At 41.1% G+C, this 122,701-nt stretch overlaps 4 protein-coding genes across 15 annotated transcripts in view; 3 read left to right on the top strand and 1 right to left on the bottom strand.

Moving 5' to 3' along the window:
* Positions 1 to 8,367: 8,367 nt before the first annotated feature.
* Positions 8,368 to 13,574, top strand: CTXN2 (cortexin 2). 3 transcript variants are annotated; one of them, XM_030496645.1, is made up of 3 exons: positions 8,368 to 8,558; positions 9,466 to 9,772; positions 13,127 to 13,574. In XM_030496645.1, the coding sequence occupies exon 3, from the start codon at positions 13,184 to 13,186 to the stop codon at positions 13,427 to 13,429; it is 246 nt and encodes an 81-aa protein (XP_030352505.1). In that variant the 5' UTR covers positions 8,368 to 8,558; positions 9,466 to 9,772; positions 13,127 to 13,183; the 3' UTR covers positions 13,430 to 13,574. The 3 variants fall into 3 exon arrangements, with proteins under 3 accessions (XP_030352505.1, XP_030352503.1, XP_030352504.1); XM_030496643.1 differs by lacking the exon at positions 9,466 to 9,772; XM_030496644.1 differs by lacking the exon at positions 8,368 to 8,558 and having other exon boundaries at positions 8,715 to 9,772.
* A 2,447-nt stretch (positions 13,575 to 16,021) lies between these two features.
* SLC12A1 (solute carrier family 12 member 1) lies at positions 16,022 to 69,388 on the top strand. 5 transcript variants are annotated; one of them, XR_003993020.1, is made up of 28 exons: positions 16,022 to 16,114; positions 21,185 to 21,782; positions 26,983 to 27,117; positions 27,335 to 27,410; positions 31,409 to 31,504; positions 32,141 to 32,236; positions 32,902 to 33,041; positions 33,578 to 33,688; positions 34,630 to 34,741; positions 35,235 to 35,362; positions 41,891 to 41,975; positions 43,703 to 43,854; positions 45,496 to 45,603; positions 46,379 to 46,502; positions 47,453 to 47,554; positions 49,413 to 49,568; positions 51,320 to 51,419; positions 51,506 to 51,617; positions 53,075 to 53,215; positions 55,110 to 55,216; positions 56,073 to 56,155; positions 58,553 to 58,696; positions 60,638 to 60,769; positions 61,033 to 61,107; positions 63,489 to 63,575; positions 65,496 to 65,631; positions 67,947 to 68,014; positions 69,040 to 69,388. XR_003993020.1 is itself a non-coding variant. In XM_030496638.1 (28 exons), exons 2-28 carry the CDS (start codon positions 21,372 to 21,374, stop codon positions 69,173 to 69,175), a joined length of 3,390 nt encoding a protein of 1,129 aa, XP_030352498.1. In that variant the 5' UTR covers positions 16,022 to 16,114; positions 21,185 to 21,371; the 3' UTR covers positions 69,176 to 69,388. The 5 variants fall into 5 exon arrangements, 4 of the variants coding, with proteins under 4 accessions (XP_030352498.1, XP_030352502.1, XP_030352501.1 ...); XM_030496638.1 differs by having other exon boundaries at positions 60,996 to 61,107; XM_030496640.1 differs by having other exon boundaries at positions 16,102 to 16,263; positions 60,996 to 61,107.
* Positions 69,389 to 74,921: 5,533 nt separating this feature from the next.
* Positions 74,922 to 85,293, top strand: DUT (deoxyuridine triphosphatase). Of its 6 annotated transcripts, none has more exons than XM_030498070.2 (7): positions 74,922 to 75,277; positions 75,812 to 75,974; positions 76,873 to 76,964; positions 78,332 to 78,376; positions 83,420 to 83,494; positions 84,434 to 84,504; positions 84,932 to 85,293. In XM_030498070.2, exons 1-7 carry the CDS (start codon positions 75,271 to 75,273, stop codon positions 84,986 to 84,988), a joined length of 510 nt encoding a protein of 169 aa, XP_030353930.1. In that variant the 5' UTR covers positions 74,922 to 75,270; the 3' UTR covers positions 84,989 to 85,293. The 6 variants fall into 6 exon arrangements, 3 of the variants coding, with proteins under 3 accessions (XP_030353930.1, XP_030353929.1, XP_030353928.1); XM_030498069.1 differs by having other exon boundaries at positions 75,160 to 75,462; XR_003993261.2 differs by lacking the exon at positions 74,922 to 75,277 and adding an exon at positions 75,348 to 75,462 and having other exon boundaries at positions 84,091 to 84,504.
* A 25,574-nt stretch (positions 85,294 to 110,867) lies between these two features.
* The window catches only part of FBN1 (fibrillin 1), a 153,573-nt gene continuing 141,739 nt past the window's right edge, over positions 110,868 to 122,701 (bottom strand). Inside the window, exons 46-54 of the mRNA XM_030497615.1 lie at positions 122,148 to 122,354; positions 121,426 to 121,551; positions 121,087 to 121,209; positions 120,064 to 120,180; positions 119,143 to 119,271; positions 118,253 to 118,372; positions 114,854 to 115,085; positions 113,669 to 113,843; positions 110,868 to 112,145 (exon numbers count right to left, since the gene is read on the bottom strand). Coding sequence (XP_030353475.1) covers positions 111,756 to 112,145; positions 113,669 to 113,843; positions 114,854 to 115,085; positions 118,253 to 118,372; positions 119,143 to 119,271; positions 120,064 to 120,180; positions 121,087 to 121,209; positions 121,426 to 121,551; positions 122,148 to 122,354 — 1,619 coding nt within the window. The 3' untranslated portion in view covers positions 110,868 to 111,755. The remainder of the gene's footprint in view (positions 112,146 to 113,668; positions 113,844 to 114,853; positions 115,086 to 118,252; positions 118,373 to 119,142; positions 119,272 to 120,063; positions 120,181 to 121,086; positions 121,210 to 121,425; positions 121,552 to 122,147; positions 122,355 to 122,701) is intronic.

Here is a 122,701-nt window from a genome sequence, read left to right as displayed (position 1 = left end):
TAACCCACTGCACCTTTATGTTTCGAACACCAACATCGATGCCAGCAAATGGCTGCTTGACCCTTAATTCAGTTGAGGAGCATGGCATCTGTTTTGGGGACCGCCTGCATTCCAAAGCAAGCCATCATGGTCACTGCTTCCTCTCTACTTCAGAAAACAGACTGTAACTTACTATTCAAACTTCATGCTAGGAATACGCAATGAATTGAAGTAACGATAGCTTAAAATTTGCCTTGTACTTTTCCTATGTTTACAGTCTCCTTCCTTCAAAAACCAGTGTGGTCACAAGCAAAGTCCTCTTCCTGCCTATAAGATGTTGTATGGCCTTTTCCCAAGCATCTTCAGTACCTCCAGCATCAAGAAGATCCTCATGTTCATGAGGAAATGAAGGCTCCTGAATCCTGAAGCTCCTGGTGGACCGAAATCAACCCTTAGCCTGTGTCGAAACAGCTCACAGACCAAATACAGGGACAACCTTATACCCAGCCTGCTTGGGGTGCTGGTACACTCTTCCAGTATTGGCTAAAAAGCTATCAGCTTGCACCTAAATTCTCCTCCAACTGCAGATGTCTGATTATTTATAAACATACAAAACTATGGGGCAGGTTAAACTGCAAGTTCAATTATATTTAGAGCATTCGGAACTTCTAGATGGACATTTGTTTTATTCTTAAATATAATAAACAATGAAATATGAATAGTTTTAAATATGAACAGTAATTCTGCTATAAAATTTCAAAATCACATAGGTCCATGCCACACACACTCAACATTTTGCATTCTCTTATCACTCATCCGAGAAGATGCAACACAGTCCTCTCAGCTTCCCTTGGCTTCTTCAATCCTAATTTCTCTCTGTCACTAGTGGGGGGAAATAGGTTTTAAATAGTATTTTTAAAAGAAAACAAGCAAAAAAATCTATTATTTGGACAAAGTTTAATCATTTCACTAACCACAAGCACCAAAGTATTTCCAAAATATTCAAAGTATTTCTACACCAAATAGTGTACCAACATGTATGATATAAGGAAAACCATTCAGTCCCCTGCAGTGACTTTAGATCAGTGGATTCTGGTCGCTGACCCACAGGAATCCATGCACTTCTTTTAAGAAAACCATAACTGAATGCTAATAAAAGCTGAGCAGTACAGAGGCTGCACACCTCTATTGAAGTGTGTTTCTGCAACAGACAGTTAAGAGTCACTGACCTGGACAAATGCGGGTTTTGGAAGTAAACTCCTTATGAGCTGCTGGGACTCTTGTCTCTGTCCTTATGACTGTCACACCAGTTTTTGGTAACACGTGAGATTTTGGACAAAGCTCAAAGACACTATGAAACACCCTAAAAACCTAATAACTTACATCCCAGATGAAGGTAAAAAGGCATTTTTAGAGGTCTGATAAGAGGTGTAACTCTGTTCACACATTAACCATATTAGATAAATAACTTGGTATTTGTGATAATCATCATCACTGAAATAGTTAATATTTACTTGAAGTTGCTGCCATTACATTTTACAGCTCTCACTTCTCCAGGATGAAAGGAAGTAATCTGCATGGTCAGGTTAGTAAACCCCATTACCAGACTTCTGTTCGATTGTGCTTTGCACAGAGCATCTCAAGTGTTGAAATCCTATACTCCCTAACCCAATATAATGGCACCAAGCAGCTGATGCTGAATTCCTATGCCCATGGGCCCAGAGATGCTAGTAACAGGACGAATTATTGACTTTCTTATACACAGTTTGCCTACTTGTTTTGAATAATCTACTGGCTATTTCAACTGCTGCTTTCTCAAGTTTGTATGCCTTCTTGGTGCATGTATTGGGTCTGGCTGAGATGGAGTTAATTTCCCCCTAGCAGCCCTCATAGTGCTGTGCTTTGTATTGGTATATAGAAAGGTGTTGATGAGACATGACGTTTGGCTACTGCTGAGCTGTGCTCCACAGCATCAAGGCTGTCTCTCCAACATCCCCCTCACCAGTAGGCTGGGGGTGAACAAGATCTTGGGAGGGGACATAGCCAGGACTGCTGACCCAAACTGACCAAAGGGATATTCCATACCATATGACGTCTGCTCAGCAATAAAAGCTAAGAGAAGTGTGGGGGGAACACATTTGTCATTACAGTTTGTCTTCCAGAGCAACTGCTACACAAACTAGAGCCCTGCTTCCCAGGAAGTGGCCAGACATCACCTGCTGATGGGAAGCTGAGAATGAATCTCTTGTTTTTCTTTGCTTCCACATGCAAACTTTGCTTTTGCTTTATTAAACTGCCTTTATCTTGGCCCATGAGTTTTTTCCATCTTAATTTCTACCACCACCCCCCATCCTGCTGAGGAGGGGAGTGATAGAGTAGCTTGGTGGGCAACTGGTCCAGCCAAGGTCAACCCACCACAGCCCAGCATACACACAGGTTTGTACCAGTAAAATTAGTTGTCACTCAATGCGGTTTGTAATAAATACTGATAACTGTAAAAGCCATACAGTGACAGACATCTATAAATGTAGAGGTGTTCTGTATTAGAGTTGCACAGGGACATGGTTTAGGTGAAAGCCTGGAGGAGTGCTACTAGCTCTGCCCTGTTCCCCTCGCACCACAACTCCTATTTAGAGCATTTTGTTTCCGTCGGTTGCCTGTGTCAGGATTTTTCGGGGAGTCTTGATCCTTTTCCAGAAGTCACACACATAATCACTCAGTGTATCTGTCTTCAAAGAACAATAAAAAAATGGGAGAACAATGCCACAAAGAGCTGTTTTAGAGAGCTGATGGGTGAACTGGGATTAAAAAGTGGGATTTCTTTGGTCTTCAAAACTGTGTTGAAAGAAGTTTAAGTTTTTCCCTAGGAGGATTCCTGTGTACAAAACGACTGAAATGATAATAAAAATTCTCCTTGGCATAATAAGTGAAAAAAGGGAAAACCATACCTTTCTATGCTTGTATTTGTGCTGAGAAAGTCTCCTTTTGTTACGCACTACCGATCACTCCTGAGAATATTTTAAAATTATCTTTTGATAGACAGGCTTCCAACATCTCTTCCACTCCTGTTCATGTCCTTGCAGGAGACAGATGTGGTCTCTGAGGAATGTTCCTGTTAAAAGGGGATCCCTCATTTAGTACAAAACTGTTAACAGCGTTCTGGATCTGCTGTCCTAATAAATTCCTTTCATTGTCCCTTAATGTAAACAATGTTTCTCAGTTATGCGTAGGGTATATGACATTATGGCTGTATATTCTTGGCAAGCAGAGAGTTGGCAGCACTAATTTACACAAGGAATTGAGGATAATGGAATATTATTAGTGTTCTGGCATATATATGTAAATATAAGCAACTGTAAAGGAACTACTCTTGGAAGTCTCTTGTACAAGTAGTAGTTACTGAGCTAAAATAATTACATGTTCTAAGTATCAGCATTCTTTTCCATACAGAAAATTAAAAGTCTCAAGTCTTCACTGACAAATCACTGCTCTCAACTTACTAATGACCAAATATGCATCACCATCCTTTTAGAAAGGATCGTTTTATTTGGTTTTTGGTTTACCTCAATATTGTTTTTAATTTTGTTTCCAGTTAAGTCATAATCAAAAGCAGTTCATCAACACTTCCATCAGGTGGGACTTGTGAAAAAGTTCTACCTTCTTGAAAGTCAGTTTGTATGGAACTTGAGAGAATGGGACTTCTGAGCCTCATATGTTTTAAATCCATTGACTTTTTTTGGTAAATGACTGTTTTCAGTCAGACATTGTTCTCACCTATACAGTGCCTGCATGGTGAATGTGTTGCAGGTATTTCTTCTTGTTTAGTTTGCAATGGCACCTAAATGTGCTTAGCATTTTCTAGACCCTGTCCCTTCTCCGGAAAGCCCCGAGTGCAGCTGAGGAAAGGTTGCTTTAACAACAGATTTGCTTTGTAAATCATTTGACTTTTGCAGCTCATTTAAAGATTCCTTTTTGCACAGCCACAGGTATTTCCAAACCAGTCTGCACTGCCTAAGGCTGCTCCCAACCTACACTGCTTTACTTTGCGCTATGGAAATACTAAGCCTACTCTGCAACTGCCTCCCTCTTTTACACAGCTATACTGGACCTGTGGTAAAGCAACCACTATCTTCCCCAAACACTCTCTTTGCAATCAAACATTATATTTCCAGCCTGAGAAATGTGTTGTTTTTTTAACTTTGGAAAACAAACCATTTTACACTTCAAAAGGGCAAGCTACCAAGTGCAGCAGCCTGCCTGGCGCCAGGCATCTCCCAGTCTCGCTGCAGCAGAGCTCAGCCATCTCACACCGGAGCCTTCGCACCTGCCGCTGTGGTGCCGATTGCTTCTTCCATCGCTCCCAAGTGGTTTTGACACCTTTCCAGCTTCCTGCTCTGGCTGTCCTGTTCTCCCTCCCCTATCCCAAATAAGTCTTCAAGAGCACTAACTGGCTCAGCCCGCCCCAGATAAAAGATTGTGCAGACACCTGCTATAGCAATGAAACTGTGTGTTGAAGCTTTTTTTCTGTGTGGTGTATATATATAACCAGAAAAACTGTGCAGCATCCTGTACTCACAGCGTGTGATCAGTCACACAGGAGACCTGCTCTACTTGATCTATAGGGATCTTTTCCCTCGCTGAAGGCTTAAATCTCCCTAAATGTCACCAATTTTTTCTTTTTTCAGTGTTCTGCAACCCTTGACCGAAGCTTAAGAGCCTAAAACTTAATCATGTATGTTTTACCCCTAAAAAAGGCTGCATACCACCAGACTTTTGGAAGCACTTCTACAGGTCCTATGTTGAAAAAAATCACCTTACCCTCTCTTCCTCCATATCATTACTCTAGCTGCTGACGTTACAAAAACAAGAGCAACATTTTGGTCCTTCCATAACACATGCAGTCCCTAATGACAGGCTGAGCGCCCCTAACATGCCCACCACCTTCCCCTTTCACAGCAAGGCAGTGAACACCTCCCTCCTGCATCTCTAAAGAGAATCCATCACGCCTAAGGCCTTACAAGCCCTTTGCCCTTCTGCTGGCCATGGCCTTGCCCCAACCCCGAAGTGGAGGAGCTGGGGACATACCTGGGGACAAGTGCCCCCCTCATGGACCAACTCTCCTGTCCCACTCACACCAGGTGGCACTGTTGGTTTTCACTGTATGCACGCACTCTTCCACCTTCCCCAACGCTAACACTCGTGGGCGCGGAACTTAAAAGCTGTGATTTTCAACCTTCTTCAGTTCTGAATCCCTAAGTTTTTCCTATTTGAAGAGTAGGCCTATTCAGATATTTAACATGGGGAGGCTGCTTTGTAGAACCTGTTTTTCTGACTGCATTCCTGGCAGTCACCAGAGGAGTACCCTATGGACTCCCAGGTCTGTACACAGCCATACGTTTAAGCTGGTGAAGTCAGGACCTAGTAAAAGCATGGTCTTTGGACAAGCACAAAGAGAGATTCAGATCTTTTAAGACTACAGAAAAAACCCCACCATGCTAGAACAGAGGTCTTTATCCTTCTTGAAATGTTAAATACCCCGAATTAAATTACATTAAATAATTCCCACTTGCACTCTGATCAATACATAAATTAATATATAATCCTCCCTCTTTCACTGTGACCTCTGTTACTGCTTTTATCTCCCCCATAAACTATTGCCTTGGGAAGATGCATGTTCTCATAAACTTGCTTAGACTTGCTTAAATTTGTTTGGGGGGAAAGTTTCAACTTGTTCTGTTTCTTCTGTTCACAATATTCTTCATTGACTCTACCCTCAGCAGCCCATTTTAAATTTCTAACGAGTGAAGGGACAGTTTGTTTGCTTGCGAAGGAACACCCTGTTTAAAGCTAAAGTGAAAAGTAAGTGACTTATCACTTAAAATAGTTACATTTCCTTGACACTTACACCACTCAGATGATGCTTAAACATCAAAAAGTATTAACCAGCTAATAGCCCTAAGAGTTCCCTATTGCCTTTCACTCATTGGCACCCACTTGGGTTAAGTGTCTTGCCCAACCTTAAATTAGGCCAGCTGAATTTGCAAGGTCAACGTACCAAATTACTAGATAATTGTAAAATCTCTATTTTTGTTCAAGGACTCTCCTTTGGGAAACACAACACTCCTTAAAATAAGGATCAAATCAACAGCAAATATGACTGAAGTGAGGTGGAAGCAATAGTTATTGTTCCGTTGAATACAAGAAAGATGGAGCCTGATAAAGAAATGGAAAATGAAGAGTAGTGAATGCTCCATTTGTCCATGTATCCAGAACAGTTACACATACACTACTATTGCATTTGTCTTACAAAAAAATCACTGTTCCTATGCAAGAGCAAAACTAGTGACTTTCAAGTGAAAAAGCAATGAAATACAAGAAAAGATTAAATCATTCCATCCCTTTTCCATTTTAAAATAAAACACCTTGAACAGAATCAAACAATGCTCCTTGTCTGCTGACAACTGGTAGCTGAAGGAGTCTTATTCCCTGTTGCTGCCTGCCAGTTTCTTTTACAGTCGCATTTCCATGAAAAGTGGATCTCCAACTCATGAAAACAAAAGTCAAGTCTTTACAAAGGACATGAGTGTCAGATTCCTAGAAATAATCACATGATTTCACCAATCTCTGCTATGCCATAGTACAAGAGAGGCAATTATTTCACAGTTAAAAAAGGAATCTCTACGCATTCAATCCTACAAGAATAACAAGAGGAAAGGATAATATATCTATGGGGAGAATTATCCCCAAACCTTTTCCAGGAAAAATTATAATGAAAGAACCACTGTCCATATCCAAAATCTGATAGAAGAGGCAAGATGCACCCACTCAGAGGTTATGTATTTCCACTGTCAATATTGCCTCTCATTCCTAGCCAGAGCAAACACAGTGGTCTTAGCTACTCCCAAGACCCACTTTCAGTAAGGTTTTCCAAGTACAGCAATGCTCAGCACTTATCCGAAAAGCCTGGATTTATGTCACTCTCCCAAACAGTTGTGCTAGGTTGAGGGGGTACTGTGAAATTCTGAGCCTTTGAGTGTTTGTTAATCCCCAAATCCCAAACCGTAGCTGTTTCCCTCTACTGAGAGACCTTCATGGGGCCCCCAAGTAAATCAGGGTCAGGGCTAAAAAAGAAATAACTAGAGCTCTTTAGGAACAGGAGAGGCTCCTTATATACATATTCTGAAAGCACAATCTCACACTATTTAAAACAAGCTATTTATAAAGTCTTCATAGATCTTTAACTATGAGAGGCACTTCAAAAATTAGCTTGACTTATAATTTCAGCAACAGACATTGTTTACGACATGACTGATGCTGCAACATAGAAGATCAAACTAATAACCTTTAGCAAGCGCATAGTTAACCATCAGTTTAACCATTAATTCTACTAGCAGGGGAAAGCTTTTTATTGAGACTACCCAGTGCTTAGAAGCCCACTGCAGACAGCAGAAGAATCAGGCATTAAAATGGCAGGCAATACAAACCCTATTTCCCAGTTCGTATTAGGAGGAGAAAGCTTTAACCTACCCCAGCGTTATTGCATTTAGCAAGAAACATGTGGAGCTTCTAAATTATCTTCTACAGAACAAATTCTGCTAGTAGCTCTGCAGTTGCCTCAAAAACCTCATGATGCATGGCACAATGATACAGTCCTGTTCCACTGCCCCATGTGCATCCCTGCAGGGGTGTATTCACCAGGGTGGCATACAAATATGGAATCGCTATCATTTTGAACAGATTTGCTGTATATTAGTGCGACATACAGATCCAGCTTTGGGAAAAGAAATCCCTTTTCCTTATCCACCTTAAACACCTGCTGTTGTGGCAAATGGAAGCCCCGCTAGTATACAACCAGCATCAGCTAAGCATAGCTAATGAAAGGTATAAGGCGAGGTCTAAGCTTCCGCGCCGGCCGGCTCTCGGCCGCATGTCACTGTATGCTCAATGCTCCAACGTTATTGCTGTTGAGGCTCCCGGGAGTACCCGAGGCCACGCTGCAGGTGCAGGCTCGGAGCCGTTCAGCTCAGCCCGCAAAGCAGCCCGGCACCGCCGTGCAAGCCCCGCTCGCTGATGGCGCGGTGACCGCTACAGGGCGACGCGCCCCCAGCGCGGCTCTACAGGTCCCGCTCCGCACCGGCGGCGGGCTCGGGGCTCCGGGCGGGCGGGAGCTCTCCTCCTGCGGGCACCACGCAGCCTCCGAGCCCGCGCTGCCCGGCCCGGGGGGGAGGAGGGCTGCTCCCGCGGCCGGCCGGGCCCTTACCGATGCGCCGCACGTAGTGTTTTGTAGGAAGTTTCCACGCTCCTCGGTTTAATCCGTGCAAAGGCGGGTTGGAGAGGAGCGCGGCTGAACAGCGGTGGAAGGGGGCGGGCGGGAGGAGGAGGCGGCAGCAGGAGCGGCTGTGTCTAATTTTTTAGGGCGGCTTGAGCATCTCCCGGCGGGATCGCAGCGCCGGGCGGCGAGGGGAGCCCGGGCGGGCCGTCGGGGCTCCAGCCTGGGCTCCCGACCGCCGGCGAACCGGGCCCGGAGCCGCGGGGAGCTCCGCGCTCCGCCACCATGGGCAGCAGCGCGGAGGACACCGGTTGGTAGCGCGGGCGGCGCGGGGCGGGGGGCGGCGGGTCTGACCTTGCGGCACCGCCCGGCCCGCACCCCGCGGGGGCAGCGCTAGGGGGCGGCCGCGGGGGGTGAACGCGGGAATGTGCCCCCCGAAGGGAGCAGGGCCGGTGGGAGCGAGGCGGTGCGTGCGAGCCCACAGCAACAATTGCTTTGGAGGTGCGCAACCTCCCGCAGGCTCCATCCCCGGGAAAGCAGGCAACATGCTCCGCGTTCACAAGTTAAGCATGATGCTAGTGAACGTTTTAGTCTCCTGCCTCTCTATTATCTAAACGTAGACCACAAACATGAATTCACAGCACAGGAGCTCTTGTACAATGGAGACTCCAGCCTTGTGCTTTTACAGAGGATACGGTCTCATTTCTGCAATCCATTGCTTGTCTGAAGGCTGGAAGTGTCACTGTCTGGCTGCTGCGTTGCAGGGCAATGCCGTTTATGAGAAAGTGTTGCCTGCACCCTGAGCTACCATGCCACACAACCACTGCCTGTTTGTGGGGGGCTTTGCTCTCCTTGCAGAACAGTTCTCCATGCCTTCATTTGCCAGGCATCCATGCTCTGGCCTTCCGATCTTATACCTCTCTGTATGTTGTCTTAGAAATCTTACTCTGAAGAGACAGTCTTCTCCCCAGCAATTTAGAGAATACAGGCAAGCAATGTACACCTGAGCATGACAGGTTGGCTCTGTGGTAACAGAGCTGGCTTTGCAGCACTTCTGGCCATGTTTTCTTAATTCGGATAACTCAGATGCTTAGGAGAATTCCAAATTCATGCTGATTTCTATTTCATCACATTCCCTCCATTGTCTAACCCTTTCACCTCCTATGCCCAATTCCTGTAACAGCAGTCCTGGAATACAGTTCACTTTCCTTGAACAGATTGTTAAGGACAAATGAGGTGCTTCTGAAATTCCCAGAGGATGCCTGTTTATGTGCCTAACTACACCAACACCTTTTAAGTCAGGTTTGCTGTCACTCACACACAAGCCTGGGACTGAAGCTATTTGAAGTACCTTCAGAATGACCACGCACCAGCAGCTGGGCTGCAGACATCCAAGGGGAGAACAGATGGCAACTGATTCGGTCCATTTTGTTACACGCTGTCGTTTATGAAGTGAGCTTTCAGGCACCTGAAGCTTAATCATGCCAAGAGGATGAATGCTCCCAGCTTGAGCAGACGTTTAAGGTACTGATTTCCAGTACTGAGCCATTACAAAAAAACTCCATAGTGGGTTCTGTGAGGGAAGGAAACCCAAAATATAAGAAAGATCATTGAGGAAGTCTTTCTTTAACACTTACTGGCTACTTTCTTAATCTCAGTCTCTCTGAAAACATAAGGCTGAAAGCTAGGTCTGAAAAAAATGATATTAAAACCACCAAAGAGCTGGGGCTGGGATCTTCAATCTGCACCAAACATTGGCAGAGTTGGGCTGGTGATGCTTCCAGAATAAGAATTTCATCATCTTTCTTCTACCTGCCTGACAATATTTAGTGCCCATGGTGCTCCCCTTCACCCTCCATAGGTGCAGCCACCACCCCTAGCTCATACCTCCACTCTCCTGACCTCAGTGGTCTGTGTGCTAAGATATTTTCCTCATTCCTGTTTTCCCTAGGACTCAAATTGTTACTTCTGGCCTTACAAGGGCCTCCAAAGGCCTTTTATTTCACAGCAGGGTGTTAAGGAGCCTTTCTTTATGCCAGTGTTTTCATATGGGCAATGAATCAAAGGATGAGTAGAGTCTGACCTATAAAAAACATCAAGAGAGATTAGTCTGAGGCTAGCACCTACAAAATGACTCTGCAGATTCTAACTGATATAATGCTTGTCCTCATCATACTGCCCTAAAGGTTATCCTCAAGGATTTTTGGATCCAGGCCATGTTAGTTAGTATTCAGAGTCTTCTGACTCACAACTTGACACATACATTGCAGCAAATGAAAGGATATCTGACTAACTGGGAGAGGACATCTAGCCTGTATGCAGCACTGAAATGTGAAAACAATGAAAAGGCACTCAAGGTCAGTCTTGGTACCACAGTAATTAGAGCAAAAAGTTTTGTGAACTTTAAGGCTTTAATTACGATTTCTGAAATTCAGGACAAGGAAGAAAAGAACACAAAGCTGTGTATCAGAGTTTCCCAGAACCAATCCCCTCCACCCCCAGCCACTGTGGCCACTGTTTTCTGATGCAGCTGTCTGGCAAACTCTTGCCAAATAAGGCTAACACATCAATTTCTTACCAGTCCATGTTTCAGCATTGGTCAAGCTTTGCACAGAGATCTGTCCCATAACGTCTCCTGACAAGCACATCATGTACAAGCAAATCCCACTAATCCCAGTGTGTAACCTGCAAGAGTAGTAAGACTGGAACTCATATTCTTGGAATATGATGGTGAAGAAATGTCATCTCAAACACATACATATTTCTCTGGACTCAGCTCAAATGCAGGGTTCTCCATGGCCAGCCTGTCCCTAACATTTCTCTCTCTGTCTTTCAAGATAGCAATTGGTTTTTTTGGGTCTGGTTTCCCCAGGTAGTGTCTAAATATTATTTTCCTATATAAGCCTTTCATTTAATATTTATAACCAGTGTCCAGGACTTTTGGAAGGTATTTTTTTCCCTTAACTGGCTCTTGTTCAAATCAACCGATTTGTGACATAAATTTGTGCTACTGAACTTTCTGTGATTTCTTTTCTTTCCTCAGAAGGTCAAACTTAAAAGAAAAATTGGAAGTATGCCCAATACAAACCTCTAGAGCAGGTGGGCTTTATCTGCGATATATTTTCAAAAAGTAAATACTGATTGGTTTTGACATTACTTCTAATTCCCATAGGCAATATCTGCATCTTTTCTCCAACTTAACAGGACTTACAACAGCATGACCCAAAGAGAAAAATACCATTCAAAACAAAGGATCTCTTACACAGCTCTATAGAATAAACAGAACGTTGTTTTTTATGCTCTAGTAAGTGTGTAAAGACTGTAGTAGGAAACCATATTATTTAATACCTTATATAATGAGGGTTATTGCAAAAAGAGACTTGTCTTGCCCTTTTAATCCTTGTTTTAAAATTTTCATTATTTAGGATAACATTCAGAAATCCCACAAATTTGAAGTGAGAGACACCAAACGAGATAAAAGTTCTGTCCATTTCTGTCTTCTCAGGAATACCAAATCTTATTCTTACTGTTTCTGTTGCTCTTCATTGTAGGCTCTCTCAGGATATGGCTACTTGCAGCCATGACTGCAGTACAGAGGAGAGGTACTGGAGCTCCCTTTAAACTGGCTGGCAGCGCCGGTACCTGAAGCAGTGTAGCCATGGCAGCACAGAGCTCTGACTGGCCTCATTACTCTGCCAAGAAATAAACGGATACTGGGAATTCCCTGGGGGAAAAAGGGTTGAATTGTTAACAGAAAGAATTTCCCCCTGAGGCACGTTTGTTAAATAGGTGTTAACAAGAGCCAAAAGACCTCAAGCTCCAACTTTCGAATAAAAATGCCTTTGTCCTTTGGCACTTCTGATGTCCTAGTCCTTCCAATTCTCCTCCTGTCTACAGAGACAAAACAAACGTGATTTCAATATCTGATAGAAAACCTGAAATCAAAATTATTCCCACCCCCAACTAAAATCTGTACATAAGATCTCCTTAAAAAGACAAAAGTCTCCTGGCTGGAAACACATAGAGCTCTCCTGGTGGCAGTGGCAGGGTGGAGATGCTCAAGCATCTTGCCTCCATAGGACACAGAATCAGTCTCCAGAGGTCCATGAGGAGCATGCTCTGGCCTGGTGTTTACTATGCCTGTAAAAATGGCAGGATATGGATGTGTTTAATAGGGAAGACCGAGGAGAAGAAACAAATGAGAGCAAGATTTAGGAGAATGGAATTCACTTCTATTATCTCTTTTCCCACCAATTTTTCCTCATACACAAGAGCAGACATACATAGAGGAAGGTGAAGGAGCAATTTTACCAATATGCTCACTTTCTTACAAGCTCAAAATGCACACAGCATTTTTCTGAAAATGGAGCCCAATACTTCACTAAAATTGCACATACAATGTTTTGTTTTACAAGTTGGATTTATTTATTTAGCTTTATAAGCTAAATTACATAAGCAAAACCCACATTATTTGGCTGAGATTCCCTCTGAGGTCAATGCAAGTTTAACTAGTTTACGGACTGAGGTGTAAAGCCATTTCAGAATTTCCCCAGGTGGAGATCTTGGTGAGTATTGCCAAATCAGAATCTGTAGGTGTGTGCCCAATCGGACAGAATGCTGTTTGAAACAGACATGTACTGAAATTGCTGTTTTGAGGAGACAGCCAGAAAACTGTGAGTTTGCTGTCTCATAACACAGGCCAGTAAGTGGATGGTGTGTAGAGGCTGAAAGTTGCAACTTCATCACATTAATTTAAATGTGAAAAAACAACAGGACACTACTAAAATCCAAACTGCTTTTCATTTCCAAATGTTCATATGCTGCAGATATACACACCCCATTCAGAGCTAACCAAAATTATTCTACTTTTCTATGCAGGCAAAGAAGCAATAGAGGTGAAAATCCCACAGAGTCACCAGGATGTGATGCCCAACAATGAGCAGTAATTACTGCAGCAACAGTTCAGCCAGCATGAGTGTCAACGAAATATCTGCCTTCTCTCTGACTTTAGAACAAAAAACTGGCTTTGCCTTTGTGGGCATTTTGTGTGTTTTCTTGGGACTCCTAATTATCAGATGCTTCAAAATTTTGTTAGACCCCTACAGTAGTATGCCTTCGTCTACATGGGAAGATGAAGTTGAGGGGTTGGATAAAGGAACATTTGATTATGCTCTTGCATGAAAACTCACAGAATATCCTGCCTTATATTTGATGTTGATTTCACTTTGGAAACCAACTGTTGTTACATTTGTTATACATACCTGCGTTTTGGAGATATGTTGGTGCCATCCATTTTGTTAAATAAATATTTGTTGCAAACTCAAAAGGCACTTCATGTTGCTTTTGTTTGAGTAACAGTTTAAAGATAGATAAGAAATGGCTAGCAGCAAATACATACTACAATAAACAATTCACTAGAAAGTTATCATGGTCAAAAAGTATTTTAAGAATCAGATAATATCTGCCTCTTCAGAGGAGGATATCATTTCTACTGTGTCTCATGATCAGCTCTGAAAAGTGAAGGACAATAGACAGATTCAGGAATGGTGAATGCTTATGCGTAATTCCTTCCCCTTCTCATCTGACACAATTTTCTGAAGTTCACAGGCTGTGCTTGTATACTGAGAAAATAAAAGTGGAGGACAACAACTGGTTGTGGCTCAGAGGAGGTGCCTACAACAGGTGTGTGTCTCTGTTGCTGAGATGAAAGGAATAAGGGCTATTCTACACACAACAAGGAACTAACGGGAAAGCTAATGATCACATCAACTGCTAACTCACCTCTCACCTTCCAAGAAGAGCAGGTGCTGTGCTGATGACTGTATAAGGAAAGTGTACATTGCTTCTGTATGAAACTTGATGTGGTCCTCTGCAAACAGTGCATAGCTCATATGAGAGTATTTTGTGGTAGGTCTTCCTTCTCCTACTCTACAGCAACAGAAAGTCAAGCAGAATTAGTGAAAGGGAAACAAACATCATCAAGGAAGTTTTTGATTCTACAAATATTCTGCAATACAAAATATATTACCTGCTTAGAACTCCAGTGTGAACCAACACCACCACAGTGGTGAAAAAGTGAATGTTAGGTAAATTCTTAGAGTCTAGCTGAATTGGTCAAGCATGGCACTTTTTTACTCCACTTGGTTATGGAAGAAGATGCAGTTGAAACTGGAACTTTACTCATCTGGTTTACAGCTCCCAGCAGTAATTACACCAGCTTGGCACGGCCAAAGCAGAGTCATGCTGCAAACCCATCTGTATCCCCGAGAGGGGCAGGGATCCAGAGCTGACCAGAGATCTCTGTACTCTCCAGCCCCTCACCACAGCTGGTTCGTCTGTTCATGCTCCTACAACTGTGCACAGGGTATGATCTGGATTGTCAAACTGAAGAATCAGTCGCAGGAGATTCTATCAAGGCAGAAGAACTAACAGTGAAAGCAGAGGCTCAAATCTGGGTATTCAAGGTCACCCTCATATACACAGCTGTTTAGCAAGTGCGACAGTACTTGACAGAAATTCAATTCAGATTTTAAGGCAGCTGGCATTAGAATTTTAAGCAGTCACTTTTGCTAAACAGCTCTGTTTGCAATGAGCAGCAAAGACAAGGAGATCAGTTACAGCAGTTGGTTTCTTTTGCATGTGTTCTGAAAAATACATATTGTCCCTTTTGCCCTGTATACGAGGCAGAGGCAGGCAGTGGAACAGCAGACCTCAGTTGCCATTTGGAACATGAAATACTAGATTGTACAGGGAAGGACATGAATCTTCTGTCTGAAGAATATGAGAGAAGAACAGCCAACACTAATCTACACTGGTCCATTTGAATTTTAAAACAAACAATTTTGTGAATGTAGGAGCTTTTAACCTGCTTCAGATTCTGCATAAGAAAAAATATCAGATCCTCAGAGATTCAGTATATTACATTTATCTTAGTTAATTTAACCACAACATCAAAGGTAGGTATCAGTACACAGATTCATGTGACCTGTTATTGCTGGATAGGACCATCCGCTGCAGAGACCTGACACTGCCATTCTTTTTACACGCACCTAATCAGCACAGCTGAGCTCCATGCTGTCAGGTTAGAGTCCTGAAGGTATTTATGTTATCTGGGTTAAATATAGTTTGGTTATCTCTAAACTACACAGCAAACATACCCAAAGAACCCCAATACTGTTATACTATTGTTCTTAACCCAGTCTATTGCTGGAAGCAATTATCAAATTCTCTTATGATTAGAAAGCTTCATCATTTCCTGCCTGCCCTCCTCTGCACCCTCAAAAGACAAGGGAGTCAGTCTTCCCAGTAAGAATACACAAAACACATTTTTTCAGAGGTTTTCCTTAAATCTAGAGAGTAAAACTTTGAACAGGGTTAGGAGCAAATGATTTAAAACCGCATGTAGGACAAGGTGACCCACCAATGACTGATCCCACTGAATTCACTGGAATCTCTTCTGCATAAAATTCTGTGAGCAGAAGCCTGAACTCTTATCATCTTCATTACTATACATGCAGAACTGAAAAATAGAGAGATCATCATCTGTGCACAGAGTGAGGCAGAGCTGGGAGGGAAATGGAGATAACAAAAGTATTTTCAGTCCCCCTTAGAAATTTTGCAGTACCATAAACCCAGTAATTGTAATGGATAGGAACGTTTGCCGGTTAATAGTTAAACTAGAATGGCTCTCTAAATCACCATCCAGAAATGTTTTGAACAAAAGGGATTGGATGGTCTATTCAGTATATTAAGCAGGAGAAATAGCTAGCCAATAAGGCAGAGTCTGTAATGCCTCAAAGAGAGGGACACGCTATACACATGAATAAAAGAAGCAGATTGTCCTTCCCTAAAAACACAGGATTGATGGTAAGTTAAATTATCCTGAATAAGGTAAACTTGATTATTTATGCGTAATGCTAGAATACGAAACACAAAAGTAATGGCAAATAACAGTTGAGACACCTCTGGAAATACAGTGTGAAAATCAAAGTATTATTTTCAAGAACCGCAGAAAGGTAAGAGAGTTTTCTTTTCCTAGCAAAATAGTCATATTATGGAAATAAGATAGTGAAATTACAGAGTCATTTTACTTGGTAGCAAAAATCTCATTGTCATCAAAGAATCAGGATTTCATTCAGTCATGGAGATGGAAACAAACCTACTTTCACTGACCCTAATGACAACAGATTTGTTTTTGCTTCTTCATGCTTGAAGATGAAACACTTCCTTACTACTTTAAAAGGCTGAAGGAAGCACACTACTATCTATGATCAAAAATATGTAGTAGGAGTAGCAACAATAATATTGATTATCCAAATCCAATAGAAGCAAAATAAACTAAATAAATGTAACATGTTGCTGTGAGGCTTACAAAATACTAAACAGGAAAATCAACATAAATATGAGGGAACTATAAAGTGGTATCATTGCAGAGAGGTGACAGCAGAATACTATCTATAGTTGATGGAAGAAGTCAGAAAACATGCTTTAGCTATATCTCATACTGAAGATGGAGGACATTTGATTATCAGCTGTTGAAATCTTTATTTTGATATGTGATTTTAGAGAAAATTTACATTGCTGAGGTATAAATATTTTATCTTCTGCTGCCAAATGGCCAAATGCATTTCATAAAATCATTGAGAAATGTAAATTGGAAAAAAATCTCTGGGGGATCATCTAGTCCAACCTCTTGTGAAAACACACAACTTAAAACAAATGCCTCTAATGGACTTATTTAACCAGATTTTGAGTTCATATGTTCCTTTATATAGATAAATCTTGTTTCTAAAACTTTCTGGTTTTACATATACTTGCAGAGTTTCAATATCTAAGCATGCTCCCTTTTAGTCAGTTTGAACAGACTTGGACTCCTACTGCGTTATACAGGTCAATACGACCACCCTCCCTTATCCTCCTTAGAAGTATGTTTCAAGACATATGGATTGCCATTGTTTCAATAGCTTTTTTCAGGGCCACCTAGGCCATCCTTGTAAGTTGCTGCAAAGGTACTTAACCTACTAAAGGCCTTAAATGTAAGTACTCCTTTTGCTTTTGGTGTTTTTGTTTGCTTGGTTTATTGAGGGGGGCTGTGTGGGAAAGCGAAGGTGGGAAGCAGATTGCACAGCTATGGTATGTTCACCTTTCTATGGGCTGCCACTCAGAGGGTCCTAGAGAGGCTAGAAGAATGGGCCAACAGGAATCTCATGACATTCATGAAGGACAAATGCAAATCAGACAGACTCAACCCCTGCACTATACAGGCTGGGGACCCGCTGGCAGGGAGCAACTCTCCTGCAAGGGACCTGGTAACCAGCAGGCTACAGAGGAGTCAGCACCATGGCCTGGGAGCAATGAAAGTGAACAGTGTCCTGGGCTGCATTAACAGGACCATAACCAGTAGACCAAGAAAAGTGATCTATTCCCCTCTAGAAACCCTGTTTCTAAGTTTGTCTACCTGTCCTGTCCTTCCCTGCCTTTCCTTCCAGATATTGATAAATGTGTGTGTCTGATGGAGGGCCATCAAGATGGTCAGGGGTAGGAGTATTTGCCTATAAGGAAAAGAGGCTTGTTTAAGCACAGGAAGAAGAGGCATTAGGGGAACCTAAGCGGCCCCCCCAGTACTTACGAGGAGGTTACTGGAAAGGTAGAACCTTGGTCTTTACTGAAGTGCACAGAAGGACACAAACCCACTCTGAGGACAATTAAGCATCGTAATAGGCTGACAAGGCAGGTTGTGGAATCTGTCCTTGGAGGATGTCAAGACCTAATTGTTAAAAGCTCTAAGTAACCTGATTTACATTCAGTGTTCCCTCTGCTTTGAGTGGGAGGTTAGACGAGTGTGGTTTAAGCCCAGCCACTGTGCTTGTTGCTTGGGATGGAGCAGCCATGTTGTCTGTTGCTTTGCCATCAGATCCAGAGACATCTTTTTCCTGCTCCTTACAGAACAGAGCAGAGCTCCTTACACAGCTCTGTAGGCATAGGCCAAGCCCCATCACGTTGCAGTGAGTTGTCTCTCTAGTACTGCCAGGATGACAGCACACCTCATCTAAGTGTTTTACTAGTTTTTCTGGATTTCGCACTTGTTCAGGGGTGAAGTTCCAAAGCACTGGAGGGGCCAACTGGCTTAAGTGCTTGCCCATAAGATCCCACACACCCTGCCAATCATGACTGTCCACCCGCAGGGAAGATCTCTTGGTGGTATTCTTACATAGTTGTTTAACCTTAGACAGGACCCGAGCCTGACCCTGCTTAGCTTCTGAGATCAGACAAGATCAGGTGTTCTCGAGGTGGTATGGCTGTAGGTAAAACGCATGCAGCATATTCAGCAACATAATCCCAGCAAAAGCAGCAGGCTGGTTTCAAGAGCATTAAAAGGATATTCAAAATCTTTAACATTTTCAAACCCTGCTGTAAACAACCTGGTGGGGGAGCGGATGGTGTGAGAGGATGTCTCTTTCATAGGTTGACCCTCTGGGGGGGGCCGGGGAAGAGAGGTGTAATCGTTAATAATTCCTATCACAAGCCTCCCATAGTATAGAGGTGATGGCCACATTGAGAACACATGCCAGACCAGTTTTATGATCAATAATTCTATTGTATTACAAGCAATTATCATAAAGTACAGCAAAATGAGAACCTTATCCCAGGCCCCAAAGCCAATAAACACCAAAACAGCAAATATTGGCTGCAATTAAGGTGTGACATAATGAAACTCTGAGACCAAGGGCAACAACCCCAAAAGCAAATGAATCAGCATTGTGACAAGTGACTATGAATCCGAAACAATGAATGCTTATCACAAATATGATTAGACACACTCTGGTCAGATCTGTCGTTATCTCAACCCTTCGTGCCCCACGATGGGCGCCACAAAGGTCTGTCGTGGTTTAAGCCCAGCTGGTAACTCAGAACCACACAGCCACTTGCTCACTCCCCCTCTTCTTCCTCTCTCCGCTCCTGGAGGGATGGGGAGGAGAATTGAAAGAATGTAAATCGCATGGCTTGAGATAAAAACGGTCCAGTAACTAAGGTATAACACAAAACTACTACTGCTACCACCAATAATAATAATGACAAGGGAAATAACATGGGGAGAGAATACAAAACTAAAAAGGGAAGGGAAAAAACCCAATAAACACAAGCGATGCACAGTACAATTGCTCACCACCCACTGACCGATACCCAGCCTGACCTGAGCAGTGATCGGTCTCTTCCGGGCAACTCCTCCCAGTTTATATACTGGGCATGATGTGCTGTGGTATGGAATACCCCTTTGGCTAGTTTGGGTCAGGTGTCCTGTCTCTGCTTCCTCCCGGCTTCCCCTGCCCCTCTTCCCTGCCAGAGCATGAGACTGAGAAGTCCTTGATCAGGGTAAGCATCACTTGGCAACAACTAAAACATTGGTGTGTTATCAGCACTGTTCTCAGACTAAAGCCAAAACACAGCACTGCACCAGCTGCTAAGAAGGAGAAAAATAACTTACAGCTGAACCCAGGACAACTAGATAAGCTCCCAAGGTCCCTTCCAACCTTCATGATTCTATGACTTGCTACGATTTCTTTCAAATCATCTTTTTGAGTGTACAAATGTGAAATTGACTATAAAATTCTATGAACTTTTCAATGCCCAGGACTATTGTTAGTATTTCTCAATAATTACTACTTTACCATAATCATTTATTTCCTCCATTATAATTTAGGAAGCCCAATGCTATTTTTGGATCTGTTTCAGCTCTCTATTTATTACTTCACATTACATCAATTTCATTTACATAAAGGATGAACAATTTGCTATATCTTAATTGCTTGCTCATAAATCGTCGCCATCCTATAACTACTGAAAACTTAGTTGAGCTTTTGTAGTTAATTCTTTAAAAATGTATTTGATTCAAGCTTTTCATGCAAATTTAATTCAAGATTATGAGAGAAATATACATGGTATCATAATACTTAAGTGGAACATAAACAGTAAATGGACTTCATGGAATCTTGTATCACATCCCTTTCTCTGGCTTACTAAACATACATTTTCTCTGGCTTCAATTAAACATTGCATTATTAAAAGAAACACTACATTTTGAAATCAATTTTATGTACTTAAATCTGATCCAAAGCCCATTTTATGTAGATGGCATGATGAATCCTGATTTAGGATTCTGCCAACTATGCCAATTTGTTGCAAATGGGTGATATAGATTGCTTAAAGAATCACTTTAAAAGCTATTAGCAAACGTGATTTTAATATGGTGTTGTAAAAGTTACCATACTACAAGGTTATGCATGGTATCAGTCACTTACTACCGATCTATCATTGGTAAAAGGTTCCTCTGCCTCAAACAACAACCTTGAGAGGCATCCCAGTTCGAGGGGAGGTCACCACCATGCAGCCACACTGCCTAGCAGGAAGAGCTCAAAGAAGGCTCATTTAGGCTGTCATCTTTATGGAATAAAGTGGTTGACTTGTAGTTGAATTATAGGTGATGGAAAAGGTATGCATGAGACTCCTTGTACCCACGACTTTCTCTGTTCCTTGATAAATAAGTCTTGGAAAAGTCACCTGCAATTCATGTGTTAATTGCATGAAGGGCATTCCAAGCTCATCTGCATCGATGTTCACTGTGTTACTCTGCTCCTTTGTGGGTTTTCAGAGAGCATGTTGAACCTAGAGGAGTTCTTGGCCCATTTACAACTTAGGCCTCTACCTCCTTTGGAGCCTGTACCAAACCACTGCTAGTTTGGTTAAGAGGTCGAGCACATCAGCCATACATGGAAACAGCCCCACAAATTCAGTCTTTGACTCAACTAGTTTTTTACTCAACAAGTCATAGGATTACAGCCTCATGGATATTTGATGAGGCAGGGAAGAGCTTATGGTAGAAAACATATCTAACTGTGCAAGTTAATAGAAATGTTTTATTTATATTTTTTATGGCAGAAACACAGCGGACAACATTAGGACGACTGCTTACAGGTTTAAAGAAAGATTTCTCAGAACTTCATTACTTGAAGAACACAGATTTCATATGCAACAGCACTAAACCCTTTGCTGTAGCTGCAACTAACTAGCTGCAGCCATAGAAGAGTAAACGGGTCACTGACCTAAAATTATAGCATCCCTCAAGATGTCAATGAATAATTCACCAAATGTATTCTTGGATCCAAATGCAAATCGGTTTCAAGTTAACATAATTAATGAAAGCCATGACAACAATGAAGCATCCCAAGAGGATGTGGGTTCTGACCCACCACATTATGAAGAAACATCTTTTACTGACGAAGCACATAACAGACTGAGAATCAGTTACAGACCAGGAAAAAGAGAATTATATGACAACTTCCTTCAAAATGGGGAGAAAACAGAAGCTAGTTTACATCCCTACGATACTCACAATAAAATGTATTATCTACAAACTTTTGGCCATAACACAATGGACCCAGTTCCCAAAATTGATTATTATAGAAACACTGGCAGCGTCAGTGGGAATAAGCTCAGCAGACCAAGCTTATTAGAAATTCATGAACAACTGGCAAAGGTAAGTGGAAAGGAAAGATACAAATTTTCTCGATTCCTTTTCCAGGCTGTTAATTCTGTTTATTAATATGAAAAAGTCCTTAAATTCATGGACCTTGCCCAAGAGAAAAATTACAGGTAATCACTTACCATATTTCCTTTGGTACCTGCAGTATGTTTTCTGCCCCGTACCCTGCTCAAAGCAAAGATTGTTATTACAAGGTGATAGTAATGTACTTGATTAACAGAAAAACATAGCTTAATCTTGCCTAAATGTATAGAACTACTGAATTTTTTCTGTTTCACGTAGTTAGGACGGCAGATGATGAATATCAATTCATAAGCTAACCAAGTTACACAGTTCACACTTATTCTAAACTTGAATTTAAGATCAATTCATAACTAAGTTTCATAGATTCCTCAGTAGTATTCATTTTTTATATATATATGAATATTATAAAAAAAAGTGCAATAAATGCAATTTCAACTAATCAGAAATCCAAAGCACTACCTGTTTATTGCTGTAATGAACCATTCAAACAGCAAGAAAGAACCCAGAACAAGGGTGTTGAGGCTGAAGTGTTTGCTCAGAAAAGGGATAGCAGGCAACAGTTTCCAGGTACCGATTCAGTGAATGAATTTAGGCCTTCACGCTCATTACACCAATGAATTTGGAGAAAATCTCAAAAGCCTCTTGAATGACTACAAAGAAGGCATTTATGAAGGAATAATTTGGCTAAATTCCTCCTTGTCTATTACACAGAAGAGCTGATTAGACTTTGCTCATGTAATAGATGGGACAATATCCATGTAAAATATACTCACAGAGAGAACTGCTGAACAGGATACAACTGGCTAACCTGCCTTTGAAAGATTTTCTATGGCTGTTTCTCCTCTCCCCTTCTGAGTGGACCTACATTTGGTTAATACAATGTAGGAGTTTACTGTCGATACATATGACCAATGGATTTCATGGAAAAAACTTCCCCTTAACAGACTCTTCCTGTTTGCTCCATTTCCCCCCTCCGCTCACCACACACTACAGTAAATGAATAATGAAATACCAAAACATGTCTTTTTTTGTGATAATCCTCACTTCTGTCATCCTGTAATAAGAACTTGTGGGGACAAGAAAAAGTAGATTAAGTACTTTGAAACAGTTAAACTATTAAAAAACTTACTGCAAAACAGTGGAATAACATGATACTCTACTGATTTTGGTAAAATTGGACTCTTCCCCCTTAAGCCACAAGACCAAGTTTTCTGTAAAAAGCAGACGAGAGACACAGGATACACCTATTTACAGAATTAAAATCAAACCTTTTTTGAGGTTCTTAATTGTGTATTTGTTAGGGCAGGGCTGGAAAGAGAGAGATCACCTCAGACCGCAAGTGTCAATATGCAGCAAAACCCCCTATACTTTTTCTGTGTTGGGTGAGAGTGAAATGAGAAATCTCCAGAGAAAACACACTCTCACCACTATTCCACTCATACTTCTGAGGTTGGAATAATTTGGACAAGCATCTGATTTTTGGATGCTGGTCCAGATCTTTTTCAAACTCCAGTTCTCTGGAGATTCACCTGTCCTAACGAGGTTTAACATAAAGTAATGAAATAAAGCAAAAAATAGCCATTAGGAAAGTAGGACCTGATTCTTTATGATCTTACTAGGACAGATTCCTAGTTTTGGCCTGACTTGTTTAAATGAAGGTCTCCACAGACCTGCCTAAAATGGCTTACGTAGAAAGGAGAAACAGGTTACCTGGGTCATCATTTATTTCCAAAAATGAATGCAAAGTGGATGTGAAAAGGAAGGAATACAAATTTGGCATCCCTACTCATTTGCAGATGTATAAGCTGCTATTCAAGGGACTAAACACATTTCCATGCCCAGAAGAAACTTGCTCTTATAGAAATAGTTTACTTCGGTAGTGGCCAGAGAGGAGAAAACTAGTGTACTGCCTTTGAACATAATGCTGAATGAACATGTACTGAACATTAGCATATTAAGGGATTTTCAGTTTTGACCATTACTAGAAAATTAAGGGGTTTTGCTGTTGCATCTCTCAGTGGTTTATTTTTAAAAAGATTAAATAAATTTGTTTAGGTTTTTTAAGGCTTTTACTTAGAGAAGATTAAAAAGAAGGCAGATTCCATCCCAGAATAAAATGAATGAAAAATTGCTTCACAGGTTGAGATTGTTAGGGAAAAGAGCATCATCTAGCTTGGTCATTCTCAGACCTTTTCCCAGTATCCAGCTTACAGAAGGATAATCTTATGCTTCACAAAATAGGAAGGTGAATGTCAGAAGTAATGGGATTTTTGTTACACAGGCAAACCCGCTGTGCTCTTAAGTGAGTTGTGGCCCTGGTCTGCGAGCCACTAACCACAGCGCTGGAACAAATGACCCACCATTACCATGGCTGGAGTCTATTACTGACTGTCCCATGGACTCAGTTTGTGACCTTGGACAAACCACTTTGGGCTTCAGAGCTTGTTCTAAAGAATAAACAAACATGTGGTCACTAAATAGTAGATTAATAGGGAAGGGAATTAAAATGGTATAAAAAGCTTGAGCTCCTATCATAAAGCAAAAGCATCATGTGCAGCTGGATGGGGTGCCTATCCACCAGCCCCAGCGTGCAGCAAGCTCTCTAGCTATCACTAAGCAGGGGATGAAATGCCACACTGGGTGTGTATGGGGGCTAGACTAATAGCCCAGGATGCAGTACTGGAGAAGATGCTTTACTTCTTTTTACTTAACACTAAAATCTGGGCTTACTACACCATACCCCGAGGCAATCCCACCCCCTTCACCCCAAGGTTTTTTGAAACTCAAAACTTAGACAACTGTCCTGTCAAAGCCCATTGCCAGATTCCGATAAGAAGTGACATATGTTTGACTTTGGATTGCTAAACATTACATAAGCATTCCCATTGTGCTTTGCTGCTGGTCTTAACATCAGAAGATAAATCTTAATATTTAATACCCTTTTTTAATATGTAATTTTTCAAATGTCAGAACATAAAGCAGGCTGAAAAGAACTTCAAATATCCAGTTCCCACACTGCTGGAGTCAAATTTGTGTCGTGTTTTAGCAAGATGTGTCATTTTTTACACATATTAAGCCACAAATCACCAATTAAATCCCTAAAAAATTGTCTAAGTGCTATTTCACAGCTGATGGCTGGTGATAATTGTGTGGGCTTAATATTTACCCTACATATGAAATAATCTAACGTTTCTTCATTCTTGGCTATTCTCCACACTTGTTATGGGACCTTGGTGAGCTCACCATCTTTAACCCCAGGAGAGAGGAAGACTAAACTGTTCTGAAACAAGGAAGGGATTTTTTATTTTTTTTTAAAGACATTAGTTAAGTTTTTATTTTGGTAGCTTTTCAAAATGTTCTGTCACTTTTATTCCACATCCTTAATGCATGAGTAGCACAGGTAGAGCTGCCTGGTAAATAACCAATCATTCACTAAAGCACACCAATTTAAAATGCATTTATGGAAGGTTTAAGGCCATAATTTATGATAATGGCATAGAGGGCACAAATTAATTCAAAGTACATAGGAAACGACTTGTTTCAAGTACAAAGACCAACTCCCCTCCCCTTTTTTTTTTGTCTTTCAAATTCTAACCACTGTAGCAAAAACCCCTCACCTTGTTCACCTTATTCTGCTTATCTTCCTTAACTCATTTTAACCATTTACTCTATTTGAGCAAACACAGCCATTATTATTTTAGGGTAAGAATTGTCAAAATTATCTGAGTAACTCAGGCGCTCAAAGTCACAGACTTTCAATAGATCTTGTATTCCCATTTCCCTTAGAGCCAAAAGGGACATAGGCACCAAGTTTAATCCATGTCAAAATGTATTATCCAGTCACTTATTTCTCATTTGTGAGCACAATCCTGGGTTTACTGTGTCAAAGGCATTCTACAACCTTGCATCATAGTGGCTAGAGCCCACTATGAGGGGGAATGCCAAATATTAGCATAAGCATCATATACAGTTAGTCTTTATGTTTGGTTTTGGTTTTATTTGTTGATTTTTAAGTCCATGGACAAAATATAGAAACAGCCTTGAAGCTTAAGCAAGATGAAAAAATTTCATATTTTTCACAGAATCACAGACATTTCCCTTCTTTGACCTGTTTAGTTAACCTGGAAATATCTTCATCCCCTTCTAAACCCTAAAAGCACCTTGATTCCTCTCCAGAAGTGACACATGCTCCTGACCGTCTGGCAGACTATAGCGAAGTACATGGTCCTTCCTGAAGGTCTTTGTAGAGGACCCAGACAATACCTGGCAATTGTTAACCTAATGCCAACTCCTTGCAAAACCAGTCAGAACTTTGTATTAAAACAAAAAACAAACAAAACAAAAACCAACAAAACAACCCCAACCCCCGCCATAAAGCAGCAATGATGACACGTATAAACCTGTGACTAATTTCTATTCAAGCCACAAGAATCATATCATGGTGCTAAATTGCCTCAAAGATTCTGGGGCAGTAGAGCTGAAGAGAAAATAGATTTATGTCTGTAACTGGATGTGAACAATCTAAAATTCTGGGCTATTTATTCTGGTTACACCAGAGATGTGGTAATTCTTAAACCTATCTCCTATGGTTATACCAGAATTGGCTAAACCACAAAAAGAATTTTTCATTTACTGCATTATTTACTCATTTCACTGTCATTTCACTGACTGTTTTCAAGACGGTTACCATTTGCTGCTGCAATTATGTTTGTACTTCATTCGACAGAAAGCATCAGAGTTCATCACATAACTTTGCCATACATACAGCACTCAGCTAGGTCTCTCTTCGCTAGTGAGCAATTATCTCTATCTCTACACCTAGTATTATTCATAAACTGCTGCAGCAGCATATAAAGGCCAACCACAAGACCCTCTTTATATTAGATGCTCTAGTAACATCAACACAACATATATGTTGAATACAGCTTACAATAAAAACATTTTAGAATCAGATAATAATGTATTTACTCTGCTTAAGCGATTCCTTCATCTTTTCTTGCTGTTAGCAAGCCCACCTGCTGATGTCTGGTGTGAGCAGAATATAGCACTCTTCTCCAGAGACAGTAAAACCTGATCTTCATTGAAATTTCTTTATTCCATGCCTCTCCTATGCAGCCAGGTGTCCTCTGCTTGGCACAAAACTGTATTTGTTTTCTGTGTGATTCTTCAGAACATAGCCGTGAGCACTGGCTCAGTCGAGAGAGTGGCCAATGGAGAAAGCACCACTGGAGATGAGACGGCAGTCAGCAAGGAAGAAGAAAACAAAACAGGATTTGTCAAGTTTGGATGGGTGAAGGGTGTGCTGGTGAGAAACTTACCTGCATTTCTAAAAAAAAAAAGAAATAGAGGAAAAACGTCAAGATTAGTTCTGCAACACCAAGGTCTTTTAAGAAGTGGGAGGGAGGCAAACGAGGGATGCTGGGGTGCTTTTTAAAAGCCTGCAAAGCACGCTACTACCCTTCTGGTTCTTAACGCTACTTTCAACACTGCACTAATGAAGTATTTTTTTGTTTAAAACCCAGGTAAGATGTATGCTTAACATTTGGGGCGTGATGCTTTTTATTCGACTTTCCTGGATTGTAGGTCAAGCAGGAATTGGTATGTATCTTATTTAATATAATTTTCAACAGTGAAAGGGATAAAGAGGATAAACTATACATGATCATGATTAATATATAATCCGAGATGTGCATTTGCATGTTGAACTAAATAATGTTTTCAAATGCTTGCCAGGGTAAAAGATGTTAATCCTCCCACCTATTGGAATTTTCCAGACTCACAGCCAAATTACTGCTTAGAGGCACAGATCTGTTAACTATGCATATGATCATCACATTTGAGTATTTCTAAGCTTTAGTGAAATTTGTATTTAGATCCTGTAACAGATGTAAACCTCATGACTCGGGCCAATTTCTAATATGTGCGTACAGAATTAACCTTTAAGAGTTCACACTTTGCTTATCTGTGAATCCCAAACCTTGTCATCTACATATTAAAAACAACACTTCTTCACACCTCTCTGCAAAGATGAAAACGGAACTGGAAGGAGGTCTCATCTCATCAGGATTTTGTGATTTTTAACTATAGCACAGCACTAGATACTACTGTATTATGAAACACTAAGTTCTACAAGCTCTGCTACAGCTTTCACATAAATTAACTATGTACACTTCATTGTGTGCTGTATCTTTGCTGTGGTGGCAGTGTCACTCTGTGTTACATGATAATACAGTCTAGAATAATGGGCCCTAATCTTTGACTGACACCCGAATGTCATAAAAACCAGCAATCCAAAGGGTGGATGGCATGTATTCCAGTTTGGATTCTCACAGAATGGAAATATTAAGTAGACACGAACTGGAGTGTAAACTCTGCCCTCGAGGTGTCAGTATTCCTGGTCTTTGATCAAACTCAGTGCTCAAATTCAGATTGTATATAAACAATATATTCCTTGTTAATGGAAGTGAAATAAAACACTGAATCAAAACATCTCCAAAATTCTGCATGGTTGAAGTCTCATTTCCAACAAAATACAGCAACTTCACAAGAAGTTTCACTTGAGCAAGACTGAGCTTTTAAAAAGAGAAAAAAATAAAGTGCTTATTAAGGAAAAAAAAAATCCAGCCACAAACTTACAGAGACATACATATGACAAAAAAAAAAAAAAAAAACAAAAACACAACAACAACAAAAAACCCCAACACCAAACCAAAAACCAAACCAATAAAAGATCCAAAACTAAGCGGAAGAACTTTACTACTTCTGCAGTGCTCCATGCGTGGCTCTAGCACTGCGCCTGACAAAGGGGTGCTTGCTGATTTTATGATGCATACCAAATGAGAGCGTACAGCCCAGGGCACTCATAAGTATATGCCTTGCCATGAAAATTCTGCATCTTAATATTGCCAAGATTTTGCTCTGGGGTTTCATGCAAAATTAGTTTTTAAGGGCAGTTTAGTAACTTATTGAGATCATCAAGAAGTATTACTTTGTTTTGAGGTGTGAGAATAGCCGTAGGCAAGAGTAATTCATTTTAGAACAACTTACTTAGCAGCCATATGCCTGGTTTTCAACCTAAACTTTAATCAGATTTTAACATTAATTTGCACCAACATCAGTTACAGCCTTTCTGCTTTCACATTTAATTTTACCATTTTAATTCATTGATAAGCAGACTCTCCTTTCTTACGGTTTATTGCTCTGCTGTTACTTTTTAAAATTGCATGCCTTATGTAAGGAGGTTAACTTTACTTCTGAAAATGAGACATCAAATTCCATTTGAATAATTCCTCAATGCATTTTCTGAATGTCTTATAAGCAATGAGCTTTAAGTCCCTAGTCAAGCTGCTTAAGGAGAAAAGTGATGGAAGCTCATCATCACAAAGGCTCAGGGATTTCACTAGGTAATGCTACTAACATGGAAATTAAATGAGTCAGTTAAACCACCATCTGGGCACCATTTATATCCCCATCATTTGAGGGCCAAAGAGAGAAAGCCCAATTATTTCCATATCCTGATGGGCTGTCTTGGGTAAAAGTTTTTACAAGGGGAAAAAAAATAACATTCCAACAAGGTTCTCCACTTATCATCAGCTGGGAAAAAAGGGACAGTATGGTCCTGACAAGGTTTCAGGTCCAAAACTAGTTTGGTATGTCCACCTAACATCTGAGGACTCTCCAAAGTCTGTATGTGTACCTGTACATGGAATGGTTAGCCAAAGACAGGAAAAACCACCAAGTTTCTGTTAACTGAAAATCTGGCCCTGAATATCACAATTCTGTTACATTGTGTTATATTACAGTGACGTTCTGGTCAAGTCACTTTATTTGATGCACTTTTCTTCTTAAATGTTAAAATGTTTTTCAAATTAACATTAAAGCCTTCCCAAGCAGGAAATTTTGCTCATCAATTTAGCAAAATATCTGTCCCTATTTAGCATATATATATTAATAACATAAATTGTGAAATGCAATAGAAAATCCTGGAAAAATACTCCTTAGGATGCAACATCCAGTATGAACCAAAGTCAGGAATCTGATCTGGAAGCCAGAAGGTAGAAATACAGCAGATAAAGCAATATGTGTGTAGTACTTCTAGCTGGATATCAGTTGCAGGATCAAAGTTTTAATTTGGACAAGCTCTGGTCAATAAATATTGCTACAAGCAATGTATGATCTTCAGTTCCACACTGAAGACCTATGTATCTTATGGAAACAAGAGAGCTATTGCATAAGTGTTAATAAGTTTAGATAAAACTAAGAACCGATTCCATATTTGGCATCAAACTGTAATTGTTTCAATTTTTTTTTTCTTTTTTTTTCCCCCTTCTCCTCTCATAGATAGAAATGGGACTAGAAGCAATAAAGTTGAGAGGAAAAAGTCATATTATTTCTTCACCTGACTTGGAACAAGAAAGTATTTGGCTCTGTAGTTCCCAAACCCTTCTTGGTAGTGCCAGAAAATGTAACAGAAGCAATGGCTGCAATTGTAGCTCGGGACATCCAGTTCGTACACAAAGAAGATTTTTTTCACTGGGCAGGTAGTGTGCCCTGGAGCATGTAATCCAAAGAATCTGTGGGATCTTTGTCCACAGAGGTTTTCGAGACCCAGCTAGCCAAAGTCATCACCGATTTAACTGTTGGCAATAGCTCTGCTATGACTGGGAGGCTGACCTACAGACCTTCAGAAGTCACTTCCAACCAATGTTTCTATGATTCTAAATCATACTAGGCACCTCCCACTGATTTCTAGCACAGTTTCACAAAGTTAACAGAAACCTGACCATACAGCCAAAGACTGCAAATACTCAGATTTCAGACGCTACTCAAACTGAAACCCAGTTCACCTATAACTAATCACCTGCCACTGATCTTCAGGTGTTTCGTTATTTCTGTTTAATTATACAATTTTGTGATATTAGCTAAAAAAAGATGAAAAAAAAGCTAAGATTATACATTACTGGTCACCTGTTCAAGTAATATTGCCTAAAGCAATATTGCCATCTTCACATATGTTTATCTTGTGTTAAGAGTAAAATCACTTTTTGCAGGGAAAGAGAGAGATGAGGAGAGAATGGGGAAGCACAGCACTTGAGAAGTAAGGATATAGAAGGCTCGCACTCAGATCTTGTCTCTCTTACCTGATAGACTCTTTGTCCTGGTGCACTATGAAACTACACAGTCAGTCTTTCTCTGATTCAATATCTAATTAACTGATGAAAGACAGCAGCATTCTCACAAGAGCTGTGGTTAATGTGACGATCTCTACACTTAAACAGCCAGGAAGTATATTAAAGGGAGATATAAGCATCCATGCCAAGGGATACTTGTTTGCTCATTTCCTCCAGCTTTTGAAAATCATGAGACCCTTTGGCTAGGGTACTCCTGTCAGAAAGAATCACTGCTTGAACATTGATGGGAATAATTTATTACTGTGACATGAACTCCTTGGAAATGTTCTGAAACTGCAAGTGGTCAACAAACCATCTTTTCAGTTTATTGCTCTAATTCTGGCCTGAAAATTCAATTTAAAGAGAGAGTGATTTGAAGGAATCATGGAACATGAGTAAAATATTTTATCTTCTTATTACTGACAGGTCTTGGAGTAATCATAATTCTTCTCGCCACGATGGTAACCTCAATTACTGGGTTGTCAACTTCTGCAATAGCAACTAATGGGTTTATCCGTGGAGGTAAAAATTTTAGGGTTACTAATGCTTTCAAGCCCAAAAAGGTCTTTATGTATTATTTTCATATGAGGCAAACCAGAAGGATGATAAACGAAATCGCACAATTAAAGGAACCAGAAGGTAACAATTCTAGCCACCTCTAATGATGATTTATGGCATGTTTGAGTTGTCACTTTTAATAACCCCAGATTTCAGTTCAGTCTGTGAAGTACGTTTCAGATGTTCCTGCCTACTGCTGAGTGAGAGATGGCTTCCGGCTTTTCAATTTCTTTTCTTACCTTTCAGCAGGTCTTTATTATTCAGAGCATTCCAGGTTAGACATCCTTGGACAAACTGAGCCTGAGGCATCTCTTCCTCTCATTTTAAAGACTGATGCAGATCAGTGGATACCTTCGATTTAATGCCTTCTTTATAAAATTCCTTACGTTTCAGCCACTACTTGGAAGATGAGTAAATACTTTTGCTGGAAAACTGCACGTCAGGTATTCTACGAAACAAAGTTTTAGTGCATTTCAGATCCTTAAAGTTATAACTGGTCTGCTCTAACCTCTCTGGAAAATGGCAAGTTCTTACTACATCATTTATGCAAAACAGGTATTTGAATATACTTGAATACACTTTCTTTTTCGGATCTTTCAGGTCTTGGAATCATAGTTATTGGTCTGAGTGTAGTAGTAACAACATTAACAGGTATCTCCATGTCTGCCATTTGCACTAATGGAGTAGTAAGAGGAGGTAAGTAATATGATCTCATGAGAAATAAAAAAATCTGCAGATTTGGATTAGGAAAAAAAAGAAAGAAATTGAGATAACTGTTTTAGAAGCAAAGCAATAATAAATAAATATCTTTAGAGTGATCTCTTTCAGTGGATTAACAGTAAATTAAAATGTATATAATCTTAAACACTTCCTGAAAATAAAGTATCGGTGAGATAAAATGAAATAATTAAATGACAAAGTAATATGCTCCATTTATGGTGATATGTAAAAAAGATTAAAGATGCACTGTGTCACACTATGCATGAGCTTTAACAATGTGCCACAGAATATGATCTTTCATGCTAACGTTGGGATAGATCCAAGTAAGTTAGAATCTGTCTGAAAGTAAGGTTCTTTCTGCTGTGTTACTATATTATGTATCATGAAAAATTATTGGAAGGTCTGGTTTTGCATGCTAATAAAAGATTTTTGCAATAGAAAGGCATACAGAAAGGTCTGAAGGCCGAACCTGTACAAAGCAAATTCCTTTCTTTAATCAGTGTTCTCTATTACTATAGGGCAAATAACGGTTATGTTTGTTAGGCTAAAAGCAGAGATTCCTGAGGTATTATTTATGTGAGAAAAATGAGCAGAACCTGAACATTCACTTGTGCTGAAATAGCAATCATTTCTGTCCGCAGGTGGAGCATACTATCTGATCTCCAGAAGTCTAGGCCCAGAGTTTGGTGGATCTATAGGGCTTATCTTTGCTTTTGCAAATGCAGTGGCAGTTGCTATGTATGTAGTTGGATTTGCTGAAACAGTTGTAGAACTTCTTAAGGTAAATGTAGATGTTTCATGTATATGACTAAATTGGGGGGTTGGTTTGTTTTGTGGAGGGGTTTTTTTGTTGCTTGCTTGAGTGTTTTGGGGCTTTGGAGGGGTTGGGTTTTTTTGGGTTTTTTTTGAGGGGGGCTTTATTTCTAGGTTTTTGTTTGGGTTTTGATTGTTTGTGTGGTTTATATAATAGATTTAAATTATGATACTTTTTAGCTGAAACTTGGGGGACATCTTTAGCAAGGAAGAAGCTAGGCTGTCTAAACATGCCATAGAATGCTTCTCCATTATTCCTACCTTAGGAATATATTTCACACATTTCTCAACAAGAATCTCAAAATCAGAAAAGGAACAGACACGTAATTAGGCAGCCACATAACCCCAGCTGCAAAGAGCCAGCCAGAACACAAAATCCAAACACTTGGTTTCACAGATCTCAGAAACTTTCACAGCTCACTGCTTTCTACTTCACCTTACTACCTGATCCCACCAGCTGGGCAGAGAAAGACTGGTTCTAATAATATTTATTACTGCTTTCAGGAGAGTGATACACTGATGGTAGATGAGTCCAATGACATCAGAATTATAGGTACCATAACTGTTGTATGTCTTCTCGGCATCTCTGTTGCTGGCATGGAATGGGAAGCAAAGGTAAACCTTTAAAAGAACATAAAAGCAAGCAGTATATTAGACTACCGTAAAGAATTTGTGTGTGAGGAATGGTATACAACAGGTGGAATTTTCAAAAGCACTGTTTCAGTTTATGCTTAATCTTTCTAGAAGCAATAGTAGTTTAATCATTTCTTTCAATGAAAGCACAATTACTCCATGCTCTTCCCTGTACATATATTTAGAAGGGAAGAGAAAGTTTGTGTTCTGCAGACAGCTTGATTATATTGATTTTTATAATTCATGGCATCATTTAGCATCTTGGGTAAGTGCCCCTTTTGCCCTTATTTTTGATGCAGCTTGACAGAATGAACAGTAGTAAAAACAATATATGGTTTTATCACTGTACTCACTCAAGTTCTACTCAGCAAAAGAGCTCTGCTTGGTATCCACTCCTTAACCACTAATGATTTCTGTTATTCCTTCACCTGTAAAAAGAAAAGTTCAAAATGGAAATACTTTAGAGGGTGAAATAGAGCTATCGAAATCACATCCAGAATAGCACCCTTATTTTTACATTCTGCTGTGATGAAAACTGGAACTACTTGTAAAAGAGACGAGAAAAATAATTAGATATTATAATCCTTGAAGTGACAACCCACTGCAACTAAACAAGTTTTATAATAATATAAAAATGTCTTACACTTGATAGCAATGCATTAGCTGTTTTATTTTGCCTTTTCTTGTAAGGAAACTAACATTAAATTAAATTATAACTATGTATTTCATATAGTTATATACCCGTCAGTAAAATCTGCTGTTTTCATTAGCTGATTCAGCTATCTTGATTCCTGGTATTTTAAAAAACTACAGAAATTAGTAATCTGTCATAGGGAACACATGCAGATAACTTGCTATATAGCCATCTCCATAGTCAATGCAAATTAAAATAATAAGGAACATGTTTTTGTTTCTGTTAATAGGCTCAAGTTATTCTTCTAGTTGTTCTCCTTGTTGCCATTGCAAACTTCTTTATTGGAACAGTCATTCCTACCAACAATGAAAAAAAAGCAAGAGGCTTTTTCAATTACCAAGGCAAGTAACCTCACTGTCTATCATAAAATAGTAAGTCTGCATTCTTTTTGGCTTCATACTGAGTTAAGGATTCCACTGAAAAAGGTCACAAGATCAGGATCTTCTACCCGAGTTTAAGTAAGCTTGCAAACCAAGGGACTCTATTTCATCTTTAATTTTGAGTCTGTCTCTCCACTGCTGAAGCTGACAGCACAGTTAGCTGCAGCTTGAGTCACTTATATATCAGCAGAGCACAGACAAACCTTTACACAGAGCTAAGTGCAAGTGATATAGTGACACTCCTGTCACTTCAATACAGATCTGTAGCTCTGAGATGCAGACAAGCACATCCTACTGGGGACCAGACTAAGGAAATCAAATTCACTTTGCTTGTGATATGAGACAGTTTCAAACCCAGTCGTCCAGATGTGAAAGTCTAGCTTATTCACCTCCTTCATTAAGGAACTTTGGAATCAATCACAGTGGTATGTTTCATTTTCACCTATATTTGCAGCATCAATATTTGCAGAAAACTTTGGACCAGGTTTCAGAAGTGGAGAAGGATTTTTCTCGGTGTTTGCCATCTTTTTCCCAGCTGCCACTGGCATTCTTGCAGGAGCCAATATCTCAGGAGATCTGAAAGTATGTATTTCATTATCTTCATAATACTAGCTGTAGGCTGAAAAAAGAACAAGAAAACAAATTATGAATCGACACTGTATTCAGTTTAAAATCATGTCTTATTTTGGGAAGCAAAACTCTCCCTTTAAAGTGCCTGCTTTATTACTGAAAAAAATCAGTTCATATTTTCTCTCATAATGCCTTATGGCTATTTACAGAAATTACTGCATTTAGATTTGGGTTGCTGTATCATTTAAAAACATGTTTCAATAACCTGTAATAATATATTGTTAATGGTCCATTAGCAGCACATGACATAAAGAGAAATTACATGTGTATCTCTTGGCACTCTTTTGCAAAATATCCTATAGCATCATCCCAAAAAGCATACCTGTAAAGCCCACATTTGTACTCACAAGAATCAGAGGAGGCTGGCTTTTTCTATTCAGGGTCATAGCAAGGGCAGAGCAAACAGAGCATGTAATGAAAGCAAGTATGTCCCAATCCCATGTCACTACCGCTACTCAAAGGAAAAGCTGCTGGTTTGCAGATGTGACAAAAGAAAGGAGTCACAGAGGAAGGGAAAAGAGGTCCAAAGGTGCCCAATTCTCTTCCTGAGACCATTCTGCCAGGTCCCCACTCTCCTCTTCCTGTAAAGCAGTGGTAAGATTATATTTCCAATATCTAAACATACTGGTAAATTAGAGACAGCAATTTAGTCTTACCTTTGAGTGCCCTCCGGTTTCATGACTTTCCATAGTGTATTTAATGCAGAGTGTTTAAAGCTAAACGCAAAGCTGAAGTAATTCAAAGTTCAGTAAAACATTTGGTAAAATATCTCCAGTAAATGTGAGGCAATACAATACTTCATACTATTACAAGAAATTCAGAAAGGCACCAGAGGTATCCGTAACTCAAGTCTTGCAATCTAATACTAAAAAAAACCCCAACAACAAAAGCCAAACAAACAAAAACACACACAAACAGTCACCAAAAAATTGTAGCTCACACCTAGATAACCCTGACACGTCAAAGTTGTTTGTTATTTGGTTTTTTCAAAGTTGTTGAAGTTATTTGGTTTTATCATACAGACCCATTGTCTTGTATAACTTAAGGATTCAACCAAAGGTCTGTTATTTCTGTATTGGCACAGTAATCAAGTTCACCAGATCCTACCAACCCTGACAGCCAGTTCTGTTTCTCTTCCTCACACTGAGTTGCATGCCTCATCTCCTTTGTTTTCAGAGGACTGCTTTTGAAGCCGAGCAGAAAGAAAAGTGTAGAAACTGAGCTACTAAGAGCATCTATGAGATTCCATTTTTAATTAAAAAAACAAACCCAAAACATTGTACCCTGCTGATGCACCAGTAAAGAGGATCACTACTGGTGCCTCCAGGAAAAAGAGGAGGGTCATAGTAGTAGGGGACTCTACTTTGAAAGGCACAGAGGCGCTCATCTGCCGGCCTGATCCAGTCTCAAGGGAGGTGTGTTGCCTGCCGGGGGCTCGGATCAGGGATGTTGCTGAGAGGCTGCCTGCTCTAGTAAGTCCTGCTGACTATTACCCCCTTCTAGTCGTCCATGTGGGTGCTAGAGATATAGACAGCAGTTGCCTGGAGGACATTAAGAAGGACTACAGAGCCCTGGGAGAGGTGGTTAAGGGCTCTGGAGCTCAGATAGTTTTTTCATCGATTCTCCAGGGCAAAGGGGAGGACCTTAAAAAAGCTAGGCGTGTCTGGCAGGTTAATAAATGGTTAGAAAGCTGGTGCCATAGTCAGGGGTTTGGCTATTTAGAACATGGGGCTCCATTTGGGAGGCCAGATCTACTGGAGGCTGGTGGAGCTGGTCTGACAAAGAAGGGGAAGAGCTGTTTTGGTAGGAGGCTTGCCAGGCTGGTCAGGAAAGCTTTAAACTAGATGTGTTGGGGGAGGGGAGCATTGATCCATCCCAACATTCCTGGTCAGTTGCCAGCACCTGTAATAAGTGCTTGGAGAGATGTAGAGATGTTCCAGCTGTCCCAGCCATTGAGTCGGCTTCATTTGGAGCTCGGCTAAGGTGCCTCTATACAAACGCCCATAGTATGGGGAACAAGCAAGAGGAATTAGAGATGTGTGCAAGGTTACGGGAATATGATGTCATTGGTATCACAGAAACATGGTGGGATGGCTCCTATGACTGGAATGTCGGAATGGAAGGCTGTTTAGAAAAGACAGGCCAGGCAGACGGGGAGGGGGCGTTGCTATCTATGTCAGTGATAGGCTAGAGAGTATGGAACTCTGTCTGGGGATGGGTGATGAGGTAACAGAGTGTTTGTGGGTCAGGATCAAAGGGAAAACAGCAACGGGGGACATTACGGTGGGGATCTGTTACAGGCCGCCTGATCAAGAGGACTCTGTGGATGAAGCGCCCTACAGACAGATAGGAGCAGCCTCACGCTCGCACGCCCTGGTCCTCATGGGGGACTTCAACCATCCTGACATCTGTTGGAGGGACGGTACGGCCCAGCACAAGCAATCCAGGAGGTTCCTTAATTGTGTGGAAGACAACTTCCTCTTTCAAGCAGTAGAGGAGCTGATGAGGAGAGGTGCCATGCTGGACCTTGTGCTCACCAACAGGGAGAGACTGGTTGGAAATGTAACGCTCCAGGGCAGCCTTGGCTCTAGTGATCATGAGATGGTTGAGTTTGAGATCCTCAGGACGGTGAGAAGAGCGTGCAGCAAGCTCACTGCCCTGGACTTCAAGAAAGCAGACTTTGACCTCTTCAGGAACCTCCTTAGTAAGGTTTCATGGGATACAGTCCTAGAGGGCAGGGGGGCCCAAGACTGCTGGCTGATATTCAAGGATCACCTGCTACGTGCTCAAGAGTGTTGCATCCCGACTAGAAGAAAGCGCAGCAGGAGGGCCAGGAGACCTCCATGGATGGACAAGGAGCTGCTGAGGAAACTTAGAGGGAAAAAAGAAGCTTATAGAAGGTGGAAGCAAGGACAGGCGGCCTGGGAAGAATACAGGAGCATTGCCCGAGAAGCTAGGGACCAGGTTAGGAAAGCTAAGGCCCAGCTAGAATTAAGTTTGGCAAGGGATGTAAAAGATAACAGGAAAGGATTCTATAGATACGTAGCAAATAAAAGACAGGCTAGGGACAATGTAGGCCCTCTCCAGAAGCTATCAGGAGAACTGGCTACCATGGATTTGGAGAAGGCTGAGGTTCTTAATGACTTCTTTGCCTCAGTCTTCACCAGCAAATGCTCTGACCACACAACCCAAGTCTTGGAAAGCAAATGCAGGGACTGTGAGAACGAAGACCTTAGGCCCACTGTAGGAGAGGATCAGGTTCGAGACCATCTTAAGAACCTGAACGTGCACAAGTCCATGGGACCTGATGAAATCCATCCACGGGTCCTGAAGGAGCTGGCGAATGAAGTTGCTAAGCCACTGTCCATCATATTCGAAAAATCCTGGCAGTCAGGTGAAGTTCCCGATGACTGGAAGAAGGGTAATATAACCCCCATTTTCAAGAAGGGGAAGGTGGAAGACCCGGGGAACTACAGACCAGTCAGTCTCACCTCTGTGCCTGGCAAAATCTTGGAACAGTTTCTCCTGGAAAACATGCTAAGGCACATGAAAAACAACGAGGTGGTTGGTGACAGCCAACATGGCTTCACTAAGGGGAAATCCTGCCTGACCAATTTGGTGGCCTTCTATGATGGAGCCACGGAACTGATGGACAGCGGCAGAGCAGTCGATGTCATCTACCTGGACTTGTGCAAAGCATTCGACACTGTCCCACATGACATCCTTGTCTCTAAATTGGAGAGACATCAATTTGATAGATGGACCACTCGGTGGATAAAAAACTGGCTCGATGGCCGCACGCAAAGAGTTGTGGTAAATGGCTCAATGTCCAGTTGGAAACCTGTAACGAGTGGTGTCCCTCAGGGATCGGTGTTGGGACCGGTCCTGTTCAACATCTTTGTCGGTGACATGGACAGTGGGATTGAGTGCGCCCTCAGCAAGTTTGCCGATGTGAGGGGCATAGATGACACCAAGCTGTGTGGTTCGGTTGATACGCTGGAGGGAAGGGATGCCATCCAGAGGGACCTTGACATGCTTGTGAGGTGGGCCGATGCCAACCTTATGAAGTTTAACCAAGCCAAGTGCAAGGTCCTACACCTGGGTCGGGGCAACCCCAGGCACTGCTACAGGCTGGGCAGAGAAGAGATTCAGAGCAGCCCTGCAGAAAAGGACTTGGGGGTGCTGGTTGACGAAAAGCTTAACATGAGCCGGCAGTGTGCGCTTGCAGCCCAGAAAGCCAACCGTATCCTGGGCTGCATCAAAAGAAGCGTGGCCAGCAGGTCGAAGGAGGTGATCCTGCCCCTCTACTCTGCTCTTGTGAGACCCCACTTGGAGTACTGCGTACAGTTCTGGTGTCCTCAACATAAAAAGGACATGGAGCTGTTGGAGCGAGTCCAGAGGAGGGCCACGAGGATGATAAGAGGGCTGGAGCACCTCCCATATGAAGACAGGCTGAGAAAGTTGGGGCTGTTCAGCCTGGAGAAGAGAAGGCTGCGTGGTGACCTCATAGCAGCCTTCCAGTATCTGAAGGGGGTCTACAAGGATGCTGGGGAGGGACTCTTCCTTAGGGACTGTAGTGGTAGGACAAGGGGTAATGGGTTCAAACTTAAACAGAGGAAGTTTAGATTAGATACAAGGAAGAAGTTCTTTACAGTGAGGGTGGTGAAGCACTGGAATGGGTTGCCCAGGGAGGTTGTGGATGCTCCATCCCTGGCGGTGTTCAAGGCCAGGTTGGACAGAGCCTTGAGCCACATGGTTTAGGGCAAGGTGTCCCTGCCCATGGCAGGGGGGTTGGGACTAGATGATCTTAAGGTCCTTTCCAACCCTTACGATTCTATGATTCTATGATTCTATGATTCTACTTCTGCCCAGTGAGACTGAATCAGCCTCATACAATCTCCACCCTTTTATCAAACAAAAACAATTCTTTCACCATGTACAGTGCTCCCTATACATGGTAAGCTCCCAAACCAGCAGCACTTCCTTCATAAGCTATTTGAAAGAGGCTGAGCAGACCAAAGGAAGCAGTTCTCCTGTTGGCTGTCTGCATTTGTTTCAGTCTGGCAGTAAGTGGATTTCTATTACCAAGTCCTCCAGGCTGCGGATTCCCTACTGAGCATGTTTAGATGCAGTAGACAGATCTAATTAAATTAACCAGCCTCTCCACAAATCTAAAAGACAAGCTAAGAAGTATTGAAAAAGTGTAACATTTACCAATCAAACTTTCTTTAGAACTGGTTGTGAACAGCTCCACACACGCTTCTGTAGCCACTACACACTCAAGCAGTGGGCTGGTCCAAAACCTGCTTACAGACACAGCTAGTCTTCCTAGTGACTTCAGTGGGTTTTGGAGCAGGCCCTAAAGTGCTAACAGCATATTAAATATGTGTTTAATTATTGATAAAATGTAAAGTTGTAAAGCTGTAAGAAGATTTAATGTTACAGTGTTTAAGATTGCAGCATGAGACTCCACAAAAACAATGACCTAAGACATGCACACCAGAACTATATAAATTAGTTACCATGATCTGAGGGCAAAAGGTCTTACGCAGCTGAAGTGACTTTGCAATTATTTTTCAGCTCAATAAGTCCCTACCTCATTTAAAAATTATATTAATTATTAACACAATTAAGCCATTCATCCATGTTTCACACAACACTCCAAATATGTTTTTTTTTTTCCCCATGCAATGAGCATAGTTACAAAAGTACAAAAGTCTGTGGCTTAAAATGCATTGCATGCATCTTTGACTTAAAGACGACAATTCACAAAAAGTGCTTCCTAGCATAAACACACACATACTAAATTGCGAGGTTGGCCGGTATTAAAATCCCCTTTAAAATTACAATGTACAATGCAAATCTTTGGGCTCTTTCTTACAGTTTCATGATCAAAGCTGATACTGGAGAGCCAGTCTGTAAGCATTATAGCCCAGCCTTATTAAATTAGCTAAATTAAAAGTCAAAACAGTGAGAAGAAGTAGCATGTTGTCAAGACACAACTAACGATTACTAATTGCTAATCACAAAATTCCTGTATTCTGTACAGGGTCACTACTTGCATCCATCTCACCAATTAACCAAAAGTGGTCCCATCTTGTCATTCACAGGAGTTTAATGGTTAGTTCAGTGACTATTTATCCGTTGTATCATTAAACATTAAAATAAAGCCCATTACAATATAAAGAGAGTCTGGATCTCCCAGAAATGCTGAGCTGAGGACTCTCCTGCTGCTATAAACTTGACCTCTGCTCCTGCAGCATATCCTTCACTATGCCCAGGTTAGGAGCATTGCACCACAGGACTGCTTCAGTACCTGCACGCTGGGACAGGAAATGTTGGCGCAGGTCTAAGTGATAAAAATCTACCCTCTGAAGGTATCTTCAACTCACAGTGTGGCAGGACTCCCTAGCATGCAAATGCAAGCAGACTGCAGCATATAGACTCACAGTGTTTTTTGCATCACTACTTTGTTTTCAGGATCCTCAAAGTGCGATACCCAAAGGAACAATGCTGGCCATTGCGATTACAACAGTTGCTTACATTGGTGTTGCAGTATGTGTAGGTAAGTACAGAATCTCTGCTTCATGTCTTAATTTATACAGTTAAAGTTTGAAAGCCCGGTAGGCAAACGAATGATTAACCTCTCTGCTTTTTCATCTTGTGGATTTATTATTTAGACAGACAGTTGTTTTGATTTTACTGTGTGTAAAAACAGTAGGGAAAACAGCAGCAAGCAGCAGAAACAAAAGTCCCTGTTTGGCAGCTGGACTTCCGTGTAACGTGTATGGTTACTTTTGCATTAGATTCAGTGACAAAGACCACTATCATATAGTATCCGTGAATACAGTAGAGATTAAAGGAACTTCTGATCCATCTGCTGATCTTTTGTTCCTCATTCACACTGAAAATTCATATGGCTTCTACTTGCTCTCACTAGTCTTAATGAGCACTCATGACTAGCAGGGCAACACATATTTTGCATGTTATATGTCAAAGGCAGAAATCAATTGCCTGTCTTTAAGAATATGGACAATATGACTAGGTGCTTTACAATGTTGGAATGTGAGGTAACGAAACGGACAAAAGGGTAAAATGGAGACCTGTACTGAAGCCATAAACTGTGTTGGAGGAATATACAATTAAATTCTCATTACAAGGGTACAATAAATCTCTGTTCAAGAAAAAGCTGGGTTGGTTTTTTTTTTTTCTATTTTAGTAGTACAGTAAGAAAGAGCGTTGTAAATGACACTGCCTTATGAGCAAATACCTCAATGCTGCATAAAAGCCCTGCAGGGAACTCCCTTTTCTGGGAGATGAATCTCAAGATTTCCTGACTTTTGTGGTTCTTGTACTCAAGTCAAGCTGCAGCTCAGGTTATTGCATTTTCTGGATCTAAATTTTGCCTGCAATTAAAGTTGAAGGAGTCATTCTTCATTTTCTATTATAAATCTGTGTTAATGCATTGTTCTGTTCTCACAGGCAATAGCTGTATTTCAACTTCAGAATTGTCTATTTTTCAGTGCAATAGTTTGAGGGGTTTTTGTTTCTGGTTGTTGTTTTTTGTTTTGTTTTTTGCATATTGGTTTGTTAAATAGGTAATGATTACTTTGGGACTTAATAACAACATTTTTGTCATATTTGAAGATACCATATAAATTTATGTTTTGGCCACTAAGGATGTTAAGATCAACACTCTAAGTTAACTCCATATGAGTCTTCCTATTTCTTGTTGCAAGCAGAAAAAGACAACATAGATATTAAAACCAAAAAGAATATAGGTAATTCCTCCTGTTTAAAGTTTTTCTAACCATACTGGTATCAGTAGGGCTATGACAATTTGAATAGCTGAGGATCTGGGTCTCTAAAGCACAGTTGTGTGTCCTTGTTAAACAAAACAGTGTATGTCTATAACCTAAGACCCTCACTGACCTGTTTCCTCTGAATACTGGCACTTGTAAAAGTGGTCACAGGCAGACAATATACTTCTGAGTCAGTTAATTTATTATTGATCTCTGTCTGGTTCTCTAGTCTCAGAAATCTGCTAGTTCTCATTAGTCAACTGGCTGTTTATTTTGAAAGTAACAGAAGTAAATATTTGCTTACAGATAACTTGAGAAATTAAGCCACACTACAGGAAGTAATCTCTACCCAACATGAAATGTTGGTCTTTGGGATGAGACTATGGCAGCAGTTGTAGAAAATGCGTGCAGACTAAAAGTAAAAGTGCGGCAAGAACATTCATTCGATGTCACAAGGAAGGAAAATAATAATCTATCATTGTTTCCACAGCCTCCTGTGTTGTACGAGATGCTACTGGGAACATCAATGATACAGTTGTACTTGGAATGAGCTGCAATGGATCATCTGCCTGTGGCCTAGGCTATGATTTTTCCAGATGTGCAAGTCAGCCGTGTGGTTATGGGCTGATGAATAATTTTCAGGTTTTAAGGAGATAATACATATATATTCATGCATTGCTTGTGATTATAAATACAAACATGTAAAACCATTGTTTGCTGACAACTAACTGCAACAGGACATTCACTTCTGTCTAAAAAAGTAAAAAACTACAGGAATAATCAGAGGGAAAAATCCCCTGCATTCCAAATTACCTTCATACTGCCCATCACTAGCCTTACCAGCGCTGTGGTAATGTCTTTACCTCCTCTTTCAACAAGTACCATCCTGCAGTGTATGTTTTAACATCTTCAAACTCAAAATCTAGACTTAACAGAGACCTCAGGAGCTCCTGTTAGATGAGCAACTCACCTCACTGCTCTTTACACATGGATGTGATTCTATCTCAGGGGTGCTGTGGTCACTGTTAAAGGTTTGTGCCACAGTACAAAAAAATAGAGTTCTGACTTCTTAAAAAAAGAAGTATCCAAAAATAGTTGAGTGAAAAATCAAGTGAGGAGTAAATGGGTCTTTCTCCTAGGCCAGAGTGTCTGCCATTTTCATTCTTCAAAATACAGCTTAGGCAAAGCATCAAAGTAAAGCAGATCTTCCGCAGCCTGACAACCCCGGCTCCCAGATGTCTGTTCAGCCCCTCTGCTTCAGGGCCTGCGAGAGGGGCTCACCACCCACCTGCACTTGCTTTTCAAGTAGTCATTTGTAGTGTTTAAAGCCACTTGCTTTTTTCCCAGCTGGCTCTGCTAAATGACAGGGCTGGGTAACCACCTTAAAAGGGATATGCTGCCCCTGTCACAGACTGCTTTTCCTTCCTTTCTTTATCATTCACCATGCCCACTCCCACCTCAGTTCAGCTGCCCAGACCCAGGGTGATCCTTAAAATCGGTGACCTCCCTACAGCCAAAGAGTTTAACTTCGTGCATTTATCTTTGCCAGACTAAAGTCAGAAAACAAATGTGTCTTCATCTGACAGATCTGCAGGATTAACTGGTTTCTTTCCTGGAGTACTTCCTACACACCAAAAAGCATCTGGCGATCACATCTGTCCACTTCATCTTCTAGCTTCCTTGCCTGGTGTTTCTCAACAGCTCTTCTACTTCAGTAGTTGCAGAGGCCAGTGAAGCCTCTCTGGGAGGGCTGATGGAGGCCTGACAGTGGCCATCATTACGGTTTCCAGCACTGCTGCTAAGCCAGCACAACCAGGCATTTTCTCTCTTTTTTAGCCATGTTAAATAATCAAGAAAAAAAAACACCAAACCAAAGAAAGGGCCTCCAACCACATTTTATACTTTGGTGCTTTTCCTGCCATTTCCATTTACACTTCTTGCTACAAGCTATTTAACCATCGAGTAGAGGCTGTTATTTACAGCAACCAGTTAGTAAAGGAGGTGAGAAAGTCTCAGAGAGTACTCATCTGCCTCAGCAGACAGCTGTATACTTGTACAAAAATTTGGCTATGCCTCCATTGCTTTTTACTAAAACAGGAATAATAGTATTTCCCTACTTCACAGTTGGTTTGTAGTATATTGAATTTAGAACTGTGAAAAGCAGAGACATGTAGAAACTGAGTATTTAAATGGGTCTGTGATCAAAAAGTGTATCCAAATGCAAGCCTGACTATTATCTTCTTTTTTCTTTTTTTTTTTTTTTTTTTTTTTTTTTGCTTAAAGGTGATGAGCATGGTGTCTGGTTTTGGTCCTCTCATCACAGCTGGCATCTTTTCTGCTACTCTGTCATCAGCTCTAGCATCTCTTGTCAGTGCACCCAAAGTCTTCCAGGTAAAATTAAATTATCCATTTAATTTTACTCTGTTTTACTTCAAATACATACAATTCAGTTGAACTCCATGTGCTAAACGTGATATGTGTTTAAACAACACTGACAGACATGGGAGGAAGAGGCAGGGGAAAAAGTATGTAGAATGTTCTTCCACAGAAATAGGCAAGTCTTATCACCCTCAGGGTGATAATGTTCCTTTGGTCAGAGCTCAGCTTTGCTACAGGATACATGTGTGCTTGTTATAGATAGTTTCAAGGATACTTTCAGGACTACTTCTACCTTCTTACAGAAAACCACCCTGTAAGCACAGCAGTGCCAGGAATATGCAGAAGCCCTCAGGCCCGTAAGACTCAGGTGCTGGCAGATATGCTCAAACAGGCTGCCCAGAAGCTGTCTGGGCAGCAGCAATATGGACAGAATGGGAACAGAGGGCATGGGACAGAAAGATAACCTGTACAACTTACACCAAGCCACTGATTTGTGCTTCAGCTTCCCCCAATTTAGATTCTATTTAGCTATTCAGTTGATCTTTTTTTTAAAGCACTGAATAAATATGAAATGGCTGTGATTCTGTTTTCCCACTATATAATAATATAGCAGGATATCACCTTATTTGAATGTTTACATGCCATAGCAGTAGATGTACTTGAAGTACTAAGATAGACTTAATTTCTGTTTAGCTAAAGCCTAGCAAACTGTCACTCACAGACAGCAAACAACTTCTGATGCAAGAAAGCACTGCCTAACAGAATTAAGTTCTGGTTTGTCTACCAGGCTCTTTGCAAGGACAACGTCTACAAAGGGCTCCACTTCTTTGCCAAAGGATATGGAAAAAACAACGAGCCTATCAGGGGATATGTTCTCACTTTCGTGATCGCTATGGCATTCATTTTGATTGGTTTGTATATCATTACACAACCACCATGATCCATTGCTCTGAAATGGTATAAACTGATAATTTAATGCAATGATTAGCTATGGTTGAAAAAATTTCCAGTCAGGTAAGCTCTGACATACGCCCAAGCATGCTCAAAGCCTTGGTAGCAATTATGTTATTCTTAAATAAGACAAAAAAATCCCCAAAACAGGGAGTCTCGTAACATCTCTAGTAACGCCACCACAGCCTCATTTTCAAAGGTGTGGAGTAGATGCAATTCCTGTTCATTCCGCTGGAACAGGGCAGTGCTTAGAACTGTATCACATAAGGCAAAGCCACCAGCTTTGAAAATGGTTTTCCAGTTTGTACTGCACATGGCTCTAAGGTAATTCTGAGCTAATTAGGAAGCCTGCTCTGCCAAGCCTTCCCCACAGTCAGCTCCAAAGCAAATCCCAGTTTGCCAGCATTGGTGGTAGAATATCACAGCTACCAAGTTTAGGGGATTTTTAAATTAGTTTTTCCAAGGTTTGAAATTCAAACTGTGTGACACTAAGCAAATGGGAAGTTTAGTAGAGAAACTTCAGATTACCATTTAAAAGGCAAAACAGTAAGTTTTAACTCTAAGTCTTTTGTAAAATGCATCTGTCCTCTCAATTAAAAAATAACTAATTCTGAAATTTACACCAACTCTACATCATTAAAAGCCAGTCTGTAGAATCAGAGTATCAAGTATAACTCTGCATAGCACATCATGTTATTAAAATCAGCATCAGCAGACACTACTCAATATGAATGAAGATATATCAAGGTGGCCTTAAATTAGTACCACAGGAAAATACCCAAGCTATTCCTGGAAGACAAATTCTGACAGTGCCCAAAAATCTGACAGATTTAATACATCATCAGGAAAAAGCCATCCACAGTCTAGAGAACTAGTGCCTATGTCTGACTTATGTCTGTCTGTCTTGCAGCTGAACTGAATACCATTGCTCCCATCATCTCCAATTTCTTCCTGGCTTCATATGCTTTGATTAATTTCTCCTGCTTTCACGCCTCATATGCAAAATCTCCAGGTGAGTCTGCATTCACCAGTGATTTAGATGTGGGCTTCATAGCCTGATCTCTGCAAGGTTTTGACTGTATGTCAGAGAAAGCTGCAGTCCCTGTAAAATACCTAAGCTATGTGATCTGAGGTTTTACTGCTCTCATGGAATATGATGAGACATTTATGTCCAAAAGATAAAAAATAATGGCTCCAGTCCTTACATTCCTTACAGTTGTACAGGATGAAAGACTTTGGTGGATCCCACTGCAGCAGAAAAGTTCCTCCTCAGGATGTTTTTATCTCCTCACTATCACACAACATTGAGTGGATAAAAACCTATGCCAATTCTAGCCACGTAAAGTAAGCAAGGTATAGCGGGGACCCGTTATGCCCTTCTCCAAATCTACAGTGAAATTTACAGGAAAGTTCATAAGAACAGGAATTGCACGAGAAGTGAGACTGTCTGGAAGGAAACATGTAGAACAAGACCAGGTCCACCAAAAAGCATCAGCACAGCTCTGCAGTGGCTAGTAGCAGAATTGTAAGGTGAGGTGCAATGGGGTCCTGTTTGGGGTCAGCACGACATTTGTGCAGCAAAGGAACATACTGGCTTTCAGGCTCGTGCATCACCACAGCAGAATAATTCTCATCATCTTCATGAATGAAGGGGTGACACCTTAAGGACTAAAGTCAATCATCTGAGCGACACTCGTTTTGGCACACAGGAAAGACAATTTCCTGCCACTGTGAACCAATTATTCAATTCAAGGAGCAAGCAATACATTTTTGATTTCCAGTGTGAAGAAACTGCAGTAGTGACATGAACGCCTACATCAACTTCCTTCCTATAGATCCGCATGGTGCCATTTGTTCAGAGGGCAGAAAAGATGAGCACTTCTGCTAATTACCTGCACAGCTGAACAAATGCAGATCTGCTCCAGACAGCCTTGGAGCTGAGTAAAAATTACCTCTGTAGACTTCATCTGCGTGCATCTGACTCTACTCTGCCACTACTTCACATTTCAGACAAAACTGCAGCCATTTTTCTTTTCTCATTTCCTCCAGTTATTTTCTGCCAATTCACAGTGATAGATTCTAATAATTGCAAGGCTGCAGGACAGCAAATTTCTTCACAGCAGGACCTTCCCATTCCCTCATTACAAAGATGATCCAAGATAGGGTTGCTCAGCCTCTTCTTGTCTCTTCTGTGTTTTCTTCCCCTCTCCAAAGCGTCTGCTCTGTAGAACACCTGGCAGAGACCTGCAACCCATGGAGGCTCACTGCTTGCCTCATCATTTTAATTGCTAGCAGGGGATGGATTCAGTACTGCAGCTGAAGAGCAGCAGGAATAATGTCTTTTTAAAGTCAATTGCAAATGGTTTTATTTTTCTGCCGTGAGGCCAGGCAATTTCCAAGTTTAAGGCAGGTGCACTTATGTTATTGGGATAAAACTCCTCTCAGCAAGTGTTAACTCCCATTAACAAGTTTTATGCATATGCATCGAAAGGACACAGTAGCCTATTACCTGGAGTTACAGGAAAATCTATTTTCAGTTCTGAACCAGTGAGCTTTAATTTGGCAAAAAAACCCCACATAAAACCAGAATGGCTACTAAAAGCCAGGCTGGACAAAGCAGTTGGAAAACGTTTGTAGTAAAAAGCTTGTAAGACCCAGTACTCCATACCTATAGAAATCTACCTCAGCAAACACCTGAAAGTATCTGTTAATACTCACAATGCCTGAGAATTTGTACATATCACTCCCACCCCTTCTGACAGAGCCTGAACCAAATTGCACGTGGGTTTGTATGTGCAAAAGAATCAGTGGATCACCATTTGATCAATGTATTTTATGCTCTTCCAATTTCCTCAATTCTCTTTAAACAGGCTGGAGACCTGCATTCAGATATTATAACATGTGGGTGTCACTCTTTGGAGCCCTGTTGTGCTGTGGTGTCATGTTTGTCATCAACTGGTGGGCAGCTCTCATCACTTATGCCATTGAGCTCTTTCTATATATTTATGTAACATATAAGAAACCAGGTAAGACCACAAATTACTATTATTTTGTGTATGTGTTATACAGCCAGACTGAATTTTACAGGAACTAATTCTGGTTACAGAATAAGACATTACTTTTTCTCTGATACTTTCTTTATAGGGAAGTCTGGAGACATTATATCCCACTTTATATAATATAGATCAAGATGATAGTCTGGTGAATTTTGCCTGTTTAACAGATACTTCGAGTATGGTTCAGGGCTTTGTGTAAACACTGCAGCACACCAGTTTATTCCCACCATGTCTTTACTACATATGGGCTTTTACTTGGGTATCACTATTGACTTACAAATGGCTTGGCATTGCTGGTAACACAAAAGCTGGAAATACAGCAGCTTTTCCCACAACAGGGGAATCCTAACATTTTTCCATTCACACACAAAACCTGACTTTTGCTGTGTTCTTAGCTGACTCATCTGGGGTCCTCACTCAAAACGTAAACCTGCTGCCCATTATACAACAAAAATGCAAGCTGAATTACTCATGAACTGATCACCCTCCAGCACCTCCTTACAATTCCTCAGTAAATCAAGAAAGATGGGCACACTTTACTACTGGAAAAAAACTGCTTAGTAACTCAGCAGATCACAGGAGCTGTCCTCAGGAATCTGTGTGCCAATACAACACAACACTAGTACAAGATTAGACAGTCTGGTTATTCATACCTAGGACAAAACTAACCCAGGTCCAGGTTTCGCTGCTAACCACACGAATTACTTCTGCAGTAGAAAAAGAATAATACTACAAATAAAAGAGGCAAGTTTCCCAGCAAAAGATATGCTTTCATTGCACCTGGCTTGGGACAGCAACACCTGGTCTGAGCCTGTGTTATTCTTTTCCGTGTATATTGCTGCACTATCTGTGCCCTCATACCCACTGGGATGGTCTATGGGTATCTCGCTGTAAATATCATCAGCTGTAGGAGAATGCACCTGTGACAAGACAGTTGTCAAAAGCATTTGAGGATATCTACCCTTTCCTACTATATTACCAGTGTCCTTGCTGCAAAGTAGCAGCTTAAAGCTTGGTTAAATCCACTAAAGACACTGTACAAAAGCTAGCTATCTCCTGCTCTCTGAGAGAGTGACTTTTGCTCAGCACTTATTTACCAGCAACTGAAGGGTTCAGAAAAGACTAATATCCCTTAGATAAGACGACCTCTACACAAACCTCCACTTGCACTATTAAGCTTTGTATCTTAGCATAATGGGTCTTGAGCGGCATTCATGTAGATCTCAAAGCATGGAAAGTTGTTTCTTATCTGTCTCCATCCACCAAACAACTGCACAATAATGAGAAAATATGTATATGCCCAAATAGGTTTTCAAGAACAATTTTAGACCTTAGTAGAACAGAACTAATTTGACCTAGCAGTGTTCATCCTACTGGTTTAATTTGACCTTCCTGAAATCCCACAACAAATATATGATTTTATACACAGGAGAAGGATGCAAAGTTAATGGAACAGAGAAGGAAACGGTTTTTAAGCAGAGGAAGAACATTCCCTTCAATTTTTATATAAAGCATGAGATTATTTATTTGCATGTTTGTTTTTGCATCACACAAGCAAAGCCTATTCTATTATGAAGCACAAAATGATAGCTCTGTATCTATGAAGCATAAGAGAACATACCCTCCCATGCTTTGGCTCACAGGTAACATGATTGCTGATCTTTGCAATAGAACATAGTGAAAAAGCCCATGGTTTAATATGTGTTCTTTATTATATGCAGATGTAAACTGGGGCTCTTCTACACAGGCTCTTTACTATGTTAATGCCTTAGACAGCGCTCTGGCATTAACTACAGTGGAAGACCATGTGAAAAACTTCAGGTAAGATTTCCAATGAACAGCAGAATGGCTTATTCTGAATGAGTACATCACCCAAGTAAATACAACCTCTTTTTCCCTCCTAACAGACCCCAGTGCATAGCACTAACAGGAGCTCCTATGATCAGGCCTGCTCTGCTAGACATCACACATACTTTCACAAAGAACAACGGGCTGTGCATCTGCTGTGAAGTGTACACGGTAAGGTCAACTCATACAAATCTGAAAACCCAGCACCAGTGCAGATCTCCATTACACATTTCACTCTCACTCGGCACACAGTGTTCTCACTGGTGCTAACGGGCATCCGTGCAGACCAGGAAAGAGATTCACACTAAGAATGAATTTTGTCATAAGCCTTGACAAGAAAGCCATCAGCTGGTACAAAGCCTGCTGGCAAATGCCTCATTGAGAGGTATTTCAGAGTTCATAGTAGATGGACCAAAAATGGTTTGAAAAAAAATAAAGCATTATAAGGAAAGATTGGTTTGGGTTTTTTTAAACGGGCGCAGCAAAAAAACCCAACCCAGACCAACAAAAACAACTACAAAAATTAACAGAAAAACCCCAAAACACAAAAACAACTTGAAGGATTATAGTGCAAGAGTCTAATTACCCAAGCTCTTATTTTCAGCTTTGTCACTGATTTGCAGCCTTGGGGTTTAGAAAGTATAGGATCATAGCATGGTTTGGGTTGGAAGGGACTTTAAAGCTCATCCAGTTCCAAACCCCCTGCCATGGGCAGGGACACCTTCCACTAGAGCAGGTTGCTCCAAGTCCCGTCCAACCTGGCCTTGAACACTGCCAGGGATGGGGCAGCCACAGTGTCCCTGGGCAACCTGTGTCAGTGTCTCACTATCCTCACAGCAGAGAATTTCTCCCTAATAGCTAATCTAAATCTCCCTCTTTTAGTTAAAAGCCACCACCCCTTGTCTTATCCCTACATGCCCTTGTAAAAAGTCCCTCTCCAGATTTCTTGTAGCACCCTTAAGGTATTTGAAAGGCCACAATAAGTCTCCCTGGAGCCTTTTCCAGGCTGAACAACCCCAGCTCCCTCAGCCTGTGTTCATAGGAGAGGTGCTCCAAACCTCTGATCATATTTATAGCCCTTCTCTGGACTCACTCCAACAGGTCCACATCCTTATCCTGGAGGCCCCAGAGCTGAATGCATTGGATTTTTGTCTCATTAAATTATCAGATGATCACTGGAAGAACCTGGTGACAAAAGCATTTGCATGTTTAATTGTACAGCAACAACCCTTTTCTCTTACTATTAGTAGAGAGGAGTATAACCATGTATATTTAGATCTGTTGAGACTTGTTTACGTAGTCAAGTCAGGGAAGGACCTTATTCACATCAGGATGCTTCATTGTACCTTCGATATTTTTCTAAGATGTTACAATCTGTAATAGTCCTTCTTTCTGTCAAAATCACTATATTTAAGTAGCATTAGCAGCCCCAGTCCTCTTGAACAGAATGTGAATTATGGTAGCTGCACAGTTCTTTTCAAAGGGCTGAATCTCTGTGGACCCTTTTTGGAAATGTATTTTTCTGACTCTCTCCATTTGCTCCCGCAGCAGACTAGGTAACTCCTTCAAAATCACTGTGTGATGTATAATACAAAGCCTTCTTAATAGTATTTTATTGTATCATGCAGGGACCACGCAAGCTGTGTGTTAAGGAGATGAACAGTGGCATGGCAAAAAAGCAGGCTTGGCTCACAAAGAACAAAAGAAAAGCCTTTTATACAGCAGTGGCAGCTGACAGCTTCAGAGATGGAGTCAAAAGTCTACTTCAAGTAAGCTTTTTGTTTACAGAACACATAGATGAGTGTTACATCAAAGCATCCCTTTATGTAAAGCATTACTGTTTACTTGTTAAGAAGCCCTGTGTGCATGTGAATAATGTTATAAACAGAGAGGGCATTCTGGGGTACATGTATATTGTATTACAGGTTATTTCATCAAGACGTCTTGTTCAAGGCTATGGAAGCATGAGACAAGGCAGACTGATTCTCTCCTAAATGAACAAAACACTATTATAAAAAAAAAAAAAAAAGAGGCAGCTACAGGGCAACATATGAACGTCTATGCAGCCAACACTTGATACACTTCAAATCAATTCTATTGTTTGGTATTATGCACCATATTAAATGTCTGAGAATATTTTTGCATTAATTGAGAACTGAAAATATGTACTATACATTTTCTGCAAACAGAGAAAAGGCCATCTAAATAAAAGACTCTGCAATCTTTTTCTATTAGTTTAAGAACACAGCAGATCATTTCCAACGGTCCATTTAAAATGGCCTTAATAAAGGCACAGAGGCACTGTTTTCATATTTCCCATCTCCCTCTCTCACATATATGAATATTTAAATATACAGGTACTGAGGCAAAATGTAGAGAAAATCCCCATCCTTTGCACAAAATACACTGCTGAAAAGACATCAGTGCAAACTGAGACAGTAGGGAATTGACTAAAACACTCTGGGCAACAGTCGCCCACTGGTAGCCTACCAGGGCTCTTTGTACACTTGCTGAATGAACAGTACAATTGAGCAAGATGCAATATTACTAATAAAGATCCCTTTGTTCTATCAAAGCCTCACAAGGACACTTCATCTTGGGTTTATACATTCTCTCAGTAGGAGATCCCTCTGATGTTTTTGAGAACTGTTACAGTCTGATGATCTCTTCCTTTCCATTACTACTTGAACACTATTGCTGAAGTGAACTACTGGACCACAGATAATTCCCTTCCAGCAACAGAGGATAGCCACATCATGATTATTGTAACTTAAGGACATCTGCACTGCTCTGCCAACCAATTATTCATTTCAATGTAAATAGTGCAGATGTACCAGTGCTACTCAAAAAAACCCCAAAACCCACCAAGGTTCCAACAGTTTTTACCTATTTTCTTTTTGCTAGTAGTAAAAATTGTCAAGTTTAGCAACTTGACAAGCTGGTGTATTCGTGGGTCTTCTCCTGAAGGTTCCCAATAGGTTGAGTATTTAGATTTCTGTAAAAGTTAGGTTAGCTGAATCTAGATCTAACAACCCTTACCTGTTCAGGTTTTAGCATCCAGGCCCACTTTTGGAGGCAATCTAATGTCTTGACAAACCATTTGTTCTTCCTGTTTATAAACTTTATCTATAGAGCATGCTCAGCTGATTTTAGATAATCTTTTGGAAAGAATACAGCAAACAGAACAGCAACAGTTCCTAAGTTCAAGGCAAAAAAAGAAAAAAATTATATGTTTAAAAGGATATGCCTTCTCTGCATATCTGAAGTGTTTTAAGAGACTTCAGACCCAGTTCATCTATTGAGTCTTCCAAATCTGATAAAAGCTTTATGCTATTATGTTAGAATGAGCATACAAACAGTGCTTGAACTCTCTCTAGATTCCAAGTTATTGAACCATTTTAATGAGAGCATGTCAGAAGAAATGCAAATGAATGCTAATTTAGCAAAACTACATTTCTGTCATCTAAAATCATTTATAGTTGGAATGATTTAGAGCTAATCTTTCTGCTTTCTGCATGGGTATGAGCATGAAGGACATTCATGAAATGCAATCTAGTTGTAAGTGTCTCCAGAACATTGCTTCAGTTATCTTTTGCCATTACTTTTCATTTACAGTAAAACCATGTGTGTATACCTTCTCAAGCAGTGTTTTAATATTGTTAGGCCTCAGGGCTGGGTAGAATGAAACCAAATACCTTGGTGATTGGATTTAAGAAGGACTGGAGAAATGCCACTGCTACAGAAGTTGAAAACTATGTGGGTGTTATACAGTAAGTCCCTTTTTTACTCCTCTTAGACTAGATTAATATAGCATTTACATACAGAATTTGATGTGTAGAAACAATGTAAGCAAATACCTACAAATCTGGGTTCACATGTTAGCTCTGTAACAGAGGTTTCTGCCCATTAAAAAAAGCTCCTTGGCTTCACACACCAGCAAGACCTGCTTAGCAAACACCTGGCCCTGTCAGAGATGATGTGGCTTGACAATGCTACATAAAGAAGCTGCACTGCTGTCTGCAGTGCTCTTGCAGAACTGCATTTTCTCATTTTTAGTCAGCAGGAGCTCAAAGAAAAACAACCCATAATGTACATACATTCTCTTAGGGAATAGGAGAACATCCTGGAATTCTTCTTTTAAGCCTAGGAGACAGAGGAAGAGCCTTGCTTCAAATCTCCTGTGTGCCTAAGGCTCAGCAGGCTCTGTGGGTTGGGATTTAGCTGGGAAACAGTCATTTAGAAATAGGCTTCTCATAGATTCTTCCTCAAAATTCATGTGTAAAGCTGAATCAAGTGAAAGAATAACTAAACCCAGCCCAGCTTTATTATCTCCTCAGAGAAAGGAGAAAAAAATTACCCACTGGCAACCTATTTCCTAAAAAGCATTGTCAGAAAGACCCATTTCAGCAATAGCCTACCTGTTCCCATGCCCGGTGATACCCTTCTTTTAAGTAAGGGAAGAACGTTGATAGCACTTAAGCTTAGGCAGTTCCTTCTACAATTTTACCTAGAGCAGCCTAATACATGGCAGTAACACGTCCCTGTGACTGATCTGCTCAAAGTAGCTTTCCTCACTGACATGCATAATGCTAAAGAATATTTATTCTTCTTTTCCTCCCTTTTCAGTGATGCCTTTGATTTTGAGCTTGGAATGATTATCGTCAGAATTAGCCAAGGATTTGATATATCTCAGGTCCTCCAGGTTCAAGGTATGTGGTGACTCAGCAGCTGACTATCTATGCTGGTTACATGCTTAGCATAAGACGGAATCTGACTGAAACTCTTCAGAGTCACTGCCTGGTTTCTAGACTAGTTCCTACATCCATAACTTCTACAGATGCTGCTTCTGCAGTTTCAATCCTGCCCAAAATCCTTGCTGAATCACTGGCAGTGACAGAAGGTGGCCAAGCCTCACACATTAAGGGGCTCTGCATACTAGGGAACTCAATTCCCAAAGCACTTCCAGCACAGGCAGAGACTAAAGTGGTAAAATCATGCTGTGCCACAGCAACCAGTCACTCTGGCATGTTTCCTTCCTGCTCTTGGCACATCCTCCTCCCTCTGCCTACCTGTGATCTCTGGGACTGGTGAGAATCAGGAAGCTGCACATTTGGTGCACCTCCTCTGTGGAACACTGAGACCCAGAAAGTTCTCACCCATGCAAAAATTTGGAATCCACACAAAACATCAGTTCTATTTTTCACCTTTTTGTTCATTCTTCCTTAGGTTAGTGGTGAGTATCTGATGGGGAAAGGGAAAACCTCCCACCATATCACAGCCAGTCAGGGAGACATGCCATCTGGGTGGATGCAGACAGAGCATCCAGGAAGCTGCACCTAAATGAAGGGCTTCCAAGAGTGATATACAATGGTGGCCTTCGATATTCTTTTTCAGGACAGAGAGTTACTGTTACTGGTAACTGGGTCCTCAGGGTACCTGACTATGGAGCATGACTCCATAGAAAAAACGCATCAGAACAATTCTCTAGGTTTTCAGTACAATAATTTTCCCACTTCTCACAAGTTTGTCCACTTGAGCAGACAGATACAGCCTAAGCCGGCACATTATTCCTAGCATCCCCTGTCCTCCACAGCAGATAAATGTTTTGTGTTATAAATGAATTAGATAAAATCTGCAGACGAGGAACACGGGCGGGCATGAAAAGACTGGCGACTCTTTGCTGCCGCCTGCTGCAAACCTGCCTCCAGCTTATCCCAGAGACGCAGACCACGCTCAGACCTGCTGGGGAGAACACGCAGAAAGGACATAAGTGCCTTTGCTAATTATAACCAAAACTAACTCCCCATTAAAGAGGACAGATTCCAGGATGAAGCGACTCTCAAAAGCAAATCACCTTTCAGAATTAAAAGGCGCCAGAGGCTCCTTTAAGAAACAAGGGTAGATGAATATTCACCCAGCAGACTGGCAGCTTAAGAAAAAATTCCAAACTAACCATGCTTTTTTTCTCTCCTCCCTGTTGATACCTGAAAGAAATCTGCCTGTCTCTTCGCTTAATGTCAGAAACTGACTGCTCAGAAGACACAGACATCAGATTACCAACTTTGCATTCTTACAAATTAACAAAAGTTCTCCAATCATTAAGATAAAAGGAATTAGAATAAGGAACATGGGGAGCAGGTAGTGTTAGAGTATTCTGTTTCCTAGAGAAACTGAAATTTTAGTTTTGAGTAACCATCATCATGTCTAATAATCAGAAGCACATGGCTGTCACGGATACTAAAGTAAAAGAAATTAGATTCTTATCTGTTGGCAAGAGCGCCAACAGAACTAACAGTGCCTAGTTAGTGAGGGCTTGGTTTTTTAAAACACAATGTCTCAAATGAACTAACCTCGCTCTTTGTTCATGTATTACTCGAATAGAAGTTTTCCTTATGAAAAAAAAGTTTTCTGCAGGCAAATGCCTGGATCATATTAATGTCTTACATGCATCTATTCCACAGTAACACACAATACTTTTTGCTCAACAGAAGTCGAATATTGCTAAGATTAAACTGTTCTTTTATATTACTGAATTTACAGAATTGGTTACATAAATGTTACCTCGTTGCAGCAAATGCCAAAAAACCCCTAAAACATTAGAAATATTTCAGCATAGACACTGATTGCATCTTCAGGATCCTTACACATTTCCGAGTCTCAAAGTTCAACAAAATGCAATACCTCAGCTTTCTCGCTTTAGGAAAACAGCTTTCCTAATGTGTTTTCACATTCTTAGGGAAAGAAACCAACCAACCAAATCCACAAACATGACTCAATAAATAGTAGCTGCCATAACTATAAACTACAGTAATATTGAATTTGATTTGGAAGACGAAATCTGAGAGCAGCTGAATAGCACTTTAGTACACAACACTGCTGTAGATGTGGGCACCCTAAGTTAGGGCTTCCAGAGATGAATTCAGCTTCCTCCTCCCTATTGCTTTGCAATGAGAAAGCATTTTAAAATAGTTTTTCCTCCCAGCAGCTTTATGTTATGTACAAAGTACCACAACAACAATTACACCACCACCATTATTTCCGTAAGTGATTTAATTTAAAATAGAAAATTATTTGTTACCAGTTCCCTTACTTTTCCCAATATACAGAGGAATTAGAGAAGCTGGAGCAGGAGAGATTGGCACTGGAAGCTACGATTAAAGAAAACGATTTTGAAGAAGGAAAAAGTGGCATCTGTGGATTCTTCAGGAAAGCCACGACACTCAATATCTCAAAACATGAAGCAAAAAAGGGTAAGTTTAAAAATTACAACCTCTCCCTCACCCTTCAGTGCATCAGATTGTCACCAATACACAAACTGGACTTTGACTCCAAGGCGAAAACTCCTGAGCAACACACAAGCCCCTAGAACAGGACCTACCCTGTGCAAACCTGAGTTGGTGGCCACAACCATGTAGAGCACAACAGAGTGAGAGTCCTCTGCTTGGTAGAACATGCTACCTCATACAAGACAACTGTATTTTTCCCCTCATTTGCTAGATGAGCTCAGCTTATGTTGAACTCTATTTGTCAAAAATAGCACATGGTTATTAAAGTTTGAGGAATACAGAACAGGTTGAGGTTTGTTTTGTTGGGGTTTTCTAATAGCAAGTTTTCAGTTTTTAAACAGAAGCTTTTTTTCCTCCTCTTTAAAGGAAACAGGAACATATGCACAATATTCAGGGAACAAGCAATCTCACCTTCCTCAACATACACACACACACACAAACCCAGTACGCAGCTGAAAAACAGGTAAAAATAGCACTACTGCTCTATATCCTAAGCATAATTCCCTAAAAATGCACAAATGAAGTGGTAAAAGTACAGAAAGTACATATACAGCATGCTGTGAAAAAACTAATTAACACATAACTTAAATGTATAGGTGAGGAAATCTAAATTACACTTCAGATACAGTAAAATGATACAGAAATACAGCCAGAATTAAAGGTCTCATTTCCCAGCTGCTGGGCTGCAATGATAATAACCTACCTGAAGCCATGCCTGCACGCAGGCAAGTATTTTCAGAATTTTCACCTGCAGAGACTATTACATCTGGCTGTGCACGCAACTCCCACGGGTATCAAGAAGATCTACAGACTGAAAACATAAAATGTCATTATTCTTTACTTGGCAGACTCCAGTTCATTTTGCAGGCTTCAGTAGAATATATTTTTATAACAATACTACAAGAATGTGCACCCCTGTTTCAACTACCCTTTTCGATTTAGTTCAGAAAGGCATAAAGAAAACACATATTACATACTGTGGCTCTATATGAGATAGATGATGTTAATAAATATCCCTGTCTCTCCATTTTACTTATACGTTCATCTTCCCCAGAGTTGTTGCATCTTCTAGCCCAGATGCGAGAACTGTAGAGGAAAACCAGTAACTGCTTTAGAACTATCTTGTCCATACTCTAGAAATACAGGAAACCGAAACAAAGTATTTTCAGAACCTAGCAGATCAGAGTAAAACCTCTAAGGAAGCCTGTCTGCTGCATTTGAAATACTGCTCTGACACCGTCTCTTTGAAACCATTGAAAGAGAAGCAGTAATAAAGCCACAGGTTTCAAAAGATGGAATGAGAGAAGATATTATTAGCACGTAGGCAAAACTGTATCTTTTAAAGCCCGCCAAGCAAACAGCAAGAATCAAAGTTTATTTTCAATTAACAACAATCCTCTCAAGCACAGGGAAGTTGCCACATATACTTATGTTTTCTGCCTTTCAGTCTTAGCCTCACCTGTGCTCTCGCTGTACTCCATCAGCTTTTTTTCTCCACCATTATTGTGCATTTCAGGGAGCTCTGTATTTTAGAACAGACAGCTGAGTTTGTAAGTGATGCAAAATGATGTCATTTCCTTCTAAAAATCTCTGACATTTCCCAGTCGTCTTTTAAGGCCCCAGTGAATTGTAGGTCAACTAAAAAGATCCAGAAAACAAATAATCAGGTAACCCTTCTCAAGATGTGTAATACGTTCTCACTAGACTATAACAAGCTTTGGTTTCTGTGTGTATTGGTGTATTAGAAGTCCACAGCATTTGCGCTGTGATTTTTTTCAGATTTAAAGTATAGAAATTCTCAGAAACAGTTCATTTTCCTACAGCTTTCTCTCCACTTGGCTCCCTAAAATTAGTTGTTGCCTCACTTGTCAGAAATCCTTCCACGTATTTTTTTTCTCATTACAGACAGCACCATTAACACAATACAGTCAATGCATGTGGGTGAATTCAATCAGAAGCTGCTAGAAGCCAGCACTCAATTTAAAAAGAAGCAAGGAAAAGGTTCAATTGACATTTGGTGGCTGTTCGATGATGGAGGTAAGGAACTGGAGTAAGAACTGCAGGGAGAGAGATTCCTGTTACCAAATATAAAAACAGACTTGGCAACTTGCACAAAACTGTTTTCTTGTAAGATTACACAGTCAGTTTTCTGCCTTAAATGTTTTATGAATAGCTTATGTCCAACACTGCCAAAGCGAAGGATGGAATTTTTACCACACAATGCACTAATATGATCTTCCTGTAATTTCCTATGTTCTTCCAGGTCTAACAATCCTAATTCCTTACATTCTAACTATCAGGAAGAAGTGGAGAAATTGCAAACTAAGGATCTTCACTGGAGGAAAAGTCAATAGGATTGAAGAAGAAAAACTAGTGTAAATATAACTATATCTTACCATTTAAAGAGTTTGAATTGATGATGAATATAATGCATATACAGCAGGAAGCTGGGAATTTCTCAGAACAACTGGTTTGTTGTACTGTGCACAGCATGAAAAAAAACTATGTACTTGATAGAAAGGTACTGAGCTTATGGCACAGCCCTCAAGGCTCAGTGTAAATGCTAATTACCAAAGGAAACTCACATCCAGCAATTTTTCCCATTAATAGCTCATATTCCCTTCTCTAAAGCAGTGGTCTGCACTCTGTAATGAGAATATAATTAGTTTTATGGGATTTACATGAGATTGTCCAGTTATTAATAAGTGAAATTGCACATGAAGTTTCTCATATGCAAATACCATAGACATAGCTCACATAAATGTGATTAACCATGGTAAAATGTAAAGAAGTTAAGGAGCAAGTTAATGAACTTTAAGACCAAGTTGATTTGACTTAGCTTTTTAAAGAAAGCCTAGATTTCATCATCATCATTCATATCCAAGCAAATGAAAGGTACTAATATAAACTTATTTTCATTATCACTGTATGATGACCTTTCCTTCCAAAGCACTTTGCACACTAGAGGCACAGCCATTTCACCACTGGTGGAAGCAGGCCAGTTTGGGATGGAAGTCAGTAACTGCTTAACAAAGAGCAGCGGCACCATGTTGCGAGTTAAAACCCAACATATCCAACCAAAACTCCAGTGGAAAACAAGAGAGGTGGATGCAAGGACAGGAGTTAGAATTTAGCCAACATCACCAGGATTATGACACAGTACCTCAGAAAGATAGCTGCCACAGGGATGCTCCCTTAAGCTTTTGCTTTCACCTAAAGCAAACTTTACTCCACTGTTATTCTGCCAGTTGCAAGGACTACCCCAAAGTTAACATATTTCTGTAGAAGAGATTCACAAGTGTTTGTACAAACTATTCTTATCATTGGGTAAAAAAAGCCTTACAGCTGCTCAAGCAGCTGCAGGGAAGTGTTCTCTGCTCCCTGCCCACAGCCTGCCTATGCTTGACTGTTCAGGGCTGAACTGGCTCCTGGATCTAGGAACTCAAGTCACCAGAGTTTATCGAGAGGAATTAGGAGCTTTTGACATCCAATGGGATTTGTCAAAACATGACAGCTCTTCACGGCGGCAGTTCTGGCACCTGTATACACTGCTTGTCCTATAAAAGCCAGAGTGAACAGCACAGTCAGTACAGTTGCCAACAACATTGTTAGTCTCCAAAATACCCAAAGCGTATGCATTTCTACTAAATACTAGCTTTCCTCAACAGCATATGCTACCCACCACACACAGAAGCCTTCAAACAGACAAATCTGGAGGCCAGGTGACTATTCCATTCCATAGGTACATCTGACACAACAACATTCACGTATCATTTCATCCATTGTATTTCCAATTCAGAAATTAAATTTATCTGGACTCTAGCTAACATGGAATTTCCCAAATATTAAAACCTTTCCATAGAAGTTGAGACTGTTCTTTTTGGTGTTCAAAACAAAGATTGCCCCAAGGGACATCAAAATTTGTATAAGCAGTATGTTGTTCTTATATGAAAAACCAACAAGTAAATTCTCAGGTAATATAAGCTTATCATGGTTTGCTCCTAGGAACATTCTGACCTTTTCAAATTCCAAAGCTTACATGCAAAAGCAAACAAACAAACCCACAAGAAAAGCCTCCCCCCCCCAAAAAAAAGAAAGGGGAGAGGGGAATAGAAGTTCCCTACTGTGCTTCAACCAAAGGCAAAACTGACATAACTAAACCTCTCTACCCTCAGCACGAACACATAGAAAGCTATAAACTATTCCTCCTATCAATTGGGGTAGAAAAGCAAACTATTTTCTTTGATGACAATATGTAAAGACAAGATGTGAATAGATCTATTCAAATTCATAAATGAAAAAGAGTTAAGTATTGCACATCAACCTTCCAGACCCAATGTTCACCGACACATACCAGTGTTGTACACACTCCACGTATAGAATTCTGATAAGACAGCAACAGAAGCCCTCTGCAAGTGTTGGAGAATTCTGTCCTACCATATTTTTCCTTTTTAATTCAAGGCTTTGCAAATACTTGAAGCACCATTTTTTCTCAAAATGTAAACACCCTTCCCTCTGTCTATTTATTTCATTTTTTTGTGATTTTCATCGATTGCCAGTTAAATGAATTATACTACAGCAATCACATCAATCCAGCTCTGTAATTGGAAACTGAAACACTAAGGCATTTAAAATAATTTGTCATATAGTTACAGATAATGAGACAAATGCATTTGATATCTTAACTCATAAATGAGTGCTCTTTGATGCAAAGCACTCAAATACAGTGATAAAATGTTCTCTCTTTTGTTTTCAGGATGGCTTCACTTCTAAGCAAATTCAGAATAAAATTTGCTGATATTAACATCATTTGTGATATCAATATAAAGCCCAACAAAGAGAGGTAAGAAACATTACCCAAATCCATTATTAAGCAGCTGGCCTTCATCAGGAGCTTGTTTCTTTTATGTTGAGCATTTGAAAAAAAACCAAACCAATCCACAAAGAATAATACTGACAATTTATTACAATCATTTGCTAAGTACCTGGAGCAGGAGAAACAAAGAACCACAACCTAAAGGGTCAAAACTATAGGCAGCCTTTTTCTTTATGATTTAATGATAAGACTTAATTTTAATACAGGCTAATTAAACACCATACTTACAAGCCACTAAATTTAACAGGCATTTTATGGTGGCTTTTCGTATCTATTTAGGCTGCAACAGACTTCCCTTCATCATAGCAGTCACAGTTCTCTTGTAAACTCACCATCTCTGCCAACTCAGCCTTCTGGGTTTTACCATGAATTCATAAACTTAACATTTTTCTGGCCAAACATAAGCATGCTTCTCCTTTCCCCGTCAGGACAATATTATAATACTCCCCTATCACTGAAATATAATGAAGGTTCAATGTTTTGAAAAATTAACTTATCTACAGAATCAATGCTCTCAGACAGAGGTTAGGAAGTCAGCAAAACAGTGCTCAGGGAGCTTCACCTCCAACTGTATCAGCTAAATGAAAATATAAAATCTTTATGCCCTTGTTTTCTAAAACATATCATTATAGAAATCACCTATTTCTTCTTCGCAGCTTTATGCAGACAGATGCTTTATGCAGCTCTATGTAGACAAAACTAGGTGCTAGATACCTAAAGTCACTTATTAGTGCCCTCCATCTCTCAGTTAATATTTTTAAATATATAAAGAACTGTGCAGAATACTTCTCTTTTTCTAGTACTATGCAGTGATTTTACAGAAATAAAAGCTATCAAAAAGAATTTGTATCTGGCATTAACACAGAAACCAAACACATTTGCTGCATCAGCACTATCTGGACAGAGCAAGCAAATATCGTGCCAGACACTTGCTAGACCACTGTATCTCCCTCCCAGCTGGCATCCCGTTTATTTCACTGGTAATAAGGGGGATTATCACTATTTTACATACTGAAACAGATACTAAGGATGTTGACAAAGTCTCTGGCAACTTAGCAGCAGCAACATTAAATGCTGCATGTCACAGCCTATAACCCATCTCTTGACATCCTGGCCATACAGCCGAAGTCCAGCCTGTGCCCAGCCTCCTGTTTCAAATCACAGTGAGACCTGTCAGCATAAAATGCACATAGAAATATATTTACAGTAATATAAAAGAAACTCCCTGATGTCTCTGGGGGACAATATAAAGTTTCAACAAAGGGGCAAAAATGGAAGCACAGAAGGATGATAAGCTCCTCCAGATGATGACAGCCAAAAGCTTCAAGAAACAAATTGAAATTTAAAGAGAAAAAACTGTGGAAAAGTGTGGAAATTAATACAAATCTGAGCCTCCATATAGCAAAAAACCTACAGCATCTCCTTCAGCCTCTTGCCACAGGAGATTGATATCACCTGTTTCTCCATTTTGGTAAAATTATATCAGTCAGCTAATGCTAAAACAATAATAAAAGCTCCGTATTTATGAGGAGACCCACACTCATTGTTAACATTAGTACCAATATTCTGCAGTTTGGAGTTACTGTAGAACTCACTTCAGTATTTTTGCTATAATTTGAGGAGAATGCAGAAGAATCTCTGTAACTACAATAGGCTAAATGCAGTGTTTAATTAGCCTCAAAAAACCTTTTAATTATCCTCAAATAACCCAACATACTGAAGTGGCACAGATATAACTTGGGGCACAACGTAGCAAAGAATAGTTAAAAGATTCTGCACATTTTTCTGCTACAATTATTGTCAGCGAGGCCTGCCATACACAATGTCTGAAATAAGTTAGTGAGTTCATACCCTGCAGCAAGGCCTCCTTTGTAATTCCCGTTTCAGCTGGAAATTCTTTGAAGAGATGATTGAACCATATCGCCTCCATGAAAGCTGCAAAGATATAACAACTGCTGAGAAATTAAAGCGAGAGACTCCATGGAAAATTACAGATGCAGAGCTGGAAGCATTCAAGGAGAAGGTAAAGCCTTGCCTACCTTTTTACATCTGTACCTTTTCTTACACTCCAGATGTTTGAAGCGATTAGTAAGAAAACGTGAAATACCAAATACAGAATTAGAAACATGACATGTACAAACCTGTACTTGATATTTACAAATTGGATTTATATTGTAAACACCGCGGAGGTGTGTTATGATTGCATTATTCACCACTCTGTAAGACCTTGGCATATTTACACAGTATTTTCCAGACTGATGAGAAGCTCTGCCCACACCAGAGCCAGCCACACAAAAACCACCTCTGAACCAGAAGTCACACAATACTGTGCTGAGACTGAGCTAGTAACATATGCTGAGAGGTTTATTAAATGGCTTTACTGTTCTAGAGCTTGAACCTCTTAAAGAGTGCAGTTCCAAACATTCACCACTTTGGGACATTTAGAACTGAATCCAGACCCTACAACTGCCTCTAGGAATTTTTCCAAAGGCAAGATTTAGCATGGATTCTTACCTCAATGGCAGAGTGAAGACTAAACCTGCCCTCAATGCAGGAGCTCTCCCACAGGTCAGAGGCACTCCAAGGCTGATGCTGGCTGACCTTCTGGGTGAATTAGAGCCTGGGCTGCTCTTTTAATTTTGTTAGAACATGCCTTTTTAGTAATGAACTGCCAGGCTTCATCAGGCTGGTGCCAAAAGGATACTGCAAACTCTTCCACCTTTAAGAGACAAGTTCTCCTGTAACTCTCAGAGAATTAATCTAGCAGTTTTATTTCTGGTTCCTGTTGGATTAACCTGAGTGCACTGAGAGTTTAGTTATCTCCACTTTATGGTGCTCGTTAACTTCCTCAGTGGAGCAAGGATTGTGAGCCTGAGCTCAGAGCCGCTACAGGTCACAGCCTGACATATTAACATAAGCTGAAATCAATGGTGATTTAAGATAACACACTATACTACTGACTGCAGCAGCTGGGAAGCTGACTGACTGCTCCCTGTATTATCCTTTTCATAGATTTGATAACCAAAATAAAGCTATGGTAGTCTGCTGTGGGCAGAAAGCTTTTAAAGTACTCTCAGCATAAATCATCAAAACTTGGGAGTCAGAGCCCTTAGAACATCTCAGTATAAAAGGCATCAGGAATATAATCCCAGATAGACACACTTGAGTGCAGAACCAGTGAGGGTACAACAGGGAAAAAAAAATAAAAAATACATGATTAAGCCTGGTCTTGTCTGGGTCACTAAGGAACCGGGAAAATACCCACAGGTTGAAAACACTCAGCAACATGAAAATGCCAAATCTCTCTATAAAATTAGAACAGCAACAAAAAGTTCTGCTTACACACCTGGAAAGATATGCCCCTTATCTTCAGAAGTAAGACAGTTCTGGGAATTTCATGGGGGACATTAGAACACATTTAAAATTCAAGAGAGAAAACCCCTGCAGCACAGATAAAGGGTGATGTTATAGGATGACTCTCATGAGATAACTGGCTAAATTATGAAGTTTCTTACCTATATAACATATGTAAAAGAACAGCAAAATTTCTGTAAAGAAGGGAAATTTAAGTCTGAATAGAGAAAAGCCAGCTTTTTACCTTCCCCAGGGAAAGAGAGAATAATTTATAAGACCAGTTAAGATCCATCTATCTCCCATGCTGCAATCTCACTGTACACAGACTTGCCTTGGTCTCTTGCTCCTTATGACTTGTGTTAAGTTATAAAAACTCTTAGGACCTGAGCCTGACCATAAAGTAATCTTGGCTGAATGTCAGAGTAACAGCCATTTATATGATATGTAGAAGTCCATACAGATACACAATACGTAAAGCAGCTAAGTCTTATTCCAAACTCCTGGTCTTTTGTTTAAGAGGTGAATTTCTGGCAAGATGCTCATTTACACACTGACATTCAGCCCTGCGAGCACGGTGGCTGGACACTTAGAAAACAGATGAATTAATACATTAATTACTGTCAAACAATAGCACAAAAGACTCTCTGTCTAGTTCCTATATCCCATAGCCAAAGAAATACTTAAAAACTACATCTGAGCCAGCTCTGGTACGGCATCAGTACAAAAATAATTCCCATTCCCATGAAATCTTACACAGTGGTGAACAACTCGGCCCCACATAACTACACTAATCAAGAAGCATGGCTTAGCCTCATATTTCGACATCTCTATCACTCCGGACCACAGAGCAAACTTGGCTTTCAGTGATGACAAAGGCACAGCAGAAGGCAATGGGTAGTATAGAAGTGCATAAGCACCAGAACTGAGGATCACTGACCTAACCATTTTATTTTTCCTTCTTTTCCCCTGTTTTGTTTCAATCAGAGTTACCGCCAAGTCCGCCTGAATGAACTCTTACAAGAGCACTCAAGGGCAGCTAACCTCATCGTCCTGTGAGTTGCAAAATATTGGTTCTAGCTTAGAGAATAATCTAATGGGTAAATGGATTCTGGACTAGAGCAACAGAAACACTTGTGTTAATTTGAGGGCAAAGATAAGCTTTTAATTACGTTTTGAAGGATTTATATCTGGACTGAAAGTTCTCTGGTACTACACTGAATATAACTCTTTCCTTAGTAGATCTTCATATCTTAAAACAAATCTCTACTCATGATAACATGTCAAAAATGTAACACTCAACATGTAGATTTGGGTGAAGATTACATCTGCTTACTTACCTGCAGAAAACATATATTTTCCTTTCTCTTCCCCCAACTATTAACAACTCAAAGTTAGAGAAAGGATTCTTTTGGTTTGCACATAATAAATGGAGTTGTTGGCCAAGTTCTCCTCGGAACTTTGTAGAGCTGAACAAGGATGGTGCAACTACGTAACATTACAAAGAAAAGACAGAAGAGCCAGTTTCAGATTCAATATTTTGTCAGAGACATGTTTGGTTTTTTTTTTATACACAGTTTCAATAAATCAGTATTTGTGAGGCACAGATAAACCTCTTTAACTCTATTAATTCAGTCTCCAAAAAAGAGGTGATCAGGTAATGTTCACCATAAATTGACCCATACTTTAAAACTCCCATCTCACAGTAATTACTGATCAGAAAATAAGCTGATGGACTGCAAAGCTGTGCATGTACTGTATTTTTTCCTTTAAAATAAATCATATTATACATGAGTTTTATGACTGCAAAAATGCTTCTTTACCATTTTAGGGTTACAATCACAAGCAGTCCATGTACAGTACAACGAGCCATGTTAATGGCACTAACCAGGGGAACAAGAGTTTGCAGGATTAAGGCCTAATGGTAGCTTTGTGCTTTATAAAACAATCATGTAGCCTAATTATGAACATACAGAGCTGTAAATGAACAGCTGATTTTTTCTAGTTAATACTGAGTTAGATGCATGTTATCAGAGCTACCCCTGTCTTCATAATGTTATTTTTCTCTCTGTCTACACAGGAGCCTCCCAGTGGCAAGAAAAGGAGCAGTGTCTGATTACCTGTACATGGCTTGGCTAGAAATTCTCTCCAAGAACCTTCCTCCAGTCTTAATGGTCAGGGGCAACCACAAAAATGTACTGACTTTCTATTCTTAGAAAAACATCAGTGCCTAGAATATCCCTTGCTCGATTTTAACACCTACATTTTTAATAGCAGTGATTTATTAAAGACAGTTATCTAATACAGATCTAAAAATTAATTAATTGACAAAGTTTTTCAAAGATCCAAAGCAACACAGTGAAGAATTAGACCAAAAAAAAAAAAAAAAAAAAAAAAAGAGTAAATGGTCCCTGCTGATGTTACACCAATATAGGCAAAAAGGAGGAAAATACCTACATATATATACACATATATCTCACATGAGGCAGCAAATATTTTGAACACACAAAGAAGAAATTCCATTAATTTTGTAAGGTATTGAAAATGCTTTTGATATTTATCCTAGAAAGCCAAAATTCACTGCTACAATACAAAAAGCATTCAATCTATAAATAAATACTTCTTTCAAATTGCACTGTCATAGTTGCTAATAGATACACAGGAGGATTCCAGTGAAATGCACCAACTTGCGAGAGAGAAAAAGAACCTGCATCCATCAGGTCAAAGTCATAAACTGATACAATGCAAGTAGAATACCCATGATGCTGTTTAATTCTAATATTGCCAAATTAAGACCTATGCCTACAGCAGATGCTTTTACCTAAATTGTGATGCTAATTTATGTTAATTCAAATGCTTCTAATTAACTGACAAACACAAAAAGTTATATATATAAAAATATAGACTCTATATGACAAGACTTGATAATGAATTTTCAAGCTCTGACATGGAATGGAATGCATGATTGTAATAATTACATGTGGCAAGTAAATTTCACAAAGAAATTAGTGAATTACTAAATACTCTCAGGGTTTTTGCTATGAATGTTAGGGTTAATGCAATCTGACACTATACCTTGGAGTAATATGTACAGTGATTTATGTGATTAGAAAATAACAAAAACTCCATTAGCTGAGTTGAATGCCTCATTTTTTGATTTATATAAAGTATTTCTCTTATTTTTTAGACTTTCTAAATAATATTCATTACACATTAACTTAAAATAAAGGAAATCGGTTAAGTTGTGTAAGTTTTCTATTTTCTATTCTGCAACATTATACTACTTTATAATTTCAGCTGTCAATAAAAGCAGCTTCTCTTTCTCATGGAGAAAGCTATATCCTGTGTGTAAGCATTATTTAAATTAAAGACCATTAAAGAATGCAGCTATTTAATTACTATAGTTCTGTAACTCCTTTGCAGAGATTGACTGAAATCTAAGCCCCAGGAAGGCCAGGGGACCTTGAATTTCACTACATGTTTATTTTCAAGCAGCCCTCACTTCCATCTTTGCTTGAATTATTAGAACTTAACCTGTGGAGAATCTAGCACTCCATCTGCAAAAATGACAAATATTTGATACTCGTATTTTTCCAAGTTCAACAGCAGCAATTCAGCATAACATGGTAATGTAGCCCAATAATCCATGTTTTAGTTTCTCCACCTATTAAAAGTGGGATATGAAATACTGATATTTTCTCATAATGTTCTTCCTTCGCTCGTTCTTGCGCATTTACATCCAGGTTAAAGGATCATTTTGCAGTTTAACTGCATGACATAGATATACAAGATACGCAAGTTCCCTAGACATACCGGGCTTCCTGCACAGCTTTGAGCAAACCAAACCTCACATTCTGCACCTACAAAACAAGGAGACTACTCGTCCTTCACAGCGATGCTAGCAGTGATACAGGAGCTTGTTACATGCTGTCAGGTCCTTCCACTTTTATAGAATTGCAATGGCCACCATCATTTCCACCTCACTTCAGACATCAACCAGGAATAGTCTGCATGTGGTACTCAGTCAATGCAAAGAAAAAGAGCTTTTAGGGAGACTCCATTTAGGCCTTCTGTGAGTGTGTTTCTTATCTGCAGAAGGATCTGGGAGAATTACACACCTGAATTAAGCTCTTCAATCATGCACATGAGCTGATATTGTTTCCTAAATATTCCCAAATACTGTTATTCTCAATCTACAGGGAACATCGACCCAAACTGATTTGGGGGACCTAGGCAGATTCAAAATATGAAACAGCAATGGCACTTTCAATACTATTTGTACTTCTCTTTCACAAACACAGCCCTTGTTTGTGATGTGGGCATTACAAGGATAAACCTCAAGAGACACATTTCTGAATGATCAGCATCAAAGACTAAGTACTAACATACACATCTCTGTAAACTCGTTGCTTTTTTACTGTGACTGTATCCATACAACTTTACAGGATTTATAATGAGCATCACAAACTGTAGACACAGGAGCACTTAACTATCTGAAAATGTTATTTCCACAAATTCACAAGAAATTTCAACACAGCAGTTTCTTAGGAGCTTCTATTTCTTGTTCCTCACCATAATTTCTGAAGCATGTGCACAACCAATTTGGAGAGCATACTAATTAAGGACTATTGTAAATTGCAACTTCAATTGCAAAATTTAGTTAGCCCACCTACCTCCTTTCCCACTCTGTAACAGACACTTCCTCTTTTATATAAATTATGCATAAAACAACTGCTGAATTTTAATCACCATGTTAGTAACTGAATTCTAATTACAAGTTTGACATCTCTAGAAAAAAAATATGACTAAAGCTGTCTAGCACATTTTGAGCTCGTATCACACTACCAACTCTGCAGGTTTATATAAGCTAGGGTTGATTTGATCAGCCACGACACAAGTAAGCATAGGAGCAATCAGGGACATTAAGGTGTGAAAATACTATTGCAGTGAAGCAAGAACAAAGAATATTTTGACCCTTCCTCAAAAGCCTAAGCATCCTGCACAGCTAAACTTAGGCCTAGGGGCCTGTTAAAATGATTCACTATGCTCCTCTCATCAGTGAATCTTACCTTTCCCTCTAGGACCTCCAACAGGTATCACAAAAAGCATTTCACTACAGTTCAGAGAATACATTTTCCTTAAATCTCTTTGCAACCACTGGCAAGTTGCCCATCTTGATCACATACCCCTCGGTCACAGTGCTTAGGAATGGTAATAGGTGTCCCCACCTAGGCTCCAGAATAGCTTTCTTCCAACTTTGACTAGGTTTTCAGTCCCCAACAGAGATTAGTTTGGGGGGGCAAAAGTTGTTTGCTAATTTTATTTTTAAAATCAGCAACCCAATAGCGCAAGTAGAAAATCTACCTAACCAAAAAGGCATCACATTCTGAAGATAAACAGCCGTAACTGCTCAAGCCACATTGTGCAAAGAGCATGCCGCTACCAGACTTCACACCCAAAAGAGTTCTTCACTTAATGATCATAACAACAAACTACAAAGCTCCAGCCACTTGCATAGTAAATTTCACTAGTCTTAAACCTCTGAAATTTTCACTAGATCTTTGAAAAGACTTACCAAAAGCCTTCCTGGCTAAGCAAAATATATCAGACTGCCCTTCATTCTCAAAAAACCTGGACATTCCCCAGCTTTTATCTTTTAAAACAATTCCATGATCTTCTTAAAAGGCAAAAGCAGCTTCAGCAACTAATTAGTAGTTTATACGCAACAGACATGGCAACAGGTAACACAAATTAGCGCTCAAGTTGTAGATATGGGGCAAACAGCTACAGAGTTTTAGCTATTACTGACTCATTTAATTCCCCTGTTCATCACCTCCCCTCTGGCAGAGGTCCCTGACTTACCAGCAGAACTAGGAGAACAGAATTTGAGCAACCCCCAGCCTCTTCAGCTTGAGGTTCAGTGGTGTCCCTCAAGCCCCTCATGTAGTTTGACTGTCACTGAACTTCATTGAAGTGACTGAAGATCAATCTCAGGGCTTGATCTTTTTCTCCCCAGCTGATTGTAACTGTTGCCAGAAGGACACTAAACCCTTAAAGTGCTGCAGATGAGTGGCTCCGCTCCCAAGTTACAGGTGAGGAAACCAAGGGTTTGTAACAGTGTGGTTCAGCATGCATCAGACCACTGACCAACATCTATTCATTGTGGTACCTCGTTGGCATGGCCCCTTGGCCCCCCACGGCCTATGCAACCCATCAAGACTGCACGGCCAGCGCTGCTGAGGGTACATCTCACACCAGCCCCGACTCTGCTAGGAAAAATGGAAAACATAGCTGAGCCAGTGCAACAACAAACAAACATAACAAGTTGTAGCTCACATTCTCCACAAACAACAAGAGCAATAACCCACAGTCACGCCGCTGCTGGAATTTCATCAGAGGAAATTCAGTTTCAAATGAAATAAAGCACGAAGGTTTTTCTGGAACAGAGTAAAAAACAATGGCAAAATTTCACAGCCCCCACACTGTACAGCAAAACACACGATCAAAAATAGAGCTTCATTATAAGTAAACACCCTCACAGCAGCCTTTTAAATCACAAGCCTTAATCACTGTGAGAAAGACAGCTGTTCTAAGTGAGACTGGGTGGGCAATCTGTCTTTTAAAGCCACAGTTTTCTTCTAAGAAAAATGCTCATTCTAACACCAAAACTTCAGTGTGGATAATTGTATGGATTATTATCCTGGAAAGAAGGTCTGTGTTTCTTCCTGCATACAACAAAGCAGCCGCCATTCCTGCTCTTAATCTAGGTAAAGGGCAGATAATTCAACTTTCTCTCATTGTTTTTCGGAGTTTGTCTCATTGTTTTTCAAAGTTGGGAGGAAATGCCCAGTGGAGAGCAGCACTTATCGGCAATCAAGAAGGCAGGAATGTTGACCAAGTGGCTATTTATCTACAGAGGAAACAGCACACTCCCAGGACCCACGCAAACTTGCCCAGACTTCAAGCGGTTGGGGAAAAAAAAAGTGTCACTCAGCTGAGACCTTTCTCCTTGATAATATATTTGGATGAGTCCTCCTATCTGTTTTTTATGGACTTTCAGGCTAACTTAGGCACAGCTAAGAACCCAGCCTGCCTCACTGAGCCAAGCCATTCATAAAATTAGTCCTTTTCTACACTATAATGCAGGTTGCAGTTGTAACCTCTATGAAGTTCTGCTTGTGTAAATAACCATTTATAATTAGGTATTCATGTGATACAACTTAAATTCTTATAAACTTCAGTCTGTGGATGGCTTACCTCATAATCCATAAAGTACTCTAAGTAGCTTTTTCACATGGGTCTGTGATACATACACATCCCCATTCGAGCAGTGCACACTATTAAGGCTGAAGAACGGCAATAAAAGAAACCCCAAATTGGGGGAAATATTTTTCACAATTGGACTGCAATACATAGCAATGGTTTCACTGCCATCTGGCTGCATTTGAAACACGTAACATAGCGAGGAGACAATCACATACACTTTGATCTTTAAAAAAGTCAAAGAACAGTTGTTTGACCGAATCTGGACTGCTCCACAGTTTGCGGCTATTTTGCACAAAGAAAAACACAGGCACCAGGGTGATCAAGGCCAAGGAGCAGGAGGCGGCGGCGATGGGCGGCCTAGGTGTGAGGCGCAGTTGTCAGAGGAGATCATGAGGGGAGCAGGAGCGGCCATGGGGCATGAGGGGCAGATCTTGGGGAGGGGATGAGGGGTGGCTGTGAAGGGAGATCGCAAGGGGCGTCTTTCATACATGGGATGGCAAAAGAGAGCAGCCAATGCAACATCAAAGATGGTGAAATCATTAAAGTATTCTGCTGTGAGACAGAAGAAGACGACAGGCGGCGAATTGATGGGTTTTCCTATCTCCAGCCTCGACAAAGACGGGAAGCAGCTGTTTTGCTTTCGTATGGCAAACGCTTCTGCCACTGCCCGAGTGTTTGCGCAGGTTATTTCAGAAGGACGCAGGGCAGCACTGCCGGGCGCCACACGCACTAACGGCCATGCCTGCTGCGCGGCTCAGCAACGGGTCTGGGCGATGCGGCCGCTCCGAGGGGGCTGTAACAGCCCCGGACACACCGGAAGCACCGCCGCGCTTCTCCCCGGCACCGCAGCACGGTGACCCAGCCGAGCCCCCGCCACGGGCCCGGACCCTGGCCCCGCCCGCCGCCGGCCGTGCAGCTTCAATTGCGTCCCCCGGCAACGCGGAACGCCCGGCGGGGTCCGCCCGCCGCCCGCAGAACAGCCACCGCAGTGTCCCGCGGAGGCCCGCGGCGCCGGGCCACTGGCGGAGGGGCTGCGCCGCGCCGCATGACAGGTAGAGCCCAGGCAGGGCGGGAACGGTGAGAAGGAGGCGCCACCGCCCTCCGCCTGCGCTCCGCAAGCCTGTTACCGCCGGACCGCGGCGGGGAGCGCCGGGCAGCAGACGGCGGCCCGGCCCCGCACGGCGCGGCGTTATGCTGGCCCGGCGCACCGAGGCGTTCCTACGGCTCCGCGGGCGCAGTAAGGGAGGGGCGGGGGGCGCAGGGGGAAGGACACGCTACGCGGGCGCGCTACGGTCCAGCCGCGACCAGTACGGGATATGGGGCGCCGGGACCGGGGGTCCCGCCCCTGCACGGGGAGGGCAGCGGAGCCAAGAGTGGCACCTCCGCGAGGTCCGGGGGGCTTGGGCGCTGAGGAGGAGCCGGGCGAGGCCATTCTCACCGGCAAGGGGTGGCGAGGGCGCACCGTGCGGAGAGCGGCCGGGGGATGAAGCGGTTTCCCCCTCTGCTTCCGCCTTCAGTGGGCTGCGCCGCGTTTTCGCGGGCTTTTTCCTCACGGAGGGTTTCTGTCGCCTTCCCGTCCCTGCCAGCGATGCCCTCCTCCGAGGCCGTGCTGCAGCCATCCCCCAGCAAGAGGCAGAAGGGCTCGGTGCCCGGGGAGCCCACCGCACGGCTCCGCTTCACTAAGCTGTCTGAGAACGCCTTCGCCCCCTCCAGGGGCTCTGCTCGGGCTGCGGGCTACGATCTGTACAGGTGAGGGTACCCACCGCGGGGAGGGGCCCACGCCGCGCTCTGGCCCGGCCCGGCCCGGCTCCTCCCGGGGCGAAGCGCTGCCTCCCCGCTCGGCGAGCCCCATGGCTCGGGGCTCCGGCGGCTGAGGGTCCTCATGGTGAGCAGAGCCCCGCGGAGAGGCTCGCCGGCCCTGCGAAAGAGGAGGCCAGAACTGGCTCGTTCATGAGCTCCCTTGCTTCTCCATCCCTCTCCCTTGGTTTCCAGAGACCTGTGGTCCAGTCGTGCTGCAGCACCGAGTTATCAGGTAGCGATGCAGCCATTGGCCCAAAGTCAGGCTTGACACATCAGCCTGAGTTGACGCCAACATTGACTAGTGCCTTCCTATTGAAGGCAGTACAAAATGGTAGTGCATGTGGTCCTCCCTGCCATCGTTTATGCTTTTCTGCTTCCCTCATGGCTGTTGGGTGCCGCCTGCCAAAGAATGTTGTGGCAGTTTGATAACACTTCTGGCTGGTAACCATGTGCTGTGTACAGTCTTAAGGTTGGGTTTGCTTGAATTTAACCATTGTTCAGGAGTATCTGCAGCTAGGCATGTGATTGTTTGCATAGGGCTTCTGTGATCAGGTACAATCACTAGTTATATCTGAACTCCACTGTGACTACCTCTACCCTCCCTTTTTTAGTATTAAAATAATCAGCCTTTCTCTTCCTTTGCCCAACTTTCTTCCTGAAGTTTTGCTGCACCACGCTTGATGCTTTATATTACTTTTGCCTTAACAGTTGGGGTTTTTTTCCCTTGTTCCAGTGGTGCACTATACACCTGGAAAAAGTCCATTTCATAAAGAAACATTCCAGTTACAGAGAAAAAAAATTTCAAAATACTCTCTCTATAAACTAGTGTTTCTTTCTTTAATTATAGTGCCTATGACTGTGAGATACCACCCATGGGAAAGGCTGTAGTGAAAACAGACATTCAAGTTGCACTTCCTTCTGGATGCTATGGCCGAGTAGGTAAGTAAATAGGCTATAAAAAGGCTGCAGAGTCGTTGCAGAACTGGTTTGACACCATCCTCCCTTTTCAATTCTGCCTAAAACTTTCAGAATTAGTTTACACAAAAAAAAGCCTCACAGGCTGCATGAGTTATTATTAGGCTTTGTAATAGACATTTCCTGTCACATATATTTGAGGTTTGGTGTATGTCAAATGACAAAAATCACTAGCAAAAATCATAATCTACATCCAACTTAATAGGCTATTCAGTAGTTCATGATTTCTCTGCAGTTTCAGAATTCAAATCACAAAGACCAATAGCTAATGGACATGCAGAAAACACACCCCTGGGTGTTTAAAAATTAATCCTGAAGTAAGAGTACTAGTATAGTAGAATTTGACTACTTTTTGTGACAGAATACTTGAGAGAACCTGACAAGACATTGTGTTAGTTTTGTGCCTTCTTTTTCTGAATTATGTATAAATTCTTAAAGTAAAAAAATAAAAAAAGCAATAGTCACTCCAGTGGAAGAGTGTGATCGGAGTTTGTGTGTTCTTTCGTCTAAAAGGAAAATGCATGTGTCTAATCCCAAAGGAAATTTTGAAGAAAGGTGAGTTTTGAGCACTTCAAAGTAGGTTAAGGTAACAATAAAAACCCTGTACATAATTTGTGTATAATATTTCTTAGTAAAAATGCTTGCCAAATACTGTTTCCATCATCACTTGAATGGATTGACCTAATAATCTTTTGAGATTATGCCAAACCAGTGGTAGTGCCAAAAATAAACCAAGATTAGACAGTTGTTGTCTGCTCCAGCTGCCTTCTGTGGAGAAACCTACTCTGCACATGGTGGTTTAAACAAAGCTGTGCTTCTATCTTATAGGGACTGTAGTGGTAGGACAAGGGGTAATGGGTTCAAACTTAAACAGGGGAAGTTTAGATTAGATATAAGGAAGAAGTTCTTTACAGTGAGGGTGGTGAGGCACAGGAATTGGTTGCCCAAGGAAGTTGTGAATGCTCCATCCCTGGCAGTGTTCAAGGCTGGGCTGGACAGAGCCTTGGGCGACATGGTTTAATGTGAGGTGTCCCTGCCCATGGCAGGGGGGTTGGAACTGGATGATCTTAAGGTCCTTTCCAACCCAAACCATTCTATGATTCTGTATCACTTAAAGATTGCAGTTTTATTGTATCCTGTAGCAGCTGTCATTTTGTTTAATATGTACATTAACACAATAGTTCCTGTAAAATCATGTTTATTTTAGAAAGACTGTGGAAACAGTTCTTGCTGCCACAACTGTGCAAACACATTATGTACTATATAAGTACTGTGTAAGAGTTTTAAAAGAAATAAATTATTGTACTTACAAAACAATTCTTGTTTTCTAGCACCACGTTCTGGTTTAGCTGCAAAGCACTTCATAGATGTTGGTGGTAAGATTTTTGTTCTTTTTACTAAGACTTTGTGAATCTTGATTGCACAAATACCTTAATTTCACATTGTAATACATGCAAATAAATAATGCTTCATTGGTGGTCTGGCAAAAGGAGAGAAGTGGGTAGTACCTCAGAGAGCCACTGCATCATGATTATTTTAAAACCTGAATTAGAAAAATACTACTTTTTTAAAAACAAAAAAAAACAGTATTGTACTTTTGTAGGCAATGCCTGGCATAGAAGTTACTTTTTGATTTAGGCTTTAAAGATGTCTTTTTACGTTCTTTCTCCATTTTGACCAAACGTGATTCTTTTCAGTCTAGTGTATGGTCTGAATGAATTAAATCAATAACACAGAGGTATTCTTTTACACAGAGAATGTATAGTAACGATATTCAAAAGGAATGAAGGTGGCACTGGAATACACCATAACTGTGGGTAGAATTGATTATTAGGATGAAGAGAGCTTTAGTTTACTCTTCCTGATGAAAATGTAACAGATTACTTAAAGCAAATGACATTTAAACTCATAACTTTTTACATTAATTGACTTAAAAATTGAAAGTGTTTTGAAACAAAACAAAAATAAAATCCCACTTCTACAAGTCTTTACTGTTTGGGGTTTTTTGTTCAGTATGCCACAGATTTGTTTTGAACAACAGGGTGTTTCTTTGACATATTTTGAGCTTCTCATTAATCTTGTTTAGAAATTCCCAGATATCTCTTCAAAAGCAATTGTTACAGGCATATCTGTAATCAGAGGCCTTCATGAAAGTCTCACGGTGCTTTTGCTATATAACTACAACATCAAGTAAATGATGTTGAAAGTTCTATTCCACTTTTGCAGTGGGGCTGATCAGAGCACAGGCAGATTCTCTTTAACTATTGTATTATAAAATGGCATCTACATTGCACAGAAGTTGTCACCACTAAAAGGATGGTAGAGTTATTCTGAGCACAGATGTAACCACAGCAATTTAACTAGCACTAAATGTGTATTACATGGTTCTAATTGTACAAGAATACAGCTCTAAGTTAAATAAAATGTTTTCTGCCACTTAAACTCCTAAGCAGTTCATTTTCCTGACAGTAAAGTGGAGGAAAAGAACCCAAAACTACATTTCTGATATGATGATATAAAGAAAATGCATCTAACGGGTATCTTCAGAAGTGCTGAATAGCAGAGAGAATGCATTTTTTGTAAGCACATTATAATTTGAGTTATAATGGAAGTTGACAAGAGAAGCATTTTACTTACCCTGCAGAAGTATTTTTGTCACAATGAGGGTATTATCCATCTAAGTAGAAATACATTGCCAGAATACCTAAGGATCAGGGAGAAAATTTGGGATCATTCAAGAATATGTTCAGAATTCACATCTGCTAGGTGTGAATGCTTTCCTAGCAAGTGACGTGCCAAACTTCTGACAGAATAAGACAGAATGTCAGACTGTCAATTCCAGTGCATTATTTTTCCAAAAATTACTTAGATTATTTCCACCCAATACACCTAATTTTAGAAAGTGCCTTAGTTGTCAGCAATGTATATATTTATTGCAACTTGCTGTTCCAGAATAACATGATGCCAAGGATGTTAATATGTTTTGCCAGTACACCCAGTTACATAGAGTGAGTCTGTGGCCCTGTACAGAAGGGAAACTCCTCATGTCTTCCTTGGTTGTATTTTCTTGTCTATTTAATACAAATAGTGAAATTTGAACTCAAAATCCACATAGTGGTTAAACTCAGTAAGACTATGTCAGTGGAGGTAGAATACATTTAAAGAGAAAATGATTGGTAGGGAATTCATTTAACAAAATCTTTAACCAGCTATGCCTTTAATGGAATTTGAAATTACCATGGCTTTGTCAGTGTTTTCAGTCACTCAGTGCAGCATGAGACCAACTGATTTGGCCACAAAACATCTTTTTAAATGTTATTTTCTTAATACATAACTTCAACTCTAATTATTTAAAGTTCTGTTTGTATCAGCTATGCTTTTAAGGAAGAAGCCTGCTTTCCCTCTGTACATCCTCTGGGCAGCTTTCATCCTCAGAAGTGTACAGAAAGTACAACTCCTGTCTGCTTCAAAATACATCCAATACAATATGTAGAACTATTGCAAGGTGTTTACTTTATAGCTAAGCTTAGAAAACTAGAGAGTTTTAGTGAGAACCCTTTTTTCCCCTCTAGTGAATGATACAAATGGCTTAAGTTTTCAGTATTGCTGACTTCAGTTCAGCCACAGAAATATCCATCTTTTTCATCTTTAGTTATCTGATAGTTTTCAAATCCTAGAAAGCCAGTCTCTAGCAGTAGTCAGATAGGTGATCAAACAAATTTGGTGTCTGTTTGTAGAACTATCTGTTGATGACACCCTTTTCAACAAATATTTGTAAAATTAATTTTAGTGTCTATACATAAAGTTGAGATTGTGCTAATGCTATTGTTTAAAGGTTGAGGAAGCATCTGACTAGATTCGTTGTAAATCAGTACAGATCAATTGCAAAAAAAAAAAAAAAAAAAAAAAAAAAAACGCAAAAAACCCCCAAACCTTTAACAAAGAGTAGAAGTACTAATGTGCTGTTAAGCTCCACTTACTCCAATACAGGCTGTTTCAGATACTATTTAGTTTCTCTCCCAGAAAATAGCGGCAACATCTGGTAGATCAAAAAGCCTCATTAGCGGTTAAGCACTAACCAATACATCAAGTGCAATTTTTGTCATTATGTAGAAATAAACTTGCTTTCTGTCACAGATATGAAGGGAGGAAAGTTAATTTAGAATGACTTCAAGTAGCCCCAGTTGTTCTGTTCTATAAATTTTCTTCAGATAATTCCAGAAAAAGTGACATGCAAGAGTTTCTTCTAACCATACTACTTTAATTGGTACATTTTATTCATATGAAAGCATAATTTCTATTTAAATAGAACTAGTAATCAAATCAGTTTTGAGTATTGTCTTAGAGTAGAATACTGTCTTATAAAAGAAATAAAACTGTCCCTCGTTATTTTAAATTAGCAAATTCCATTATCAATCTCTAATGCATAGCAATATATGTCCCAGCTTATGCTCTAGGAAAACGTTGTCTTAGCTGTGGAGAAACACTTGAGAATGGATAAATTCTTAATTTGACAAACCAAAGAGCTAATGCTCTTTTTGGTTTTTATACATTTATGCGCATATGTACTTAATTTTATGTGCCAAATCTGAATTCTGGCTTTCAATTCTCCAGCTGATTGCCTCATGTGAACAAATACACCAAATTAACGGGAAACTGAATGCAGAACTTGAGTGATGCTTAAAACTGTCTGTGCTGCTGTTACAAGTTTGTTGAATCTGGCTTTGTAATGCATCCACGTAGCATGGACTCAGTGTCTGCTATTGTATAAAACAAAGCAAATTATCTGTGTAGCAGTCTTTAGGTAACACGTTGTGTCACCCCTGGTTTAGCAATTAATGTAGGGGCTGTAGATTTTCTGACACTTTAAAAAGGAGGAAGGAATAAGTACTTTGCAAGAAGTAAGAAGGCAAAATTTTCATGTTATTGTGTTATAGTTCAGCCTTTTTTGCTTATATGCTTGACACTTGTACATAGGATTTGATTTTTAATATTTTAAGTATTCAGTTGCAACACTGAACTGTGGTAGAAATTGTGCAAGAAATCTGTGATCACCAATATAAGCGGTGTCCTGTGATCCTCAATTTAACTGATGCATAGTTGACTTTCTGAAGGCTGGTCTAACCTAAACCAAATGAACAATATGAGACCTGTGCATGTACGTTCTGTTCATCAAGTTCTCTCAATCAGCTGAACTGAACACTACATTCAATGATTTTAGCATTTTTTTTTTTTCTTGAAAACTTTCATGCACACCAACCCCTGTGTATTGTTCACTGCTGCTTTTGACAGTGCTCTGTAATTAGCATCCCTTCAAGCAATTGCATGCAGTTAAATACCAGCGAGTTCACTGGAAAGCTGCATGTTTTTCTGAATTTTTAGAACACAGGGGATACTCCGAGTATTACTAGCACCTTAATTAGGAAGCTGTTCAGAAATGTGATTGGATTAATCCATAGCATTGCAAGAGAAAGAGCTGTGTAAATACCTTTTTCACACTAGAAGTAGTGCAGACACTGTATAGTAACTATGGACCATATGTACTGCAATATTGTCACACAGCTGAAGAAAAAAAAACCACCTCAGTTTTCTATTCTGAAGTGTGATGTTGTGGTGAAACATTAAAACTTCAAGGTACAGTCATGCTACAATTTCCTCCGGGGTTTATAATCGCTAAAGGTAGTACTTTGTATAATAGTCTGGGAGCCTTGGAGTGACATTTAATTCTACTATATGAATTATTACTGCAAGTAGACTTCAAAATACATACTTTAGTCTGCAAGGAAGCCCAAACTCCAGTTTTCCTACTGCAAATATGCTTCCTGTATCTGGGAGAAAAACCCCAAAGCAGCAGAATACTATTATTTTAGTGTGTATTCATAGATAATCTCCTAAACTACATAGTTAATAATTACATAAAATATAAGAGCAAGCTTGTTTTACAGTATTTATATTTGAATGTAGCTGAATGACAGTCAATTCCTTAAAGCTGTTACCCTGCCTGAAATCCAGGATTTGGATGTGCACAAATCCACAGCTCTCAAATAAAATGTTAGGGTTTAAAAACAGATTTCTACTTGACATGTGAAGAGCTGAAGTTAGCAGAGCAAATGGAGCCTGAATTTGGTCCAGCTGTCTTGATTTCAGATAGTGTATTACAACTAAAATTAGTAGTACAGTGGTAAAACACTTCTTGATATGCAATGGTGTTTTTTCAGTTCTTTTTGCAAGATTGATTGGCATTTCTAGATATTTCAATGTTTTCATATGTATTGTTTAATTGTGCATGAGCAGTGCAAAGTATGTCAATACGAGATAAGGCTTAGATTAGCAGATGATTGCAGTTATCTAATCTACTTACCTATTATACTAACAACATGTATTAATTGGTTATCCCTCTGAATTCTTTCTTACAACAGCTGGTGTTATTGATGAGGATTACAGGGGAAACGTTGGTGTGGTACTCTTCAACTTTGGCAAGGAGACTTTTGAAGGTAAGTGTTAAGCTTGGCAGAGCCTGTTTTCAGCCATCTGACTGGAAATGAGAAAGTAATTTTTCTTTAAAAGTCTCTGAAGAGCTAGAACTAGCTGAGAACAATTTTCTTCTTACAGTTAACAAAAACATAGAAACTTCGTGTCCTGTCAAGGAAAGACAAAAAGATTCCACTCCTAGCAAATGAGGCAGCATGAAAGAAAACCACAACAAAACCCCAAAACCCCAAAACACACCAGCACCACACCAAACCAACCCAACTTAGCTAAGCTTTAGATTCATGAGCTGTACTGAAGCGCGACTTTCTATTAAGCTGCTTTCTTGCTCCACAACAAAACCCCCAAACATTTAGCTGAGCAGTATGCGAGATAAAAACTTCTCCGGGATCCTGGGAAACATGAATAATAAAGATATGATTGTGCCCTTAATCACGCTCGCTCTCTGCAAACAGTCAGTTTTAAGCCTCAGGGCCAGTGGTTTTGCAGCCTTTTCTGTCACTTCACAGCACAAGCTGCTTCTGGCAGTTCTGTGAATCAGTTTGAGTACTAATCAGAAAATTTGTTTTCCTTTTATCAGTTAATGTTTTTTTCCCCTCAGAGAAATCGGTTCCTGGGACTAGTTCACAAAGGAGCTACATCATACATAGAGCTCTCTTCATCTCTGCAGTATTTATGCATAATGACACAATATACCACAGTATGGCAGCAGGAACAAGGGGGAATGCCTTGAGTGGTACTGCTGCAGAAACTTCACCTTAAAAGGACTTAAAAGCAAGTTTATCTTAGCCTGTATTTTTCTGTCACTATTAACTTGTACCTAACTACGTTTCAAATAAGTGTTTGCACTTTAGTACATTCTGATGCTCTCGAAAGGAGATTGTCTAAACTTTTCATTGCTGGTTCACTTTTTTGAAGCAACTAATATTTTAACTTCTTTGCAGTCAAAAAAGGGGATAGGATTGCCCAGCTCATCTGTGAACGCATTTACTATCCTGAGCTGGAAGAAGTTCAAGTAAGTTGCCAAAAGAAAATATTTCTGCTATTTTCAATAGATAATAGTTGTAGATAGTTGTATGCAAGCTGAGATTTATGGCGTAAATACTTTGCTTTAAAACTGCATAGTAGCATTGCTGCCTGAATAAAAATCTTGTTTTGCATGCATTTGCATGGAATTTTTATTCCTGTAGTTTTCAGAGTCAGCAGGTACTTGAGAAACACCCAGTATACGCTAGAAACAATTGTCTTGCAATGTGGCATTTGTTTAAACTTGTACAAAAGGTATTCTGAAGTCTCTCATAACTTTTTTTTGGTTTAGTTTCTCAATTATACCTATTGTCATGAGTAAATGTACCTTCCTCTATGATAGATGTTATCTGGTGTGTAGAAACAAAAGGCAAGTTAAGACACTAATCCAACTTACCATAATTGATGTCTTTCAGGCCCTGGATGACACCGGACGTGGTGAAGGTGGCTTTGGTTCTACTGGAAAGAACTGAAAATTATTTGAATATGTATTCAAATTTTTTTTAAAGTTATTTCTAAATTTTCATTTGAAAAAGAAGTGGGATTTTGGTGTACATTTAAAAAAAAGTTTCATTCAGATTTCTCTGTATCTGTCCTGTCCATTTTTATAGGCAGTGACTTCATCTGCATTATGGGGAAATGTGCATGACTAACTTGATAGATTAGTTCATGTATTATTTTTTCTTTTTAGATGTACAGTCTTTGGTTATAAGAACTCATTGCTTATGTGCTGATTATATTCTAATAAATGTAAAAATAAATTAATAATTTGATTTTATTTTACACAGCTAAATTAAAATGGCTTATTGTTCCCATGCCAGTTTGTGTTAATCTTCTGAAAGCTATCTTCCATGTAGCTCAGTATTTCATGCTGAGGGCTTATTTCTTACCGAATCAGTCATAATGCAGGTATCAATATGACTTCCCACTCTGACCCCTAAATCAGAATAAGACAAAGATCTTTCATATTGCATCTTCTACAGCCTGTGAAAATACTTGTCTTTCTGTTCAAACCCAAAGTTCTGTCTTTGATCCTTTGCTGATCCTCAAACAGTTGATTTTTCAGCTCTCTATTAGAAGAGCGGAAATAGTGTTTGAGCTAAACAACACAACTCATCCGGAAATAACGTCTATATAGGAAACAAATGCTATGAAATATGCTGTTGAAATACTTGTTGACAAATTCATTACTAAGTTACTCTATAGAAGAAGGATTCTGAATTACTGAAGCAGTACACAAATTGATTTTTTCAGTTCTATTTTGACCACTTAACATAGAACTTTTCTGGGATTTGTCCTGAACCCGATTGCTTCTTTAAGTGTAAGAATCTCTTAATGACTCAAACTCTCAGGTGAAAGAACATCCACACAAGAGAAGGGACAAAAGGAAAGAATCTTGAGTATTTGGCCACTTTACTGAAAAGGATTAGAAAAGGCTGTGATGCTCTCAAATGTTCTCCCTCTCTCCCCCCCCCCCCCCCCCCATCTGTCTGTATTCTCTTTTTAGATTTCCTTAGCTGAAAGATCACAGGTTGGAAATACTGTGCTTTAAGTTTCAACAGGAGAAAGGCCTTTTCGTAGGTTAAGATGTTCACACCAGTCTTCTCAGTAGTCTCAGATTTTAATAATCTCACTGGTATTAGTTTCATGTCCTTATGACGTATGCCCAAAATACTGCATTTTTTATACATTTTGCCCCCCTTCCCTAAGGAGGCGGAAAATAAAGTGTAATATGGCAGATGTGAGATTCCTTCAACCGTACAATAGTCATGACAATGAGTTGGCAGTGCTGAAAGAAGTAATCTTTGACTAGAGTAGACGTCTTTCCCTCCATGTGCATTCTGTGCTTGTCAGCATTTTCTTTTCCCCCTCCACCCTTACCACAACACTACTATCTCTATACCCAGACCTTCATAAGCAGGCTTACCACACTAAAGCCTTACCACACTAAGCAAGAAGCGCATCCTACCAGTGATGTTCTAAATGAACTGGAAAAGCTGATCTTGACACTAAGTTTCTTCTGTTCTATAACCTGCCAAAAAGGAACCTCGGTTACCAAAAGTTATTAAAAGATCTTAAAATAACCATTATCTTTTTGTGTAAAAGGGTTTCCTCTAGCTCTAGTAAGTTGAGAGCAAGTTTAGCTGCTCCTCTTTTGTTCCCTCTCTACCCCCAAAGCAAAAATACAGCGGGGGGTACACCAATGCAAGTCCTTCTTAAAAGATACTACAAGATGATCTTGAAACAGCAACCTACAAGGAAAAAGTTTAAGTTTTATTGCTGCTTATCATCTGTTGTACCTGTTGGAAACTCATCTAATTTCCATTTTGAAAGCAATACTCCAGATTCTAACATAAGAAGGGATGGTATTTCCTAGAAAAAGCGCTGTCATCTCAGAAGCTATCTCAGATGCACGAGGAAGAGGCATAAATTTACAAATCCATGCCTGCTTCTTGTCAGCATACAGACTGTTATCTAAGTGTCATTACCAGAAAAGGCTCCCTTATTTTGAAAATTGGTATAGTTGAGTTCCATTCCAGCATTTCTCAATACTTGCCTATAGAACCATGAAAGGAGTTTTAAGATTTTTGCGAGGCTCTTGCCTGTAGGACCCTGGAAAAGCCTCCATCTGAAAAAACAAACGCTTTCAAGCTCACCACCACACTGAACTCCTCCCTGTGCATCAAATCATTGCGCTAGGCTAACAAATTCTGATAGTTCCTTTTAGTGTTGGGGTTTTGCTTCAATAAGAGTAACAAATCTATATAAGAGAAATACTTCTAACCAGGCAACAAGAATTACATACCAATGTATTGAAAGTTCTTAAGTCAATACTTGCTACTACAGACCAGAGTCTGTACTGAAATCTGTAGAATCTTTTTGTATTGGTAGTGAGTAGAGAATTCCAACAACAGTATTTGCTATGTTCTGGTTCAAACTATGCTGCCTCTTCTCCCATCTTTTTATATTTATTTATTTTTAAATGAAAGTCCCATGATTTCATTAATATGAAAGACAGTACTCTCCAAGTTATTCTGGTGTTCCCTTTTTCCATTAATATTGCCTATGCTACAAAAGTATTTTATCTTGGTATCTGGCAACATACACAGGAGGCACAAAACAATATCTGTTGCAAAAGTTAGCTTGACTTTCCCTGGCTCTTACTCATAAAAATCACCCTCTCCCTGTAAGCAAGGGGAAAAAGATAAAATAGCACTTCTTCAGCAAGGTTTAAGTTTCCCTTCTTTATTCTGGTACATTTTAAGCTTTAATTAGCACGTTTGATCCTCTTTTAAACAAAAAATTTACACAATCAGATTGTGTAAAATTTTTGTATTAGCAGAAGGAAGAGAGGACTGGGAAACACATGGATCTTGTTCATTACTATACCTGAAATCTATCCTTCTGCCTAAATTAATTAGTTGCAAATTAGTTTTGTAATTCAATGAAAAAGTGAACGTGCTTGAGCAAGTAACCTCCTGAGAAGCTAGGCACTAACATGCATAGATCTTAGTTCTATCTAGACAGATTCCTGTCTCCAGAACCTCTCAATAAGGCGTGATCCCCAGGGCTCACTAAGTATGAAACTGAAGAGATGTGAAGCTCCAAAGCAAGTCCAAAGTGTAGTGCTATTTGCAAAAAAATGAAATGAAAATTACATTCAATAATAATGTTGGGCTGCTTTCCATTATCACTGAACAGGTTCAGACAAAGCTACTGTTGGAGAAGGGAGACATCTCCCAAGAGAAGTTACTTAAAGCTTGGGGAATGATCTTCTGGGATGTCCTCTCTGTAAATGGAACATGGAGTGGAAAAATAATTTTATAGTGGAAAAATAATTTGTTGGGAATTCTCATCTACAGCAGAAAATAGCTTTTTCCTGCAGGGAAATGAAAAGGACATTACTAACAATCTGCTTCCTGTCTTTTAGGAATGGATTTGACTTGTTACAAACAGGGAGAGAGAAAATCTGGCCTTCAATCCCAGGTGAATTGAGAGAAAGCTAACTTTTGAATTGAGATGCTTGGCTCCAGATTCACCCCTTTGGCTTGGGTTCTATTCTGAGATCTGAAAGGGTTCTATTTTCTGATTTAGACTGAAATACGTACAACTTGTATTTCCTTAGCAAGGCACAAGCTGATAAGCTGATGAGAGTCTTGAAGGAACAGGTGATCACCATAGAATTCCTACCATTTCAACTCCCCACTTACAGACAGAAATCTTAAAAGAAAAATTATAGTAATGATACTGTTGGTCTTTAGTCTTTTCTAGGTTCCTCAAAGTCTTAACCTGGTCTTTAGCAGTCCTTAATTCAAGCACTGCTTCCTCAGTTCAGCTACAGTTATATTACCATGTGTCATGTTAAGACTTTTTTGGATCTATTCCATGTTATTTAGTAGATCAGCCACTAGATGGCACTTAAAGTTTGCGTTCTTTCCACTTTTTTTCCAGAGGAATTTTCAAAGATCTGTTCATCTATAATTAAGAGTTGATGATTCCCATTGGGACTATGCTGGCAGAAAGCAAGATGCAGCAATATTTGAGTGAAAGCAGGCAAAAGTATAATCATTAAAGGGGGAACAATGACTATAATTTAAATAAGATTTGGGTGGTTGCAGAGTTTGCATAATCCCTCCTGGCATGCAAGAGCAGTAGAGAAGCCTGTGGCTTTGCTCTCCTGCTGTGCTTCAACAAAAATGGAAATATGTAATGAACAGCAACATTTTTCCTATCTTTCATATTCACTCTCTTCTTAGTTCCCCTTCCTCCAGTCCTTTAAGTGGAATGCAGTCTGCTTAAGCATTGCGTTTTAATGAAAGTAGTGTATAGCTTGGTAAACTCTGCAATGGATTCTCCAAATCAGATGCCTCTTGCTGTAAGTTCAGGACATAAATTAAAATTTACTTAATACGTGTTAACCCAGTAAAGGCAGGTGACATAGAGGAACCTGAATTATGTGAATTTTTATTAAAGTTCTCTAGTTCTTGTATTGGTTGCTACTCCCGTAATAGCACAGTCTGGTGCTCTTGTATTCTTGCCTTCCCCCTCCTCTTCTAATTTTTATTTAAATAACTATCATTGTATTTTGGCTTAAAGATGGTTAAATAAGTTTCGGTATTAAGTAAACTTCTATGACCCTGCCTATTTCCTGTCCTGTCAAACCTTTCCTTGTAAGAATAACAGTGTCCTTTTATTTGGTGGAGTGTAGCATGATGTTTTTGGCAGGCCCAACATTTTTGACTTGCATAAATTTGTGACCTCAAGTGCAAGAAAAGTGAATGCTTGCTTCAGTGCCTCATGGTTTCTGCCTAAAAAGAAAAGTGTCCACATTGCTAACCATTACAATTTCTGAAGGAAAATTATCAGCACACTTATTCCACCTGATTGCACATGGCTGCACTTCCAAAGAAAAGAACCAGAGATACAAGTGTTTTGCACCTAGTTATGTAAGGTACCAAAACTCTGAAAATATAGGGCAGACTGTACTGCCTTACTGGTTTCTAGAACTGGCACACATGGCACTTCCCTCACCAACAGCTCTTTGGCAACCTCTACCTCAGTAAGGATGAGATTCTGCAAAGTGTAAATCTGGGTTTGCCGCTGGGCAAGGAATGTCATTGCATGGTGAAAGGTTGCAGGATCAGGGCTGAAGTGAATTAACGTAATTATTTTCCTAAACTTTCCCTCCATTAACTCTGTGGTTATTTTAGCTTTTTAGCACTGAAGTGATGCTTTCCCTTTTCTCTGTTAGAACACAGCAAGAAAACCTTTTACCCTGCCAACTCTGAAAACCTGACAGATTAATTTTATAATTTAAGAGCCTTCATCCAGAAAGTAACTACTGTATTTTAATATGTAAAATGTGTTTAAATAAACATGTGAGCTGCAAAGGCATACTTACTTCTTTCCCCTTAGACTTTGATTTTTTTTTCCATTATGTCACAAAAATGTAATATTATTCATTGGTTTTTTAGAGAACATTTGTATAGTAAATTCTGTAAATAGAAATATGAGGGGTTTATCAATTAATATTGCTTGTAGCCTTAACATTTAAAGCTGATATCCTTGAACCGAAGCAAGTTATCTTTTGACTACTATTGATTACAGCAAAGCAATTTGCTTTTGTTTTGTAAAAGGAAAAAGAAAAAATAAACAGTCATGAATGTAGTACCTTTGGCCACATTCTTTTAACATGAGTATTTTGTGGTTTATGGATTCCTAGTCTGAAAGGTTGTCTCCAAGCGTCCAAGACAAAATAACTATGTGTCCTAGTTGGAAGAAAACTTGCCTTTTCCTTTGCAGCCAAGCTTATTGTGCCATGTCTAGCAAGCATGGCAGCATGTAGTATCAGTGCTGCCTTGCTAATACACCTCAGTCCTGACCACAACCTTCTTGCTGTCACTAGTTTGCACTCTGGCCACTGCCAAATTGCAGGTGCCCTTCCTTAGGGTGCAGTAACACATCAAGGAACACCACTTGTCAGGTTTTCACAGTAGCAAACACAAAACAGGAGTCTCACTTTCCTATGCTTCTATGTAGAAGTTACTGCTGGCAGCAAGCCGAACTCTCAGCTTGACTTACCTGTATGGTAAGCCAAGCCATTTAAATGCTGCAAGAATGATTTTTCTATCCTGTAACACTGTACCATGGTAATACATAGGCTGACAGCAGTCTTAAAGAAAAGGAGGAGGTCTTGTTAGGGGAGAAAGCATGATGTTTCAATCCTGTTCTTACCTTTCTTAACTTGCATTAAGGCATTAGCAATGTGAGAAAACTGAAAAAGGAGTTGTGACAATGCCAGGAAATCATGGATCCAGCAACAGAGAGAACTCACTGCCCTCCCTGGATGTGAAGAGGAGACAGCTGAGTCAGAATGGACTGAGCTCACATTTCATCATCTTGGTGAGGGTTTTTTTGTTTGGGGTGGGGTTTTTTTGATTGATTTGGTGGTTTGTTCAGGGTTTTGGGGGGTTTTTTTGTTGGGTTTTGTTTTTTTGTTTTCTGGTGGAGTTTTTTCGGGGGGTTTTTTGTGGGTTTTTGTTGTTGGTGGTTTTGATTTTGTTTTTTTCTTATTAGTTTAATTAATATGGTTAATATTAAAAGTTCTCCAGGAAAAAACGGGATAAACCTCACTGCCTGGAAGACTGCTACCAAATGAAAAGCCAAACTGCTGCACCAGGAAGGCAGCTAGGTACTGGTATTTTTATCAGAACATAATTCATCACCTAATTGCATCACTGTACATCTTAATACCAGTTTCTAGCTAAGAGAGGCTTTAAGAGCAGCTTTAAAAAGGGCTTCATATTTCTGGAAGCATGACATACGTTGTGTCCCACCCCAGGTCACCTGCACAGAGCCTCCAGACTGCCGTTCATGACTTTCCCTAATGCCAGCTGAGTAAGCCTGATTAATCGTCCAAACGGGCAAGCTTTCACCATTGTATCTTGAGCAGGCTGGAAGTCTGCTGTGTGGGAGAAGTAGCCTCTGTTTGCATTTACTTTTTATTTGGATAACCTTTGAGGTGCTTAGCATTTATGGGACAGCGTAGACGGAGCAGAAAAACACAGCTCAGGCACTTCTGAGTGGTCTACAGGATTCTGGGTTTTTCAGTCCTGTCTGCTCCTGGGCAGCTGCTTGCCAACAGGACCTGCCTATTTATTTTTACATCATTATTTTCTGTTAATGAAGTTGATTTTAAAACTGTAAGAACCTACATTAATAACAATAATAACAAATTGGACTCCACCTCCGTCCCCCTACTCCTGAAGTTTGTTATTCAAACGTTCAGAACATGTGTTGAGGGCATGGCTATGTATATATTAAAACATGCAAATGGTCACTGATGCCAGGATTGCATACAAGCTAAATGAAAAATTATTACTCATTTGCAATTATTCCAAGAAATTTTGAGTAGCTGCCAAAATAATAGAACAGTTGGATGAGGAGAGGGCTAGGATCTGTTTAAGCTGGCACTCAGGCTAAAGAAATTCAGGCAAAGCCACGGCCATGGTTGTCTGGAAGAGTCAACTTTATCTCAGTGTTGGGCTGGTGTGCAACAACATGCACTGATAACACAGCATGCAGCCACATCTGCCCAGCAAATGGGTTACTCTTCCAGCTTCCGATATACTGGAGCTGTTGGAGAATACTGTGTGCCTCTAGAGCCACAGATTAGCAAAAAACAATACAACATTGACATCATGGCTGTCTGGCTGTGGTAGGATTGTTAATCATGACACTGTGTTGTTGGTACTAACCCGGGTTATGAATGATACTGGGGTTTATTACTGTACAAACAGAATAGATGTGGAGAAAGCCAAGGCTTAATTCATACCTTATGATCCCTTAGGGTCTCCCTGGATAGCACCTTTTCCCCTCATGCCTTTGCTCATTGATCTCTGCCTTCTGGTTTGCCAAACTTTCATTTTCCAGGTGCACCATCAGCTAGCAGGCTGTGGTAGGAGTGTTTAAACAGGAGGTTGGAAGATTCATGCAAAACTTGCTCACTTCTAATGAACAGTAGAGAAATAATTTAAGGTCTATTTAACTGGTGCAAAGGAAAAATGCTTACAAGTTAGGTCTAATTTTAATTCTAATGCCTAAGAGCAAAATTCCTGGTTTAGCACTATAAACCATATGCCAATAGCCCAGGGAAAACCCTTTAGTTACAACTCCATCAGGTCTATTAGGTTGCCTCTTCTACTGCTGCCTTATGATACAGTACATTATATAGTCTCACTGGCCTGTGCATGTTCATAAAGTCTGGTGCTGTTGCTGGCAAAGCTTTATTATATTCCTACATTACACAGAGCACTGTGCAAATGCTAAACAAAAGAAAATGACATCCAACTGCTAACAAAGACATGTTGGGTATTCAGATTCCCCCCCTTTCCCCATAGTCAAAGTGGCAGACAAAGGCTTTTTCTGAATCCTTACTCGTTGTGTGAAGCACAACTCAAACACTCCCAAAACGGTACTAATCATGGCCTTCCATAGCTCTACAACCAGCATTTTTAAAGTTATCCTGCTTGTTAAATATAATTTTCAGTGGCTGAGAGCTGTGAAACTGATGCAGCCCTCATCAGAATGCCAAGGGTACTGGCATTGCTTTAAAACTATTACCATAGTCAACTTCAGTTTATATGCACATAGATCTTCAAGAACAGAGGATTTCATGTTTTAATAGCTATGGAAGTATTTCATTCCCTCTGAAAAAAAAAAAAATTGGATTCATGGTTGTTAATGCCCAATACCCAAGGTCAAAAAGCATGTTCATATATTTGGCCAGAAGCATTTCCTTGCAAGAGATCAAGATGCCAGAAAGTTACGAATTATCAGCAGTAGGTGCCCAAGGGATTTGAATGAAAACATTTGGAAGTCTTAAATCAATAGCTGTCAGGAGTCCTGTATCTATAAATGCAGTTGGTTTTAGTAAACATCTGTTGAGTGTTTTTAATTCACCTAAAGAAAATATGTTGGAATTAATTTTTATGGGTTTCTGGGATATCAGATCACCAATTGCCAAACAACTTTGGCACAATTAAAAGGAGTGAGAGTCAGACAAAACACTTCAAACACTAGTTAGGGCAAATTCCAAATGTTTGCCAAGTGAAATGCAATTGTTCATGGTTTGTGCACTACTTACTACTGAAAGATGACAAAACACGTCTAAGGAATAATTACTGAAAGAGACAGCTGTGGGGTGGGACACACTGTTAGCCTCCTATGATCTATATACAAGAAGTTATTAACATAGAGTTATATCTGACATATAATACAGTCATAAGGCTCAGGGTTCTTCTCTCAGAGTTCCTTTCCTCCACCAAAATGAAATATAGAATGCTTCTGTTATTTCACAGCCTCAAAGTTATTCCTAAGGGCAAGAACTAGTCAGCTATGTCACAGTCTCCTGGGAAGCTGTGGAAACCCCTTTGGCTTGATGCAGACAAAGAAGGGAAAAAGCACACCACAGAGAACAGCCCTGCATTGGCTGATGGGGTGAGTAGATGACCTAACGGGTCTTTTCCATCTATAATTTTATTCTGTGGCTTTGATGCTGAAGGCCCTGTTGACATCCACAGTGCTGTTGCTTTCCTGGAAGCTTTAATAAAGATCTGGTTTGGAACTCAGGGTAACTAACACCACTGAGCAAACAACACTAGTATGGGTGACAGGCAACAAAAAAGCCAGTGGGAATATGCCCCATCATGCTAGCTGGGTTTATCCCAGCCCTTAACACCAGGATTCCCTGAAACACTTGGATCAATATATAGTAACTGGAATGGATGTCATCATGCTGCGTACTTCAGTGCAGAAGAAATATGGTACGTGACCACTTATTGTACTGTTTACCCAAGTTATTGTTTGGATTTATAAGCTCTGGCCTGAAGACTTTAGTTCGTTAAGAGATGCAAGAAATCATTTAGAAAACCTCATTCTGCAACAAACGTGTCAGTATTTCTTTTCTATTCTTCACCTAGTCTGTTACTATCAGAAGCCTACTTCCTCTTCACTGTAGCACATCCTTATGTTAAGATTGGTACAAGCTCACAAGAGCCACTTTCTTGCATTTATTCCTCAGTCAAAAGACCAGACTTTCTACTTTACCCTGTTGCCACTGGGGTTACTTCTGGGGCAAACACAGTTACATTTCTAGCTCAAAGTACAGCAGGAAGATTCAAAATGTCTCATCATCCAAAACTTGGAGAATCAAGCCTTGTCACTTTGCCTATGAGAGATACACCACAAGCCTTGAGGGCAGAACCAGTCTATGAACAGTTTCTGTTGGTCCGTAGGGCAGAGCTCCTCAGCTAGCAGTCAGGTTTCCAGCAGTTTGCAAAGTCTAAGAGCACTTTGCCAATACGGTAACTAAATGAAACATGGTAGAATGCAGCCTACAGCAACCCAGATGTGAATCTAGATATCTAGCCTGCAGAGGTATGGTGGTACCAGAGGAATATTCTGACTCAGCTGGAGCAACTTCTCAGATCTGAAAGAAACTTTGCCCAGTGGGAACTCACAGCAGGTCACAGCTCTGTTTCTCATGAGGTTGGCTACATCTGTTCCCTTTTATGCAAGAGAAACACTTCATTAGGGCCCTATGTAACCTTATGTTGGGCAATACTGGGCACTCCTGGTTTCACCAAATGATGAATCAGTAGGTCCCATTATTGCTTCATACCTCATACAGTAAAGTTTTGGGTGGGTTCTTGGACAAGAATCTTGGCTCTGAAAGACATGTTTGATATGGTAGCCTTGGACACAGCCATACAATAATTCAAGCACTTCTTACAAAGTGTTCACTTACCTCGGTAAGCATAAAATTAAAGCCATCTTTTTTGCTATTGTATAAAATAAAAACCCCAAACCTATACCATTATATCTCTTGGAATGCAGGGACACACACACACATGCACCCCACTATGTGGCTTAGGAAGTTATCTTAGATTCCATGCCTTTCCATCTACTGCAGAATGGCCCTGAGGAGAAAACCTTCTCCAGAGCTCAAAGCTGACTCTAAGGGGTTCACACAGGCCAACATCTCTGATACTTAGTAAATCAAATTGCACAGGTATGCAAGGCAGAACAGAATCTGACACTTGGTAACAAATAAGTTGTTGGTATCTTTTGAGTTTTTCCTATGACTTCGGCAGATTATTACTTGGCTTTATCACAGTCCAGTTTTGTCCTTAATTTCCAGAGTAAATTTGAAGTCAGAATGTGTTAGAAAGCACGAAGAAGCACCAGGGTGTTATGTAAGTACTGAAGGTACTGCTATTTTCAAAAATATAGGGAGACTGCTGAATTCAGTGTCATTCAGACTGGAATTTAACAACAGAACTATTTTTAGAGTGAAGAGAGAGACATGTTTTGAGTCTTAGGCCTTTAGATGTTATCCCCTCCCCTTCCTTCAGTCTGGACTGACATGGGCATGGTGGGCTAAGACTCTCATAGTTACTCTAATCCAGCACTAGATTAAATCCAGCACAAGTGTAAGTGAACACCAGGATTGAGACTTGCTTCTGCCACAAGTCAGGATTAGTTTCTTTCACTCATTATCCCACAAAAAATGGAATAGTCTTTTCCAGTGACCTATACTGGGTCCTGTAAAACTTTTAAGCATGGAGTTGCAGCTACAGACAGGACATTGGTCAGCACAAGTCCACTCTCAAACCTTTCACATCTAAACCTAAAATAGTCATTAGTAAAACATGTAATTGAACATTGTGTCAACTGAAAGCCTGTTTAATCAATCGGTTGCTCACTACAGAGAAATGTTCCTCGTGGTGAAATAATCTGTTTGTTCCCATTATTACATTAATGTAATACTGCTGCTGTATTTTGTCCTCCAGAAAGCACTAAGACTCTGACTTCGCAGCTTTTTCTTTCCGCTGTCTCACACAGATGACACACCCTACCAGTGCTGGGCCTGAGCTTGGGAACATCAGCGTGTTCCAAAAACCAGAGTTCCCACATAACTGCATAATTCACTGCTATCGAGTTACTGGGCTAGCCACAAATTGGCTAATGTAATACTCGCTAAGGATCAAGAGGTTGTAGCATGAGTGCTTAATTTCCAGGGGAGGGTGATTTGTCCTTCAGTATCACAAACACTTTAATTATCAACACACAAATAAGTACTAAATCCCCATTTGGCAGCCAGGCACAGTGCAAAAAGAAAAGGGAATCTGCAATCTTTAACTTGCAGTGATGTACCTAGACATTAGGGCCCTCTGAAATCTATCAGTGAAGTTCAGGCCATGGGTGCTTCCCCAGCAGTGGGGAACAGGCTGAGGACAGGAGAGCAGCAATGAGACTCGGCAATACAAAGCATCGCTTGCCTTACTGTGACAGGAATGTCATTCTCAAGTTGCATATCACTCCCTCTCACTTGCTGCTTTCAGCCCATAAACCAAACAGTAGCAGTGATCAAGAGCAATTCCTTTCCCCCACATGCCTCTCTGATAAAATGAAGCTTTTCCTGAGAAATCATTTCAGTCTTAGAAAAATCAGATTAGCCTTTTTCTAAGCTAGAAGGGTCTTTTGAATCGCTCCTTGAACTTAGGCTTCACATGACTTGTTTATTTCTCCTATTCTTTTAGAACTAAACTGGTTCAAAACCTGCGAAGAGAGACTTCTCTCCAGCTATCTTCTCAATAGCTTAGAATAGAAGACAGGACTTACATCATCTTCAGTAGCTCAAAATCCTGACCACACTGATCATGTTTTCTTCACCAGACCAGCTCAACAATACCACAAATCCTCAGAAAGTAGGGGAATGAGAACAGGCTGTAATTATTAGCTGCAGATGTTTACACCAGCCAGTCTGCTGCTAACTACCTTTAATTACCCGGGTCATAGAACCAGAATCATAGAATAGTTTGGGTTGGAAGGGACCTTAAAGCCATGGCAGGGGCACCTTCCACCAGACCAGGTTGCTCCAAGCCCTGTCCAACCTGGCCTTGAGCACTGCCAGGGATGGGGCAGCCACAGCTTCTCTGGGCAACCTGTGCCAGTGCCTCAGCACCCTCACAGGGAAGAATTTCTTCCTCTTTCAATTTAAAGCCATTACCACTTGTCTTATCACTACATGCCCTTGTAAAAAGTCCCTCTTCAGCTTTCCTGGAGGGCCCCTTTAGGTCCTGGAAGGCTGCTCTAAGGTAATTTCTTGCTTATGCAATTACCAAAAGTTATATAAAGACTTTTTTTTTGTACCAAGCAGGAAATATTTGCAGTACAAAATTTTAAAAGCACCATGAATATACCAGACAAATGACTGTAAAATAAAAGACGGTCTGAATGCAATGACTGGAAACTTGCAGCGAGAGTTCATTGAGAGTCTCCCTCCCCTCTACTAAAGCTGCTAGTGCTCTCTAACAATCTGCTTTCTTGATTGTTAGAGGTTTCTAAGTGTTAACAGGTTTCTAAGTGTTAAACTGTAAAATCTAAGCTAGGAAGTTATTTTACAGTAGATCATCCTGCTCTGAATATTGCAATACCAGCAACCTTGGTATTTGATTTGCATAGTAATCAGTGAAGAATTCAGTCCTAGCACTGTTATATCTCCAGCTAGCTGTTGTATTCACTACGTTATCTTATTTATCTGAAAACAGTTATTCTTCAATCTAGAATGATTCTATTCAGTCTACAACTACAACTCATCTTAGTAGCATCTGTAAAAAAGTGAATTAATTTTGGAAGAAGTAACTTTTTAAACACAACTGGACTGCTACTCTGCAGGACAAAGAGATTTTTATTGCTTGAGATGAGCAAATAAACACATTCAGCTTCCCAAATCAGGCAGATATGATGGAGCTACAAGGGTTACATGTACTTACTATAGACTTCATAGAATATGTTTCTTTCTATTTAACCCCTCACTTTCTCACACTTTGCAATTACCTCTCAATTTCAGAGCTAGCAGCAAGATCTATTTCATACAGCTGCTCAAATTGGATCAGTTATTTGAGCTCCTCCAACTCCAGGTGCCATTAAGCAGAGCTCACCCTTTCCTAGCTACATATGTGGCATGCGTAGATGTTGACTGTTTTCTGTCTTAATAGCCTGAAGGTCGGGTGAGACTGAAAAGTAAAATCGGGTCCCAGAGTAGATTACAGACACAGGGTCTCTTCCTGCCAGCTCTGCAAAGGAGAAGCAGCAAGTACCTTTTGTTTGGTGCTTATACTAGACCATGCAGTACTGAGAGTTAACAGATCAGTTTATATGCTTATTCTTCCTGAAAAGAAATTTGACTTTATGCCACTGGCTTCTTCTGGCCTAAAGGGACTGGATGATGGGGAAAAGTGTGAAGGAGTTCACATGCCAGGCAAGGTGGCGTAAGTTTGGGCACCACTTCATTCCCTGGAGCAACAATTCTGATGCCATGTCACAGCCAGTGAAATGACTGTAAAAAGCAAAAAGAAACTCTGTGCATTCAAAGGAGAAAAAGGGGAAATACGGATAATGGATTGATTTTCAGAGTCCACCCTCATATGTATTTGGCTCTGAGAACCTCTGTGGTATCTCAGCATGAGGTGGTCAAAGGACACTTTTTTCCTCTTTAAAGAGACATCTACAGCACTTTAAGAGCAAAAAGAAAAAAAAAAGAGGAAACAATTTCCTAATTAGCTTCTATAATGAAAAGTGGAAAGGAACCCCTCATACAGCATCAATTGAAATTGAGCCAAGTGCTGTACAGTTGAACTTTTTCAGTGATTATAAGCCATGAGCTAACTTTAATACTCACAGTTGCGTTCTCCATATGTGTGCTTGAATGTCTTCTAGTAAAAGTACAAAGCCAGTAGTCAGCCTCAGCCAAACTGAACCAAGCAGTAAATGTCTAACAGCTCCTGAACTCATATATGTCTTTGAGGAAAGCAGGCAGTGAAGGAGAGGTTGGATTAATTGCCACCCAAATGAAAGGATGTATCACGAGCTTCACCTGGATTAGACTGCAGCAAATAGGAAGGAGCTGCTATTGATGCTCTGTCCATGTGGGGACTAAACCTAGCTGAACTTTGGCTTTTCCTAGACATCAAAAAAATCCACGTACAATCCATGCCTTTAGGGTGCCAGGCTGCTTTTATTTCAGACTTGAACTCCCACCCCAATATCAGTGTTGAAAGAGCTCCAAATACCAAAAAACCCACAGCACACCTTAGAGATGAGCTCACCTGTGATCAGTGGGAGGGTGACTGAAGTAGCTGTCAAAGAAAAAAAGTTGCTTGAATCCAAAAATGGAGAAAACCTTTTGGTCAGCTTAGCAAATGGTAAGGGATGGGAGAGTTAGCAAAACAAGAAGAAACCAGTCAAACAGCTGTTAAATAACAGCAGTTAACTTCCTTAGCTCTGTGTTGTGGAATAATATGCTGATCTTGTTCACTTACCCTGGTAGATGGGAAAATATTGTCACCAGGGGTCATGTGTGCTGAGATGATGGGAAAGTGTATGAGCAGGAAGCAATTAAGTAGTTGTAAAAGAGCTGGACAGAATATGACATAGCACACCAGCTCCAGCTAACGAACCTGCCTGAATTTATAGGTGGATAAAATATGTTAAGCTACGGGTCATTTGAGTTCTCAAGTGACAGGTCAGATCTGTGGAGTGGCAAGCATAGCATCATTATTAAAATAAGCACTGGCAAGTATTATGAGTCTGCCCTTACGTTTAATAACATTCAATTTTATAAGTGGTTCTGGATGATATCAAGTAGCTGTTGAGTCAATTAAATGCAGACAGAGAAGTGCCTATGGAGGCTGGATTACTGGCACAGGGTCAAGGCACTCCTGGGCGGGTGGGACATCTCTCCATCTATAGACATTTTTATTTGTTTGTTACTTATGCTCTGGCCCTCTGAGAGCTCAGGGCAAAACTCCACTGACTTATAAAGCTCTGCTTCTGTGCCAAAGTATCTCCATCAGCCACTTCAGCTGCATGACACCTATCTCACACCCAGGCCTGTCAGTATTGCCAAAGTCATATTCTTGGCACATCTGCCTGAGCAGGACCCATGCGCAGCTGAGGGAGAGCCAAGGCCCTTCTCTGCTCTCTGTTTTCCTTCCCCCCACTGGAGCTGTGGATGGCTGTGCTGAGCATGGGTGAGATCCCAGGGGCACTTTGAGGATTCGGGGTAAAACCTTGTTCCAGTGAAATCAATGGGAGTTTTGCCATTGACTTTGGTGGGGCCGGACTTCATTCATAAAGTGTTGACTATTATAATAGATTTACCAGCCCCTCAGGCAGCCCATGCAGAAGGGTAATAGATCTCACACTCTTGCTTCTAGAAATGAATCCCCTGGCTCAGGCCAAGGTCTGCAGGGAGCAGCTTCCCTGAGCCAAGCCCTTTATCTGGGAAACCTACCACATGGTTCTCCACTGTACACCCAGGGTGGAGCAGGGCTGACTGTGCCTCCACCATGGATGGGTATACGTGCGTGCCATCCAGCTCTGGGAGAAGCCAAAAGCCCCCTGGAGGTATGGCCCGGGTGGTTCTGCATTGCAGCGAGCTGGTCCCTTGAGCAGTAACAGCAAGGGTGGACTTCCCCTTGCTTGCACCGTGGCCAAGCTGGACCTGAGCAGCCTCAGAACAGGGGCGGCACAAGCCACTGCCTGAGCCAGCATCTGTGCAAGCAAAGGGATGAATTCTGGTGGTTACAGGGCAGGGAAACTGCTGCAGCAGCCAGCACTGACCCTGTGCTACAGCGGCGGCGAAGGCTGTGGGCTGAGTGCTGCCAGCCATGTGTACTGCCTGTGGGCTTTATTTAAACAGAAAAGGAGAGAGGGAATCCTGCTCCATTGTCCTACTGCAAGTGGAAAACGGCTGAACTAATTCAAACCAAACTCAGAACAGAACCTCCTCCCAGGCGGAGACATTTTTCTGTCAAGTTCCAGCCCTGGGAGAATTTTTACAGCTGAGCAATAAACTCTTGAAAAGAGGTGAAGGGCCTCACTAGCTCCAGGCTCCTAATACAAGGAGCAGCACAGAGCAATGGGCACTGTTTAAATCTGTAGGAATGTGTCAGGCTCTTGGGAAGCCGAAGGGTACCGGGGGAATGAGGGGGTTAATCACCACAATTGCCCAACAAACATTTCCTAATATTGTCAATTTTACCCACAAGTTACAATTTCTCTGTTACTATAGAGGCAAGATGTTGATACTGGATTCATTTTCTGGGTTTTATTCCTTTTTGTCATTTTTCCCATGAACTAATAAGCCACAGTGGATTTGAAAGTATGAGCAAATGTGAACACTATACAAAGCACTTTTATGTTCTATTGACATTTTCTTCCCACCCTAATAATTTAGAGCTGTTAACATAAAAAAAAAAAATTAAGATGATCATACTTCCCATCACTTTCATTTCCCAAGTTTATGAAGGAAGAATCATGAGTAATTTCCCATAGTTATTGTTTGCAGCGCAACACATGGTCTCAATTACTGGGATAAGAAACATAGAGAGGGTATTGGTGAGGATAAATGATTTATCTGAGCATTTCATTCAAAATTCATTTTCCATGCCATAGTTTATATTACTCTGATCAACCATCATCTTTCTTATTGCACTTTATAAACTTAATCCAACTATTCTGAGCAGGACCCTGGGTCATAAGAGATCAGTTTGCTAACATATTTTTGGAGCAGTGAAGCATATGCAGGGTGACCCTCCAGCAAACCTCCTTGCTGCTAAAGGTATCTATCTAACAAGGACAGATCTGGTCAAATCTAGACTAACAGGACACAAAATAACTCTTGGATTCCACTTTTGTTCTCCTTTCCAAGGAAAGAAAAAGGGGCAACAACTAGGGTCAGGATCCATGCCCACACAGAACATAATTTGTGCATTAACATGCAGTCTCTTCCTGGCAGTTGAAGGGATTTCACTTTTCTTTATGCGGTTGCAGTAGATCTGAAGAGCGTGGCTGGGACAGGCTGGTGGCACCGGTAAGACCCACAGCAAATGGAGCTTGGCTACTTGCAGCTTGTGCAGGGGTGGGGGTTCAGCTGACATCGCAGCCGGCGTTTCTTTCTCTTTCGCCCTGCCTTCCCATCTGGTGCTCAAAGCACAACGTTCAGCTGCTTGTCTTGTAAGGTTGCTCCTGCTTAGAGATCATGCAGGACATGAGGTATTCAACGCTTAGGTTCTGGTGGAGAGGTCCCCTGCTTAAATCCTTTACCAATTCTCTAGGTTTAAACTAATTCCAGGCTGGTCTGTGGAGAACTCAAGGCTGTGCTCTTTGTTAGCACAAATGAGCCCAACACAAATAATTGGCCTTTTCACCAGGGGGTTGTGCAACTCCCGCCAGACTTGGGCCTGGCCATCACATTGAGACCCACAATTTCCTCCCTTAGTTTTATCTGTGCTGTCACTGTGGAGCAGAAAACACTCGTTTCCAGCATATTTTGGGATACACGAGCGCACAGTAGACATATGTATGGGTGACAACATGATTAATAAATTCAGTCTCCTCAATAACGTAATGGGCGGGTTCACACCGAGCTGGCTTTGTTGAAGAGTGAACTTTTGAAATACAGTTCTGCTTCCTGGTACGCAGCATCTTGTCTTTGCTCTAACAATATATGTAGCAGATATTTTTCAGCCTTTTTTAATCTATTTCCTCTCATTGCTGGCTGCTGCTTTCAGTCTTAATCCATGCAACACAGACATGATACACGATTTAAAAATGAAGACCATGTCTCCTGGGGCCCTCCACCCATCCCTCAGCCAAGCTTTGCCATGCCACACAGCAGCTCCGCTTGGGATTCTCCAGCTCTGACCTCATGATGTGTCACACCACAGTTGCACCCCAAGAGTAGAGACCGTTGCTGGTCTAAAACGTGGCAACATGTCACCTCTGTGCTGCTTTGATATGGGAGCTCTACTAACAGATAGAAGATCTCTGAGCTTTACATCCTTTGTTGTGGCTACTTCTCCCCAGTGCTGTGAGGACACTGAGATCTTGAAAAAGTACTGGGACATCTTTTACAGGAGCAGATTTGAAAATTGGAGGCAAAAAACTGGTAGGGAAGAGCTTTCAGTGAAGGGGATTTACGCCTTTGGCAGGTACAATTCAAACATGTGGAATGAGAAATCTATTAAACCCTTTCTTTGTCAGTTATCTTTTCTTTGGAGTTCAGTAAATGAGGAATTGTCTTTAGGAGCTTAATAATCTACACTCAATACTTGCTGAAGTCTCATAATGATCTGGCCCCAATAGGTCTTGGATTTTTCTCTCTTCGGTTTATTTGGTTTCTTACCAGCCAAAGTCCTGTGGGCATCTTTACAGTCCTTCTTCAAGCGCTGGTTGCCTCAGGAGTGCCAGCTGATGGGGAGGGCTTTGCACCAGGGCTGGTAGCCCTGTGGGGCTGGCTACTGCAAGGGCAGGTGGCTGCTGATCGGCATCAAGTCTTCTGCGCAGCCGCCCCGCAGCGCCAGTGCTGCCGAGCCGCTCGTTCCCTCTCTCCTCTCTCCCAGTTTCCTGTTGTTTCAGCCTTGCACTGATGTGAATACAGGCTGACAGCGCGGTTCCCTTCGTATCCCTTGTCTGCTCTGCGCTGGCACCTTCCTCCTCTCTTCCTGCCCATCCCTCCTATCACATGTTTCTCAAAGCAGCAGCAACTTGTGCTATATCACCTTCTCTATATTCCCAGTTCAACTGTTCATATTTTGCCTGAAAGTTGAAGCCAGCTCCTGCTCGAATATTTTCCATCCACAGTTTATGTTTGGCGCAAAAAGAATCTCATGATGAAGGGATTTAATGATGATACAGATTTTTTTATTTAAAAAGACAAGCTTATGTCTGAATTTCCCTTTAAGGTGCCTGAATGAATCTAAAGAACTCTGCACGAGAAATGCAGCTTCTATAAGGTATATTTTCCATCTCTTTTCCATCTTTAAGGTGCCTGTGCTGTGGCAGAGCTGGCAGCAGTGGCAAGCCGAGACCCATAACCCTGTTGGGTATGTCTAGGCTGCACAACTGGTTCCACGTCTCTCCGGATCTCAGCAATTCAGGTACAAAGTCCATTTTCCCACCGTGCACTTGGATATGAGCCATGTTTAAATGCAGCGCGGGGATGAAGACGATGGGTCTTGTTCCCCTGTAAATTCCTTAGCTGACTTGACTCCTCAAAACGCAAATGCACAGTGTGGACCAGATCTTTGTTGCATAAGCCAAACTTGAAGTCAGTGTACTCCAGGCTTGGAAATTGCACATGTGACTTCAAATCAGGAGCTTGGGGAAGGCTTAAGTACTTGGAGGATTTGCTGGGGCAGCACGAGCCATGTCAGACTCCCGGCCGGACATGCACGGCATCACCTGCAATGGGGGGAATGCACCCCGCTGCTGGTACACATCACAGGCATCTGCTCAGTGCATGCAGGGCTTTGGGCACCCACCCCCTGAACCATTTCCTGTGTGGTTTGTTCCTGGGACTTGCCTCTTTGATCTGGTGATTTTGATATATGGTCAAAATTCAAAATCAAAGTGAAACTCAGCCAAAGTGCCAAGATTTCCTGTTACAGATCGACACCAAGCAAAGAATCCATGGTTTGTATGGTTTCAACCTAAAATCATAAATCATCTCTTATGCACCTAAAATTTGTTCCAAATTTGCTCGAAACCTGGCCTAGATTTGCCTGAATCTTGGCCCAGGATTGCTTGAAACTGAGCCCAGCTTCAGAGAGAGGTTCATGAACCTCGACAAACCTGGCCCAAGAATTGAGGTTGTAATGAAACCCAAAACCAGGGCAGTTTCACCTGGTTTGGGTTTGGTTATAGACATTTCTCATGGCTCTCGTATTTATTATGATTACAATAACAACACATTTATGCCGAGCTGCGAGCATACACACAACTCTGCAAAGTGAAAGAGTCTAGACAGCTTTCCTACCTGTCCGAGCTCAGCAGCTGAGCAATGTACTGCTCTACAGCTCCTGACATACTCAGTCCCACATGGGCTACTTAAAAGAAGCAAAGTCTCCTGGGTTGTCACAGACCAGGGGAAAAAGAAAAATCACCCTGAAGCACCTCACATAGGAATGATAGGAATAAAGGATCAACCTCCAAAGAAAACTAAGCAATAGCCGTGTTTTCCTGGCTGGTTGACCAGCAGCCTCAGAGATGAGCTGGGGAAGCTGGCAGAGCCCAGGTCCTGCTCACCAGCAGTGTCACTTTTGATTATCTCCATACAGCCTGCTGACCTGGATACCTACCACAGGTCTTTTTTGCCAGCACAAAACTACTGGACACTGTCACTCTATTTTTAAATTTATTAATTTTTTAACTGCTGCATCTGCAGTGGCAGCACCCTGTCTGTGCGGGGTACCTACAGGTGCAGCACCCCAGGGGATGCTGCTGGAGCATGGGGCCATGCCTCTGACTTTCTGGAGAGTGTGGGGAGCATCTGGGACTCCACCAGGCTCCATCTGGGACATGCTGTAGTGCAGAGGGGCAGCTCCCGTGGCTTTGTGCCCACGTGGCTCCTTGTCCTCCTCTCCAGGGACACCTCAGTACTTTGGGGCTGCTCCTGGTAGAACAGCCATTGCCTATGGGCTCTCCCAAACCAAAACATCTGGTTGTCAGTTCCTGCCCTGTAAAACAAGGATGACAAACACATCCCAACCTCACAAGGGTGTAGCGAGGCTCAATACGAGTGTCTGAGAGGCACTCACATCCTACAGCCCTGGGAGCCATAGAGAAGCTCATAAACAAACCAACCTGCGATGTGAGAGCTGAGCCAGGGCAAGGGCTGGGCCTGCACTGCTGCTGCGAGCAAGGGAAGGGTCCAGCCCAAGGGAAGGAAGGGAAAAAGCCCTTCCTGGGTAGTTAGCAAAGGTTTAGCACAGTCTGACTTCAGCCTGGAAGCACTGAGATATAGTTACCTGACTAGACCCTTCAGAAAAACCACATGCATTTCTACATACACATGAGTGTGTGTCTAAGCAGGCTGACTTGGATGCTAACAAGCAGCACTGGCACACATGGGACTGGCCGGCACCAACACGGGGCTGCAGCCCAGCTTTGCCAGCATGGTCCCACCAGCCGGGCAGCCCCGGCCTCCACAGCCGCTTCCTGCCGTTGCTGCGCTGTGCAGGGCTGTGTTAGAAATGGAAAGGTGAGCCTGAAACACAAAAACAAAGGCTTTGGTGACCTCTCTGGCCTCAAGGTTCCTCCACTGAACTCAATAGGAAGCTCATAACTGAGGAGTTGGCTTGGGCGTGATATTCCTCAAAAGCCGTTGTTATGAGGGCGTGAAATCCTTGGCAAGTTCTAAGGACAGAAGTAGAACGTTGGAATTTCTCAGAGCTGAAGTCATCGGCATCTTCAAGGTCTTTGCTGCACAGGAAGAGGGTCTCATCCTGGGGCAAACCAAAGCACAGGGCCACCCCATTGGCTCCAGGCCTTGCTTTCAGAGCCTCTCTGGGGGCACCAAGGACCTTGGTGAAGCAGATGCTGAATGCGGCAGCACCACAGAACCTGCTGCTGACCATCTCCACCTTCCCATCACCAGCAGTGCTCTGCCTGCTCTGAGAGCAGCAGAGGTGCTTCTCCTGCTGCGGGGACACGGCTGCAGGGCCTGCACGGGGACCTGCAAGCGACAGCCCAGGAGGAGCACAAGGCACCAGGGCTGCAGCAGGACCAGCACATCACGTGAAGCAAAAGCCATGTGTGCTGGGGTGTTTTGGGCCACTAAGCTACTGCAGCATTCCCCCTCTTCCCCTTTTCTTTCCCTCTTGCTACCACTGCAACCTCTGCAATCATTGGCATTTTCATTAGTGTAAATGATGGCATATTTTGCCCCAAATTACAGTGCCTGCTTGCCTTGTCCTAAGTTTTCACAGCATCCAGACCAGAGTGGTTCTGCAGTTAACAGGACACGCTGGACCCATGCTGCGGTGCACTTTGCACACAGAGCCTTCTGTGTAACCGCAGGAGCTCACACAGGGGCCGCATGGGTTCCTGCAGGCATCCAACACGCTAAGGCCACAGGGAACAACTGAAAGCTCTGGGATTTTCTGAACAGCAGAGTTTTAGCTGAGTGTTTTTCTGCTAAGATTGTGATAATATGAGAGTTTACTCTGGGTGAACCCTCTGATAGGACACTGCCAACCTGGATTTACTAGATTAACCTGCTGTACATCATATGTTGGCCTTGCTGCTGGCCACTCCTGCAAGCATGAAGCCAACCAAAGCGAAAAAGCTTAGAGGCTTGCTCCAGGGAGAGAGTGAAGTTGGAAAGAACCTAGGCCCAGATATCCTGGCTTTGGGACACTGGTGTCCCCCAGGTAGCTCTTGTCCTACCTGGCGCGGGACTGCCGGGGGCAGTGGGATGGGTATGCAGCTCCTGCAGCTCCACAGGCAGCCCTGACCTCACCAGCGGCTGAACTTGGGCTTCCCCAGCGCAACTGAAAGCACAGAATTTTCCTGTCACAGCACTGAAGTTAAAGAAGAGAAGCTGTCTCCTTGTCTGGTGCCTGCTCAGAAAGCTGCAGCACGACGTAAGCTCTTAAACCTTGCTCATTTTGGCAGAAACCATCAGATCCGCAAGAGCACTGAGAGGCTTTAATGGCTCAAGCACAGCATCAGTTTAAAGGGGGAATTCCACCAACTCCTTCACAGCAAATGTCAATTTTTAAAAGCAGTAAGAAGGTTCTTGCAGTGCCAGTGCCACCACCCCCAGCCCGGCCTGCAGCAGTGGTGGGATGCCTCGTACCACACTCACCTGTGCAGCAGACCAGTGGTGCCCAAACTGGGTCCCAGGAGGGCTTAGGCAGCTGTGAGGCAACAGCCCTGGCATCCTGCTCTCCAAACAGCTCAGGCCTCTCTGTGCGGAGAAGTCTTGACCAGATCAGCTCTTCCAGAGCACAGAGCTGAACTTCAATCACAGCGTATTTATCTTAGAGAAAACCTGAGTCCGACCCTTTGGGACCTGCCATAGGAAAGCAAACACTTCGGGTCTTTTGAAAGCCAGCTTAAAAGGGAGACTGTGGAAACAGTCATGTTCTGCCAAGATACGTCAGCTGTCAAGTTTACAAGGTACTGGTTACAACACACAACAAGAGAATGATTTGACACGTACAGTAACAAGCCATCTTTGTTAAACTCTGTTAATCAGAAATTCTATTTATTATCCACACATGAATCTACGAGTCCTGTGCATGACTGTAATGGAGGGAAGCCACAGTTATTTCAAATAGATAAAAGTTTCACCATTTCCTTGAATTTGAGAAATATCCTTTAATTGCAAAAGGGTACGCATTCAGAAAGACCTCTGCTTCAGTCTGACTGCTGCTTAGAGCCCTTCTGACATCCCACCATCAAATAAATACAGAAAATGATTTTAAAATCACGCTGTAGGCTACAAACCACTTTTTAATTGCAGGTCTCACGCAATACTGTTATGTGAGTTTGTGGCTCACCAAAACTCCAAGGAAACTGCAGAAATTCAGACTAATGTAAATAATTGTACACATACAGCAACTAAAACTGACAGGCAAAAATAACACACCAGTTAAAGGGTACTGCTGCAAAGAGACAGATGAATAATTGAATGAGAAAATGGGTTTTTATGTGTAGATCAGTACAGCAAGAGTGGGATTTCCATTTTAAATCGCTGAAAGAGACACTGTCAAGATTTCTTGTTTCTGCAGGGTAACGGGTGATTTGCAGAACTGAGCAGGCAGCATGGGGGCTGCTGGAAAACAATCACGGAACCTTTGGCATGATAAGGTGTTACAGAGCAGCTTGAATGCTGAACCAGCTCCACTGGGCAGAGTCCTGACAGGGCTTTCTGAAATCACTCTTCTCAGCTCCCCTCAGTGTTCAAGGGCTGGAGAGAAAACACTCAAACTGTTCGCTTCACTCTAAACCGCATTACCTTGCACACTGCCACTGGCACTAAAAATCACTCCCAACCTGCTGAAACAGGAGTGCCTTTTACAACTGTAAAGTTCTGATTATATTTCACCATAGTTACACAACATGTGGAAAAAATACACTGTTCAGCATTTTGGCACACTAATAAATAAAATCCAGACATGGTCTATTAAAAATATCAAAGTAACCCTGTGCACAAGCTCCTTTTTATATAGTTATATTTGTTATGCAGAAGAAATCAGAGAGCTGAAGTCTAATTACAGAAAATAATACAATTTCAGGTGAATTATTACAGTGCATTTCCCTTCCAGAGCTATTACATTTTGGTGTATGTTCCCTCTATCAATACAGAGCAGTTGCAGTAACACCACTTGCTTCATTGCTTCTTCCAAATTTTATGTACAACATTCTGCTGCTGCTAAAAGATACACCATGGCACTGTGTGTACAAGAACACCCGCATCATCAAATAATTCACTTAATATTATAAACCCAGCTATAGCTTGTGATGGTTTTTGGTATTCGATTTTCCCTTTGTTACCAGTCTTAGGTTACTCGACAATAGCCATTGAAATACGGGTTAAAGAATGGAATATTTTAAGTCAAGGCAGTTCTAGCAAAGAAGACTTTTCAAGTTAATTGTGTTGCCTGCATAACAATTTAACATCCACTTCTGCATTTTTGGCTGTCAGAGTTACTTATTGACGGGATTATTCAGGTCAAGCCATCGGAAATGTTCTAACTTGCTTTCTGGAGCCAGATAGTAATTTGACAGAGGTCCACTGCTGCTCACATCTGTGAAGGCTTCTGGCTTTCTTCAGTTCTTCCTTTGCACGCAGAATGAGCAACTGGCAGCAGCAGACCTTCAAGGAGACATCACCTGTGGACAGAGTCAGATACAGAACCAGCCCTACTGACAATGCCTCTGACATGAGCATGCAGCTTCTCACACTTCTCGCAAGAACACAAGGCCACAGAATAAACTAAAAAAAAGACTGTTTTATTGTGACATTTATGACATTGAACCCTTGCTGATAGGAATGGCTGTGGGTACTCTTGACACATTACATAATGTCATGGTGTAGGATGGCACTGATTGTCATCTGACTTTTGAGAATGTTTAATGGTCCCTACTGACCTCAGTGCATTTTGGCAAGTCACAGAAACTTTGTCATCAGGTTTGTGTATACAGTTAACAAGTAGTTGGTCTTATAAGCACCATTACAAACCCTCACATTAAGGGTATTATTAATCTAGTTTACAAATGCTTCATTGATAAAAATAGCATGATTACAGTATACACACACTTAATTTACATGTAATGTATTATAGGCATAACTGAGATAAACTACTGAGCTAACTTTGGTTGATTGAAGTATTTAGACTGAATAATGGCAATTTTGGCTTCTAAGTTGTGTAAATATTACAGTGCATTTATAAATCTAGGTTGAAAATTTACTAGCACCAAATGGATATCATAAATGGCTGACCTAGTAAGTTGTAGTTGGAGAAGCGAAGTTTAAGAATTACAAAAATAGAGCTGTCCATCAGTTGAAAGCACATTCTTGTACCTCTGCTGAAATGATGACGTGTCTCAGCATCAGTGGCCAACTTCCAAGGATAAAAGTCCCAGTTTTCAAGATTCAACATATCAAGGTAGCTCAGCTACATGTGAAAGCCTGAGAAAGTGGTTGTTTTGAGCTAGGGTATTCATCCTGTACCTTGTTTATGTAATAATATAATAGTGCTTGTTCATACCAATGTACTCATGTAAGATTGTACCTATGATATGGAGAATCTGATTGGGAGGAATATTCAGTCCTACCTATCTATCTTTGGTTTAATTATTTGGTCTTTGGTTGATGAATTAATGAAGCAATATCTGAATTTTCATTTTCAGGTTATCTCCCAGCTCGCCACTGAGGTAGTCTTTGTCATGTTTCTCTTCAAGCTGGTTAAGTTCCTTCTTTTTATAGAGTGGAATACTACTGATTTGTAATGAATAGTTTCCAGGCACTGGCTTCTTCTTTGTGAAATGAAGGTAACTTATCCCGTCCTTCTTATTGATTCTAAAGAAACCGTCTTCATTTCCGGAGTCAATTAAATATCGGTTATGGTTTGTCAGTGTTGTGAGGGCAGGAAGCAGTTCCAGGATGCGGTCTTTGTTACTCAGATCCGAGATGTTGATGGAGAAGACTGCTGCTTTCTCAACATCCCAGCTGGCGAGACTGATGGGCGGCTGCAGCTCTTGCTGATCCTGCACAAGAACAAATGATGTCAGTTGGCTTTGTCAGAGCACGTTCCACACATGCCTGTGTGTATGCATTGCTCACCCAGCTCATTCATTATTAATTAAATACTTTTCCGAAGGAGGTTCTGTACTGTCATCTGTCAAATGCACTATTATGGGCCTGGGACTTGTCAGGATAAAGTACAGTTTTTGCTGCTGCCCAGCGTGGGTAACCAGAGCCTAAGACGTGCTGAAAGCTTCTGTGTGTGGGTCCTGCTGCCTGACAAGCCACCCTGCTCCGTGCTTGGAGTCCACGACCAGACTCCTACGAAGAGAGCAGCAAAGGCGCACTCCTCCTCCCAGCCGGGGGAACCACGAGCTAACATGAACAACAGCGTGCAGCAGAGAGCAGGCTCTGGGGAAGGCTGCCACTCAGGTGGGAGTTTTCTGCTTTGCAGGATTCGCTTTGTTTGGGTGTGGAGCCGGGAGGGGCCGTGGGTTCGGTGGGGTGCTGGAAAAGCAGCATCACTCCTCACCTGCCAGTGATGGTAACTGGGACCCCCCTGAGCCCGCTGTGCATGGGTCACTCTGCAGTGGCAGAATGATGGCAGTTCAGACAGCACATCAGCTGTAACACTTTCATTTGGAAAGCAAGGGAAGCTCTATGTCACCCCTGAGACAAATCCAGCACTAATCACAGAGTACTGAAATACACGGAAGAAACAGTTTATGACCCCACTCTGCCCAAAATCAAATGTCCACACTCTTCCAGGCAAAAGTACTCTCATGTCCTCCTGTATCAGCAGAGCACCACGCACTGAGCACCTAATGGAAAAAGCTAACAGGATCCCAAATTCCCTGTATTTGTGCATCTAAAAGCAAGCGCTTTAGCACGTGAACATGAGCAGAGGGTATGGGTGACATTCAGCTCAGGGTAGTGACGGTGTGGCAACATTCTACAAGAATGTTGAGCATCTCTTGGTTACATTTAGAATGCAACACACACTCAGACACTCAGACACGTACTTTCAGCTGCATAGTCTAGAGACCTGCCATGACCTGCTGCTTCTGTGGTCAGGCCAGAGCAGGTCCCTTCACCTGTAACATCACTGTCACCTTTGAGTGGATGGAGAAGTGAGAAGTCAAATGACCGTGGAACTTAGGAGCCCTTCTACTACAGTTTGCTGAAGTCTGTATATAACTAATGTGAACCACAAGGTTTTAAATCCAGTCACTTGTGACTGGATGACCAGACTGTGCAATTGTGACTTTATATTACAAGAAGTGGAAATAAACCAACGTGGGACTCCCCTGGTAATTCAAGGAGTTTGAATTTTGCAAAGGAAGATGACCTCTGCCTAATGACAGTGAACAACTTCAAAAAGCCCACACACAGACTACTCCATACCCAAACCCAGCTCTCCAAAGAGCTTTTCTACTTTGTTAGGGGGGTACATTTTTGCTGTGGGATTGTCTCCTGGTGCATCTCCTTCCAAGACTGGCTTTCACAAGACAACCACAAACCCTTTCCCCCCAAAAGGGTCAATTACCTCTGCTTCATTTGCAGTTTCATTAGTGCTTCTGCGCTTCCTTCCTCTCTTGGGATAGCCATTGATTTTACATTCGTAACAAGCTTCTGGAGAGAGGGAGTTGTCATCCACTTCTCCACTGAGTGAAAGCTCTTGTCCTTGACCTTTGCCTAGCCCCACTCCAGATACACAGTGTCTGAGGAAGGAAGAAATCCAAAGTTAATTCCAGTGAGACACAGATCTTATCAAAAGCTCAATTCGAGGGACTGTGAATACAAATAATAAAGCAATTATGTTGCACTGTTTTCCTAGGAAAATTTTCTGCTGAAGTCAACAGGCAAAACTCTCACTGAATCACAATGCAGCTACCTCTGACTTCAAGAACCTGGCTCCATGAGGCTTTGCCTAAGAGAGACCTGCCAATATTCAACAGTTTTAAAAACACAGGCTTAAGCGCTGAGAAGTTGTTAGTAATTTCTGTCATCTGACCTGGAACACATTGAAAGAAACCAATTTTCAGAAACTGCTGAAAAAATGTGAAAGGTGAGGTCTTCCATAATAACCCCAAAGCTTTTACTCACTTCTAAAATATAAGCCACAATCTTTCTGCTTTCCATTTGAGTTGCTTAGTCCTACATGCTGCACAGCCCTAACACTCCCACTGGGACAACTGAAAACTGGTTTCCTCGATAAAGCAGACATTTATTCAAAAAATTATTCATTTGGAACACAGAAGAATATGGAACATAAAAGAACATAAAAGCATACAGAACTGTTATTCCAACCAGTGGGTGAAGCCACTTGTATAATATCATTTGTCTTTGGAGCTGGCAGGGGCCTGGGACTTGTGATACACCACAAATCACAGTGAGGGATGTGAGCTCCCAGGTGGCAAGCTCAGAGAACTTGGCTGGCTGCTGGGGTGTGCAGGAGGGAGGTGAAAGCAGTGGCTTAAAAGAGCTGGCAGAACCTGGCTGCCCTGACCACATTTCATTAAGCATTAAAACCATGTTGTTCCCTTGCCTTGGTTGCCTTTCCCCTCCCTCATCTCCAAAATCAGCATGTGCATCCAACTCTTGAGCACCTCCACAATCTTATCCCTCTTTCATTGGTGACAATCCCCCTGGTTCTGCTGCTCCACGCTACAGCAAAAGGAGTGGATTATGTCCCTTTTATGTCTGTTAGTTTAAAATGAGAATCCCTTACCCTTGTCCTATTCTGAAGTAACCAGGTGGACATCCACAGACATAGCCACCTTCTGTATTTGAACAACCATAACTGCATGGGGCTTGTGCAGAACCGCATTCATTGATATCTTGGCAACCGCCACTAAACTGTTCATACTGAAATCCAGTTGGGCACATACATTTATAGCTTCCCAAAGTATTGTGGCAAGATGCTCCTCCACAAATGTGTGCACTGAGACATTCATTTTCATCTGGAAAAGAAAACATACCATACGTTAACTTTTACTCTCAGGTGCATTCCAACCTACCCCTTCAGAAAGGTCGTGCTCGACTGTTGCTAAACACGCTGCCACATCAGATGGACAGACGGAGAGCAGGGCTCGGCCTCACCCTTGGCTAGGGCAGCGGTCGCTAGGAGATGACTACAACCACACAACAGAGCAACCGTTGGGCTACTCTGCAGAAGATGTTTCATGCCACGTCAGCTCATGCTCTGGAAAGCAGAGGAGGCAACTTTTTTTTTGTTCCAGAAACAACTGAGAAGAATAAAACTTTGCACAGCCAACAATCTGGTCCAGTAATCCCATGCTCATAGTGCTGTTCAACGTTAAAGGAAAAGGGGTGAGGAATCAAGCTCTGACACCTTTTCCAGGCACTGAAAATCCCTCCCTACACACTCACATTTAAATACAAGGTACAGGTAAAGTACAGGAACAAGTAGTAAAGTCAAAATAAAAGCAGCTGTAGATACAGAAGACTGCCACATTCTGAGCCAGCCCTTTTCCAAACTTTCCAAGTGCAGCACTGTAGGAGTTTGAGGTCTGTTCAGGCTTATTTACTGTAAATGCCTAATTTTTTAAATGTAGCTGGTCTGATTTTTTTTGTCTGATGTGGTAAATTGGTTTGAAACATTCTGAACGCTATTGTTCCCTGTTTTCTGTGATAAAGCAACTGCATATGTGCACCGAGTGTGTGTGCACACATGTAAGAAATGCCATCTGGACACTGTATGGATAAAATATAAAGCACAGAGCAGCATCTCTGACCTAAGCATCTAAGCTACAGGACAATAAGTACTAATTTAGAGCATTATTGTCTTTTTCCAAACAATGTGGCTGTTTGTTCTTTGTTTAAAATCAATGCCTGTGCTTCTTGCAGCCTGATTTACAGCATGATGTACTCCGGAATTGCCTGGGCAGGGGATGCAGTCACACACAGCACAAGACATGGGAGGAACCAAAGCATTCTTCAGTGATTATCTAAGTATGTGTTGCAGCAACATCAAAAGTCCCTGAACACTTCATTAAATAAGCTAAAAAAGACACAGACTGTTTGAAGAGCTGGGACTGCCAAGGAATATGAAGGAATTGTCACGGAAAAACCTATTACATGGATTCTTCCCCTGTGGTACACCCGGGAGATCTAGATAAGTATCTTAAGCACATACAGTTACAGATGTTACAATGTGAATATGTAGAGACCACAAGGTACTAAAACCTGGGGCTGAATTCTGTGTTACCAAAGCCCGGAGGAGTTTTGCACTTAACTCAGAATGATGTTTTCAGTGTTTTCCATACCTAACACTGAAATTATGTCAACATCATAAATGCGTGTTTGGGACACAGAAACTTACTGCACCAAGAAAAGATATGCTCATTTTAACTCGCTCCACAGCAGCAAGAGTGTGGACACTGTGCTCTGTAATACACAGCTCTGTCGTGCTCAGTTTCAGTAGGAAGGAGAGATGCCATAAGGACAGAGGAAACAAAGCCTCCTTCCTTCAGTTTTGGGTTTCTGCTGGGACTGCCTCATGTCCAATAAGGTGGAAGAGAGCCGAGTTGTGGCTCTCAGTGTAGTTTTCCCTGGTGAAGTTTCTGGTGATCACATTGTGTTGCAGAGGTTGAAGCCTTTCTTTCCGTGGGGGAAACACCAGTGCTTGTGCATTTTGAATCTGATATTCCCTGTATAAAATCTCAAAAGTAGCCAATGGGCTCAAAAGCTGGAGTAACAGCGTACACCTCGTTTGGAAATACTCTTGGTTAAATGCTGTTATCACCCAAGAAGGCTTGGAAGCAGCCAAGATGTTTTGTAAAACAGAGCAGCACTTCTTCAGATTCCACAATGTCCTCCAGCAGCCACACATAGCAGTGCTGTGGGTCTTTGTTTGTCTGTCTTTACCTTCCTGCAGATTAAATTCGAATTTAACCCTAAGATCTGCTAGTTTAATTAATACTCAAAACCACCATGGGTTTGTGCTCCCTCCGTGTACGCTTACATGTAACAGGCATAGAGTACTGGAGCACAAGCAAGCAAACATCACAGCAAGGACTGTGTAAAATGCCATGAGGTTTGGTAAGCACAATTAAAAGCAGAGACCTCCCTAGAGCATGACAGTGATAACAAGCAAAGACATTTTTATGTTTCTGAAAGCAAAGAAAGCCAAACAAAAGAGTTATGAGGCCCTTTGTTCTCAAAGAGGTCATCAAACACATCTCCGGGTATCCACACAAGACTAGCTTGTATAAAGCCCATTAAATGTGATTAAAAATGCACATAACTGTCACTAGAGCAAAATGATTCATGTTTCTCTTGTTTGAATATGCTACATGCCACATGCCACGTTGCTGAAACATGCAGAGACTCTTCTCATGACTTCTGCAGAGGACCCAGTTCTGTCTGGTCAAGTCATATCCAGCATCAATGCTCTGCACATGCAGCCTCATCTAGGAGGGCTCAGAGACTTGGGATAGAACCAAGAGCACTGGCATTTGTACTTGTAACCAGAAATGGCCTTTAAGCAATTGTTATAAACTGTATTCCAAAGCTGCAAGGAAGCATCTTTAGACATAGAATCATAGATCATAGAACAGTTAGGAGCAGCTTTGCTCAAATATAACAAATGTTACAGAGAAGAGGCAGCAGCCTTCCTGTAGGTGTATAAGAATGGTAAAAGTACAGATCAAGTAAGATTTTAATAGAATTTTGGATGCTTTGGGCCAGAATTTTCTTTTTATAATTTAACAGTCCAAACTTGTGGTTCTGAGTGCGCCAAGTTCAACCCACCATCAGCGCTCAGACAGGACCTGTATCTGAGCAGAGACTACTGCACAGCTGAATAAGACTGCCTTTGTTCAGACCACAAATTACAGCAGGAACACAAGTTCTCTCAAAGTCAGTACAACTTCTAGCACCCTCATAGGTAATTTTGTGCTTAAACACTTGTTGAACCAGGACATAGGCCGTTGGGTGCTCCATATCCACTCTGCCTTTCACAGCAGCACACATTTGCAATGAAACTTTGCTGAACATACTAAATTATATTCAGAAAAAGAAACTATGCCAAACTGCACCACTGCCCTTCTTGCTGCTAACAAAAGTCACATGCATTTTAATGTATGGATTTAAAAAAGTGACTTGCCAACACATTGGTTCCACTGGTAATGCTGGAGATATCCTTGTGGGCAGCTACACCTGTATCCTCCAATTATATTCTGGCAACCATGTTGACACCGGTGGTTTCCATCACATTCATCAACATCTAAAAAGGTGAGATACACTCTGAGTTTTAGGAGAAAAGCTCACATTATGCTACATTTGAAAAGTATATTAGAAATAATCATACTTCTTTGTATATTATATACAGAGAGGTGTATTTCAGGATCTTCCAAAAACCTGACCAGTGCTGGGAGACCACTTCAGGCCTTAGAGGTTTGAATTTCTGGCTCAACAGCAAGCGACCTAGGGCTGAAAACCACTGAAAGCTCAAATTCTGCCAGAATCTTCAAACTTTTTGCTTTCTGCTGTGGAGGAGACAGCACGGTCCTTTGCTTTTACCCAGGCATTCAACCCAGGAATCCCAGGATCTCTCTTTTCAAAGCAAACCAAATTCTGTCCTAGGAGAAGGCCATAGGGACCCAGAGGAATAAAGCCTGCAGGCCTTCAAATCTCTCTTTAGCACTTCAGGACTTCCTGTCCTTGCCCAGTCCCTCAGAAATCCATGCAGGATTCAACAGAAGTTCACTGAATTTACGATGCTTAAACTGGAACATTCCAGGCTAAATTGAAGTCTCCTCAGAAAATATCTGTCCGACTCTTTAGCATCCTGCAATATATCTATTTTTTTCAGGCCATGGAGAGAAATACCACCTTACTAAATTTCCATACCCCACTCCCCTTCGGTCTATGCATGCTTTCTCCAAGGGTTTTGGTGCTTACTCCATTGGTAGCTCCTTGGATGACAGTACAGCTGAGAGAAGATGAAGGAAAGCAAGAGAATACCAAGTTAAATGCACTGTGTGTTGTACCTACCTTCACAGCTAAGCCCGGTTTGATCGAGTGAGAAGCCACGTTGACACTCACAAACAAAACTTCCTGGTGTATTCTGGCAAATACCCTTCGCCCCACATAAATTGATTTCAGTAGCACACTCATTATTATCTGAAGGAAACAAAAGCCTCAGTGTTACTTTTTATTCCTTATTGTGATGATCATTTAGCAATGCCAACAATGAACAGTCTGTGACAAGAGGTAAAGCAACATCAGTAACGTAGCTGTCTTATTGCCCTCTCCATTTTCCGCTTCACACTACAGAAGGAGAGCTTACATGACCTTCTTTTTAATTTGCAAACACTAACAGCCATGGGAAGGGAAACACTCTTTCTTCATCAAGAACATAGAGTTTGATGTTCTAATTTTCAAATACTCCAAAGTCACACCAATACCACAGGATCATCACTGACTGCCACAAGCAGGATCCAACTTGCAGAGCAGAAAGAGCGTTTTGCAGGAAGTAGTTTTGCATAACGTTTCCACAGACATAATGGGTATGTGTTTAAAGGACAACTGCACATATGTACACTTCATGTCTATTGTTTCCAGAAGCCTTGACACGATCTCTAATGTGGATCCCACAATGAACTACAGGAACAGAAACAGAACTATTTTTTTTGCTCAATGGGTAAGAAAGAGTAAGGCAAGAATTACAAATTGGTGTTTCTACTGTCCAATTCTTGCAAATGTAAAATTCAAAGACAGAGATTGTGAAAACAAGGGAAGGTAGGAGGGAAGGCGCCTCTTTGCATCTTCTGCTCTGGTGGGACTGGGATCAGAACTTGGCCCGTGTTTCCATTTCGTTTCTCAGGAAGCCAATTTCACCTCCTTGCTACTTTGCTTCTGGAGTAAGAGTCAGTTACAAATCCCAAATATGTGTCTACATTCCACGTCACTTACCAATGCAGGCTGTATGGTGCTGAGTGAATCCAGGAGGACATTTACAAGTGAAACCACCAATAGTGTTGACGCAAAGGAACTGGCAGTTGTGCTGCTTTGTTGCGCATTCATCAAGATCTAAAAAACCCAAGAAAACACCTTTAACTTCCGTTCCCTGTGGAGGATCTGAGAGTTCAGCTGTACTTGGAGACAAGTGGTGGCACATAAACAACATATCAAACAAAGCCTTTTGAATCCACATCTCACTTTCCACGCTGGCTTCCAGTTCCTCTCACATGAAGCCCCACATGTAGTGGATGGGACTTTGGAGATACACTAGTGTCCATGCTAACAGTGGGTTACAGACAGTGCTCTCATCTGTCTGAAAGATGCTGTTACATATGTCTGCTCTTACTGTAGTCAATAAATGGGAAGCCACCATCTTCATGAGAAGCAGTGGCAGATTGCAAAACAGTATTGCACTGAAGCATGCTATTACCCCAAAAGAATTTCCCATGCTAAGTTTAGAATTGCTGCTCTAACTCTTGCGGTTTCAGTCAGATCCTTGCTACTAAGAAAAATAAAATAAATAAACAATGAACATTTCAAAATCCCTCCTGCACTGCTGTCCCTTATTCAGCACGCTGCAGATATGGTAGGTCAAAAACTCTGTTGATGCTGGACAATGCACTGCAAACCATGCTCATCTTTGCATGCCTCAGGATACATATATCACTGAAAAATACAACTTAAATCAACATGCTTACCAAAAGAAAATTAACCATATATACGATTGGTTACAAAGTCTTTTAAGATCAGCTGCCATCAGCCTGCAAAAATTCCTGTGGATCTGTTATTCATCCAGGTTATCAAAGAATTAAGTGAAACACTAGTTCCATTTTGTGAGTGCCAATTCCACTGTCTTTAGTGGAAATAAAGACAGTGGAATCAAGAAGACAGATTTACATTATTTAAATGTCCTTGGATCAACATTTGCTTGTGGAGCACAGAGTTTCTGCAGTAAATTATTTTCTTGATCTTTACCTTTGCAGCTTCTCCCATCTTCTTGAAGGATGTATCCTTTCGGACACGAACACTGGAAGCTCCCCTCTGTGTTTTTACAGATGAAATTGCAAGGTTTGGGGGACTCATTACATTCGTTCAGATCTAGAAGAAGCAAAACCAGATACTTCAGTGCTGATAACCAATAGTTGTGATAACATTTTTCAAAATGCTCAGGAGATACTAGAAGGAAATAAAAATTCCCAAAGCATTCTAATGAATGACACTTCATTTTCTCATTTTTCAAAATCTCTGTATTTCCTTCTTCAAGACATCTCTTAGTAATAAACTTTATATACATACATCATAACGAAAACCCACCTATGCAAAGAGTGCCAGTTATATCTGTAGTATAGCCAAGGTTGCAATGACAACGATAAGATCCCCTCTCATTGATGCATTCTCCATTACGGCAGACATCATGAATAACCTTGCACTCATCAATATCTGCAATAAAATGAGGGTTACTTCACAATGGAACAAGAATTGATTTTATACAGCTTCAATAGATTGTTGTGACCTGACACAAAAAACCCCACACTCTACATAAAATGAAAAAGTTACATAAAATAATGAAATACTGCACAGATTAAGGAGAAATACTAAGTGGAAAAATAGCATTAATCTAACTTTCAAATGAAATGAACAAGCTTTAAGTGGAAGTGAACAACTGGAGCTGATCATGTGTTAGCCTCCAGCAATCGAACATCACTTAGCTATCATGTACAGAAATAGCTCTTAATCTGTACCTACAACATACTTAAATGAGAGATTGCAAATTCCCATTCGAGTGCATGTCAATCAACCAGAATGCAAAATAAACGTCTGCCAAGTTGGGATGGATGCCTTGTCATCCCAGGCCTTTGGCTATGTACCCTCCTCCCAAAGGACTGTACTCTCTCAACATGAAAACTCTCAGAAAATTTCGACTGATATCCAAAATATTTAGGACCTCATAGTGTTCAAATGTGCAAAAAGAGAGTTTATAATTTATCACCTAATTTGGAATTGTGTAAGAGAGACTTTAATAGAAAAGTCAGTACCTGCTCCATTAGACATGTATCCTCGGCCATGAGGGCAGAGTTTCTTGAAGGCCACAGTGCCTGGGAAGGGGCAGACCTCACAGTTTTGCCCCCAGCCTCGGCCACCATCGCAGCAGCATTCAGACTTGGTGACAGAGTTCCTGTTGCTTGATCCGATTTGACACATACTTTGTAAGACTTCAGTGAAGCAGTAGCCCTCCCTGTTGTCTGAAAAACAAATTATACATCACAGAGAATCCTAATGGTGACGACCTCCAGAGGGTCATGAGATGTTAGGAATTTAGTCAGAAATATAAAAGAAAGGGCATACTTCACCCTGGGACTGTAGAACTGAGAGTGAAAGACAAGAGCAGTAAGAAAGAGAGCACGATGTCTAAGAGAAACAAAGAAGACAAGAAATTTAACAAAAGGTAGGAGACAAGTTACATTACGCTTATAAAGATGTGTTTCTGTTGGAGCCCAGAGGAAAAGGACTGGCTGAAAATCAGGCAGAGTAACTCCTGGCTGACTGAAACCACCAACAGTCAGCTTTCACAGCAAGTCAACCCAACCAG

This window comes from Strigops habroptila, chromosome 9 (genome assembly GCF_004027225.2).
Source record: "Strigops habroptila isolate Jane chromosome 9, bStrHab1.2.pri, whole genome shotgun sequence".
In the NCBI taxonomy this organism is placed as follows: Eukaryota; Metazoa; Chordata; class Aves; order Psittaciformes; family Psittacidae; genus Strigops; species Strigops habroptila.
The sequence above is the reverse complement of the archived record's forward strand: the minus strand, read 5'-3'. Positions and strand labels throughout refer to the sequence as shown.

Excerpts from the sequence above, each read along its gene's own strand:
- CTXN2 (XM_030496643.1), top strand. The coding sequence starts at position 13,184 with ATGAGCAGTAATTACTGCAGCAACAGTTCAGCCAGCATGAGTGTCAAC.
- SLC12A1 (XM_030496638.1), top strand. The coding sequence starts at position 21,372 with ATGTCAATGAATAATTCACCAAATGTATTCTTGGATCCAAATGCAAAT. Across the intron at positions 51,420-51,505 it reads GACCATGTGAAAAACTTCAG|ACCCCAGTGCATAGCACTAA; the intron begins GTAAGATTTCCA and ends CCCTCCTAACAG. Across the intron at positions 61,108-63,488 it reads ATTGAAGAAGAAAAACTAGT|GATGGCTTCACTTCTAAGCA; the intron begins GTAAATATAACT and ends TTTTGTTTTCAG.
- DUT (XM_030498068.2), top strand. The coding sequence starts at position 75,417 with ATGCTGGCCCGGCGCACCGAGGCGTTCCTACGGCTCCGCGGGCGCA. Across the intron at positions 76,965-78,331 it reads TGGATGCTATGGCCGAGTAG|CACCACGTTCTGGTTTAGCT; the intron begins GTAAGTAAATAG and ends CTTGTTTTCTAG. Across the intron at positions 84,505-84,931 it reads CTGAGCTGGAAGAAGTTCAA|GCCCTGGATGACACCGGACG; the intron begins GTAAGTTGCCAA and ends GATGTCTTTCAG.